At 36.7% G+C, this 144,179-nt stretch overlaps 1 protein-coding gene across 8 annotated transcripts; it reads left to right on the plus strand.

Moving 5' to 3' along the window:
- The first annotated feature begins 10,467 nt into the window (after positions 1 to 10,467).
- TBC1D32 (TBC1 domain family member 32) lies at positions 10,468 to 93,947 on the plus strand. Of its 8 annotated transcripts, none has more exons than XM_068677582.1 (34): positions 10,468 to 10,620; positions 12,482 to 12,636; positions 15,351 to 15,512; positions 17,563 to 17,740; positions 18,380 to 18,451; positions 19,648 to 19,773; positions 20,709 to 20,787; positions 20,925 to 21,025; positions 21,112 to 21,173; positions 21,627 to 21,771; positions 22,530 to 22,589; positions 24,139 to 24,238; positions 26,284 to 26,421; positions 27,990 to 28,082; positions 28,333 to 28,475; positions 33,360 to 33,487; positions 34,691 to 34,892; positions 38,693 to 38,775; positions 40,409 to 40,547; positions 41,194 to 41,281; positions 42,813 to 42,931; positions 43,613 to 43,729; positions 45,477 to 45,565; positions 57,149 to 57,271; positions 58,992 to 59,100; positions 59,902 to 59,995; positions 70,020 to 70,145; positions 75,253 to 75,336; positions 85,092 to 85,161; positions 86,001 to 86,116; positions 87,089 to 87,243; positions 88,890 to 89,030; positions 90,224 to 90,412; positions 93,269 to 93,947. In XM_068677582.1, exons 2-34 carry the CDS (start codon positions 12,482 to 12,484, stop codon positions 93,386 to 93,388), a joined length of 3,906 nt encoding a protein of 1,301 aa, XP_068533683.1. In that variant the 5' UTR covers positions 10,468 to 10,620; the 3' UTR covers positions 93,389 to 93,947. The 8 variants fall into 8 exon arrangements, 6 of the variants coding, with proteins under 6 accessions (XP_068533683.1, XP_068533689.1, XP_068533690.1 ...); XM_068677588.1 differs by having other exon boundaries at positions 90,224 to 90,325; XM_068677586.1 differs by lacking the exon at positions 10,468 to 10,620 and adding an exon at positions 10,637 to 10,705.
- The last annotated feature ends 50,232 nt before the right edge of the window (positions 93,948 to 144,179 follow it).

The following is a 144,179-nucleotide window of genomic DNA, read 5'->3' on the forward strand; positions in this document are numbered from 1 at the left end:
TGGCCCCCATGATATCCTTGTCTCTGATTTGGAGAGACATGGATTTGATGGATGGACCACTTGGTGGGTGTACTGAGTCTGGCTGGGATGGAGTTAACTTTCCCAGCAGCAACCCATATAGTGTTGTGCCCTGCACTTGCAGCTACAACAACCCTGATATCACAACAGTTTTGTCTACTGTTGAGCACTGCTGGCACAGTAAGTATCAAGTCTCTCTCCAACCTCCCCCCCCCCCGCCCCTCCCACGTCAGTAGTCTGGGTGTAGGCAAGATGTGGGGAGGGGACATTGCCAGGGACCTAAACCTAACAAAGGGATACTCCATGCCATATGGTGTCGCACTCAGCAATAAAAGGTGGGAAAGGGGAAGGAGAGGAAGTGACTCTCATTATGAAGATATCTGTCCTCCAAAACAACTGGTATGCGTATTGAGGCCTGGGTTTCCACTATGTGGCTGAACATTGCTCGTTGATGGGAAGTAGAGAATAATATATATTTTTTCTTTAATCTATACTTCTATGCAGGCTTTTTTTTTTCTTTTCTTTTTTTTTTTTTTCTTTCTTCTTTTCCTATCTTCTTTTGAGCAGGGGAGTGAGAGATTGGTTGTGGTGGAGTTTGGCTGCCCAGCAGGGTAAAACCACCACAAGGAACTGGCTGCATGGTCACACTCAAAGAGTTGTGGTCAATAGCTCAATATCCAAGTGGAGATCAGCAATGAGCGGTGTTCCTCACAGGTCAGTATTGGGACCAGCACTGTTTAACATCTTTGTCCATGACACGAACAGTGAAATTGAGTGCACCCTCTGCAAGACTGCTGATGACACCAAGCTGTGTGGTGGGGTTGACACACTGGAGGGAAGAGATGCCAGCCAGAAGGGCCTGGACAGGCTAAAGAGTTGGGCCTGTGTGAACCTCAAGGTCCTGTATGTGGGTCAGGGCAATTGCAAGCACAAATACAGGGTGGGTGGAGAATGGATTGAGAACAGCCCTGAGAAGGACCTGGGGGTGTTGGGTGGTGAGAAGTAAAACATGAGCCAGCGATGTGTGCTTGCAGCCCAGAAAGCCAACCGTGTCCTGGGCTGCATTATAATAAGTGTGGCCAGCAGGTTGAGGGAGGTGATTCTCCCCCTCTCCTCTGCTCACGTGAGCCCCCACCTGGAGCACTGTGTTTAGCTCTGGGGCCCCCAGTATAAGAAGGACATGGAAGTGTTAGAATGAGTCCAGAGGAGGGCCACAAAGATGATCAAGGGGCTGGAGAACCTCTCCTATGAAGACAGGCTGAGGGAGATCAGGTTGTTCAGCCTGGAAAAGAGAAGGCTCTGGGGAGACCTTACAGAGTCCTTACAGTGCTGAGAAGAGTCCTACAGGAAAGCTGGGGTGGGACTCTGTCAGGGCGTGTAGTGATAAAACAAGGGGGAATGGCTTGAAACTAAAAAAGGGTAGGTTTAGATTAGCTATAAGGAAGAAGATCTTTTCTGTGAGAGTGAGGCCCTTGCACAGGTTGCTCTGAGAAGCTGTGGATGCCCCATCCCTTGAAGTGTTCAAGGCCAGGCTGGATGGGTCTTTGGGCAACCTGGTCTGGTGGAAGGTGTCTCTGCCCATGGCAGGGGGTTGGAATTGGATGAGCTTTAAGGACCCTTCCAACCCAAACCATTCCATGATTCTGTGATTCTATGTTTATCCACCAGTCTTAGAAACTAGGAATTCAACACAATCACACTCCTAGAAGAACATTATAGTCGATGAAGAGAAGGCTGGGCTGAGCAGGACTTTCCCCTTCCCCTGCTGAGGACTGCAGGATCCACCAGAGAGGGATGGAAAGCCAATAAAGGGGAGCTTGGCCCTGCATAATCACTAGGCTTTGTGGGTAGGAATGAAATGATGGAACAGACTTTGCATTTTATATTAAAGAGTCATTGGATTTAAGAGCAGCAACAGGAAAAGTACCGACACTCCCACATCAGTACTTAACCATAACAGAGTCAAGCTCCATCCTGCTACAGGAATTTAGCAATTGCTTTAGGCTACTTCCTTCCCCTCCCTGTGGTGCTCACATTAAAGCAGCTGACAGGGGCTTTGCTGACGGGAAGGTTTGGGTTCTCTCACGTTGGAGGATGCTTCGGGTGCATCTATCACTGCAAAGATCTCCTCAGACAGAGCTAGGGCATACCAGGAGCTTTGCCTCATTTATTCAAGCCCATCTTCATGGGCACTTACTCTCAGGAGAGAATGTGGACTCTTGATGCTAATAGCAGAGAGAGACACATACCTGAACAAGGCACCTAAGCTTCACAGTAGGGTTTGATGGACAGTGCCTCACTTTATATTTTCTACCTGCATCTTGCTTATTATGCTGGGGGAAGGCAAAAAACAAGCTGAAGGCTGTGGGCCTCTGAACCTTTCTATGCACTGCCTAAAAAAATGCTATTTCATTGTCCCTTTTGTATATTGGGTCCTATTCTGGAATCAAGTGCATAACATTAGAGCCATGCAGGGTATTTCTCTAAGTGATTATACCATCTGCAGTGGAAAACTCATCTTGGTAAGCTTAACTAAGAATTTGAACCTCTGATGGATAAGCATTGGAGTGTTCTAGTTAAATTGAAAAAAAAATCTACACATGGATATAAAAGAATAAATGTTTCAATTCTGAAAAGTGAGATTCTTGGCATCCATTCCCTTCAGAAAAAAATGAGAATTTGCAATAAGCCTCAGGAATGTTCTTCAAGTAACCTCTGAGGAAAAACATTACAAACATAAGCTAATTTTAAAAAGCAAGTGTAAAAACCATAAAATTATTGCAGAGCTTATTTACTACTTTATACCAAGATCTATGTTTGTATAAAATTTCATGAAAATTGCACCTAATTTACCATGGGTTATTTCTTGAATAAAAAGTAGGAAGAAAGGGAATAATAATTTGCCTATATTTTTTTATTATTTTCATCACAGTAGGCAACTTACCTGTAATAAAAAAAATGCAGCAACTCTGTTTTGTAATGCTATGTTTATTGTATTGAGTTATATGCAATATAACACACATCAATACCATATGGTGCATAAACAGGAAAATAAAGGGTATGAAACACAATGGCATTACAATTATTTAGTGCTATAAACACTATAAAGCATCAGAGAAGCTAGTGAAATTATGCTGAAAACTAAGCAGATATATATTTTTAAAGTTTTGGGATAATTTTGCCAAGAATGGCTCAGCAGTAAGTACATCCTACTTAAAACTGGGGGTGAATCCTCCACTGGCAAAAATAACCATAGATCCACCAGCACAAATCAAGTCAACCAACATACAGCAGCTTATAGACTGTATCCACACAGATTCTTCCTGTGAGCTGCTGCAGTGCCCTCCAGTGCAAGCCCAGGAACCGCTGTTAAGCAGAAAGCACACACCAAATGGGAAACAAACTTTAAAATAGTAATTAACGCATTATTTACATACTTTGCATTGCTACTGGAGCTCTCCAAGAATTCCAAACAGATTAATCAGTCTTCAATCAAGTCATCACAAGTTCACAAAACCAATGCTACAGATGAGATATTCATTATGTGGAAGGACTGAAGGTTTGACTTAGACTTACCGGAACAATACATGCTTGTATTTTTTTTGTCTGTAAAGCCAGGTGGTGATGGAGGTTCCTGATTCCCATCACTAGCTGACTTCTTGCATCTCACAGTCAGATCTCTTTTCCTCCTCAGTAGTACATTGCAAGTCTAGTAAGGTAACTGAGACCACTCAAGACCAGAAAATAAGCTGCATCTTAAATCAAGGGACCTGAATGCCACCATGTGGATTTAAATAAACTTCTGACCCAGGAAAACAGGGAGCTGGTGTAAGTTTTTTTTCAGGTAGTTATCCTAAGTGGGTACGCATAAGTGCAATTGCCTAGACGGATGAGCCTCCGGTGAAGGAATTGAAGAGAAGAAATCTTCTAACCTGAAGAAGAGGCAGAGAAGAAATACACTCTGCATTTTTTTCCCAATTTTCTTCTGAGTTTACAAACAGATATTGAAAACTCAAGAGATTTCATGTCTGAGAGGCTGAATATTCAAAGTTGTGGTTGGCGGGAGACTAGATCTGTCCACCTGACTGTACATTTGCACTTTTCCTAAATCACTAGCAGAGTCCTAATAATCTCTGTTATGCCTAGTCTGTAGATAAATTTCCTCATTTTGCTCTAAGCCATATGGCTTCCATTAAATTGCATTTTTTTCTCAAAATACTAAAATAAAGTAGAACATAACTAGTATTTTATTTCCTTGCCAACATCTGGGGACAATGATTTAGTCTGGGATAAAATATGCATTACAAAATTTGTCATAGTTACTGCAGAGGTATATAGAAATATAGAGGTATGTGTCTTATTCCTTGCTGAAATGAGTTTGACTGATAAACCATGTCTCTATTAGAATTTTACTCATGTCATAAGAGCATTAAAATAAATGTCAATGAAAATATTAACTATTCTATTTGTTACTTAGATATTATTATTTATGTCAGAGAAATAGATTTGTAGACCTACTGATCGAATTTATCCTTAACACTAACATTCATGGGAATTATACCAGAGAAGAGTGTGGCCTATTGACTGGAACAATACAGAACTATAACACATATATTTTTTTTATTTCTCAAAAAAAAAATGAGATTCATTCTCTTAAGGGATGTCTGTGCTTTGACAGCTAGATTCCATCGCACAACAGATTCTGTTACACAACAATTGCAAAGTAGGATTTTTTTTTTTAAATAAAACCACATTTTTTTTTGTGTGTGAAGGCATTCAGAACTGATGTTTTTCTTCATCAGTCTTTCTTTACTACAGATACTGTATTTGTTCAGAGAAGCTACAAAAGCTTTTCTCAGATGCAAAACTCTGTTAGAATCCCATATGTTATAAGCTATTTTAAAGGAAAGTAAAAAAAGCATTTTCCAGAATTTAAATAAACAGTGTTGTTACTAAGCAATGCTTGCTTGCACCTTTTCTATAGAACATCATTTTTATGATTGATGAGGTCACAATTTCCTAGGACACAAAATATTTGAAAAACAAAGCACATATTGCTGAAAGTTCACAGAGGGATACAGCAAGGCATAGCAAAGGCTTTCTGTTTTCCCAGGCACGACTTATAAAAGGGTATACCTACAAATAGGCAGTGAAGAGCACAACTGACTTACTTTTCAAGCATTTATCAGCATTCCAAAAATGAAGAGATCAAACTTTCCTGTTTGTCATATCCTGCTAGATTAATCTGTGCTTCTGGAAGAAGAAACCCTGAAAAACATGACTGTAAGTTGTGTTAACTACATAATATAAAGCAAATGTTTACATAGTAAATGTCTCAAGTATTTGGCTCCCTGCAAATATTAGGATTACAGAAAGCACTTGATGTGATGGTGCAGCAAGAAAATTACATTTTGTTTGACAGTGTTATTCAGAGCTATAGAAGGATAAACCATTGGACAAGGTAAACTGTAGAGTTAATCTGGAGGGATGCGATTTTTAGAAGAATGGGAAACAGAGGATAGAGAAGGTGTAGAGGCTCAGTACAGTTTTCTATAGTACAGTTAGAATAGTAAAGGAAATGACAGCAATCCCACATTTTAAGTAAACCTAAGAAGGGTAGAAATCCAAAAAGGAATAAAAGTAGGTGTCTGCAACAGAATCACCACATCAGCAACTAAGAAGAGCTGATGAATAAATTCTAAAACGTCACTGTGGTGGGTGCAAGAATTAATGCTAAATTTTTGAGAAAATCTGAAGGAAGCTACTATTGATCAGTGATACTGTAAAAAAAGATGAGCATAAAGTCATGGAATTATAAAAATATCCAACTTCAGGATATTAAAGTACAAGTTGTAAGGCACCTAATACCCTGCAGTCCTGGGGTGATAAGGGAAGGGAGGAGAGCCCTGCTGCAGGGGCATCATTGCTGGCTTTGTGATTCCCCACTGAAGCTGCGTCTCAAATATGCAAGCTCCACATCAGTCAACTGCTCACAAATCGGAAGGAACACAGTTTTCTAATTGGTTTCCTATTTCTAAAGTTGATGTTATTGCCTTGCCTCAGTAGCAAATATATTTCATTATTATGTGAACTGTATTGAGTCTAAGGCAAAAGGTGAAGTGGGGAAGCTAGTATTAAAGATTATTTCTGAATTAAAATCATGTGTTGGTGCTATGAGACTGGTTTGAGTGACTCTAACAGTGATTACAAATAATTCTGATCAAACAGAGGAATGGCACTGAAAGAAACCCTATAGACAGGCTATAATCTTTCAGTGATCACAGATAACATTCAGTGTTTTGAAGTGCTAATGTAGTGCCCACAAACCAGCTAAGAGTTCACTTCATAAAATGTACATGAACCAAACTTCACTGAAGTCCATAGAATGGATAACTTTAACTGCAAGCAAAGTAAAATGATAACTGAAAACATTTAATACTTAAACACATTCCTTTAGCTTCTTAATTTTACCAGACAAAAGAAAAAGCAACCCACCAGCCCCACCCCAAGTAAACATATTTTCTTTAGTCTGTGATGATACTGCACATCATAAGTCCCCAACTACAATATCTATGCCAGTGAAATTTGACTACAGTACATCATAAATAAATGTACATTTCAATGTACATGTACATTGAAAGAAACACCATATAGGTCAAGAGGTTAAAAAGTCAGACACGCATGCAACTCTTGAGTATTGCTGCCACCTTCAGGAAGCATGATAAAAAAAAAAAAGCTGGAAATATTAATTAGAAAAGAGATGGTAAATAAATCAGAGATTTAAGATGATGCCTGCCAATTATTTTGTACTTCTGTAACATTAATTTTCACAATGGTATATAATGCTCATTTTATTATTCTCAAATTCCAATGAAGTAAGTCCAGTGCTAAGAGATTTGCCCAAGGCCATTCAGAGTCAGTGACAAATATACCCTTAGCTTGAAGTTTCACCATGAAAGATTTGTGGATCAGAAAATAATTTTATTGGCATTTGGATCTCAGTTTCAGTAGTTACTTTAACAATCACACACAGAGTATCTGTTGCAAACTGCTTCATAAAATCGGGATGGAAAAATCAGACTCTATGTATTCACTAAGTTAAATTTTTAATCAATAACATTCCTTGTTATTATTGGATAGGATGTTTCTGAGTTGTTGCTTTATAATGTTATGTGAGAGTAATATTGATTTTCTGCCAGTTTTCCACTTTTTCTCAGACAAAATAAATCAGGAATAGCAATGTAAGATCTTCAGTCTTCAGTCAGTATTAGAATTATTGAAGTGCAATTACTGAAAATAAGTAAATAAGTGTAAATAAGTAAACTGTAAACTGACACAATTTTATATTTGATTGTTGTAAGAACTTATATGTGGCTTATATTGACTTAGCTCTCACTAGGAAGATACAAACTCATCGGATGTAACTTTACACTAAAATCATGGTAAATTATTTATTTATTTGTAATTGAGCTGATGTAAATTCTGTATAGACATTTTAACAAAATTCTTTCAAGTTGAGTTGGAAATATTAAATGATCCAGCCTACTATAATCCTGTCCATTTACCCGCTGTTTCCTTATTGTTTGTTTTAGAAGGAAACATGTAGCAATGGGTTAGCATTTCCCCAGAGTGAGCAGGGAGGAAAGGACAGATGGTCTCTGAAATAGAAAATTTCCTTTGGAGATTATTTAAAAAGACTTTCCCATCAGCAGTAATATTTTAAGCCATTTCCTTTTTGATATTTATGATTAGATTATGATCTAATGAATTCTTAAAACATGCTCATTGTTCCTCTAGATTTGGGAAACTTCCATGAATAGTGATGTGACAGTGCAACAAATGCTACGTTGGTCATAAAAGGGTTGATGAAGTGTCATCGTTTTTGTGGGGCTTGAGAATTGCTTAAAGGATGTCAAAGTATTTAGAAAGGTGGGATAGGCTTCTTGTGTTATCTGCAGAGACAGATTTCACACTTACTTCTCCTTTCCTGACATCTATCTTAGTCCTAGTTTGCAAAACTCTAAAGTGGGGATATCCTGGCTCCACATGGTCTTGATTTAGCTCTGGAATGGAGTATAAAAAGTTGCTTTTTTTATTTTTTATTTTTTTCCCCTCAAGTGTTGTTTTCCCTCCCCTTTAGCTTTTCTTTGGTATATGCTCCTTTGAAAACCTTATCAGGCAAATAAAAGCATACAGTTGGATTTCAATACATATTGGTTATGATAAGTTATTCTACCAGATACTCAAAAAGCAATTCCTTTAGTTTTCTAAAGTGAAGCTCATTTTGTTGCTGAAATTCTTAATTAAACATTCTTGGAGATGCTAATGGCTGTGTATCACCTAACTACCTAAAACCTAAATCTCTACAGACGTTTGTGTGCTATCCACAAAAGAGTTGTCTTGTGGACAGTTACAATGAAAGACAAGAGAAGAGAGCAGGGCACAGCAGAGCAGAACAGAAGGAGAGGAAAGAATATAACTGGTATAATGTCACTAGCACTAAGACCAGCTGTTTCTACCACTACCATTAGCTGTAAAGAAGATTGCTTTGTTGTCTGTGGTTTCTCCTCTCTGAACAGCTGCACTGGAGACACTGCAGGAATAATTTATACTTATAGAAATTTGGAATAAACTTGTTCTGAAAACGGTCATTCAAATGTTAAGGTATGAGGAGAGAATCTTATTAATTATCAGGTATAGGAACTAAACATATCTGTAGCACTTAAATGACTCATATCCCTGTAATATTTCACACTTTGAAACTTTGCTTACCTTATATGCCACATATTTGAAGAACTGGTTCATTTGTGTGTTCCTCTAAGTTCCTAAAATCATTGAAGTCAGCACTAAGAACCTGGATATCCTAAGAAGACTTGTTTGTATTGCTTGTCTTCCTGAGCTAGGAGAGGTCTTCCTGTTTGTAGTGCTGGGAGAGAAAATCTGGAGTATTTTTTGCCATTGAGAAGGATGCCTTGGCTATAAGAGACAGTGGAATTTCACCAGTGTGAAATCAGTGAAATCAATCAGCATGATCAATTTCAGTGACTGCAACCTCTCTCATGTGACTCATACCCATCCATGTAAACATAATGAACTTCAGAATAGAATGTAAACATAATAAACTTTTCTCAGCATGGAGTATCACCCTCAATAGGTATCTGCTTGGATGCACGCTAATGGTCATGCCAAACAGTACCTGAGATCTGCCAGCTCTGCTCAGGAAGACTCCAGGTTCCAGTAGCGGCTAACATGTAGCATAAGCAGCTGAATGAAACATAAAGTGGAAGAGAATAGAAAGGAATATAAAGGTTCCAGAAGCACAGCAGGTAGGATGACAACCTCCTATGAAGCTGCTATGGATGCAGTTTGTTAAGGTGTTCTATAAGATAGCAAAGGCATACTAAAATGAAGCGTCTTTCATTAAGGACTAGGAATCCTGAATATTAATTTTATTGTTCCTTTATTCCATACCAGCCAAGAAACTGAGATGCTGTTACTTAAATGAGCACTTGTAAAGCAACATGTACAATGGGAGAAATCAGAAGTGCTGTACTACAATAAAGTAAGTTTCAGTTGTTATCTAGACAAAAAAAAAAAAAAAAAAAAAAAAAAAGCCAAAACTCTTCTCTTTTCCGTGAAAGAGGAGTACAACATAGACCAAGAATAAGCTGCTGTTGATTGTAGCCAAAACACTGCATTTATGACATCTGGAGAGTGCATGGCTGAGCTAGCAAGACTGGTGGCTCAAGATCCTTGCAGGCAGCAGTCAGTAGAGAATTATTCTGCTGTTTGTTTTGTGAATAGCACCGTCCACTGCTAACAGGTGAATAGACTCCATCGCAGCTGACCACAGCCTTGTTTCTGAGGAGCTAACAATACAGCAGGTGTATGTTTTAATTCCTGAACCATCACTCTTCAATAGAAATACTGCATTTTTCATGTTTGGACCCAATTTGGCGGTAGCTCTACTGTAAGACAGCAGACCCAACACTTCTCGGGAGGGACTACAGATGCCCTTACAGAAATATCTCACCATGGAAGATGTTTCTAAACATTGACATGATCGAAATCATTAGCAAAGAGTAGAGGATAAAAATGCAGTGTGTCACTTTACGTGCAGGCGCTGTCAATCACGATTTACTATGAGTGCCCACTATAGCTCATTCTGGGCTTGTTATAGCTAAGCTAAGGGGAAATGATTTCAGGTCAATATGATTTTGCTCTTTTTGGTTTTGCACTTATTCGCAGAAAAAAAAATAAAAATTTGACGACTTTGTAGCATTCCCACCATTCCATGCTACCAGTTATAGGGCACCAGAAAATAGAAATGTCGGTGCAAATTGGGAGAACGTTAGCAAACGGGATTTCGACAGAAACCCTGCAGGGCACAAAAGGGTCAGAGCTGCCGAGCAGGGCTGGCGGCTGGGGGCAGGCGCCTGGGTCCGGCCCGGGGCCCACGGCCGCGGCTTCCCGGGGCGGGCAGGGAGGAGCCGGCCGCGGCCCGGCCCTCGTCGCCCCGGCGGCCTCTCGCGATGTCGCTGCGGGCCCAGCGAGAGCCGGCAGCGGGCGCCGCCGGTTGCTAAGGGCCGCCGCCGCCGCAAGGTGATCGATCCCCGGCGGGCCGGGGGCGCCGGGCGGGCCGGGGGGCGCGGGGCCCGGGCACGGCTCTTCCCCGTAGGGATGGCGGGTGAGGGAGGGCTCTCGGGCGGTATGGTGAGCAATTCAGCTTGGTGCCGAATGACAGGCGGTGGGCACTGGGAGAGGTGGGAATGCCGGCCCGATTGCTGCTGTCTGGAATCGGTGTTTGGCTGCTAAAATGGTCGCGTCTGTGACCAGCACCTTGCCCAGGCAAAGGCTGGTGTGAAATGCCTCCTGCGGTGGGTAGATAGGGCCGCTACAGGGCTCTTCTTCGGTCACCCTATAGGATTTTGGGGCAGGCTTTCAGCTGTGGGGCGATTGCACTGAAATGAACTTGGAGCTTGAAAAGGCTGCACAAGCCAGGCTTGGCATAAGGATTCCCAGAGGGAAAAAGATCGTTTAACAATTTCAGGGAAACTCAGTGAGTCACATGCCTGCTGAAATAAACCCAAACGCAAGCCATTACAAGTGAATTTTAAGATAAGCAAGCTAGTGATTAAGTCAAATGAGACTTTTCAGAGGGAGCTAGAGATGAAGCCGGTATCTCCATAATCTGTCTTTAAAAATGCCTTTTTTTTTTTTTTTTTTTTAATGGGGGATGGTACAGGGACTGAAGGGGGCAACCCTTGAGAACTGAGCTGGTAGGACACTGTCTTCTGTACTTGATAGATATTTCCAGTTTCTCACTGCTGCTGCTCCTAGTTTTTCCTAGTAGCTGTAGTGTTGAAATGGGAGGACTCTGTCAGGTCACTTTGCTGTTGATACTATAGGAAAAAAAAATAAAAATCTGACATTTCCACCTGGCCTGTGTTGCTTGCAAAAGCTGCCAACACCTTTCACCATGGGCACTGCAATAGCTCTGAATAGAGGGATCCAAAAAATCAGGACAGGACACCAAAACTATCTGAGAAGAAGGTGCAAGACTCATAGAGGTTTCTCATCAAGGTAGTTGTTACATCTCTGAAACTTTTTTTTTTTTTTTTTGGTAGTTATGCCATAGTTTTGTGCCTATTCGATGGACTGTTCTTCAAGCAACTGCACACAGAACTGTAGGATTTCTTAATACAGTATTCTCAGTAAGAATATTGCCCCAAGATGACAGGAGGTCCATTAAAACTGATTTAATTGTATCAATTCCAGTTTGTCTGAAATAGACCCTATCGTGATATTTCATATCACATGTTTTGTTACCATGGTCGTGTGTTTTGATACCATAATCTCATGCTGTGTGTAACAGGAAAAAAAGTGAGCATTTGAAGATTTCATGCTTTTCATGCTTTTGGACCTGTTAGAGTCAGTCCAGAGAAGGGCAACAAAGATGATCAGAGGACTGGAGCAACTCTTCTATGTAGAAAATCTGGGAGAGCTGGGGCTGTTCACCCTGGAGAAGAGAAGGATCCGGGGAGATCTCATCATGGGCTTTTAATACTTAAAGCAGTCTTACAAACAGGTTGGAGAAGGACTTTTTACTTAGGTAAAAAGTGATAGGACAAGGGGGAATGGTCTTAAAAAGAGGATAGATATAGATTAGACATTAGGATGAAATTCTGCACTGTAAGCGTATTGGGGCAATGGCACAGGTTGCACAGAGAGGTTGTGGATGCTCAATCCCTGGTGGTGTGCAAGATGAGATTAGATGAGGCCCTGACCAACCTGATCTAGTGGGTGGCATCCCAGACTATGGCAGGAGGGTTATAACTAGATGATCTTTAAGGTCCCTTTCCAACACATGCTGTTCTATGATTCTATGATTTTCCTCATCTTAAGGTGAGGAAAGAAGAAAGAATCTGTGAAAGCATGTTATTTTTGTATTTGCTTCATACAGATGTCTCAATTTACAAGTGAAGATGAAGCTCTGTTGCAGTCTATGCTTCGACAGTTGCTGCAAAGTGTGAAGGAAAAAATCACTGGAGCCCCATCAGTGGAATGTGCAGAAGAGATTCTCTTGCATTTGGAGGAAACTGATGAAAACTTTCACAAGTAAAACTATTTTTCTATTTTTAATATTTTGAAGGAGATGAAATTTGATGAGCTATGTTATTCATGGGAAATGTTTGCAATTGGTATTGATGTGTGAGTGTGTATGTATTTTTTATATATGGATTCTTGCCACTAATGAAATCGCAAAAGATTTCAAAAGAGAATACAATGAATTTTGCCTTTTTCCTGATTTTTTTTTCCCCTACTCTTGGCAACAGACTATTTTTACTGTAATTGTTTTGTAAGTTTCTCTCTTATAAGCAGCTCAACAATTCCTGCTAAACATTGTCAACAGTAATGCACATGCACATGTAATCAGATCTTCAAAAAACATGTAGATGTAAAACTTAGTGACATGGTTTAATGGTAGACTTGGCAGTGCTAGGTTAAAGGTTGGACAAGGTAATCTTAGAGGTCTTTTCCAACCTAAATGCTTCTATGATAATGTACTAAATGCAAACAGAATTTAGAAGAAATCCTGACTGAAGACTGTCAGGGAGTGTTTTTGACACCTGCAAGACAGTATAATTTTGTTTGTCAGGTACCTTTTTAAAAATTTAAGTTATTCTGGCTTCCATTTTTGATTCTTCTGTCTAGCATATATTGCTGAACCCTTGTATATCTTATCAGTAAGTTGTTCTTTAATTTATGTTTTGAATAAAGCAGAAATGCATCACATTTTTTTATTAAATCAAATTTGACTGTGTGGCGTCTCTTACATGCTATGCTAGATTTCTGGAGCACATACTCCTCTTTTCCTTTCCATGGTACTCATACATGCTTGTTTTTTACTATATGGAGGATTTTCAGAATGCATCTGTGACAAGTCAAGAGAATACCAAGCTTAAATGACCTTGAAGACATTTTCATGATCAGAGGTCTGTGACTTGATTTCTCTTGAGAAAGCTGGTTACCTGCCAAGTTTTAAGACCTATCTACTCTATCTTTTGTTCCCACTGTGATGTAGAAAAGAGAGACACAGGGACCTCAGAAAGTAACAAAAAGAAAATTTGAATCTAATTTGAAATTTATATGCAGTAGTAAAACTCAGATTTTTTTTTTACACTATATAATTAGAACCTTTTTTTTTTTTCTTTAATCTAAGCCTTAGAGCATTCTTAACACTTTTATTTTCCTGGAGCGTCTATTGTAAGCCTAAACAGTCTGATGTGCTTTTGCATGTTAAGAAGTAGTTTTGAAATGTCTGAAATGCTCACAATGTATTTTTAAACTGGAAGAAAGATTCAGAAGATAGCTGTAGGACATCAAGCAGACATAGACTTTGTGGCATGAATAATGATGTAATTGTTGTGTATTTCAGAGTGAAGCAGTCACTGCAAAGATGTATACCATGGAAATGATGGAAATGTTACTGTCATTAAAATAAAAAAGGAAGAAAGTTTTATGAAATCTTTCATTCGGTGGAGATTCATGCAATTTCATTATTGCAGGAGTAAAAAGCTAGCCTTGAAGCTAGCCTTGACAAATGAAAATGCAAATAAATATGTTTGTATCTTTCTTGAAATGCATTTCCATTACTTTCATTGAGAACAAAAGTGATTTGGGAAAGGAAATAATCGGGGGAAAAATACAGGGCTGTTACACCTGATGGAACTTGAGGTAGACAACTCAGTGAGAAAGTACGTATCATGATAGCACAATAGAAGACAAGATTTCCTTTGGTTTTATTTTTTCTGTATCTTGAGTATAAATTTTTGTTTTAATACCGAAAAGCAAAAGCTGATAATTTATAGCAGTAGCTTTTGTTTACTTCTACATTTTATAGCTTTAGACTCTATATTTTCATGGTCAACTGACTTTAAAAAAAAATTTCTTACTATTAATTTATTGTAATTAATGAAAGTAGTTGCAGATCTGCATTTGATAAAATGAAATTACAATGAGGCACCTAGTGGTGAATATAGTTATTTTTTTCATGTGATTCTGTTTGCCTTGTCTTTTATGCAAATCAGAAGGTTAACAAAAAAACCCACAAAACTTCATATATTCTGAAAATGATTTTTTATCAATTTCTTTAGTGAAGATGTGTTCTGAGGAGTATGTCCAGTGAGTTTTTTTTAATTCATTATTTAATGTTATGTTTGTGTAAGTATCTAATAATAAGAATGTGAAGTGCCAGTTTCTTTCCATTTTACACGTCCATATCATAGACAGGTAGTCTATGAATTTGGGTGAGACTTTCGGCGTTACCATCATGAGACAGATTTAAAGTCTTATACATGCCTTTATGTTGGATGAATTTATAAGCTGAGTTTTCTGTGTTTCTTTTCCTTTTGTATGCTCACTTTAAAATGAATAATACCAGATGAGGATAACATAAGACAGCATTATATTCAGGATGCTGAAAGTAATGTTTCTTTTAGAATTTTAAATTTGAGATTTCTTGTTATTTTGTTTTTGTCTGTAAAACATTAATCTGTCCGAGTAAACTTTTACATTAGTCTCAGAAGAAGCACAACGGGAAATTAGAAACTATTTGATATTGTTCCTTCCTAGAACATGCTGAGAAGGACTGTATTGAAGAAAATCAAACTTTATTGTGTGTTTTCACAGCTGAATTTATTTTTCTGAAAGTCATACATAAACCCTTACTTTAAAGTCAGGAAAGGAGATGGCTAATATTAATGCAACATTGAAAATGTGAGATGGTGAGCTCAAAGTAATTACATTTTAATTTTACACATTTGTTTCAGCTATGAATTTGTGAAATACCTTAGACAATATATAAACGATACTCTGGGCTCTGTGATTGAAGAAGAAACAGAAAAATGTACTGCTGCTCAAAATCAGGGTGAAGTATCTGGCTATGACACTTTCGTTCAACACGTTACAAAGAAGACTCGTGAATCCAAAGAGTAAGTACATGCATGTAATTCACATTTTTGTTACTTCTTGGACTTTGTCTTACTTTTTTGTTTCCAGAATGTGTTTTGAAAAACATAACTTCTGAAACATAATGGTAACAAATGTGATTCTTTGCATTTAAAAATCAGTGCTAAACAATTCAGATATTCCCACTCTTTACATTTCAGTTTGTCATGTTTCAGCTCACTCTGGAATGAAGAGTGTGAACCATTGCATAAAATGATAAGTATCAAATCTATGAAGCTTCTGAGATATCTGAGATTAGAGTTAGGTAGGAATAAGGTTTGAAAGATGAGAGTCACTACTTCATGTTTGTTCGTTATTTGCATACAAAATTCAGTTCTGACATGGAAGGTGGCTTAAGTGAAATATTGTATTCTTATCAAGTATTACAGTATGGTAATTTCCTTAGATATAAACGGAGATTCTGCATGGCAAGCATTAGAATACAGGTGTGTTTTGAAGATTGCTTCATTGAGATCTAGCAAGGTGTCTTTTGAGAGTAGTATGTTTAGATCACTGGCAAGTTTAGAAATTGATGTTTGAGCTTTCTTCCTTGGATTCAAAGATACCTCTGCAATGCTGTCTGTCTGTGGTACAATTGTTACATATATCAACTGTGTAGAATTATCTAAGATTTTCTGTATGTTTGACTCAGAATGTCATCCTGAGTCAGAAGTCAGCCAGGCAGAGATTAGTAGGTTAGTGTGGAAAACTACCTCAGCATATTACATAGCATATTACATGGCATAGTACAGCATATTACAGATTCATTGGTTTTGAACACCATATTTAGTAAAGAAACCTTAAATAGACAAACCTCTGCGAGCACCAGTTATTTTCTTGTTCATTTCTTCCCTACAAACTTTCTTCCCTTCTTGTGGGCATTGGGAAGGGAACTTCCCTTTGGAATACAAGGGCTTGTAGCTCCTTTACTGAATTTTCAGATACTGAATTTGCACAGGGAGGTAGTTTCTGTGGTTCTTTAAAGCATTAGTGAGTAGTACTTATAAAATGGATTTTAGTATATACAGCTGTTTGTGCCAGAAAGAATGTGAAATTTCAAAAGTTTAATCTATGTACCACATTATTTTTGGAATTCCTATACAAAATCTGTCTACATAATACTGCTGAAAGCAGTTCTAAAAGTATGGTTTTCTTAATGAAAAGCAAACAGTATACTTTTGTCATAGTGAATCAGATCTGTGCCTTTTTGTATATTAGCTGTCATTGAGAAACATGATAAGGACTTCATTGAAGTTAAACTTGTACAATGTGAAAACAGTGAAATTAAAAGCAGAGAGAAAAACCAATAATTTTTGGCTTTGTATGTTTTAACCACTAAAATGATTTTATGCAGTACTTCAGTTCTACTTTATGATGTCCTTGGTGACCTTAAAATTAGTACTAATAGCCTTAAAGTAAGAAGTAACTTGAAATAAAATACCAGTTTTAAAATAGGATGTTTTTCTAAAGCACCAAAGGTTTTTATTTTGAATTGCTTCTGCATGGATGTTATTATTCTTTTGTTTTGTAATTTGGAAAAATCGTGGTTTTGTTGTTTCTAAACAGTTCTGTGTGCATGGCCTGTACTCAAGAGTCAGGATTGACATGTTCTCTTCTGTTGGGTTCTGTTCAAGGCTTTTATAGCAAAAGAAAAAATGGGAAAACACAAACAGTAACAATGAACTGATCTGTTCTGTCAGGGACACATTCTCCCTTTGGGTGGGTTCACATCGTTCCTTCTTAAAAAACTCTCAGTACAGGGTTACCATGTGATGATTTCATTGAATGGCTTTAGAAGGGCAAAAGAGAGTTTTATTACAATTTTAAAATTTAGTTTCCTGAAAGATCTAGATACCTGCATGTTTTATTGCTTGTTTTGAATTTGCATTTGTTTTTTGTTCATTTCTGTTCCTTCAATGAGTTTGGGTCTAAGTAGCGTTATGCCATATTCAGTTATTCATGACTTAATTAGTGATTTTTTTTTAAAATGTGATTTTTATGCCCTTTAATATTAAAATCCTCTTTACTTTGAAGATACAGAGAAATGATGCATGCCTTGAAGAACATCATGATGATTGTGGTGGAGTCTTTAATTAATAAGTTTGAAGAAGATCAAATGCGTAATAAGGAGATGGATAGTAAAACAAAGAAAGAATGTCAGAGCGGCTATTATACAGACAACTGTTCTGACAGTGACTCTTCGTTCAACCAAGTAAATGTATTTTCTTTCTACATTATAAAATAAGCATGATACTGCACAACTGTTAAGTTTCTGCTAGTGGAAATTGAGAAGCAGCCCTAGAAAATAATTCATCCTTCCTATCTTTGATAAATGAATGAATTGCCTTTCTTGCAAATTGAACTACTGAGTTCATACTAGCTGTCTAACCTTTAGACAGCATATACTAGATGAGGTGAATCCTTTGCATATACTCTAAAGTGCCTATACAAGTACTGAAAATAATGGAAAGTAAACAAGAGAATATAATGGTAAAAGCTATGTCTCATCCAACTTTTTGTGATTTTTAGGAGCCAAATACGGTGTAGTTTTTTCAGAGTACTGCACTGTACTGTATTACTTAATGAGTTATTATAAGGCATTTTCTGAAGATAAAGGAAACTTCTAAGTAAAACAAAGAAAAATGCGTAAGGAATAATTTTGTTGCTGAAAATTTAACTTTGGCCAAACCTCAGACAACATTCAGAATGTTTACTTTAATTTAAATTAGTATAAATGATGAAGTCCAAATTATTAAAAGTAAATTAGGTATCAAAAAGACTGATGATTTTAATCTTCTGCTGTTCAGTTTAATAAAATACACTAATGATCATTTTATAATGTGTATTACAGAGTTATACATTCATGAGTCAAGAACAATTGCAACTGCTTGTAGAAAGACTTGACCCTATTCAGCCTAAGGAAGTAAGTTTAAAAGAAGAAATTTGAATACAAATGAATGTTTATGGCATATTGGAGAACAGACTATATGCATGTAATTGTTCTTACATATGTAAGTAGAATCTTGTGTCAGTTCATATATTGGCTTCAGCGTGGTAAGTGCACTGCAGTGCAATATTTCATTCTTTATAACCATTTGGCTCAAAAACTAGTTGCAGCAAGTATCTTATTTTTTTGGTTGGGAGTTTGTGTTATAGATGGGAATTTTAATTATGTGAGAAGTAAAATTATTCAACCTTGGTTTCCTGCACATGTATCCTCTGCCCTTCTTGATACCTTCCCCCTTGTCCTTTGAGTGTCCTTCTGAGTCCTCAGAAGAGAGGGGTGCCTGCTGTTTCATCAACAAGCTGCTGCCAGGTAGAATATATAATGTCCAAGTTAGGTTTGCCTTTCTGTCAGTGTCAGTACTAATTTGGGTCTCTGACCACCAGTAAGCTTTTAATATTTTTGAAGCTTGGAAAATCATTATTGTTTTGATCAATCTGTCTCGCTCTCTCTCATTAAATTTTGCTCGTGATTGTCTAGCAATTGAAATAGTCATGGTAGATGGGAACTGGTATAAATGTGATCATATACGCCACATTTTCTTAGAAAACTAGGTAAAAAGTCTGATGCTATTAAATATGCTTAAATTTCCTACAGTTGGTTTCAGCAATATGAAATAAAGGGCTAGCGATTAGTTGTCTACAAATAGAACAACAAAGAAAAAGTTATTTTAAATTACTTAATTATGAACGTGATGAAAGTTCTGCAGTAAAATAGTGTTTTATTTCCAGTTTTCCTTATAGACTTTTTAATGAACTGCTAGGTGCAATTGTAGCATTCAGAGATAAAGTAATTTTTCTATAATTCTTGATAACAAAATCATTCATTAAAAGCAGAAAGTAAACCAGAAATTAATATAATACATGCAATATTAAAACCTAATATTTTAAAATGGTTTTGTTGCTTCTTAAAACGTATTTTTTTTCCTCTTCTCACTGATGTATTGTTTTGTCCAAATCACCATGATAACGTAGCAAAAGGTAAGTATTTTGGGACTCCTTATCTGATGTACAACCAAGTCATATTTCTTCCTTCCTACAACTTATACTGTAAATTACTTATCTGAGAGGTTGCTCTGAACAGATTTGTATTGTTTGTCTTTTTGACCACTTCAGGTTCGCCAAGAAGCATTGCAGACACTGTGCTTTGCCCCTCCTTCGAATGTACTCAACTCTGCGGGTTGGCCAAATCTGCGTAAGCATCTAACGATGTCTCTGTCAGATCCTGATGCAACATTCAGTGTAAGCTGATGTTCTTCTATGTTTAGTTATCAGTTGTCTAGCTGTAGTAAACAGTACTCAAGAGGAGCAAGAAGTTGCATATGTGTTATGATTATTTTAGCAGGATCCAAAGACACTTACTATGTGCATGTGTATCAGATAGTGTTGTTTTTTTTTTTCTTTTAAAAAACTTTGTTTGATTCCAGGAGGTCTTGATTTAAAAGATTACAGCAGCGCTTCGATAGAATTTTAGAGACTGCTGTACACCATTATATATTTTTAATGGGGAGTGAAGAGGTTTGAATGGTTTAAAAACAACAAAACACATGTTGCCAAAACTCATGTAAAACATATTATGTAAATGTTTCCTATTTAAGTTAGGTGTATACTCCATGATGATAAGAAAATGATACATATTAATATTACACAGGCACTGATGAAGACAAAATGTGGTAGCTTCTTAAACTATTTTCAGATTATTTATTATGTCAATCAAGCCTTTTTTCTTTTTTTTTTTCCTTCCAATTTTAAAGTGATTTTCAGAGAAATGAATGTTGTCTCAGCTGCTGCCATGTATTATTCTTTCAGTTTAGGTCTACAGTTGTTTTTAAAATAATGCTAGTTACAAGTCATTGGCATGTTAATGATATAAAAACATTAATGTTAATGGAAAAATATAGCAATATTACCTGATCTGCCTCTTTGTATCTCAGTGAGGCTGGTGCTGTCACTGGTGCTGTCAGTAGAAGTATTCAAGAAAAACGTCTTCCATACTGTATGCTCCTGTGGTCCCAAACTATATATTTATAAAATGTGCTTCACATCTATATAGATAACTGAGCAATATATTAAGAATAATGTCATTACATATTTGTTATTGTGCAGTACTAATATACAGTTTCATGGTTATATAATATATTTAATACATTGCTTTTTTTTTTTTTTTTTCTCCTTAGGAGAAAATTCTTAGGTTTTATGCAAGAACATTTTCTTCATCCCCATTTAATATGACACGAGAAGTCTATACAAGTTTAGGTATGTGCATTAATTTATATTTAAGACTTCAAGAATCATGTACTTCCTGAAAATCGATTACCTTTTACTGTGAGACTATTATATGGTCTGTTTTGCCACTCTTGTCATTGAGATGGGTTTTATTTCTTCTGTTTTAGCACAACACTTGGAATTTTACTTTCTTTCTGAAGAATATTCACTTCGTATTTCAGCAGGTCTGGATGTATCTAATGCAAACATAAATCATTTACTTAAAAAGGTATAAATGAACTTTCCATACCTCTTAAAATTTTTGTCGTTACTGAAACATCATGTAATCTTTTTTAATTATACTAATATTAACAGGTCCGTCTTATAAATGAGTACCAAAAGGAAGCTCCTTCTTCCTGGATTCGTTATGCTGAAAAGTATGTCACCTTCACTGTCTCTTAGTTTAATGCTTTTTTTTATGTATTTTGCTAAAATTACATGACTATATTTTCACAGGGTCCACACATCACTGGTCAGTGCTAAGGAAAAGTGGAATAGGGAAGTTATATAGGAGTTATATAGGAGTGGTCATGGTATATAGGAGTGGTATTAGGCTGCGTATTTAGCTTTCAAAGCATTTTACAATGTCATAAGTGTAACATTTAGTGCTTATGAAATATGTAATCATATAAGAGAATATACATGTATGTTGCTGTTCATTTTATTTATGGTAGCACAAATAATTAATATCCTTACAAGACCAAATTAAAGATAACGTGGTTAGTATTTAAGATATGCATGAACAACAAGGATTTACAATAAATTTTGGGTATGAATATTACTGATGGAAAGTGATTTTTGTTTTATTTTTTTCTTATTTGTGTCATAAGGTATATGGAAGAAATAGTGGAGAGTACCTTGTCATTGTTGTCAGTAAAACACGATCCTAATCATCCTGACTCTCAAGACTTTTTGAGTCCAGTTTACTTTTTGGCTCTGCTAGATATCAAAGCTGTGTGGTTTAAAAAGTGGACGGTAAGCAAAAAGAAAGCAAAGGGGAAAAAAAGCAAACAAACTTGTTGATGTCAGATGTATTTTGAAAAGCTTGATTTATAACTACTGTTATCAGAGACCTATTGTGACCTTGATAACAACCTATAATAAGAACTATAATAAAGGAAGTGTATTGTTTGTTTTAGGCATTTAAGTCCTTTGCCCCTTAACACTGCTCCGTCCCTTTCTGTTTGGTTACTAATCTACATAAATCTTTGGGGAACTTGCTGCTTTTCAGGCCATTTTTTCTGTCCATTTGCTGTAATTGATTGATATCTGCCAAAAGACTCCAATTTTTATTTGGAAGATGTGCTGAGCATGAGAGTACAGTTATGTTATCTTACACGAATTGTCTGCTGTAGTGGATGCTAGAGATTTTTGCAGACTACCATGTATAAATTTATAACTTAAAATTTACATGACAATGTAAATTGTCGTGTCAATGTAAATGCTAGACGTAATCTAGCATTTCAACACTAGTACTGATTTTTCTGTTTTACTGTATGTTCTGCACATTTCAGAATTTTTCTAATGACCTTTTTTTAAAATCTTAATCTATTACAAAAAAAAAGGCCCAGTTGGGTATAATACTGGTTTACATGAGCTGGAGTTTAATACGTTGAATATGTACTGTGCACAGGATTCCTAATGGAACAAAATTGGAGATAATTTTGACTTTTTGATTCAAAAGTAAAATTTATATTTTTGGAGTTGACTCTAGTTTTTCTTTGTGATTTTAGCATGCGTATTACAGCAGAACAGTGGTACTTAGGCTATTGGAAAAGAAATATAAATCTTTGGTAAGTATTTCCCGAGGAAATTTTACCTGGAACTTGTTTTTGCTTTGTCCTTTTTGTCAGAGCTGTTCCATGTTCTTTATCTAGATTAGCCTTTTTTTTTTTCTTTCCTAATTTTATCTCTGATTAAATTATGAAGAAGGGTATGTGTTCTGTTTTGGGTAAGTAGAAATTTGATTGTTTTATGGCAAGTATTTAATTAGGATTATTTTCTGTTAATTTCTTATGTTGCATCCACATTTAGAATTATTTCTGTTAGTGTATAAAAATAGAAGATGAAAAAATGCAAAAACTCAATGCTGAATTTGGATTTTTGATGAAAAGAAACTCAGAAAAACATTGTTTTATTTAAGTTCTGTTATGAAACATGGGTTCAAAGTGTCAGCAAAGTAAAACGAAACTCCATGGAACAAAAAGTTTATGATAGGAAGTTCATTAGCAGAGTAGTCTAATATAATGAGTAAGCATGGAGTAAAAGTATGGTTTTTTTTAGCACACCTGTATGCTTTACCTTTTCAGTATGTAAAAAAATTAGCAGCTCCAAAATGAAAAAAGACGTAAGTTTAAATTTATTGCATATGCTGTATTGTGATTTGTTTCCAAATACATTCTCCTGGAAAAGAGTCTAGCGGGGGACCACAAAGATGATACGGGGCCTGGAGCATCTTCCCTATGAAGAAAGGCTGAGAGACCTGGGTCTGTGCAGCCTGGAGAAAAGAAGACTGAGAGGGGATCTCATCAATGTGTATAAATACCTGAGCTGTGGGAGACAGAGGGGTTTGGCCAACCTCTTTTCAGTGGCTTGTGGGGACAGGACAAGGGGTAATGGCCACAAGATAGAGCACAGGAAGTTCTGCACCAACATGCGAAATAACTTCTTCATGGTGAGGGTGATGGAGCACTGGAGCAGGCTGCCCAGGGAGGTTGTGGAGTCTCCTTCTCTAGAGATATTCAAGGCCAGTCTGGACGCCTACCTGGGCAGCCTACTCTAAGGAACCTGCTTTGGCAGGAGGGTTGGACCTGATGATCTTCTGAGGTCCTTTCCAACCCCTATAATTCTGTGATTCTGTGATGCACAATGATACAATTTCAACTTGTATATACAGTTATATACTTGTATATACTGACCTTTGCAAAGGTCAGTAATAGCACTGGCAGCACCCAGTAACCAAACTTACAATTTAGTACTTGTAGTGTAAACAGAGGTTTTTTCCATGTGAATAATGAAAATCTTCTGTATTAACCATATAGTAATCACAGATTGTTATTAACTTCTCAGAATACTTGCATGTTCTCTGTACTCTTTTTTTGTAGATTGATTGTCTTAATGCTTATATAGCTGAAGTTTGTGTTAATGTGTTTTAGTAGCCGTGTAAAATTTTGTATCCTCTTTGATGGTTACCCCAACCAAGGCGCTGAAACATGAGGTAGTTGCAGTGATGTGAGAGTTTACATTCTTGTGTACTAGAATGTAATACTAGAATACAAAAGTAAACACATTTCTTGTAAAATGCCAGACATTTTATTATTATTGTTATTATTTTTTCCACAGATTAACGCAGCTGTCCAGCAATGTCTTGATTATTTTGAATTTTGCAAGGCAGCAGTTAATACAACTTCTAGAGTCAATGACTTTTCCCAGCAGTATTCTAGTGAGTATCTTTGCATGTATTGCATTGTTTGCACATGTATTCACATTCTCTATGTCTTTAAGCATGCTGCCTCAAGATAAAGACATCCTATAAGGAGAACTAAAGAATACATAGGGCCGCTCCTTGATAGGGAAGGTCTCCTCACAGACAATGACATAGGCAAAGCAGAGACGCTTAACGCTTTCTTTGCCTCTGTCTTCAATGCCGATGATGGGCTTCGGGACCCAGGGTGCCCTGAGCTGGAGGACCGGGACGGTGGGGATGACAAACTCCCAACCGACCCTGAACGTGTGCGGGATTTGCTACTCCACCTGGATCCCTACAAGTCCATGGGTCCGGATGGGATTCATCCCCGGGTGCTGAAAGAGCTGGCGGACGTCATCGCGGAACCTCTCTCAATTATTTTTCAACGATCCTGGGAGTCTGGAGAGGTCCCGGTAGACTGGAAGCTGGCAAATGTTGTGCCGATTTTCAAGAAGGGTCAGAAAGAAGACCCTAGCAATTACAGGCCTGTCAGTCTCACGTCAGTGCCTGGTAAAATCATGGAGAAGATGGTTCTCGAACTTATTGAGGCGCACCTGGGGGACAAATCAGTCATTGGTCCCAGCCAGCATGGGTTTGTGAAGGGTAGGTCCTGCCTAACTAACCTGATTTCCTTTTATGATAAGATCACCCGTATGGTGGACCAAGGGAAACCAGCTGATGTGATTTTTTTGGACTTCAGCAAGGCTTTTGACACGGTTTCCCATAGGATCCTACTGGACAAAATGTCCACCATACAGATAAATAAAAACATCATACGATGGGTGAGCAATTGGCTAATGGGCAGGGCCCAAAGGGTTATGGTGAATGGGGCTGCATCAGGCTGGCGGGCGGTCACCAGTGGGGTCCCTCAATGCTCCATTTTAGCGCCGGTACTTTTCAATATTTTTATAAACAATCTGGATGTAGGAATAGAAGGTATTTTGAGCAAGTTTGCTGATGACACCAAACTTGGTGGAATTGTGGACTCTGTTGAGGGTGGAAAGGCCTTGCAGAGGGATCTGGATAGGTTGGAGAGCTGGGCGATAGCCAACCGCATGAAGTTCAATAAGAGCAAGTGCCGGGTCCTGCACCTGGGACGGGGAAACCCTGGCTGCACGTACAGACTGGGCGATGAGACGCTGGAGAGCAGCCTAGAAGAGAGGGATCTGGGGGTCGTGGTAGACAGCAAGTTGAATATGAGCCGGCAGTGTGCCCTGGCAGCCAGGAGGGCCAACCGTGTCCTGGGGTGCATCAAGCACGGCATCGCTAGTAGGTCGAGGGAGGTGATTGTCCCGCTCTACTCTGCGCTGGTGCGGCCCCACCTCGAGTACTGTGTGCAGTTCTTGGCACCACAGTATAAAAAGGACATGAAACTGTTGGAGAGTGTCCAGAGGAGGGCTACGAAGATGGTGAAAGGCCTGGAGGGGAAGACGTACGAGGAACGGCTGAGGGCACTGGGCCTGTTCAGCCTGGAGAAGAGGAGGCTGAGGGGAGACCTCATCGCAGTCTACAACTTCCTCGTAAGGGGGTGTCGAGAGGCAGGAGACCTTTTCTCCATTAACACCAGCAACAGGACCCGCGGGAACGGGGTTAAGCTGAGGCAGGGGAAGTTTAGGCTTGACATCAGGAGGGGGTTCTTCACAGAGAGAGTGGTTGCACACTGGAACAGGCTCCCCAGGGAAGTGGTCACTGCACCGAGCCTGACTGAATTTAAGAAGAGATTGGACTGTGCACTTAGTCACATGGTCTGAACTTTTGGGTAGACCTGTGCGGTGTCAAGAGTTGGACTTGATGATCCTTAAGGGTCCCTTCCAACTCAGGATATTCTATGATTCTATGATTCTATATGATTTTCTTCTGTCAAAAGTATTTTGTCTGTCTTTTGAGAGTACTAATAACAGAGGTTAACTACTTATGGTCTCTGCTTTTATATACAAAATGACTCATATATGTTACAGGTAGTAGCCAACTACTGGCAAGTAAATTAATAAAGTTCTAATTTTTTGGTTTTATTGTTGTAGGTGATAAGCAGAAATTCTCTTACACTGGACCAGAATTACAGTATGTCTACTTTGTTCATTCGCTGTGCCTTTTAGGCAGATTGTTGATCTATAAGCAAGGCCGAAGTCTCTTTCCAGTACAGCTGAAAAATAAAAAAGGTAAGAGGGAGGGGTGAGGAAAATGGAACCTGTTGAGCAACAGTATGCCTGTACCTGATGTTTCCACTGCAATGTTGTGAACATTGTAGGATGATGTTCTGTTTTAGTGATTCTGTGCCTGTAAAACTTTGTTAAAAGATGGCATGGAGAATTTTGAGCATCATCACATTTTTTTTTAAATCTTTAATGGATATGGTTGAATAGACACTTTTTTCTTTATGTCTAATATACTAATTTCATGTTGAAGGGGATGTGGCTCAGAATGTAAGTGCTTCAGTCTTTTTAGGTACGAGTAATATATTTTGTCAAGGCAGTTGATATAATTGGTTGGAAAAGAGCCATGTTCAGGCACCCAGACAGTTTTTCAGATGTGAAACAAAATCAGTACTTCAAGCTAAATATAAATTAAAAGCAATTGCACTGAGTTTGACTTATTAACATAATTAAGATAAAAAAGTGTAGAATAAACTCAGTACCTGTGGAACAGAAGTGTCAATAAGGGCAAGGGAGCTGAGATGTAAAAGCCCTTGCAAGTCCAGAGAAATCTACATGTAGTGATACATTGTGTGGTGACAATTGTAGCTTTGCATTCTATTAATATCTCTATTAATCCAATACAGAATTAATAATGTTTCTGGATAGCAATTCTTTTGTCTTTTGAAGGTAATTTGTACCTCTGGCTTGAGGATCATAACTTTACACCCTGTATAGAACAGTGGTGAGGAAGAAACATCCACTAATCAAGTCCTTTTGTCATTTATGGATTATCTGTATAACTCCATTTAATCAGTGATCCATTGATGATGCTTACTTTTTTCTCTCCCCCATAAAAGTAATGATCTTATCATCTGTCTTCTCTGCTACTTCTCTGCTCCATGGATACCAATCCTTTCCTCACAAATTGTCAGATTTATTAATATAATTGCATTAAACTTGGAGCAATACTTCCCAGCATGCATTTGGCTAATCATTGTTTTTTGTTTGAGACCTGAGGAAGGGTTGTATCTGACAGCTTGTCCCTTTTCCATCTGTATCACTTAATGTAGTGGCAAGGTCATGCATTTTCCAACAGCCATGTACATTCAGTTTTTTCAAACTCTGGCTTCCACCTGCTTCAATGAAAGACATGGTGAAAATGTAATTGGCTAAACTAGGAGCAAGATTAAGCCTTAAAAGTTGATCATGAATTAACCCAGTAGATTTCCTGGGAAGTGCATGTCCTTTGATGTATCAGTTGTACATTTACCTGTTATTTACTATGAAGGCATAGTTAGTTGCTTGGAGAAGTTTGTAGATGCCCCATCCCTGAAAGTGTTCAAGGTCAGGTTGGATGAGGCTTTGGGCAACCTGATCAAGTGGTAGATGTTGCTGCCCACATGGCAGGGGTTTGGAATTAAATGATCTTTAAGGTCTCTTCCAACCCACACCATTCTGATTCTATGCATAATGTTGATTTTTCTCAGCAAAACAAACTGTTTCTTACATATTTACATAATTCATTTTATTTATAAAATTAAAGTCACACTTTAATTTCAAGAGTGCTTTCTTTTGATTTTTTTTTTTAATAGATTGTGTTACCCTAACCGATCTCTTGGTGTTATTTACTCAGCTTATTTATTGCTCTCCAAGTTATTCAAAGACAACTTTGGCAGTGCATACAGGTAAATGTTTGTTTTTAATATATGCTACTATGTATAATAGTAATGAGGCCTTTGGTAACTCTCTTTTTCAATTTTTAATTTCGGGTCTGTTCCTTGTGAAGATTTTTATTTTTTCTTCCTCTCCTACCTTTTCTTCATCTCTCTGTTAAATCAGTTCTTAATGAAATTATGATTCAAAAGCATTTGCATATGCTATATAGGTATGTTTGTGTAAGTTGAAATATAAATTAATACTTCTTGTATTTGACAGACAATTATTCTCCAGCAAGTCTTGTTATGGAGATCCTGCAAGTTTTTTGTGATCAAGCGGGTTGTGCTGCTGAATGTTTATATACAGATGCAGTGATAAATGCCCTACTTCATCCTGTTCAAAGTTTACTGAGTGGTACAGAGGTTTGTAGTAGTCTTCAAAATAATTTTTAAATTTGTAGAATTTTTGTAGATGTAATTAAAGTGTAGATGTAATTAAAATGTAGAATCATTTTAATATATTTTCTACATTGAAGATTTATGTAATCATGTGGTAACTTCTGTAGTGTTTTCTACATTAGTTATTACAGTGTTCCTTAAGTTGTGCATGCTGTCATTATGAGTTGTCTGACAAAAGTGTTTTTTCAAATCTTGTGAATAGTAGCAAAAATTGAATTGTAGTGAGACTATTCCCTTTGGAAGCTTACTTGATTTTTTTCCTATGTTCACATGTGTATTTTGTATATTATCTTTCTTATCAGCTCTGTCTGCTATTTAAAAGGAGACTTCTATTAATTTTTAAATTTGGCTGGCAACTTGAAATAAAATTGTTTCAGTAATTATTATGGGTAAAAGTATGTAATTCCTTATAGAAAACTGTAGTTTTCTGAAATGTTAGAGGAAAGAGCTTTTATTCTTTTCATTTTTTTTTCTTTTATTTTAGGTATCTCTATTAGAATTGGAAATATTTTGTGTAATGTTACCTACCTTTAAGTACTTGAAAGCCTAGTTGCACTTGCCTGCAAAGCAGTTTAAGTTTCAGCCCATCCTATTGTTTTTGTTTTGATGGAGATGCTTACATCCATCTAGGTGACTGTTAGTCTCAAGACAAAGAATTTAAGGGCCTGAACTGCAGATGGCATGCGCTAGCTGCCTGAGCTGTCTTATTTTGAGAGAAGTTAATAACTGAGAATTTTTTAATTTCCTGAGATGAAAGCTTGTAAAGACAGTTTAGGTTCCTAACTTAAATACTTCATCCAGATTCTTAAAGTTAAATTTTTTCAACATTCTCCTGATTATTTTTTCAGTGCAGTTTGTTTATTTTTCAGGAAAGGTTCTTCATATTAATGCCTGTAAATATTTTAATCTATCAAAATATGCCAGTGCTTTTTGAAAAAGTGTAAATAATATTTCCAAATAAATATTTTAAAGTATATATTTCTTTAACGTTTAAAACCATAGTCTTAGAAAAGCTTGATCATGTCAATACTTCTTTACTTCTTTGCTGTGTGGGGGACAGAGCACTGGAACAGGTTGCCCAGAGAGGCTGTGGAGTCTCCTTCTCTGGAGGTATTCAAACCCTGCCTAGATGCCATTCTGCAGTATGTGCTCTAGGTGATCCTGCTCAGCAGGGGGGTTGGACTAGATGACTTTCAGAGGTCCCTTCCAACCTTGGCCATTCTGTGATACTCCTTTGCAAGTATCTGTACTGAGTTTACTAGCATTGCTTAAGCATTTTATTTAAGGCTATATATGAATGCTTTGCAGGGTTAGCACGTTAAGTTGTCTTGATCTTATTGTAGGCTGCAGAAATGTAGCACGGATTTTTTTAAAAGACAAGAAGTCACTGAGCCTGCATATAGCTTGGACACTGGTAATCTTTGGGGATCTTATCAATGTTTATAAATACCTGAAGTGTGGGAGACAGAGGGGTTTGGCCAACCTCTTTTCAGTGGCTTGTGGGGACAGGACAAGGGGTAATGGCCATAAGATAGAGCACAGGAAGTTCTGCACCATCATGTGAAAGAACTTCTTCGTGGTGAGGGTGACAGAGCACTGGAGCAGGCTGCCCAGGGAGGTTGTGGAGTCTCCTCTGGAGATATTCAAGGCCCGTCTGGACCTTTTCTTTCTTTAAAAGAAAAGAAAACAAAACAAAACAGGTCATATTCAGGGATATTTATTGCACAGTGGCTATAGTAGGCTGTGTATGTGTCGTAAATCTGGAACGTGTCATATTTGTTCCAATGAAGGTACAAATTGTTTTATATCAGTTCTGTCAAACCAATAGCTGGAAAAGGTAGGAAAAGTCAGGGTAACCCTGTTCCTCTTTTACAAAAAGGGGGATTGGTTTTGTTTCCCAGCCAAACCACTGGTACTTCTTAGACACGTAAGAATCACACATCCCTATGAAGGATCTATTGTCTGTCTCTCCAGTGCTGGATTGTGGGTATACGGCTCCTCAGTTGCAGAATAGGCCTGATGAAAAAGTTATGCTGTTGTTTTTTTTTGCCTGTTTGTTTTGTTTTGTTTGTTTGTTTTTGTTTTTTTAAGCAGACTAGTCTTCCATATATGCAGTAGAGAGGGAAGAAGAAACTTGGTGGCTATGAGCAGGAGGAGTCAGAAGGATTGGTTTGTAGGTAGTAGTGTTGACTTTGGGAGCTCTGTAGTCTTTTAAGTTGCTGCTGAAACATAGCTGGTACAGATCATAGTATTCACATTGTAAATAAACAAAGTACTGTACTATGTGTGTTTTTGTCTTGCACAGGGAAAACAAAATAATAACAATACTCTTTTGAAGAGACAATGACAGCACAGTATGTTCCTTTCTTAAAATTCTGAACAATTATACCATGTACTCTAAAAATAAATGGTCAGAGAGAGATTTTAACCCTCTATATAACATGAAAATTTAACCAAAAAAAAAACCAAAAAAACAAACAGAAACAAAGCCTGACTAAGAAAACAATAAATTCTAAAGAGAAAAGAAGGAACTTACTCTATGCTTTTCTACACTCTTGCTTCATGACCTTTTTCACAAGAAGAATCAGGAAATTAAATGATTCCCCGTTTACCTAATAATACAGTATCTATATGTACTCCTGCAACAAGGTCAAGTTTTGAAATAAATTTATATTTTTCTCTGATTACCTTGAGCACTGGCAATAATAGTAAATTACTTAAATTGTAAAGTAAATACCATTTATTTTTCCTTGGTGCAGTGTATAAAATATACAGCTACCTGTGAGGGAAGAAGCAGGAGCTGGATTGCATAACACTGTAAAAATCCCTGCTCCCAGGAGTCCAGCTTTCCTTGATGAATAACAGAAGAGTGGAGAGGATTTAAGCAGTGGACTTCAGCTTCACGATAGTGGTGCCTTATTCCCTGCTCTGATGTATAAAGTATTTAACAAGCATTACTGGGAACAGTAATCTTCCTTAGTTCATCTTTGCCTAAAATTCATCTCACTGTTGACTCCATGCTGTTTTCCTGGGTGTGTATAGGGGGAAATTACCAAACGGTATTTTTTTCTTGCTTTGAAAACTATTATTCTTTTTTGTAAGTACGTCTGTTCATGAATTCTGGTAATTTGGAGTGTTTCTCGGTTTCTGGGTGAAAACAGCTCCAGTTATTTCATGACTGTGTGTTCATTCTGTATATTCACAGAATCACAGAATGGCTGAGGTTAGAAGGGACCTCTGGAGGTCATCTGGTCCATGCTCTCCCACTCAAGCCACTTGCACAGGGCCATGTCCCGACAACTTCTGAATATTTCCAAGGAGGGAGACTCTGCAAGCTTTCTGGGCAATCTATGCCAGTGCTCAGTCACCCTCATAACAATAATAATAAATAAAATGTTTCCTCATGTTTAGATTGAGGCATACGGACAGGAACAGGGTTTTTGTAACCTCCTGTAGGACCCTGGAATAAGTTCTGCAGAATTGTAGCTGCTGTGTACTGGCAGGCCCTGGACACATCTCCTCCCTAATTATCCCATCCCTGGGCTTATTTGCTTGGGCTCAGGGCCAACCTAGGTAGCGGTATGGATGTCAAACCTTGAAGACAGCTGTTTGATAAAGCTCTGTGAAGAAGCCTCATTGGAGATCCCCCACAGAAACGTCTCTTGTAATGTCTCAGCGTGGACTCACTCCATCTCAGGAGTGGGTTTTAAGTTGAGGTTCTCCCCCTCATTTCCTGCCTGTACTATGTTGTAGCAGCATTGAAGCCAGGCATCCCATTTATCTGAACCCCGTCCCACAGACAAGACTTGTTGGCTTGTTTTACCTCAGCCTTGTTACTGTAGAGTTGCCTAGTGATCACTGGTCTGTCTGACCCTGATCGCTCACTGATTCAGCTTTATGGCTTAACCTCAGACCTCTCTCATCTCCATGGAAGGGATCTGAATTGTTGAGTGAACTTGCTTACCATCACTGGACCTGGTCTGCTCAACTTGCTTGGGTATGGTGGGAATACCTGCCAATCAGATGGAGAGCCACTGCCTCTGGCTGCCTTGTTATCACTCTTGGCTCCTGACTTCCCTTCTCTTGCAGAGCAACTTGCCCTTTCTGCTCCCTGACAGGTCCTTCATGGAATACATGAATTTTGCTTGTCTACTATTGAAATAATGAGTTTACTTACTAATGAGCAATAGCTAGTTTAGCCTTTATTCAGGTAGGACATTCACTAGTGATAGTACTAGACTAAACTGAATCCTAATGTTAAGTGTTCAGGTCCTCTTGATTACAGCTCAGAGGTGCAGTGCTCTGAAGTGAATAAGGAATTAGCAGATGACTTCTGCTTTGCTCCAGTGTGGAAGGCTTCCCTCGTGGTTCCAAAGCAAGGGGCTGTTTAGACCTACTGCTGCCAAGAAATGAGGTGGACACAAGATTTTCCTGTGAAATTGGAATTCCTTATCTTGCCAAAGAGTTGCCAATGCATATACAGCAAAGAGGGAGTTAGCATGTATTTCACCTTGACTCAGATACTGTTCTTGCATTCCTAAGTGACTTATCAAGAGTCTTTCCACGTTCGTTGTGGGAAAAGAGAAGAGAGTTTAGAAATGTGTGTTCTCTGCGTCTGTGTAGTCATTAGATTTCTGCCATAATCATTAAAAGTAGCATTACAACCTTCTGTGATGAAGGTTTTTATATGATGGCATTTGAACGTAGGCTACTTACTTCTTATTTAAACCATTAAGCAGACATCAGAAAGGTGACCTTCATTCAGGTTCTGCATAGATAAGCCAGACATGAATAAACAGCTTTCACAAAAGCATTGAATTTAAAACTTCTTTTTTGGCTTCCAAACAGGTATATATAAATTGCCTTGAAACCACTTTAATTGATGTAGCTGATATTTTGGCAAGGTTTGCTGCTGTAGAAGAAGGTCTTTCTATTCTTCTTTATGGAGGAAATAAAAACTCTGCTAAAGAAGATAGGTAAGAGAACATTAATGAATAACATTAGTGAGTAATGAATTACATTAGTCTTATGAAGCGAGACTCATTTCAATTTTTTTTTTTTGTAGCATGATATGTTTTGTTTATGTTTGGAGTAAAAATATCTCATTATCAATTAAAGTAGGAATTGTTTTGGAGAATGTGTAAGGGAAATATTTACGTGTATAAACAGGTAAAATACACTTTAAAATACTTTTATTAAGGAAGATTTCCATGGTTTCTTCGTTTTTCCTATTAATTTGAGAGCTTTCTTTTTCTCTGAATGTAGTTCCAGTATATTCATAGTGCTGCTGTTTAGACCAAAGTCTAATATTGTCTATTTTGCTTGTTTTTAGAATAAATATTAAAAATCAACCTAATTTACTGAAACAATAGATTTATTGTAACATTCACTTATTGATACATATAGTAAAGGCAGATCTTATATCAGAAACTGACATTTGTAACAGCGTGCCTAATATAGTATCTGTATAATATTCTAATTCTGTGTGTAGTGCATTCTTAGCTGATGCTAAAGTATGAAATTGGGCAGTAAAATTGAGACTAGCATTTAAAAGTATCTAAGCTGCAGGTCATTAAAATAACCCTTATGTCTGTGACTGTCAATTATTTGGAATATATGTCTTCTGAGAGGGGAAAGCTCAGAAGTTGTGTACGTTTTTATGGGAGTATGGACGTAAAAGCTTTTTGGAGGAAAATGGTGGTGAATCTGATCTCTTTTGGGGAAAGAGTTGTATTTTGTGTTTCTAACCTAGAAGATTTCAGAAGCAGTTCTCAGGTAGGAAAGAGGAAGAACAAAGATAAATCTTGCCTGGTGTGCTTCAAGAATACTAATAGTCTTTTTGATTAAGTAAAAGCTAAAATGATTGTCTTGTTACTTTTCCCAACTGGACTCTTATAAAACACGCAGTTTGTGTAGATTGTGGCTATGTGGACAAGATGGAAGGTCGTGACTGCATTTTTGTTTTATGTTAACCCGTAACCAAAGTAAAATCACTTGCTGTGCATTTCTTTTATTCTGACTGCTGTTGCAAGTATTAATATAGTTGGTCGCTCCATAGTGGGTCATAGTTTTTTTTCCATTACCCCTAGAACAATTTTTATAAGCTCTGTCAAAGGATTTGTTTCAAGGCTCATTGATGACTACAAACCAACATTTAAAAAATGTTATTTTATTTCTAGTCCTACAGCTGTTCATGTAATTGTTCAGTTTACAAAGAAACTTCTTCATGACGACATTTCTCTTTTATCTGGATCCGAGCTTTTGCCAGTTGTTAAAGGAGCTTTCATTTTTGTATGTCGTCAGATGTACAGAACATGTGAAGGCCTGCAGATGCTAATTCCTTATGGCTTACATGAATCTATTGGAGAGGCCTGGAAAAAGGTAAATCTTGCTTTGGATTGGGAAGATCAGAAAAAAATTACTGTAAGAGGTTCAGGTTATGTAATAGTTGTTCTGTGCTTTAGATTCCCCATACTTAAATAGTAAGATAAGAATACTTGGAATTGTTCTAAAAATGAAGTTTACTTTTCAAAATTTGCTTCTATATGTGAACCTAGCAGACACTTATTTTAAGCCTTATGTGCTTGAAGATTAAACCAGGATCTCTGAGGATGTATAGGAAGACCTGTCATTCATTGATCAATTCTTCTTTAAATACTGTCCTTGCTGCTAGAGGTCATCTGATGTTCACAATTTGTCTACTTACTGTAGGATTTTAGTAAAATTGTTTCCCAAAGTATTCTCCTGGAGAAACTGGCTGCTCATGGCTTGGACAGGCGCATAGTTTGCTGTGTGAAGAGCAGGCTGGATGGCCAGGCTCATAGAGTTGTAGTGCATGAAGTTCAATCCACCTGACCGCTGGTCACCAGCGGTGTTCCCCAGTGATCAGTACTGGTTTAAGTTTTGTTTGACATTTTTATCAGTGATCTGGATGAGGGGATCAAGTGCACTCTTGCAGACAATACCAAGTTAGTGGGACTGTAGGTCTACTTGAGGGTAGGAAGGCTTTGCAGAGGGATCTGGATAGGCTGGACTGATGGGCTGTGCTCAAACACATAATGTTCAGTAAGGGTAATGCCAGGTCCTGTGCCTGGTTCATAACAACCACATGCAGTCGTATAGGCCAGAAGAGTGGCCGGTCAGCAGCTGCTTAAACATGAGCCAGTAGTGGGCAAGAAGGCCAATTGCACCATGGCCAGCATCAGAAATAGTGTGGCCAGCAGGACTATGGAAACAATTGTCTCCTTGTACGCAACAAGGTCTCCTTGAGACTGCACCTCAAATACTGTGTTCAGTTTTGGGCCCCTCACTGCAAGAAAGATATTGAGCTGCTCAGGCATATGCAGAGAAGACTGATGAAGCTGGTGAAGGGATGAGAAAACAAGAGTTGTGAGGAATGACTAAAGGCAGTGGGGTTGTTTAGATGGAAGAGGCTGAGGGGGAGACCTTATCACTCTCTACAGCTACTTGAAAGAAGGTTGTAGTGAGGGATATCCATCTCCTTTCTCAGGTGACATGTGGTAGGACATGAAGAAATGTTCTCAAGCTGCATCAGGGAAGGTTTAGATTGTGTGTTAGGAATAATTTTTGGTTAGGTTTTGTGGAAGATACAGAGAAAAATAGGAGATTACAAATATTTGACTGAAATGCTTAGGTGCCATTGAAATATTCTCAAGAGACCATAATGAAATGTGCAAGCAGGTGTTCTTGTCATACCTGTATATGGATATCTTATGAAGTATAGAGATTGCATTTTAACTTCTGTCTGATGCTAGTCTAGTGTTTTTTCTGCCTGAGAGAGCTTGGGTCCAACAGCTCTGACAATTTTGCTTTCTATTATAAATTTACTGAACAAGGAATGTAGATCCTTGCTTTATTCACTAAACTTTTCTATTTTCATTGTTCCTATAGCAGAGTTCCTATGTGCAGTTTGAAAATTCTTACCATCTATTATGTTATTGTTAATATGGAAAAATGGCAGCAGATGCTGCAAGAGCAGTTTTCAGAAAGTTCACAGTAAAGTAAAATTCAAACAGAAGAGGTTGGAATCACTAAAATTACAGTGTCAATATTTAGATAAGGATAGTGTATTAAACTTCAACTTTGGGTTCCAGCAAAACTGAAACAGTATATTTAAACGACAGATACTAGACCTCTTTGTGGAAAGACAAGCTGTGCTACAGTACTTTATTCTGAACAATTGAAACTTTTTTCCCCTCTCCAGTGTTTGTAAAATACTTTCTTAGAGGAGAAGGATCAGACCAAGCTGAAAAAAAAAATGTTTAAAATACTAAAGCTTTTTTTTGAAGTCAAGGAAGCGGGAGAGAGATTGAATGCAAGGGAAACAAAATGGAACATCTGTTCTCCTTGTCAAATGCTGTATGCTTTTATAATGCTTAGAAACACAGTCACAATGTAAACTAAGGCAGAAAGTATCAGAAAGATAAAGCATGAAAGAAGACTTGAATCGTTACCTTGTGGATATTTTTCACTACTTTCATATACAAGTATTATCACAAAAGCATAAATCTTGATTGAAAGTAAAATATTACAACCATAATTATATCACAGTAAACTCTATTTCCCATTAGAAAGTGTTGGTTTTGAAACGTTCTTCCTTGCATTGAGAACTTTGGAGTTTAGTTCAATTTAATCATGCTGTAATTCACATAACTCAAAAATCTGTCAATCTTTCTGTGCTTTCCTGGTATGTAAGTAGTCAAGTAAGTCTTACTTGAACTAACTTGTTACCCTGTTTAATGTTTATCAGTCAGACTGTCATATACTTTTGATGGGTATTTCCATTTATTTGCTCTAAATTACCATAACATCTACACATACACAAAAAAAAACAACAACAACAAAAAAACTTTGCACATCAAAAGATTTTATTATGATATATAACATCATTTAGACAACTTGTTTTGACATGTAAAGGATAAATAGCATGAGTATGTGGAATTGAATCATGAAACATTTAACTGACAAAATTCTATTTCTTCATATTGGTTTGGAGATCAAGGGGAATCAGGGCTTCAGGAATCAACAGTTTAGGACAGCAAAGTCATGTTTTCAACTCTGCCATCTTGATTTTTTTAAATATTTTTCTGTTGTTCAATTTCAAAACATCTGCAGTTTAAAATATTCTACCATTTATTCTTGATCAGAAATGGCAGACCATGAATAAAATAAAAATAAAATCCAAGCATTAGTTATAAAGATTTACCACCTGTCTTACATGGCAGATCTTGCTGGAATTCTGAGGGAGAAACTGGCATTTTTGTACACATGATGATAAAGGGGAAACTTAACAGGGCCAAGGTAACTAATTAATTTAATTCATGAATCTTCTGTGGATGTCTTAGATCACATTTATAAGAGGGTAAGTTAACTGAAATTAACAACTTCTCACTTACATTAGAATATAATAATATGGTCCTTATCCCTAGAAACATAAAAATTTTAAACCATTAATCCGAAATATAAGGTGCTCTTCACACAAGTTAATTTTAAACATCTTTTTAATTAAAACACCATCAAATATGTTTTTATGTGTGCATGCACACACATATATATAGAATCTTTATTTCTCTGTAGCTTCATGTATATCCATACCTATACACATAAATCATATAAGTAAAATTATAAATAAAATATAAATAAATATAAATATAAATAGTATAAATAAAATGAATATTATAAATAAAATTAAAATAGGCAGAATTGCTCAATTGACATGCTCAAATTTGGCATTGAGTCATTGGTTCCGGAGGTTATTATTTCCATTACCTGTGGCAAAAGCAGAATTAAAATGTTGTTCTGTTTCTTTAGTTTTTGCATGAAAATTTTGGCTAAAAAAAAAATCTGATTAAAAAATACATTTTTTTAATTTCAAAAATTAAAGAATAAAAACTTAAAAAAAAGAAAAAAGAAAAAAGTAATAGCTTTAAAATGGTTTATGCCTGAGTTAAAAATTGAAAGTGAGCTTTCCTGGAATAAAAAACGTAGTAGAATGATATATTCTATACCAAAGGCTAGACTCCGAATCTGATCACTGTTATTTATTTATTTATTTATTTGCTTGTTTTTTTAAAGTAAAATGAGCAAGATCTGAAGCTTAAAAATGGTGTAAATAAGCAGTGTAAGAAGGGTTGTTTATTATTATTACTTTAATTTCACAGATAAGCTTGCTTTCAGAAAGAGTACCCACTCCTGTAACTGGTGCAGACTCTACTTCATCAATAAGTCTAGAGTCAAAAAATGTGTAAGTGTTGATGCTTAATTTATGCATGTGCACAAGTATGAATGGACACTGCAATTTAGTCACAATTCAACATTTTATAACCCTGTATTTTTTAGGGCTTTTGCCAGGAGCATGGTCAGCCTAGCATGAGTCTCATTTGAGTGGCTCTGATGGGATGTTAATTTAAAACTGTTCTGCCGAAAGGTATCTACACCTTCATAATACTATGTAACAAGATTGCCTACATTCTGGCTGAAAGTCAGAATGTAGGCCATCTTACATGTTAAGACAAAGACATCCTTGCTTTTATATTGCAATTTAATGTCCCTTATGTGTGTATATATATATATATATATATATACACATATATATATGTATATATATATAAACCTGTATATTTCTTATCTGGAAGCATACAGACCTGTGAGCCTTAAAATTGAGATTTATGTTGGTGTTAGTGCAGACCCAGTTATTTAAGCAGATTTTTGATTATACTTGAACATAGATCTCATGTATAATTTGCAAACATACTACAACAGTTTTGACTGCAGCCTGTAGTGGTGGCATGTGGACTGGATAGCAATTCCAAACTAGTGGTTAAAAGAAATTCAGAAATGCAGAGCTGTTACTAAGGAGGCTATCACTAATCAGTACCATTGGCATAAGCTACAATTTCCTTCTATCATCTAGATTTTCTATTACATTACAGAACGAGAGAAACTGATAAATTTCTGTGTGAAATTTTTGCTTCAGAACACAGAATGGCAAGGATTGTGCAGAAGTGATTAAAGTTTGGGGTAATGGTTGACTGCTATGAGAAAAGCTGCTTGCTGCACAAGGATAGGATTCTTAGTGATAGGAATCAAAAGCGGGAAAATGAGAACTACAAGTGAGAATCCATTAAGCAAGTGCTTTTAGGGAAGCAGAATCATATGAGTCTAGTGATGCCTGAAGTGGTCGGTAGTACCTTCTAGGTACCTAGGTCGGTAGTACCTTCTAGGTACCTTCCTAGGTCATGGAATTGATTCACTTTTATTTTGGGGGACAGAATATTTTATAGGGCAGAAGGCATCATCATACTTGCTTCTTTGTAATTGCTGTTTTCCCTGCCATGTTGGTTGAAAGTATTACTGCTCTTAAAAAAAAACAACTGTTGTATATATTGCTCCTTATTTTCGTAATTCTGTACTAATTTTCTAGCAGGAGTCTTTCTCTCTTCAAACATGGGTTTTTATTAGTTACTCACGGTGTTTTTACATCAGTGAGAAAGTCTTTGCCAGCTTTGCCACTTCGCAACTGCCACATTAATGCCTTAAAAGACTTGTCCAGAATTAAGCAGTAAATCATAGGTACATGTATGGATGACACAGGTCTTCTTGGTTCCCTTTTGCTTCATCTGTCTGTTCCATGCTCCTTCCTTACCATGTAACCTAATCCTTCTGCCAGAATGAGTTTGGATGTTTGCGCATTATCATTATCATTATTATTATTATTATTATTATTATTATTATTATTATTTTAAAGATAACATAGACTAAATGTAGTCAGGTGAATGAAACCTTTTGCTTTTTAAAGTTAATTTATAGTTTTTCCTTTTTTCACGATTTATATATATATATATATATATTAAATGATTATTTTGCTACTCCTACAGTTTATTATGGGAAGAAACCTTGCTAGATGCCTTGTTAAATTTTTCTGCCACACCGAAAGGACTTTTTCTGCTTCATAGTACAGGGGCCATGAATGACTGTGTGAGCTTTATGTTCAACAGTTTATCAAAAAAACTCCAGGTAAGCGTTACAGAGCAGGTACAGTATTTCTTTCCTTTAATGGTTACAATAAAATAAAGAAGAAAGAAAATAATAAGAAAATAAATCCAGAAGAACTTTTGTCATTTATACTGCACAGAAAATTAATTTTAATTATAGATAATGATCTTTGATGTTAGTGTCCCGTAGATATAATTTTGTTGGATGTTAACCATCTTTAGAATGCCATATGTATATTGAGTTTTTATGACTTTGTACTGAGAAGTTCCAAGTAAAATCTTGTTGGAAGGCATTGTTGAGATCTAGATAAAATGTTAGCATGTAACCAAAAATCAGCTTATATGCATTTTAGGAGAAAAAATATAGTGGACATACTACTGAAAGTGTGCAAAGAAATTTATAATACCAAACTTTTTATTATTTGCTGATGTTGCATCTCCCAAACATAGCATTTATCATTTAAATTTTGATAAGATACTTTACTTCATGTTTTGCTTGGAATCTGACCCTGGCAAGTCTGTACAAGATAATATCTGTGAATTGTTCAAGTCTAATATTACAGTGGATTAAATTCTATAAACATGGGCAGGAAATATTTAAGAGATCTTTTGAGAGTTTCATGTCCTCTTCCATACTAACTCTGTGCTTTTATATTTGTTACTAACAGACAAACAAATGTGAAGAGTTTGGTAATGGAGTGATTATTGCACAACTGGCAACAACACCAACAGGTGTAGTAGCTCTACAGAGTTCAGGTAATTTTAAGAAGGAAGTTACAAGAATAGTTATGCACTGTAGTCTTGCACAGTAGAAAAAAATGGTGGGAAAGGTATTAAAAAGATGAACTGACTGGAATAATTATGCATTATTAGCAAAGGCTCTTTAAATGCCTACCGTTTTTTATTATTATTATTCAGGGAAATTTATTCTTTCAGACTTGAAAGTCAATCACTTATCTCAATGAAAGCCCTACCCCGCCCCCATGTTACACAAATTTTTATTTCATTGTTTGTGATTTCCAGAAATCTGCTGCTTGTGCATTTATGACTGTTAATAATAACAATAACAATAACAATAACAATAACAATAACAATAATAATAATAAAGCTGTTAATAATTTGCAAGTACTTATTGATTGGCAGATCAGAATTATTAAGTGCTGATTTCTGTAATTTGTATATGCACTTTTCCATGGCTACTGACAACTCAGAGTGAGAAGCTTCATAGACCTGAATGTCGTTTACGCTCTGGTGCAACAAGACAGAATTGAGATTTTTTTGATTCATATTCAGAGAAATTAACTGTTGTCATACCACACATGTGTCTAGGTAGTCGTTGTGTTAATTAGAATCTTAGCAATAAAGTAAAGCTATCCTCGAGTTGCTAAGGAATTCAGTGAGATACAGAAATTGCTTATATTCTCTTTAAGTAACTAGAAATGGTTGGTGTGTAATTAAAGTGGCTTGGCTGAAAGATTATTACAAAGGCAGGGAAATTCTGCCAGTCAAGGAAACTGATTGTTATTTGTTTATTATTTATGCCTCTGGGATTTTTCAGAGAGCAAGGAGCAGACTTACTTGAGTAAATCCATCTGTCCTATTTAATGTTCCCTTGCTTCTTATGGCCTTCAGCATCAAAGAAAAATGGTAGATCAAAAATAATCAGCATTGATTTTCAGCCCTTAGAGCAGGTTGTGTAATGTCTGTGAAGTTTATATTAAGTTTGTAACTTAGACTTGGAGATTTCAAATGTAGATGTCTATTTTTCCTTTTTAAAAAAAATATTATTACTAAACTATTTAAATTCGGTTAGTGGTGTTTCCCTTACAAATATTTTTTGGTCATTATAGTATGTTTTTATACCCTTTTCATACTATAACTCACCAATAAATTGTGCATGAATACAGATTTACAATATCTTACCAGTAAAACCCCAGAGCCAATGCTAGGTAGTCTTGAGAAGTTAACTTGTTAAGAAACATCAGCTGCTCATTTACATGAAACATGCAATATATATAAATATCATCCTACTGTAGTACAATATTCTTTGTGAACTGCTTGTGTAAAATTGAATATCAGCACACTGCTGTAGAAAGGTAACTTGACCAAAGGATTGAGAATAGAAGGGAGAGAGTAAGACTCAGGCAGTCTGTCTTGTGAAATTTTAGTACATAGTGTAGAAAATTTTGAGAATCTGAGTTACAACTGTGGTATAAAATGTTTTTTAATATGAAAATTGTTTTTCTGATATTCTTACCATTCTCATGATTAAAACAAATTGTTTTAGGGTTTATAAAGGCCCTTGTAACTGAATTATGGACTCTTTTGGAGTGTGGAAAAGATGATGTGAGGATAACTCAACCCAAATCTACTCCAGTTGACCCTATTGACCAAAGCTGTCAGAAGGTGAGAAGTTAATTAATAATCTTCTTTACTGACGTGGAAAAAAACAGTACTGTATTTCAGATATTATGATACATAACTTTCACTAGTTTTTTATTGCAACTATGCCTGTTTTCTGTCATATGGGGCAAAATTGATGTAATATGCTAGTCAAATAATGGTTAATTGAAAAAATTATTCTGTTACCTGGTAGATCACAATGCCAATGTTCCATTAAAGATCATATAACAGTAAATAGGCATGACAGAAGTGAATATCGCAAAATACTAGCTATCAGTTCAAGTCTTGAATTACAGATCAGGGAGGAAGATGTGTTTTAGAGTGTGCTTTAGAGCGTCTCTAAAATTTAGAATTGCATGGTAGTACAAGTGTTAGGATTTTAAAGAAAATTCTGAAGTTATTTCCAGAATTATATTTCATGTACTCCATTGGAAAAAAATTCAACTTTACTAAGCCACCACTTGTAAAATTTGATTGCTTCTACATGCTTCCCAGAGACTACTGGCCTTTTTGATTGTATACACCTGGCAGGTTTGCAGTGATTTTGGCAGCTCTATTTATGTCAATTCCAGACTACACAGAAGGATAAGAACAAACTTAAAGTAAATAATTTTTAACATACATTTTGTTATACTTAGCTGACTAACAATACCTTTTGTCATCCTTCTTATTTTCTTTCTCTAGTCTTTTCTGTCTCTGATAAACTTGCTCACTTATCCTGCAGTTCTTGAGCTCCTGAGTAAACAGGATATACCAAATAAACCAATGTATTCACTCCGTGAAGTACCTACAGATATTATTGTAAGTAGAGTTTTATAGATTTTAAAGAAAAATAATAGTTACATGAGGATATTTTTATTGAGAAATTATTACTGTAATAAAAAGTAAGTTATTACTTCTCCTTTGAAATTTTCTGCATTTTGTATTATATACAGCATGAGGGCAGTATATGCACATATCAATTCATATTAACCAAAATTTTCATTTTGAAATCCTAAAGATAATAAAAAATTTGATGCCTAATTTAAAGATCCTATTTCCTGGCTTGTATGAGAGTGTGTTTTTCCATGGAAAAAGTGACATCATTATCTCTGTGTGTGCATGCATGCTAGCAAATGCTGGAAAACACCTATATTTTTATGTATATAATATTGCTTTATTACACTGTGGATTCAAAAAAAACAGATAAAAATAGAAGTACCTCAGGCTTTCTTAATAGCACAGATGATTCATGCAAACAAAAAATCACTAACCGGAAAATTACTGATCAAGGCATATTTTAGTCTTAAGAAAAATAGTATTATGTTAGTATCATTTGGTATCACTTCTTCCAGCCACAATCCATTTATTTTTTTCTCATCTGTGAAGCACAGGCAAATTTAATCTGTGACCTTGAGTGGCAGTTAAAATTAGATCTTTGCTAATGAGCTAGCACTTTGAATTGCTGTTGCATTAAAGTGTTTGCTTAGTGCAAACAAGCTGGATTGGTGATAGTTTAAGTTGTTGTTTAGACTGTGTATATCATAATAGTGTACATTATGTTTGGAAAATATTTTTGTAGTTTTTTTTTTTGTGTGTGTGTGTGTTTTTTTGTAACACCATTTTGTTGATTTCAAGAGTGAATGGTGTGAAAAGTTTTTTTTTTTTTTTTTTTTTTCCAATTTACTCAGTATTGGCATGTCCACTGATAGATACTACTAAAGTAAAGTCATAAAGTTTTTTGAGCTACTGGAAGCAGGGGAGATGTATGCTGAAGATGATAAATATTTCATAGTTTTCAAACTGTGGTAGATCTTAAGTATTTTTTTTTTATGGCTTTTGAAAGCGTATGTTACTTTGGCTTTTGTGGAACTTCCAACAATTTTCTGGAATTCTCTAGGTTTCCAGGTATAGCAATACTGTAAAACTCCAAGTTAGACAATCAAGACCGTGTAGTTAACAGAAGGAAAATAGGCATTAGAACGGGGGTGTTCATCTAACATTAACATATAATGGTTGAGTCTGAATACTCAGAAAACTCTCTATTACATTAAATGATGTAGGATCAAAGATATAAACCTCAACATTCAAGCCTAGTCATCATGGATGGCCTTGGATGCTGGCCTCTGAAGGTAAGTGGCAGTGTTTTGAACAAGTGTTAGAGAGGGTGTTATACTAAAAGACTTGCTGTTTTTTTCATTAAATTAGATGTGTACACATTTCAAACATGAAAAAAAAAAACAACACACACACACACAAAATAATTTAACATTTGTCTCGTGATTTAATACTGAATAAGAACTCAAATACATGCCATGCCAGGATCTTTTTGTATATTCAGTGATTTTTTAAATCTAATTACTATGTTATTTTCCTAACATTCTCTGTGGTTTCTTCTTGCTTTCCACCAAAAAAAGTCAATGGCACCTCTTTTTACAGAAATAATTTAAATATATATATATTTAATAATAGGTTTCATTTTATAGTAAACATCCCTAAAGAACTGTTATCTGTGTGAAATACAGAGCTTTGTTTTTTTTTTTTTTTTACATTTGTCTTTCTTTTGCAGGATATCATTGACAGGCTTATTATTTTGAATTCAGAAGCTAAAATTCATTCCTTATTCAGTTATGAACAATCACATATCTTTGGTTTGAGGTAAGATGCTCTTTTTTATTCTCTGGTCACATTAACAAAATAGGATATAACATGCTTGGATGTGTTGCTTCTGATAAGATAATATTTGTTTTTTATTATGCATGAAGGTGAAATTCTACACTCCTCCCTCCCACCCCTTTTTTAACAGAAGAAGATTGAATGAAAAATGTTCTACAAAATGAAAATGGCAATGAATCTAATCTTATTATCTGTAAATGGATATATTGTAATATGATAAGCAATAATAGAAATTGCGTGTTGTTATTTTGTGTAGCTGATTGAAAAGAACGTGTTACATTGATTGTAGTGCATGTAGCGCATACAACAAAAATCATATTGAAGTACTATAATAAGCCAAGTATTTTAAACTATATGAGGTTTTACTATATATAGTCTCCCTCTACTTAGAATTATTTTTTAGTACATTGGTTTAAGTATCACCAATTTCATCCATAATTATTTGGAAAATAGCAGATCACAATTATTTCTGTAACCTGAAGTAACATTAATATTAGAAAACATGAACATGACAATGTCAGCATATTTTAACTGTTTTATAATATTTTAACATACTAATTAGAGTTTCTGCATTTTTTGTGCTTTTTCCCCCCTGTTTTCCAAAGATGTATATATAAATCCTTTAACAGACTTATTTATTAGTAACATGTTTCGTGCAATTGAAATAAAAACTGTCTTGGATTGTGCTTCATAGTATGGAAAAATTTGATAATCTTGCTTGGGCAGGGTATAGCCCAGTTGGTTAAGGACTGCAATATTAGCTTTCTGCAACTGTATCTTTACTTTAATACCAAGGTAAAATTATTTTATACTATGTATGGCTAATGATAAGATGTAGTGTAATTTGCTGATAAGTATGAGTATGGAAGATATGAACAGTGGCAGAATTCGTAGGTGGGAGATAAAATGATTTTGTCTTCTAAATCGGGATTTATAAATGTTGTTTGGGGGAAATCAGTGGTTGGATAGGAATGAGAAATTCTAAGATATTATTTGAAAATTAACATGCTATGAGGCATTTAGGTTTATCCTGACTCCATAAAAAGCTTGACAGAAACCCAATGACTTAAATAAAAATGAGGGAAAGTGAGCTGTTTTAAAGTTTAAAATAATAATTTGCTTTTAGATTGTGTTCTAGACATAGAAGGTAAAAGAATGCACTTCTTGTACCGTGATATTGGAATGCTTTTCTTTGTAGGCAAAAATGATTTACTGAATCTGGGCATGTAAGCAGTTGACTCCCATGCTGTAAGGCAAAGGCTGTTATACAAATCCATGAATCATGTGGTGAAGTTGTGTTTAATGCCTACAACATTTTTAACACAGCCTCTGCTCTGTGAGGTAAAAGAACTACCTGTAACTACACATACGAGCAACGTAAAAAACTCATCCATAATCAGTCAAAAGAAGCCATATGGATAAGCAGATAAGATGGGCTTTAGAGTTCACTGTGGAAATAGCATTTTCTGCTGAAAACAGACAAAGTCAAAAAACAAGCGGAAATCCAGAAGATGTCTGATATTCCTCTTTTCACTTAATACGCAGAGCCAAATCGCCAAATTCTTCCTTTTTTTAAAAAAAAAAAATTATTTTTGTTGTTGTTCAAAAGTCCCGTTACCTTCTTATCCCTTCATTGCCTTTCCTATAACAGGATGATTCAAGTCTAGGGATTATAATACAGGCCTATGTACACCAAAAAAAGAAAGTAAAAAAAAAGTAATGAACTGTTTTGTTATTGATTAAGTAGCCTTTTATGAGCTTGTGGGGATTGCTGTTATTTTTATTTTTCTCCAAGTAATTGAGAATTGGCACATACAAGCCTTCTACTATGGCAAATCCAAATGCCTGCACAAGGCAAATATATAATATTATGTAGTTACTCAAAATTTTCTATTACAATAATACTAGAATTCTGAATGAATCTAGTATTTGCCATGCTTATGGTATTGTTTACAGTATTATGCCTTGCAAGAAACCCTAGTCTATATTATTTTAATGTGAGAGGTATACAGTTACTGTCAAATACATTTTGAAAGTGAGTTCCATGAGCTTTTCTGTGAATCCTGCTGACCACAGACGTCTGTGTTCTGAAAAGTAAACCTTTTATTGTGTACTTGGTATGCTCCTTGACCAAATCCCATCAAGAATATCAAGCTTAGCAGCATTTAGATCAAATACAGTATCAAATGTTGAACAGATCTGAAAATGTAGGCAGCTCATTAAAAGGAGCAAAAGAACTGTATTTCTCTGCTGCTATGTAGAAATAAAACACATTTTTGTGAGCATTGAAAAACTGAATTGTTTTGTAGGATTTTGGTAAAATGTTTACCTAGATTTTTTTATTTTTTTTTCCCAATGACTTTAATACTAGTAAACAGCCCAAACCACTTTCTCTAATTTTTCACAGCATCTGCACAGCCATGTACTTTGATATTTGGTCAGGTACCATTGTACTGTGGCTTGCCTAGAGCCAAGTGCTGAACTTTGATCTGTTTAACTTATAGGTTATATTCTCAGGTCCTGTAAAACCTTTCTATTGCTCAAAAGTGTTACAAAATTGTTTATTTGAATGTTAAGCAACTTCTTCCATTTACCACTGTATTTTTCTTCATGTGTGTACTGTGCTTCAGTGATTTAAAAATGTTTAGTTTATTAACTGTTTAACTATATGCAATTTAAAATATATGTGTTTCCGTGGTTTATTTAAACAATACAGTATAGTATATTTAAACAATATAGTATAAACAGTATAGGTATATTCATTTATCTCTTCAGTGTTATTATTACATTTTCTGGTGGCTGATTGTTTTAATTTTGATTAAGTATGAATTCTGAAGTATTACACTGATGGACACCTCTGCAGAGACTCTACTGACAGCTTTCTTTTTCACACTTTCCTCCTCTGAGAAGTAGTGTCAGGGAAAAATCAAAGGGAAATTGGAGGGAAGCTCGATAGGGTTTTGCATAGCCAGTATCTCTTAGCCTATAAAGAAAGTTCCTGAGAGTGCATTTGTACAGACAAGTAAAATATCAGTTCCACAGCAAGTTATCCTAGTGGGAGGCTCCTTTTTTGTAACTCTCAGCTCGGAAGTGGTTTGGCCTAAGAACCTTCTTCAGCAGTCACAGATGGTTCATTGTTCCTGGACTTTTGGCAGGTCATTTCTGGTCTGATCCAAAGAGATCCAAAGGCTCTTGGATCTTGATTTTCTGAAGCCCGTTGAGTCTTAACGTTTCAGGTGCTTTCAAGTGTAGTTTTCTGAGCACACTTCTAGGTGTCTGTTTTGTAGTCAGGGATTAAACAGGTAATTTCTTGACCCACAAAGGTGAATGACATAAATCCCATACATTTTGCTCTCCCATGGGAGCACTGGAGTATATTGCCCAGAAAGGCAGTGGAGACTCCTCCTTCCTTCAACATCTTCAAAAACCACTTGAACATGGTCCTTGGCAACCTGCTTTCTAGGTATCTGATCTCCAGAGGTCCCTTCCAAACGTAATCATTTTGTGATTTTGCAATTAAATCCTTTTTTTTTTATTTTTTATTTTTCTGATCCATTTGTCTTTTATTGCAGCTATTGCATATTTCCAGGATAAGATCTATTCACCTGAAGGCACTTTTCATATTTTTTTATATTATTATTATTCAAAAAGGGAAACTTTAGATGAGAAATTGGAGATAAGAATAGAAAAATGAAAGCTCATAGTTCCTAATATATATATAGAATGATTTTCGAACTGTCAGTTCAACTTCAAAGCAGATTTGGACTTACTTAGAAGCAGGAGGAATTTTTTTCAAGCAGTCAACATTGGCTGATAAAAGAGCATTGAAGACTTTTCAGTTGCTGTACAGCCTGAAAGTCTGGGTGCACAGGAACCCATACAAAAATTCTCAGTAGACTTTCTATTTTAGAAGATTCTTAACTTAAATTGCCATCAGAGCACGAATCCTAGGAAAAGGGAATTAACAGCAGTAATCAAACTAAGAAATTTGAATGTTTTATTTATAGAGAGAATTTCCTTAATTTACTGATCAACTTAATTTCTTTGATACAAGCATACATATTGATTGTATCTTAAAAGTTATTGGATGTGAGAGAGAACAATTTTCATAAAGGTGAAAACCTTTATGAAAACTTAACCACCTCCCTTTCAAGGCTGATCTCTTTGAATCATTGTAACTTTTATTAACAAAGGAGTTGAGTAAACAGTGGTAACATACTTTTTCTTTCAGACCAATGAATATCCCACATCAAGGCAACTCATAGTATTTCAGTAGGGTGAATACATCTGTGAGTCGAGTTTTTTCTCATGCTGAGAAAATGTATGCATAATATATGTATTTTCAAAGCCTCTGCCTAAAGCATTATTCAGGCATTAACATATAGCTGTGCTCTCTATTCAGAAATCCAGTTTTCTGTGAATTTTGGAGTGATACTGTATTGTTAACTGGATTAAAGCATGACAAAGTACCAATTTTTTACCTTAGATAACGAACCCCCAGTCTCTAAAAAGTATCAATAGTCCAAAATAAGTTCAAAGTTATCCAGTTAGTTCTGACTTGCATAAAACAGAAGAATACTGTTATTGAGAGTAGACATGGACATGGTTTCATGTTTCTTTTTTTTCCTTATCAATCTTACATTCTTACATACATATACCACTACCTTCAGCCTTTTTTTTTTTTCCCCATAGGGGATTTCTTTGGTTATAAGTCAGTAAAGCTCCTAAATGTTATGAAGTCAAAAGATCTTGTATATGTACTTTCAGAATTAGAAGAATATTAGTTGTTAGCCCTGCACTTGTTCATTGAAGCACCTCGTGCTAGTAGGCATTAAGCAAAAATAACAGTACTCTGTTCAACAGTTTGTCTTCTTGCAGGAAAGTATCTGGAAAACTCAGAGAATCAAATCCTCTTCCTTCAGATAGGCAAACTGGGGCTGTTTAATTTTAAAGACAAAATATGCTTGCTTAGCATTAGAGACTTCTGAAGACAGTGTGTTTTGTAGAATCATAATTTGAACTGCAATGAAAAGTAGATTAATTTCAGGCATATGTAAGGTAAAGCTGAAAAAAAGAGTATCTGTTACAGTGCATATGTATGATAAGTACTCTGTATGGTACTTTTAAATGTATATGTTTATGAAAAATTAAAGAAAATTGGAAATATTAGTCTAAATCACAAGTTCGTCAATATCAGCTTCAAGTTGTAGAGCTATAGAGCTTGCCACAGTAGAAAGTGGGTATTGTATTATTATTGGATTAGTGTAATAAATATTCTGACATTGTTAAGTTGTATTTTTTTGTTGTTTCATAGTATATCACAGTGAATACATTTTTTTCTTCTAATGCTCATTTTTTTACTTGCTGAATGGGTGCAGAAGATTATAAAAATGCATTATATCTATTTCTGTTGTTCTACAAAATTAGTAAGGGAAAGATTTAGGAAAGAAAATTTTAATGGCTTATACTATATTGACATCAAAATCAATCAGCCTCTTGAAATTTGCCTCAAAACAGAATGTATTAATCTAAACTTCCTCTAGTGCATTCCAGTGAAATCCAAGTGAATGAATTAAATCCTACAGGAGCTGGGAGACGAACAAATATATGATTGTTAGGCAAGGGATAACTGCATGTTTAGGAAAAATAGATAATAAACACCCCTGCATTCTTTTACTATTTTCATCAGCATTGTAAACATGCCCTCATAAATATAATTGCATTTTAATAATGAGGTAGCTGCTGCGTATGAAATAATTTGTTCCTTTTGTACTTACATTATATATATTGTTAATTAAGAGCATTTGACTTTAATGCTTGTAACACAACAGAAGGAGTATTGATTATCATGTTTTATAAAGGTAGAATGTATGAATCCTTATAATTCTTTTTCCGTAGGTCAACATGCTATTTGGATTGACCTCTTTTTATTAAAAAGCCTTATGATTAGCAGAAGGTTTTCTTAATTCTCCAAGATCTCATGGATTTCAAATTGAAGGAAGACTTTTTATTTAAAACTGTTTTCTTTATACGATTTATATCTTCTATTTAAACAAATTAAACATCCCATTTAGAAAAAGCAGTATTCTTTTAACAGTTTCATGTTTTTTTTTCCACCTTCCTTGTTGTACATCTTGTCTTCCACATATCTGTCTTCTGAATATACTTCCTCTGAGCCCATGAACACTGTTGTCTAATGTGTCTGATGAATCTTTTGATCACCAGCATTTGAATGACAAGGCTAGGACATCAAGTCCTGCAACAAAATTTGTGATGCTATTGGCTGGATGTACTGAAGAAACTCTTTGCATAATGACACGTCCTATGTCATTATGTATTTGGGTATGAAAGCAAGCCATGTTCATTGAGTTCTTTCTCTCAAGGGGAGAAAATGGTATGGTGAGAGAGGGGGGAATTGAATCTGATGTTTATTTTTACCTCTTACTCTGCCAGATTCAAATTCAAATCTTATGTTGGAAACATGAAAGACTGTGTAATCCTCCAAATATTTTATGCCAAGCCTTTTAAAGTTGAATAAGGAGAAGTGATTAATAATTAGTGAGCCATTTTTTACTATTTTAATTGTGTTTTCTGTTTAGCAAGTGATATGCAATTCTTTGGAAACCAGCCTCTTCCCACTGGAAGTGCATGCTGTGTATGGGGAAGACTTGATCAGTAGTGGTCACTGGAGATTGCACATACATCCTGTAAATTTGACACCTGTTTAATAATCTAAAAGTACAAGAGAACAGAGTCTACATTACTAGTGATGGGGAGCTGCAACAAGATTATGTTCATCTGCTTCTACATTACATACTATGTTAATTCATTATTTTTTTTTTGTTAGTTTGTATGCCAATATATTTGTTAAGTATATTAATGTAGAACAACTTCTATTGAATGGAATAGGAACAGCAGATTCTGTGATTGGATTCTATCACTTATTTGTTGGTGTTTTGTTTTGCTTTTTTTTGTTTGGTTTTTGTTTTTTTCTTCATACATATCGGGGGAAATGAAAACACTTCATTTCCTGAAATTTAGAATCAGCTTCACTTTAAGTCCTCTAGGCTCGCAAGTGAGGCTCATGAAAAACATTTCTGTTTGTCTAGGGAGACTCTTACCATTAACAATCATGTTACATGTGATTTGTAAATACATTGGAGCAGAAGTGCTCTTTTGAAAATCTTTTAATGAGGAAAAAGTCATAAGAAATACTTAAGTCCCTGAGCTCCCTTACTGGGAAAAACGTGACTACCCAAAAATAGTCTTCTTCCAGTGTAGGTAGTCTAACTTCCAATGGCCCAGGCATCTGAGGTGTAACTCAGGGTATTGATAAATACACTGTACCCACATCATCTCATATTTCTTCAATACCCCAATCAGCTTTGCTTTCAGGACAACTAAAAGCCTTGATTCTTTAAAAAATGATGTGTGGAGGCATACTCTATCTGCTCATTATTACTGACTTCTGTTCAGTCTGTAAAGGCAGCTTGTGAAGCTTTGCATGGTTAAAGCTTCCAAGTGCCCATTCTGCTGTAAAGCCAACTTGGATTTTGGCTTCTTTTTGCTAGCTTTTCTGTACTGGTCTGGCACACATGATAGTAATTGCAACTCACTTTTTGGATCAATGTTCTCATTGGAGCTCAGGCAGTTACTCAGAGTAATAAAAAATAAATCAAATTGGTAACGTAGGCTTCGATGTTAAACATTTTAATGTTAATCACCTATGAGGATGACACTGGAATTATTTAATGAAAGTTTTGCTTTGGGTTTCTATGTTGGTATCCATATTCATTTAGCAAGAAGGAAATTCTGCAAATGTAAAGTGGTCCCAATCCTCATTTTTCCCCTCATGTTTTGAATATTGATTTCTGAGAGAGAAACAAAGACCCATACTCTCTGTAAATGTTATGCTGTATATTTAAACTGAGCTGAATCATCCATGCATGTATTTAGAGCAGGCAGTAACTGCAAGCCAAAAGAAAACCTTTTTCTGAAGACCAGTTTATCCTACCATTTTGGGGTTGCATCACTGGAATGACTTACTGAAAATGTCGATGCACATGTTTCAGGTTTGGCTAACCATTGTTCCCTGCCTGAACAGACATGTTACTGATGTAACAGTATAGATTAATTCGGATGTGCCAGATTCCTTTTTCCCTATGGTGCATGGATTGTTTCTGTTTATGCCACATTTTTTTAATATTCTTTTGCTCAGATAATATACTGTGTCTGGCTGCAATGGAGGTAATTTTCCTCACAGCCACTTATGTGGTGCTGTGTTTTGGATTTGTGCATAAAGTAGTGTCAATAACTCCCCAATGTTTTGGCTGACTCTGTGTGAGTACTGCTCAGGAGCAGGACTTTCTCTTTATCCCACTTCCCTGCAAGTAGGCTGGTACGCAGGAAGATAGGATTGAACACAGCCAAAACAGCAGACCCAGACTGGCCAAAGGGATATACTGTATGAAACTCTGTATATACTGTATAAAACCAAGGTGACGTGGGATGGGAAGTTGGTCTTGAAGATAGCTGTTGCTACGTGACTGTCTGGGAGCTAGTCTGCTTGTGGAACGTGGTGTGTGATTGCCTTTGCATCACTGTTTTTTTCTTCTTCCCTCCCCCCAGCCCCGTCTTTCCTGCCTATCTTTACCCATGAGTTTTCTCACTTCAACTCTTCTGTTTTTCTCTCCAGCCCATTGGGGAGTGAACAAGAACTGTGTTGGTGCTTAGTTGCTGGTGAGGTTCAACCCACCACAGACAGTACAACTACCATATCCTACTCTATCCAATAGTATATCTCACATGTTTTTCTGCCAAGGGAATACTCACAGGTATGCCTGAAGTGAGAAAAGAGTATCAGATAGGGATTGGAAAGAACGTGTTAGGAAAGTAAGGACGAATAGTCTACGGGCTGTAGTGAGAGCTGGAGAAAATCAGAATTGGGTTTAACCATAATAAAAGATTGTGTGTGAGAGAATCACTTGAAGTTCGGAAAAAATAGACAATCAAGAAAAGGGGAGTACAAAGAATATATATATATATATATATGTTTTTTAAAAAGGAAACTCACAGGAAAGAAGTGAGAAGAATAAGATATCTTCATAATAGGTGCTTTTTAGTAAATCAGAAATTTATATGTGGTTTTATTATTTTGTTATTTTAGGTGAAAAAATAGGCAACTTAAGAACTGATTTTTATTTATTTTTATTTTTAGCAGATAGATTTCTGTTCCCCACGAAGGACTGACTGTTCTGCCATAATTCTCGAAATCATTATGATTCCATCTACCAAAACCAAGGGGATAGCCAGTTTACATAGTTACACAAGTACCAGTTAACATGCTTTCTTTCAGACTAGAAAGTGCTACTCTAAAGTAGCAGTTGTGATTGTAAGTTGAAGGGGAAGAATTCAGGAAGCACCCTCCAAGAAAGACAGCAATGACATGGGACAGGAAATGCAGAATTCAGAAACCAAATTATTTATCATTGCCATATTTTCACAACTATTTTACCTTTTTCTGAATTTCATTAAAATTTCTATAAAAAACTGCCCTCAGATGAGGTTTTATCTGTATTGCATTTTCTTCTTGGGAGTATAGTATATCTTACTATTATTTTCACATAATTGTACAATCATTTGGGATTGGAAGGGACACTGGAGATTGTCTAGTCCAACTGCTCTGCTCAAAGTATGTTCAACTAGAGAGCATTGCTCAAGGCTGTGAACAGGCTGGTATACAGTATCTCCAAAGCTGGAAATTCTGCAACATCTCTAGGTAGCCTGTTTCACTATTTCACCACCATTACAGTATGTAAAAAAGGAATTTCCTATATTTTGCTTCATGCCCATGGCCTCTCTCCATTGTGTACCACTGAGAAGGGTCTGGCTCCGTCTTTTCATACTCTATTATCAGCTTTTTATGTACACTGATAAGAACACTGCAAAGCCTTCTCTTTTCCAGACTGAACAATCACAGCTTTCTCAGCCACTCTCCATGTTAGATGGTCTAAACCTCTAAAATGTCATTTGAATACCCAAGCAGAGGCTGTTCATGTTCATGTCTCTTATATTTTGTCATTTATCCTACCGCTATCCCTTCTGTTTGACTATGGTTTGTTTTATTTTTCTGCTCTGCCTTGTGTACCAAAGATGTTCTAAGCATTCTTAGCCATCAGTATTCTCCTGGTTGTTTTTGACTGCTGGAAACGTCAAACAGGTTCTTTACCATTTAAAGTCGTCGTACTTAATGGGAGAAATGGTCTGTCTTCGTAATGGATCCAGTGCTCTTTTTGTGGATTTTTCTCCTATAATGCAATAAAAAAATATAGTTGAACTATCATTTCTTCTTTTGTGATTTGGAGAAGTACTGAGAATGAATCAATGTCAGGAACTAATTAATGTAAAATAAATAGAACATGCAGACATTTGAAATTTGAGCAGTTTAATACTAAAAAAGCAGCAACAACAAAAAAGACATACTGTCATCATGTCTATTTACTCCTTGGTCACAATTGTTTGAATTTTCAGGCGTTAAATTACTTATGGATGGCCCATGATTTTTTGCTATTGTCAGTAGAAGCATATTGGGAACTACATGGAAGAAATGAGCATTGACTAACAGATGAAAAATTTCAAACAATATGTATTTTCTAGTTCATACCAAGTCTTATGTAAATGCAAAATATAATTCTGATCAGACTTAATTTATGATGAGTTTTATCATTGTGATAGAACAATATAAGAATAACAACAAGAATGTTTAGTTGTATCATTTTCACTGAACAGTAAACCTTCAATGCAATTTGTTTCTGTGTTATAGTGAACAGATTAGTTTTAAAAAAATAATAATAATAAAAAAAAAACTTGGACTTGACCTGGCTCAGATTTATATGAAATATGTTGGATTAGTTTCACTGTTAATTTACTCTGAAGTTACAAAACAAAATTGTGTGTAATGTGCTGTCATGCTGTTGTGACTATTGACTTAATTTACCATTTTTTTTGCTTTTCTGAAATAAAAAAGTAGATTTGTTGGTTCTGTTGCATGTTAAATCTTTTATTGCCTTTGAGCTGTGTTAAATTTGATAGTACAGAACCGTTTAAGAGCCTATTTTCTAAAGGAAAGGTGTGTTTTTATCTTGTCTCTCCCTGACGCCTGCATTGCCCATGGTAACCCGATCTTGAGTTACCTTACCTATTAAATAATTTCTTCACTTGTCTCATGGAATGTCTTATTAAGTCTGTGTCACTTCTGTGTTCTGTGATAGAAATTCAAAACCAGACTGAGCTGACCAGTGATTATTTTCTATGGTTGTTCAGTGCACATGTAAAATTTCTTGGGAACCCGTTCCCTGTTTGCTCAAGTCTGTGACACTTGAGTGGCTAAAGAGGATACAGAACCGTTCCTGACCCAATTCTGTCTGGGTATTTTTCTGATACTGAAAGTCCTCCCCTGCTTCCTCCCTCACCCCATTTTGAGATCTCATAAACATGTTCACCTTTGTTTTATTGTGCATTACTGGAATTCTGACTGATGCGCTATCACTTCAATGTGTCCTGCAGGTTGTTAAATGTGCTTTGCTGTGAGCTTAATACCCTTTTGTTCTTGGAAACTCGCTATAAAGTATCACAAGTTTTACTAACTGCTCAGGAAGAAAATGTCACAGAAACTTCTGAAGGACCAGGGTAAGAATTGGCCTATGTAAATGTTATTTGAATTGTCAGACTTTTCTCCTGAGTATATATGAGTTCCTTAGTAGCTTTGAACATAGAGATGCTCTTACTGTAGTTAGCATCTAATGTATATAAATTTACCTAGGAGCATGTTTATCATAAATCTTAAATTATCAGAAGATACTTCATTCTTTTTCCTACTTCAAAGTCAAAAATGTAAAAGTGAAAGGCAAGTATTTTTCTCCTTTTCATTTGCATAAATCTTGTTATTTATTTATTTATTTATTTTTTAATGGAGTGCAAAATTTGTTGGTGCAATTGTGCCTTTTGATATTACTTGATGTTACTCTTCTGTGTATATAATATAAAATAAGGGTATGTATGTATTAAAGGCATATTAAAGGCATCACCAGTACTTTGATTTTTTTTTTTTATTTGTACCTTAGTCAGCTCTCCAACTTTTGTGAGATTCTATTGCTGACTTTTAAGTAAAATTGCACAATTTATCTTTTAAAAAATGAAAGTGTATTTTGGGGATTGAAGTAGATGTTCGTTTAGTCCCAACCACTTTGTCCTTTCTCTCAGCATGTTTAATGTTAAAAACTTAACTCTTTCTGTTTGCTGTATGGGACCAGTACAGAGCTTGAATCAAACTGTATGGGCTAAAATCTCAGCAGATAAACATTATTGTTATATACTATTTGAACAGGAGACCTATTGTTTCCTTAAACAATAGATACTGTATTCTAAAAAACTCGGTATATAAAAATTGATTTTTAGTTCCTTTAAAAAAAAAATTTTGCCCTGAGGTACAAATTGATTTAAGACAGCAAGTTAGGGGTGTGTTAAGTTCTGAATAACTGCTTATTTGGGAAAGCAGAAATTGCTGATAGGCCAAAAAAGGGAACAGATTTTGATGCTGTTAACTGCTTCTGCCCTAGTTACTGAGCATGTGGGCATAACAAAGCCTGAAGTTTTAGAATCGTAGAATATCCCAAGTTGGAACGGACCCACGAGGATTGTTGAGTTCAACTCCTGGGTCCCCAAAGGACCGCCCAAAAAATTAGACCATGCGTTTGAGAGCAGTGTACAAATGCTTCTTGAACTCCGGTAGGCTCAGTGCCCATGACCACTTTCCTGGGGAGCTTGATTCATTACCCAACCATCCTCCCAGTGAAGAACCTTGTCCTGATATCCAGCCTTAACTGCCCCTGTCCCAGTTCCATGCGATTCCCTCAGGTCCTGTCGCTGTCCCCAGAGAGCAGAGCTCAGCGCCTGCCTCTCCGCTCCCCTCGTGAGGGAGCTGCAGGCTGCCATGAGGCCTCCCCTCAGCCTGCTCTGCTATGGGCTGAAACAAACCAAGGGGCCTCAGCCGCTCCTCACATGTCTTGCCCTCCAGACCCTGTACCATCTTCATAGTCCTCCTTTGGACACTAGACCCTTCACCAGCTTTGGAAACCTCCTTTCTACTCTTTTGTTTCCCCTAATTGCTTAGGTGTTTCCAGTCAGTATTAGGTAGAGGAGTACAAAATTAGAGTAATACTTGCAGACATCACAAAACACTTCATGTTTCTGTTTATTTCTTTATGCCTATTTATTTCCCAAGTCATGTTTTAACTTTGCATCTCTGAAGTTATTCTTGCTCAACACAGTTTTCTGAATTAAACAGTCATTGGTAAATCAAAGTGGTAGTGATTTTTTAATTTTTTGTGTGTGTTGTTTTGTTTTCCAGAGATATTATAATCGATGGCCTATCAGTTGAGAGAAACCATGTTCTTGTTAGAGTATATCTTATTGGAGGACCACAGGAAAGGATTTTGCCTCAGAGAGTACTAGATAAGGTTAGAATTTAAAATTTATTAATTTCTGTTTCTTTACCTCTTATCCTCATTAATTGAACATTTTGTTGATATTTTAGGACATGAAAAATTATTTAACATTATAAAATAGCAGTCCACCTTTAGCTTTATAAAGGGCTAACACTGACACTAAAAAAAATAGGTTTTTTTAGTGGATGCACTGTTGGCATGTGCCTAGGACACTCCACAATCAGATGAAGTTTTTGTATTGATGCATTTTAGTAATACTTTTCTCACTATAAAAATGAATGCAATTTGTCCATTTTTTACTTCTATATTTCTGTTTTTTCTTTATTACCTTTCCATTTGTTATATCATGTTTTTTCCATGCTTGAGTTTTCATTTGTGGTACTTAATACTTGGAGCTTTCATCAATGTTCTAACAGTACAGTGTTCGTTAAACAGTTCCTTTAAATGTTCTACTTCTTATGAAGTAACTCTTACAAAAATGGAACACAAATTACTGTCAGCACAGGAAAGACAGCTAGATCAATGCATAAAATTGGAATTACAAGGTTCTTCTGTTTGTTTGTTTGTTTGTTTGTTTAAAAAAAAAACTTCCAATTTCCCTTTTGGTTGAAAAAAGAATTGTAACATCAAAACTGTCAGTGGTACATACTGGAACAAGTTTTGGCTCAAAGTCTTTGTGGATTTTGTGTCCTTTAACTTTTATTTTAGTTATGAAGTATATCATCTTGAATTGTATATCAAGCCTATTTTCTTATATAATCAATAGTTCTGGGAGCTTGACCTAATTTAATTTCTTTTTGGTCCTGTTTCTAGGGCAGTGATCCATATCCTTGGCCAATGTTTTCATCGTTCCCTTTGCCAAAGTGCTATCTTGCAGAAATTCCTAGGAAAACTGAATTCAGACAAGGTATGTACAAAGCACTCAAATAGTGTAGATGTTGAACAAACATCTGTCATTTTATTTTTTTTATTTTTTTTTTCCATAGATTATGATCTCATAAATACCTAAGGATTTTTCATTGTTGGCTGCATTTGTAGCTAAGTAAGTTGGTTTGGTTTTCCATGTCTGGCTTTGTGCAACTGTCAATCTGCAAAGCTCTGTTTACTAATCTAATTCCAATGCAAACTTAAAGATTAACCTTTTGGCTTGTCTCAGGTGGGTGAGTCATGAGATATATTTATATCGTCTCTCTAGTAACTGAAGCAAGACGTTATGGTTAAGCTACATATCTTTTGTACACTATTTTCTTGATTCAGATCCCCGTGTTTACAAAACTTGTTGGTGTGTGAAATAGACAGTGTTTAGGATAGTTGGTTTCCGCATTGAATATCAATTTGTAATGTGGGTAGACTAAAGAATCCTTTGAAGAACTATCTAGGCAAAGCAGTTTAATTCATACGGAGAAAACATTTTAAGATTTTAATTTGCATAGACAATGCAAAAGAACCTGGTGAATGAGTTATAATAAGTAAATTGTCCTTTGTATTTGTTCATGTTCACTATATCCTTGAGATGTTCTTATTAAACTTACTTGTGAGTTTCTTCAGCCAGTGTAGATTTTCAGAAGTGATAGAAGTTCTACATCAAATGAAGTTTAGATAATATTCTCTATATAGATATCTAGAAAAATAAAGCAGTTGACAAAATTTGTAAAGAACAGAATACTCTGATTCCTTTCTCTGATAAGAGAAAAAGCAGTGTAGTTATAAAAGAAGGGAATTTTATTTACTTCAGTAATACTGTTCAGGTTTCCCATGGTAATTTTCATGACACTAAATTTTTAGATCAAATCACTGTAAAATGGGTGCCCAGTTCTTTTAAAAATGTCTTCAAGAAGGCAGGTGGCCTTACTCTTCAATATTTGCTGTATCTCTCAGAACGTCTCTTGTCTTGTTCAGAGCAATTCTGTTGCTTGTCATTAACAAGTGGCCTAATGGAATGGGGTTGGTGTTTGTTGCTTTACAGGATGACAACCAGTTAGGAAAGCTTGGTTAAAACTTTTTGACTAAAAGTAAATTTACTAGAATTAAGTTTCAAAGATATGCAAGTATGTTAGATAGAGGTATGGAAATATATTTTATTTCAAATGGCATTTTTATATTATAAAATACTATACAACTCAAAAATGAACAGTGCATTTGGTTTCATAGTCAAACAAAACATTTAATGCTTTTTACTTGTAAAAAAAAGACACTACTGAGTGTGTTCTGTTTCAATTCTAATTTTTTAAAATGAATTATTCTTCATCAAACTGTGAATCTCTGATTTGCTGGGCTGAAGCTTTCAGGATGTGTAAGTTTTTTCTTGTGGAAAAAAAGCGTGAGAATGAATAGATCAAATATGAAAAGAATTAAATTCATTAATTACAGATTCCTGTAATTGGAAAAAAAGAAATCAAGAGCAAGATTAGAAAATGGGGTATATCTGGACTCAATTTTTCAACAGTATAATATGACAGTGATATGAGGGTTCTTTCACAAGAGATTGGAACAAGTTATGATTAATATCTATGGGTTATGTTTGTACAGGACAGAAGATAATTGTTTGCCATTGAAGCCAGTGAGTCCTTGAGTGGAGTGCCTCTAGCATGGGTATAGCAGTCTAAGAGAAACAAGTACATTAGGGGAATTCTAGAGCAGAGCTATAAATCGTGCCTTTGAGATGTTATGTATGAATATAGACTGAAATCACAGTATCACATAATATTTTGAGCTGGAAAGAACCACAAGTATCCTTGAGTTCAACTCCCTCCACATAGGACTACCTAAAAGTTAAACCATTGTCAAACACTTCTTGAACTCTAGTAGGCTTGGTGCCATGATCACTGCCCTGGGGAGCCTGTTGCAATGCCTGACCACCCTCTCAATGATGAACCTTTTCCTAACATCCAGCATGAACCTCCCTTTACACAACTTCATGCTGTTTCCTTAGGCCCTAGTATTAAGGAATAATTGCAACTAGCTGATACTGAAAAAGCAAAGGCAAGTCTCTCAGTATATAAAAAGCAATTTTAAGGAGGACAGTTAGTTCTTCCATGTCCCTGTGCAGAAAAAGTAGTTGGTTTATTTGGCAGTGAAGATTTGTTACAAATTAACTTAAAACAATTTAGTAGGATGCATCTAGAAGTCATGAAATCATCAGTGGAGATTTTAAAAGCAACCTCTTTGGAGTTGTATTTATTCAGCATTCATGTTGTATAGCTGTTACACAGCTTGCTAGAAAGTTTAAGACATTTTCGTTAGACATTATTTCTTTTTCAGTGCAAATAGCTGGACAGGGCTCACACAGACTTCATCTGTATGGCAAGAGTTCTGCTGCCATTCAAAAAATTGTACATCATATGATTGGGGATGTTTAAATGCTTGTTATATCCATCACTAAAGAACAAAGGCTAGTGCGGTTCTTCTGTGATTCCCTGAAGTTGTTGGTGTTCAGATTTCGCGCTGTGATGTTACGTAACTTCTATGGTATCATTTCTGTCCACTGCTTGGGGTGCTTATACTACATGAATAATTAAAACTACTAGATTCTTAGCACTGCTAAAGAATGTACAATTTCTTTGGCTGAAGTGGAAAAGGTTTTAACTGTAGGTTTTATTCTGACTGTCCTGACCTCTTTTTAACCTCCCCTCTTCTTACCCAGGTGACATGGACACCTGAAGAGAAGTTTACCTTTCTTTTTTCCTTTCAAAATTGGTTCTTGTCTTATAATTGTGGTGTCAGCTGTAAAAAAAAAAAAAAGATGGAAGTTGCCTTTTTGAATGCAAGCTGAAATTAGAGTGAATATTTTGGAACTCGTATGGCTGTTGCTTTCTGTAAAGATTATGTACTTCTGAAGTCAGGGAACCGTAGAGCTTCATTTTCACAGTCCCAGACCTGAAGTAGCTTATGAAAGTAGCAAATGTAATGGAAGTCATAGATAAAAATTGAAGTAGAATATTGATGGGTGGTCATTGAAAAGAACTTACTCATGCTGTGTTTATGATGAAGAAAATCCAAGAAATAGTTTGTTCTTCCATCTCTAAATTCTTTTGAAGTATACATGCGGCAGTGGTACCTTTCTGGTTGTGCATTTTGGGTGTGGACTGGGTGTGGATATTTTGCCTCACTGGATCAAAAATGAAGCAATCATAATTTATGCTGGTAAAATTACATTCCTCCATTTCATGACGATACTTTCAATGGGTAGACTCAACTTTTGGGGTGTTTGTGGAAGGTGTGGACTGCATGTGTTTGAGGAAAATCTGTAGTGCTTCATTCTTTACAAATCTGCCCTGGTTTAGCAGGTGTTAGTTAGGCACTTGCCTGAATGATGTACATAGCTGTAGGAAAGGATGTATGGAAAAATCAACTTGATGAGTTGTGCTTTAATGTGCATTAATTGTTTCAGCCAGTATTTAAAGTTGCAAATCTGTTGGAAAGCAGTGTATTAATGGCTCACCTCTGTCAAATACAATTTATAATGAAACTTCAAATTATTTCTACAGATCATTATGTAAGTGTGGAAATTAATTATGCCATTTCCACCTGTTTACACTGCAGCAAGATATCCTGTTGCTTTTCTTTTGTTATAGTTGTTCAATTACAATTTCAGTAATGTAATTTGAGGAAGAATTTTCAAGAGCTTTTCAGAGTGATATAATTCTTTGTTATTCAGGTTACAACTATTAAAAATAATGTGTTTTTTTTTTTTTTTTTGACTTGTAATATTAACTACACCGTGGGTTATTAAAAGTTAAACTTTTAAAATGATATTCCATGTAATATTCATTCTTCTATTAGCACAGATCTGTTGTCCTTTTCTTCTCGTAGCTCTGCAGTTGTGACAGTTGGTGATGAGTGTGACTGAAGAATTGTGTCCATAATTTTCCTGCAATTACAGTCACTGCTTAGAGTTTTCAATGTACATACACACTCCATCATACGTTTTGTCTCTGTGACTGTTAGAATTCAGAATCGCTATCAAAAATCTTCTGTAATCATGTTCTTAAAGCCTTTTAATGTTTTATCTCATCCGTTGTTCTGCCTTTACCTTATCCTCTAATGTGAATGGAACCCCCACCCCTGGTCCTTTGTCAGTGAACCAGCTGTGATAGCTTTCCTGTTACTTTCGTCACCTGCACTTTGTGACTTTTCCTCTATTTTATTTTTGGCAGTCTTTACATATGAGCTGCTTTTTTCCACTTGAAGAAATTCTACTCCATTAATGAAAGGTGAAAGAGTAAGCGTACAGGCAAATCTGAAATGAACACAGATTTTCCTAAAAGAAGGAATTCATAATAACACTTGCAGGGATTTGTTTTCATGTGATAGTGCAATATGATATGGTCAGGTTATTCATTATCTCTTACTTCAGATTTTGAATAAGATACACATGGCTTTATGGATCTGAATTTCTTTGTAACAGAAAACCACTTTTGTTGTGAACATAATCAAATGAGAAGGGGCTTGTGGCATTTCTGATGTTTTGTAAAGAATTTATGAATTTTCCTCTGCTTTGCCTGCTTTAGACACAAGAATAATTTAAAGAATTATAAAGCAACATCTTTCAGGGAGTTAAATCAGTTTAAAGTTGCAGGAAGTTATGGTGTGGTGGTTCAAATCTCACACATGCAGCTGTAGTGAGTTGTGGTTAAAACCCAGAAGACAGCAAGCACCACACAGCTGTTCACTTACTGCCACCACCAGTGGGATGGGAGAGAGAATCGGAAAAAAAAGGTAAATCTTGTGGGTTCAGGTAAAGACAATTTAACAGGTCACCTAGAGACAGCATGACAGAAGAGGAAGGAAAAATATTACTAATGTTTAAAAAATCATACAAAGCAAGTGATGCACAATGCAATTGCTCACTACCCACTGACTGATACCCAGCCAGTCCCCAAGCAGCAGCTGCCTGCCCTGGCCAACTCCCCTGGTTTTATTGTTGAGCACAGCACCACATGGTGTGGGACATCCCTTTGGGCAGCCTGGGCCAGCTGTTCTGGCCATGTCCCCTCCCAGCTCCTGGGGTGCCCCCAGCCTCCTTGCTGGCCGGGCAGCACCAGAAGCAGGAGAGGCCTTGGCTCTGTGCAAGCGCTGCTCTGCAGCAACTGAAACATCCCCCTGTTATCAGCATTGTTCTCATCCTAAATCCAAAGCTCTTCACCATACCAACTGCTAGGAAGAACATTAACTCTATCCCAGCCAAAACCTCATGAACTGGTACATGTGGTTATTCTTTTAATAAGGCTACATTGAAAAACTAGTGCTAGCACAAATGAATGGAAGGGGTGGGAAAACAACCACACACAAGGAAAAGGGCGGGCCTGCAGCATATGAATTAAATTGACATAAGCTTCACTTCAATCACCCTGTTAAGGTATGATTTGTTGTTATTTTTGGGCCTATTTAATAGGTCACTATCATTGAGAAAGGAAGGACTCACTTATTTCCTTCCTCACCTTTTCTTTCCTTTCTCTTGTTTATTTTCTTCCTCTGCCCTCCTTACTTTCTGTCTTTCCCATCTTTCAGCAGTTCTGGCATTTCTTACAGAATAAACCTATTCTTGTCATTTATCTAGGATAAATAGTGAACCCATTTAGTAACGTAACAGAAGAGAGGTAAAAGAAGATCAAGATTTGGCATCAGTATGTTTTTAGAATGCTTCTAGCAATAATGTGAAACTCCACCCTTAGTAACATTCAGTAGGCTTCCTCCTTTGCTGAGGACTGTGTGGTGATTGGACTTCAGCTAGTCACTGCTGGGCAAGTTACAGTTACCTACTAACTTGTGAAATTGGGTTGGCGTTTATTTGGTATCATAAGTTTGTTGGAAGACATTTTCGTTCAAAAATAAAATTAAGATGCGCTTAGACACAGTTTTTTGTGCTATAATGACCTGTTGGAGGAGGTGCTAGTCCATGTTTAATGACAAATTTAGGAGAAGCAAATGCTTTAGCTGGAAGAAAAAGAGTTACCTGTTACAGACTGTAATGGGTATATTAAATACATGGTTATGTTAGTATCCTGGTTGCATGGATCTCAAGCTAGTTTCTCTGTCAGAAATGAAAAATAAGTGTTGGCATGGCAGGGGTGAGTGGGTATTGAATACTTTACTGGAGCATTTACTCTTTATTTTTGTTACTTTTGCAGACCTTTAGTAGATACATACAAACATATCTATGTTTCTTATATTTGGTACATATTTGAAGTTGCATAAGTTCCTTTTTCTGTTGTTGTTTTTAATTAGTAAGTATTACCTTCCCAGAGAAACCTTAAGGCAAACACAGTAGTCTATGGTCTCTAGCAAAGTTTCAGAAAAGACTGTAGTACAGTAATATTTATTTCCTTATTCTGTTGTTGGAGCATAAATTAGCATTGCAAAAGACCAATTTAAAGAGCATTTAAACAGTATAGTTTTAGACACATTGATGCTGCTAGCTGTTAGCTTGCGTGCTTTTCAGCAGTCACAAAATAAAATAAAGATTTAATTTTGTATAACTTGCAGGAGAGGAAGAGTATGATAGAGACTAACTGCAAAGAAAATAGGGGTCAAATCAAGAAGCCAGGAGGAAGCAGCAAAGATGGATGGGCCATGGTCTTGAAATGCTACTTTCTTGAAATTATTGGGGGATTTTTTTTAGTAGTTTTATTTCCTTCAGTGGTATCAAAATTTCACCCTGGTCTCTGTTTGGTAAGTTGACTTCTTAAATCCCAGCTTGTATTTTCTGATCCTCAGCTGCCAAACTGAATTACTACAGTCCTTAGGAAGTGAAAACCTGTTTAACTTTTAGAGCTATGTTGCTTTGCTGTTCTATGATTTTCTTCAACCTTCACCTGTTATGGAAATGGCAGAAGAAGAGAGAAAAAGAACTAAGAATCCTGTTGATAATACTGTAAATCATTCTTTGCATTAAATTTTTGTACTCACATAAGCTGTTCTAAGCATCAGTGCCATGTTATTTGGAAAGATACTAACCGAGGATTTAGTTATTTGAGGATAACAAAGGAATTTAATGTTAATTAGTTTGGAAGAATTATTAATGATAATTAAGTTACTTTAATCAGCTTTTTAAAAAATACTATGTATTGTTTTAATAAATTCCAGTGACAGGGAGACAATTTGCTGATTATACATCATTAAGGTCATTAGACCAGCTTAAAATAAATTATATGCAGTATAGTAATTCTGTTGAAAATCCTTTAATCAGCTTAAAAGAATAAGATCATTTGAAAAATGTATTTTGATTGTAGAAACAATTAAGGTGTAGTGGAAAACTGAATACTGAAACACTATAAAGGTATAAAATCACAGAATCATAGAGTCATTAAAGTTGTATAAGACCTCCAAAATCATCTGGTCCAACAGTCCCCCCCTCCTCTTCTCCTCCCCAATATCACCCACTAAACCACATCCGTAAGCACCAGGTGCAACCTTTCCTTAAACACCCCCATGGATGGTGACTCCATAAGCAACCCGTTCCAATGCCCAATCACTCTTTCTGTTGTTACTCTTTGAAATTACAGCAAGATTTGTAAATAGCCATAGAGTGGCTCAAACGCTTTTTGAATCTTTAATTAGAAGTCACCTTTCATGACAGAATTCATTTCTGTAGTGATTGTTTTTTTTTTTTTGTTTTGTTTTATTTTACCCCAAACATAAAAACAGAGCAAAAGAAAGTTTGAAACATCTGAAGAAACTTTGTCATCATAGTGGATGCTTAGTGGTAGTGCAGGCTATGATCTTTCATAACAATAGGAACTGCATGATCCCGCAGCAAAGGGAATGCGCACAGTTGAAGTGAACTCATGTGCATTTACCTTGCTGCAGGATACCAACATTTTTCTTCCCTCTAGTTGACCACAAAATATTTCATAGCACTCCCCGGTGCTCTGGGAACCAAGTAGCCTGAGGAGAGATGGTCTTACTGATTGTTTCCATTTTGTAGGGCCAGTATTTTATGCTAGAAAACTGGGTTTGATCAGTCTTATCTTACATATAATTACTTTATAAAATTAGTTTGCATTTTAACTTGAAATTTGTTCTGCCTTCAGGGGAAAAAAAAAAAGAGTAGAAGAGCAAGTCTTTCACATTAATATTAGCATTTTTCTTTTTTAACAAATCTTGGATATGGGAAAAAAATATTTCCTCTTTGATTAACCAAAGCATATGTATGCATTCTTTTAATCAGTACTTTGTATGCATTATTCAGTGTGCAGTCTCATGTGTCAAGAGATGGATTGCTAGTATTCATTGTTCAATTTGAATTCCAAGATAGAAATTTTGGTTGCTGAAGATGTTTCATTTAAAGAAAAATATATTCAGACTTTAAGTACAGATACCATATTGTTGAAAGCCAACTTAACATTTTCATGTATGATTACACAAGCTGGTTTTGCATTTGTCACTGTGGTTCTTCTGTTTTCAAACCTCTGTTAGACTCAGCCAGTTGTGAAACTTACTGGCTCAGTCTGAGATTGTTCTAGAAAAATGATAGAGTATGTGTAATTTCCTCCAACTTAGTAGAAAATAGTAATAATAATAATAAAAAAAAACACAAACTTTTTAGACAAGAGAAAAGAACGTACATACTTACTGGTCTTTTGTCATTGCATCAATGCCAATATTAATATTGAAGATGTGTTCCTATTGTAAAGAAAGAATATGGCTTTAATAACAAGGTGAGAATAACAGTAAGGAGCAATCTTTGAAGTTCTATCTTTGCATTAAAAAGGATTCTTTCATAAAAATCCTTTTGTAAACTATTCCTTGAGTTTGTTTTATAAGCAGGCTGAACTTTTAATGAAAAATGTTATCTGATATTTTTGAGCCTCATATATAGCAGAATTATATACTGTACTTCAGTAGTGCTCAGGTAAAATTCAAGCATTCGGAATTCAGAAAATTCCTGTGTTATATTCTTGTATCCTGACAGCACCAATGAAGAGTCTGTGGCCCTTGGCTGTGGAGTATGCTGGGTGCACCTAGGTTCTTCAGAGAACTGAGTGTGACATTCTAAATTTCTCTAAATATTAAAATAAATAGGCAAGGTGGCTATTAGGGCATGTTTCAGTGACAGCAAACATATGCATTCAGTGTAGTCTTCTGCAGAATTTTGTCTCTTTGCGCTAAAGTTGGGAAACACTGAAGATAGGAGTTCTCATACCATTGACAATCCAGTATATTTTCACAAAATTTACTTGATAGGTATGCCTAGCAATCTGAAGGCATACACCTATATGCCTTTATATCCACCCATAGCAGAAGCATCTGAAGGAAATCTGCTCACTGAAAGAAGTAGAAATTTTCTGAGGAACGTTGTTACTTTGCAGTTTATCTAGCATGCTTCATTTTGTGTTCAACAAAATAATGCTGCCACCTCACAGTTTTTTTTTTTATTAATCCATGTATGTATGATAAAGGTTCTTTGTCCATTTTTTCTCTTTTAGCTTCTGTGATGAAATTTTAGGTTTTAGTTTAGGTTTAACTTCTATCTTTAAAATAAGTTTCCAGTTCTTATCATTTTGGGACAAATGAGGAATAAATATAGCGGAGTTATAAAATGTGCTTCAAGAACATCTTAAATGTTCAAAACTCTTCAATAATTAAAATGAATATTTCTGTTCTGTGTAAAGCAGAACATCATCAGCTTTAAGACTAGCTGTTTCTCCAGTTTAATTGTCATGGATAGGGGATATTTAGTTAGTCTTTTCTTTATTACGCGTGAGGTCTGCCAAAAATACCAGTTAATGATAAAGCTATTATATGTGTCTGTCTTCCCTGATACTTGGTATGGTTTCGTGCTTCTGAATGCATCTACTTTGTCTCTGTGGTACTTTGTATCTAGTAGCTGCTTATTACTTACCGTAGTTAAATTTTAAACAAGTAAGAAAAATGAACAAAAAGAACCCAAGGTTGTCATTAAAAAATAACACTAGTTTAATTTCTTCTAGATAAAGACCTTGACAAGCTGTTATCACTCCTAAAAAATCCAGATAAACAAAGTGGGTGGGCAGATATTTGTAGAAGACAGTTCTGCAAAGTCATGAAAGCCAGACCGGATATCATCAGTGGAACAAGTAAGTATGACTTACAGAGTTGAAAAAAGCAAGTAAACGGAAAGCCATTGGTAAGCAACGATTCTTTAAAGTTTTATTGAGGATTATGTTATATTTTGAATGGCTTTCTTTATTTGCTAAAAGGAGATACGAACCTTCCTCAGACTTTTACATGTATGTCTTCTGGTGCAGCAGGACTGAAAGTGCAGAATTTCTTTTGGTCTTCTAAAAGAAAATAATATTTTCTTCTAAAAGAAAATAAAAAAATAGAGAAGCAGCTTCAACATTCCACAGCTCTAAGCACAATAAGCTCAGACAGAAACATTCTAATCATTCCTTCTGTAAACGTACCATAGATTAGTGCATGCTCAGGAAATAGCTGCTTATTGTGCAGTTTTGCGTGTCTCTGGGTTGCTCAGATCAGCTAGAGGACCACTGATACAGTCCTTAGTCAAGCTAAGTCTTTTTGGAATAGTCTTTGCAGCCTCCCTGAAGCATCTTCAGCACATCAGGGCTTTCTCTGTATTTGAACCTGGGCTTTAGCAGGAAGAGAAACAGGCAAACCAACTCTCCCCCAAAAAAGATTAGATTTACATGGAAAATTGCAGGGCTGTGTATCTAGGCTTAGTGTATTGAATGTTCAAATAGTTTGTGTGATAGCAAACTATTTTTTGGGCCTGTTTCAAAAAACCCGTCTCATCCCTCATCCATCGGGATTTGCAGAAGCTTTTTATTTTGTTGTTGTTGCTGTTGTTGTTGGTTTTTAGCTCAAGAAATCTCCCTTATATTTTCCCAGTTCGTGTTGTATCAGCAGCTGACCTCTCTCCTGTCTGGGGGCAATCCAGCATCCTTAGTCCACTCATATCTTAGGAGACTTTAAACTCTACATAAGAGAAATTGAGGGTGTTTCAAAGATTATGTAATTATATAGTAACATTCTTTCATTTATAATGAGAGGTAATCCATCCCCAAATCCTAATCATTTTTGTCAAGCTTTGTATGTGGATACAGATAGAGATAACAAGCTCAGCTACAATTACTTGCTCCTTGGGGGGCATTCAGTCATCATGGCATGATTCCCTCAGGAATCTGGACTTAGATCAGGAGTATTCTTTAGGACCTATCCATCTACTTCTAAAATGTTCTCTCTTAAAAAGTGAACAAACAAACAAAAAATAAATGTGGGAAGGATATTTCTTTTTTGGAGCAATTTTCACCTTCAGGCAGTTATTATTTTGGTCTCAGCAACCATTGATTGGCTTCAAAGATACAAAAAACATAATCAGAAGCTCTTGAAATTGCATCTGAAATCATACCAGAAAACACAGGATTTTTCTTTATCTTTTACAATGAGTTGAATGTTTAATGACAATAGAGTCATTACAATCAACACAGTGTTTTGGAATTCATGAAAAGTCATTGTTTGTGATGTTCCTGTGCTACAGCCTTTAGCAATCACTGCAAAAAGTTGAAAGTAACATCAGATCTTACTCCATGGGATGGGCGATGAAAAAGATGAATATTTTCAGTAGGTATGACTATTTTTTTCTCTTCAGTATCAGAAGACAATAGACTTGGTTATTTTCAAAATAACCCAGTCAAGGGTTGAAAATGTAGCTTATATCAAGACACACTTGACAGCTATCTGAATCGCAGCAAAGAGTATTTCAGTTGTCAGCACTCTGCTGTAGAAGTTAAGATAATAGTTACAGACTTTCGTTTTTGATGGAAAGAGTCTTCTGGATTCAAAGACAATGAAATACTATGTTTCTACCATTATTAGAACATCTTGCTACTTTTGGGGGTTGAAAATTACTTAAATTTCAGCCTTCCGTTGGTGCTACTAAAGAAGACTTGACTAACTTCAGTCTGCAGAGTAATCTTCTGTAGATTCTCTTTTTAAGTGTGTGAGAGAAAATTTTCTTTGCTGACTGCGTTTTTCATAGATTTATTGGACTGATCTATGGTTGATGGAGTTGAAAATTTCTGATAAAAAAAGTCAACTGTCCAAGGTTTTCATTCATGAATTTTTAACCTCTAACACAAGTCAAGAAGGACTACTGTTGACTCTTAAGAGAGTTCTTTTTCTTCTAAATTCCTTTGAAGGATCTGTGAATTGGTATAGAATATGATCCCCTAATACTAGTTACATTAGAGGATCAAAAATTTTCTAATATGTGCTGTGATTTTTGACCTTTTTGGCTTAAACCCCTCAGAGAAGTAATTAAATAACTTCTGGTTGTTACCTAATAAAACAGTTGGAATCATAATTTTTTAAATCAGTGTTCTTATGCAGTTTAGAAGCAATTTGAATTACCTTCCTTTTGTACATTAATTCTTCAAGAAAAAATAACAAAACAAATGTCCTGTAGGAATACAACTGTTTTATGGCATACTGAAATAGCTTAGTAGATTTCAAAGTTCTTCCATTTCTTTTGTATATGATTACACACTCCCAAGCTACAATTGTCTTTATTTCAGATGCGTGGATTCAATTTACATGAGGTAATTGTCAGTGTTTTAAAAACTTTGATATTTATACTGCCAAGCTACCATAATTTAAGAAAATTAACATTTGTAAGCTTTGTAAACAAATTGGTAGGCCTTGACACTAATTTTTGTGTATGGACATAATCTCTGCGTGAGATGTGGGCTATTGCAACAACACTGACTGTGTTGTACAATGAACTTTTCTAAATTTCATTTGGCTCCTTTTCCAATTAAATGAAAAATCATTTAGCCAGTCTCCATCTTTACAAAGGTTCCCTGATTGTGTCTACATGGCAGCTAAATGATTTAGTATTAAAAGATAAAAATTAAAATAACTACTTGTCATTTCACATGAACATTCTTGTGGAAGAGAAAATGTCCTGTGAAAACCCTCTATTTCCATATTAACCAAATTTGTTTTGATAAACTCTTCTGCATCTTTTCTCCTCTCAAACTTGATTAAAAGCTTTTCAAAGATCCTGATAGGCACTTAGATAAATACTTTCAAATGGTGGAAATCAATTTTGTGCTTGAGTTTCAAAAAATTGCTTAGTAGTTGTTGAGCTGTCACTTCTCATATTAACTCAAGCACTGAACTGGAATATTTAACTGTTAGGTCAAGAGTGTGGATGGCTTCCAACAAAAAGGGGAAGAAAAACACAGTGTTCTGACTTGACTTACATTGAATTATGAAATACTTTATTCCTCTTTGCTATTTTTTTTTCTTGCTTTACTTACGCAAATATTTGTTACAATGTTTGTGGACCAAATTTCACTAAGCCTATTAGTGAAGATGTGAGATTGTTTATTCTTACAAAATGAATAAACCATCGCTCTTCTACAAAATATTTTTTTTTGCTAGCCCTATGTGGTTTCTTAAAGGTGTGACTCAAATAGTTCTTTTCATAAAAATGCATAACAATATAAATAATATGTGTAATATTTTTCATTTTGATTTGCTAATCCTTTGCAATGCAATTTTTTTTTCTTTTTCTTTTTTTTTTTTTTACTGTTGGACCTGGTTACTATGACTGTAAACATGTTTTTAGCTGTTGTAGTGAAACTTCTTTTTCACATATAGGGGAATACCCAAACTCAGCCTTTAAAAAACTTCAAAAAAAAAAAAAAAAAAAAAAAAAAAAAAGGATTAGTTGTAGATAAATCTCCATAAATGTTTTTATCCAGTTAATCATTAAAACAAACAAACAAAAACACACAATTTAATGTCAGTATATTAGCTTAAAAAATGGTTGTTAGCTTCCAAATGGTTGGAATAAGAGTTAGTTATTGTCTGTGAGATTCTTTTCTTCATTATTTTTCTGGCATAACAAGCATCAGACTGTGCATCGAGGTTCTTTCCTTCTCCTTCTCCTCATGCACTGCAAGCTTGCACTCCTTCTCTGCCAGTTTTCCTACCAACAGTTTTCTGCTTTTCTGCTTTTCTCCGTTGCCATCTCCACCACAGATTGTTATGCTTCGCTTGTGTTGCTATGACTGTTCATACAGCTACATGCTAAAATGTTTTATCGGAATTATTCAGCTTAAAAATGACAAGACCTGTGCATGCATGAAGTTTTGTGGGGCTAGGTGCTGAAGCTTCAACACTGTTGAGTTGCATTTGAGGTGATGTCAAGGAAATTGTAAAGTGCAGACTTAAAACGGGAAATCCCAACTCTTTTTTACTCTGTAAGAAAACTCTTTTTTACTCTGTAAGAATGCTCCCTTGCTTTGCATTACTGCAAAAAGTTATATCGCTATTCTTTAAAACCAGCTTATTATAACAATAGCATTTACTTATCAAAAATGTTCATCATTGCTATATCAAGTTCTTAATATGGCTAATCTCAATATCCTCCATGCAGTATTTATAAAGACTTCGTTGTATCCTTTAGTTTACCTCTGTAGGGTGCTAGTGTGTTCAGTTGCAGGAGCCTCAAACTTGCAGAATTGAAGATCATTGAAAGTTGTCACTAACTACCTGGCTAACATTCTGTTAAGGTGGGATATGTAATTTCTTCTGTAGTGACAAGATTTCAGCATTGGGCTTCTCTGTGCAGTATGTGCAGACTCAAAATTCCACAGAAAGAACTGAATAACAACATTCCAGCCATCATCTGATATTACAGATTTTCCAAATGGAAATACTCTAGTCATTTAACTTTCAGTGTATAGCTTTTATAGTTAAGTGTATAGATTTTATCTTTTGGGGTCATAGGTCATGTTGGAAACAGCCTTTAAAACTTTATTCACTTTTCTTGGCATCATTTTGGGGTATTTTTCTTCTTTTTTTTTTTTTGGGGGGGGGGGATAAAATATTGTAGTTTAATTATAGTTAATTGTAATTTTATATTGAAATAATGTAGCAAATTCTGAAGTAATCCTTGGAGGATACAAAGATAATAGTGAATTCTCTTTCAGTTTACACTGAATATATTCTCAATAAAGCTATTTAAAATCTAATTTAAGCTAGGAATGGTGGTAGGAATGCAAAAGCACTAAGTATGCTTTGAATTGTTCCCCCATAAAAACATGAATAAACATGCAGAAATTCAAATAGCTTTAGTTATCTTGTTAGGCAATACAGTTCCCCACTTCGTTCATTGCCTTTAACATTTAAATATTTTTATTCTTTTTGCAGTTTTGGCAGAATTAATTGAAAAGTTCGTGTCACGTCTTTCTGAAAGCCGATCGGATTGTTATTTCAGCATGGAAAGCTATAAAGGTCAGTTTCCTAATAATTTATTGCTGTGAAGCCTCTTCATATTCAAATTACTTTCCTTTTAAATATTTCTGTAGTGGTTTGGGGATTGGTGAAAATTTTCCTTAACAACTCAGAAATTCATTACTTAACTGATGTACCTCAGTTTGGAGCAAAAGATGATGTACTTGAGGAAGCAGTATAGACAATTATTAGTGATATTTTCACATTTCTAGTGTGCAGTGGAAAGGAGATGAAGAACAGGCAAGGGTGTCATTCAAAGTATTTGTTGACACCTATTTCAGGATGATTTGCAGACCTGGTGGCATAAATATTTAAGCAAGCTTAAGCAATCTGGTTTACCTTTTGAAAACCCTTTATTATGTAATCAACCCCTAATTATGCCATTTATATCGTATTAGTAGAATTGTTATTGTTGGCAGAGCAATCTGAGTGTTAGTTTCATACAGATATTATGCTTACAGCCAGGAACAAAGGAGGAATGATAAAGTTAATTTATTCTGAATGTAAAGTAATATGTTTTATATTACTTTTTATATGTTTTATATGTTTTACTTTTATATGTTTACTTATAAAATCAGAAGATACAAAAGCATAGTTAATAACTACTGGAAAATGCAGTTTCATTCTTTAATATCTGTAAAGACTTCTTTCCTAGGTCGTAGTTTACTTATTTGGAGTTCTAGAGGACCAAGCCATCTTAGGGGAGGACCTATTATTTATACTTCTATTTTGTTCTCACATCCATAGGATGAAAATATGTCTTCAGACATGCCTTTGAAATTTCAAAGCATAAAACACCTTTAGTAATTTAGATCTCTTTCTTTTATGTAGTGCCTTTGCCATTTAGCCATGTATCTTCTGAATACTTTAACAGAGCATTTTATTTGAGAATCTTTCTCTTTGCTTAAGGAAGAGAGTTGCTAAGTGCCAGTTCTGTCATTTTTTTTATTCCTCCTTAAAAGATCAGTTCTCAAAAACTTGTACTGAAAGATTCTTCTAAACCCTATTGTCCTGCATCAGTTTATTACTTACTTTTTGACTTCTCAAGAGGCATAATGAGCAACAAAAAATTTTTCATTGACTCATAAAACTTGCTATTGACTCATAAAACTTGCTTTTTGCATAGATCTGTCTCAATTCAAATCATTATTTCAGCTACTCTGTTAAAAGTATAACATCTTCACAACTTAAAAGATTTGACACCTAGACTTCCCAACTTCCCAACTTGCTCCTCTCTGTACATTTTTCTTTTTGGGTCAAAGTTTAAGGTATTGTACAATCTCCAATGATATTAAAGGCTCAGGTGCAATTTCTTGTCCTGCTATGGGGGCTGCCTATCTCTTGGTTCTTTAGAGGATAGTACAACCTACAGACTATAAAAATTTTTCCTGTTAGATGTTGTCTGTTTGATTTGATCTGAATAAGGCAATAACTTAACTGAAAGAAGAACGGAGGAGGAACTGTGCAACTTCCAAGTGGATGTCTTGCCCAGCAATGCAGAGCATTCCTGCTGTTTCTTAATCACAACACTTAATCATTAAGTGTTCCCATCTAATGTGGAAAAACTCTAATGAAGGGACACATCTGTACCCTCTGCACTTAGAAGTGCAGAAGAGTGTATTTTCAATCCACTCTTGTCCACCCATTGTTCAAAATGAGTATTTAAAACAAGTTCAGGAAGGTTGAACCTGAATCTTCTACTTCACTAACCTATGATTTCAACATGAACCATTGATCAGATGGAGCTGTCAACAATAACATACTGTTCATCTAAAATTTAATGCCAACTTTAAAGAAACCAAGATTGAAAATTGTATGACAATCACATACATGAAATTATACCTTGTGATTTTCTGTTCTTAAAAGATAGATACAGAGACAAAACAAATAACAAATTAAAAGCTCTTGAAAATCTTGGGCTGGACAGGTTTTCAACAAACCAACACATTTTTAAAAATTATTTTTTTATATATTTTTCAGAAAACCAGTCCAGTCTGTATAATATTCCTTTCTGTATTTTATGAATCACTTTTTCATGCATAATTATACAGGCAGTATTGGACATGAATTCTCTAAAGAAGTTTATGTATACAGTTCTCAAATAAAAGTTCCATGATGCATTGTGACCTCACTGCTTTAGCTGCAAAGAGAAAAAAAGTGAATCTCAGAATTCAGCAATATGCAAAGTCCTCCTGCTTTTCTACAGGAAGATTTGTTGCATCTCCCAAATAATTTAAAATGACTGGTTTTATCAGATATCTCATTCTCTCTAAAATATACTCATTTGCTCTGATTATGACGAACTTATTCCTTCAGAACTACTAAATGATAAATTAAACCCTAAAATGATAAATTAAACCCCAAATAAAATAACAAGAGTTTGAAGCTAGAGTAAATACATTTAAGATCAGAAATTAAAGATGACACTTTCTCCTTCACAGTAAAAAAAAAAAAAATCAGGTTGGATGATGAACAATTTTCTTTTGCAAATTTTGATATTCTCTGTCTTAATAAGTATAAGGTTAGGAATGGGATAGCGAGAAGCCTTCTGAAGGATTGTCAGTAGTCTGGAGATAAGACACTGATGTGAACTGTAGGCAAAGGGCAGGTATTCTCTTAATGTTTTACCCCCCGGTCAACAGTGCCATCATCACACACTCTTTTTGTGAAGAGTTCTCCAGTTCTGGAAAATGTGTTGCTCAGTCAAACGGTGTGATTCATCAAAGGTTTATTTTATGTTTTACAGGAAGTCAGTTAATAAAATTTCATAACACATTTTTCAGACAGGTGTAGCAATGAGTATTTTCCAGTAAAACCAGCTAAGACCAATAAACTCATGCCGATTGTCAAGAAGGTGAAACAAAAATACGGTTCCAAAATTGAATCTAGGATTATACAACACTCTGGTAGATTAAAAAAGCTTGACTGTATGAATCAGTTGTGTAGCCAAATTTACACTCATTTCACTCTTTCTTACCCAATAAAATATACAGTGTGGCATTCCTATGAAGACGGAATGTGCTGAGAGGCCCCAGTTCTGTATTACACTTACAGTATTTGCACAGAAGGGAGAAATGGATGCATCTTCCTAGCTCAATATCTAAGTAAGCCAAAAATGCATTTTGCAATTGCATGTGTCCCCCATTCACTCTCTTCAATAAATCGGGATTTGGGGAAACAATTTCTAACTAATGTTTAGTCTTAATGAAGAGAAGCCACAACTTTCATGAAACTGGATCCAGTATAGTGTATAGATATTCAGTGTTTATCATGTTCCTTGAAATGGGAAATATATTATCTTAAAAAAATGACAGCTTTCTAAACCCGTAGGTAGTTGTAATTAGAATAACACAGTCATCCATCTGCTGTGGAATCCCTCAGGATTTCAGTCTATTATAATATCTGCAAATATGGAAAAATCAAATTAGTTTGGGTTGTTATCATTTTGAAGATAAGGGATAAGAAAAAATAACTGATAAACCACTATGCATTTGCACTGCTTAATTATAAACAGTAACACAAATCTTACTTGAAGTGTACTTTTTGCTAGCAGCAATGATACTGCTGTGATGTGGATTCAGATGAGGAAAATAATATACAGTACGTATGTTAAATGTTAATGAACTCTGTCCACCCCCTTTCCCAAGATTAATACTTTACAGTTTGCTTTTATTTGTCTTTCTTCTGAAAAAGATATGAACATTGAAAGCCAATCCTTGATGCCTAGCTGTCAGAGGCAATAGGATGCAGGAGGCAAGGAATTGAAATTTGCTATAGCAGTAAAACTGGCGTTATGCATTAGGGATATGAAGTTACTAAAATAGCTACTTTATCTTCCTGTTACCAGCAAATTCCAGTTCGTTGAAACACAAATGTTTTTTGTAAATGTACTAGTTTTCTCAAGGTTCCAGCAAGCCTACTTCTCAAAGAACTCCACTTGTAGTGTTATCTTTTTCTTTACCATGAGGGTGACAGAGCACTGGTGCAGGTTGCCCAGAGAGGCTGTGGAGTCTCCTTCTCTGAAGATATCGAAAACCCGCCTGGATGCCATCCTGCACAATGTACTCCAGGTGATCCTGCTCAGCAGCAGGGGTTGAACTAGATATCTTCAGAGCTCCCTTCCAACCTCGGCCATTCTGTGATTCTGTAATATGCTAGTGTCATGGTCTCCACCATGTGTTGCAAACTTCCCATACTCAGGAATGCTATGACCTCTCATGGTTAACTGTTCTTTTGGGTAGCTCTGTTGGTGCAGGTGACCTTGCAGTTGAGTTTTCTATTTCCATTGACCTCTACCTCTGAAACAGCTGAAGCAATAGAATTGCAGGTATTCAGGCCTTAGGCATAAAATTGAAATATCCTGCTTTGTTCCTTCTCTAGTTGAGGCTCAGTTCTCCAGATGAACAAAATCTCATAGGAACTTTCTACCATTTAATAAGCTTAGTGATCAGGTGGATTGGGTGATGAACAGAAATTTTAAAAATGCCAATGGGAAGCTTCTTAGAGGGAGTAATGAATCAGAAATACAGGACTACATCACAAACTGGGCTGAGAGGGAAGGACGGAAGGAGGGGCATTCATCCCTTCCTCCTGCATCATTTGTTGGATGCACTTCTTTAAAGATAGGTGCTATTACCAAAAAGCATTTTGCCCTTTCCTAGTTGTTACGTAACTGGACTGAAAATGTAGTTTATTCTTAAAGATGTTGCTGCCAAAAACAGCTTGAGTATTTGTGATGACCAATACTCAGAGAAGTTCTAGATACGAATATTTTGATCTTCTATTATGACAAGGAATCTTTCTGATGACCTAGCAGATATTTTCAGCAATTAGAGTGGAATTGCACTTGAGATTACTTACTTACCTCTGATGAGGAGCCATTGTCTGTCTTCATTCACAGTTTAAAAACAACAATAATAATATATTTCTTTGAAATGGGATTTTGTAGAGACAATTCAAACAATGAATACAAGATTCAGTCAGAATCTTGTCAGAAGCGTTATAGATGGATAATTTTGTGGAGGAGATGATGTTTTGATGTTCATTAAAGAACAGTAGCAATATGGCAGGAGAATATGGTGATAAAAGTATGATTTCCACTCTTCCCCAACTCCAAAAAAAAATGTTTTAAAATAGATAATTTTCATAACGATATCACACAGTGTTTTATACTGCCTCCTTGGATACCTTTACAGTGCCAATGTTTAGACACATACTAAAGAAGAAAAATAAAAAGAAAAGCTGATTTTTATTTAAATAAAAGATTTGGTCAGTTTCACAATTCTAGTTTTTATGGACAAAGCCAAAGACTAGAGATCTGATAGGAAAAATAACTACGTATTGTAAAATTCCTTGAAGCTCATACAAGAATTATGCAGGTGCCTCTGACCATCATGGGATATTCAGTAGCTGTTTGCTGTTTTATTACTTACCTTTGATTAAAGGAACCATGTAATTTCTATCTATACAAAGAAAACTAATATTTCTTACCTAAAAATAGACTGAGATAAAATTTAGGATTTTGCGGAGGTTATTTGTGTTGCCATAAAAAGATTTGGCCTGAACACCAACAAGTGAAAAAAGGTAAGTCAATACTGTAAGTACAGCGTTAGTCATTTTTCCCACTTACCACAAAAGGAAAGGCAATAGTTTCTTTGGGATAACAGCAGTGAAATGGGAATAAATTATTACCCAAAGACCGTACAAGTGGTATGAAACGTACTGTAAAGCTGTTTCAGCTTGGCATCCAGTCGCTTCATTGTGAATGCAATGTAGCCCATTTTCTGACTTAACCACATAAAAGTTTCTTTGTGGTAAGGGGAAAAATGAATAAGAAAACCTTTCAGATGAGTCGTAAAGTTGATGCATTGAAGTTTAGCCTGATCAGGAAGAATACAATTGGATTGCGTGTGCCACTTAACTCACTCTGAAGTATCTGTAGCTACAGATTGACTTTAATAGTACTATTTACTTGCCTTTGCAAGTCGTGCTTTTTCAGAATGTCTGTTTTTATGCTCCTGAATGTTACAAAACTTTTGCAAAGTGCTGTGCATTGAAGCACTTGAAATGGACATAACCATAGTACAACTGATCAATCATAACCTCAAAGCAAGAAAACACTGAGATTGCATAAAGAATTGCTCCTTGTCTTCCCTTTTTCCTGTTCTTCCTGCTTCCCCTAACTTTTTGGGAAAGCATGAAAGCCAAGGAAAGGAATTTGCAATAAAACAAGACAAGGAAAGGTTGGAAACAAGGGAAGATCACAAAATGATAAAAATAAGTACTTCCTTATTGTAGAAAAACTTATTATTTTACATTTTTTTCATATGTAGTGTTCATATTCTCGTGTTTAAAGTCATTATTGGCAATTAAGAGTTTGAAGTCATTGATGTTTCAAAGGAATCTTTTTCTCTTTTGAATTAATAAGATTGTATTAAATTATGGCTTCCTAAAACAGTTTTAAGAGCAGCCATACGGATATTTTTTTTTCATGATCAGCTTCTTAGAAGAGTGCATGGTAGGTTGCTAATGTAACGAGTAGTTGCAGGGTTAAACAAAATGAATTGTTTACATCCTAAAGTGGTCCATATCTACTGCTGTGGAGTCATATGTATTTTAGAATGAGAGACTATGTCATCTTCCCATTGTAACTGTTATTATTTTAATTGTAAGTCTATACAGCTCCTAAAGGAACATGTGGAATATCTTTCAAGTCATCCTTCAAGTTTCAATTTGTGTTAATTTCCATTTTACCATATTTTGATTTTTAAAATAAGAAGTATAAAATACCTATTTGACATAGATTTTTCTTTTATTAGATAAATAAAAAGGAAGTTACTAAAGCATGTTGTTCATTCCATTTAATAATAGTCACAGTGCAGTATCATGTTCTTATCTAATTTACAGTTCAGAGAGGTGTTCTGTCATTTGTTTGAGGGTAAATGGCATTCTTGTTTAGAAAATTGTTCCATCAATGCCTTCTGTTTTTCAAGACAGTTAGTTTTCAGGTATATTGATAACTAATTGTCAAATATGTTTTGTAGAATATCAAATTGTGTATTAAATCCACAGAGTCATGAGCATCATTATAATAGTACAGTCACAACATACGACTGCAAGCTTGCTAGTAAGCTTTTTATCCATGGATTGCAATATGCAATATCTTCATACCCAACTTATTCTTAATAATAATTCACTAGCTTAATGGAACATTCAAGGTTTCTAGGTCCGGTTTTTAATCAGTAGGAAGTGGTCCTTTGTGTATTCTAAATGGCTTTGTAGTTTTCTAATGCCTAGTGTTCCCGGTTTGTTAATTGGAAAAGCAAAATGGAAATCAAAAATTTTGACAAGGAACCTCAATTTCTGTGTTCGTAGTGTGAGTTGTCAATTGGTAGTAACTCAACTGCGTAGTGTACAGAGCTATGATTATATCAAGTACACTGGTGTAAGAAAGTGAGAGTTTTTGCCTTGATGAGATACTACATAATATAGAATTATTCGGTCCAAACTGTATGTTAATTTTATCTTCTTTCATAATACTGGGGAAAATATCAAAGGGAAAACTGATAAGGAAAAGATCCTTTTCAGCAACTAAGAATTATTATACCAGAAACTAAAAGGCAATGAGGATGAATGAAATCAGTTGTGTTCTTGTAATGTTGGTAGGAAGGAAGCATTCAGTACTTGCTGTAAGTTGTTACAAAGTGGAAACTGGTTCAGATGGTGTGCTGTCATATGGCTGTTTCTCACGGTACCCTTGTTGGACTCTGAGAGCAGTTCCAGCATTTCCACCCACAAAAGGATCATCTTGAAAAGGAAGCAGAGCTTCCTTGGTGTAGAGATTGTTAGGCTGTTTCCTTCTCTCCTGCAGTCATGCAGGACTGAATATATAGTCATGCCAGGACTGAATTAACCATTAGTTACCATTAGTCAACTCATTCAAATTCTCCCTGGTTTGTCTTCTAACATGGCTTCTATGTTACAGTATAGCTCTGGCCTGCACAATTACAAATAGGAACCTGGAAATGAATGCACTGTTTGGGTGGTATTTGCAGCTTGAGAAAACAGGTAGCTCGGAACAGTAGCTGTATGTCCTGGTTTCAGTTAGAATTTTCTTCCTAGTAGCTGGTGGAATGCTGTGTTTTGGCTTGGGATGAGAAGAGTGCTGATAACACCCCGATGGTTTAATTGTTGCAGAGCAGTGCTTATACCAAGCCAAGGACATCTCAGCCTTTTGCTCTGTCCTGCCAACGGGCAGGCTGGGGGTGCAGTAAGAGCTGGGAGGGGACAGACCCAGGACAGGTGACCCAAACTAGCCAAAGGGGTATTCCATACCATCTGACGTCATGCTAAACAATATATAGGAGTGGCTAGCCGGGGGAGGGGGGCCGGACTGCTCGGGGTTAGGCTGGGCATCGGTCAGCGGGTGGTGAGCAATTGCATTGTGCATCACTTGTTTTGTACATATTATTATTAGTAGTGCTATTATCACCATTGTATTATTATTATTATTATTATTATTATTATTATTATTATTATTATTATTATTATTATTATTATTATTATTATTATTATTATTATTATTATTTTCCTGTCTTATTAAACTGTCTTTATCTCAACTCATGGGCTTCACTTTCCATTTCTCTCCCCCATCCCAGAGAGGGAGGGGGAGGGGGAGCGAACGGCTGCGTGATGTTTAGCTGCCGGCCGGGTTAAACCACGACACTGTAAAAAGCTAGCAACTGTTTCAAGCATCTCCAGGGCTTTATAACTGAAATGTCCAGTGATTTTATATGGATTCTTTCAAATACTGTTTTTCTTGAACTTCTATTCTGGGGTTGAAAAAAAAAAAAAGGCTTTGACTTGAGATTACTATTTCAATCTCATCAGTTTATTGAATAAATTCAAGAAAATTTCAGTCTACAGCTCATCTGAGCAGGACACTTTTTCTTTCTTTCTTTCTTAGACAATTTTTTAATTAAGTTCACTTTTTTTTCTTTTTTATTAGCACTTTGTCTCAAAGAAGTATATTAAAGGCTTAAGACCTCAGCTTTTAGCGCATAGTATTACTGTAGTGATTTTTTTTTTGAGGTGTCGTTATCTTAGATGAGATGAGAACACAAAATAGACAGAACTTCATCTTTTGCATTTAAAATTTAGCATTTTGAGAAAATGTTACCAACGGGGTTGTTTTAATTCACGATTTATTAATTTGTTTATCTAACTTGGATTTCTCATTTAAATAAATGCAAAAGAATGGTGGTATATATTACTGTGTGAAAGAAAAAATCATGGAAATACAGGATATTTAAAAAACAATAAATTATAAAATGTTCAATGAGACTAATATCAAAATAGAATTTTTGTTAGCAAGGTTGGCTTTACAGCTTGGTGACTTTAAGGCCACTGGAATGGAAGAAAGTAAACCAGAAAATGCGGCTTTGATTTCTTGGCAAGAAGGGATGAAGCTCTGCCAAGAAATGGGTCTGAGGATGATGTTTGTTCTCATCATGCTTTAAAGCTAATGATAACCATATTAAAAGTGAACATTTTCCTGTAAAGAAAGTGATTTTAATTAAAAAAAATAAAAAGTATGAGGAATACAGGTTCTTGATGTTTCTTTGCAAATACTGCTAAACTCACTTAAATACGAAACAGATCTCCAAAATTAGTATCTGTGCATGGAAGCTTTACATTAGTATTCAGTTTAAATCATATTTTTCATAATACTTTATTATATTTTTCTTTTGTTTTAGCCATGGATGCAGATGTGAAGAAGGAACGCCTTTCATCTGTGCAGCTGCTTGGTGTTGAAATGACAGTCAGGTACATGATATTAAAATATTTCCCTAGTGTATTTCTAGACTTTGTTTGATTTCATGGAATGACTTTAATGATATTTAATCCATTAACTCAGTGTTTTATGCCATCTAAATCTAAAGATAATCTTTTGAGAAAATGAATTCTAAATTTCAAAACGAAAAAGGTATTAGTACATAATTAAATTATCTTTACAGATTATATAGGTTATTGTCCTTGATTGCTGCAAAGGCTAATTGTAACTTGTTAGTAAGATTTACCACTTAAATTACATTATTCTGAGTTATGTTTCTTTTCCTTCTCACATTACTTCTCTAAATGGTTCTGTTTAGCTAAGCTTAGTTATATGCCATTAACACATTTTATTTCGCTCATAATTTGCAGAGCTATGATGAAAGAAAAGTTAATGTGTCTGTACTTCCACAGATTGTTTTCTTTAGCATTAATATTTGAATTCTGATGCCAATAGTTACATATAAAATATACTTTAATTACATATAAAAATATTCTTAGCTGGAATTCTAAACATACGTGAAGAAAATGAGTCATGTATCATAGACAAAGTCCTTGTTCCTTCCCATCACAGTTGCTAAAACTTTGAATTACAAGGAATTTGGGTAAGAAATTGTAACACTGAGTAGAATAGTCTGCCATTCCCAAATGAAGAACCATAGCTTTTATTAAACCATTTTTTATATATCTACAACATTGTGGTTTTGATGTTCAGTGTGATGACTGCTTAACTTTTACAGGCCTATTAAGTATGAATTCTTGCTTTTTAGTTTTATTTTATTTATTTATTTTAACGTATTTAAGCAATTTCAGTTTTTAATTTCTTGTGTTAGATATGGAAAATACCTGAATTTGCTAAAAGAACATGCTGAAAATGATCTGTGCTTCGTCTTAATGAATTGTGAGCAATTTCTGAAACAACAGCAGACAACTGTGGTATCCTCACTTCGTATCCTTCTTGATTGCATAAATTGTGTGGCCTAAGAATGCTAGTGGAACTTGAGCCCTCAATTTGGGTTTATGGTGGTGGTGTTATATGTGTAATATATCCTGAAAGAAGAAGAAAAAAGGCACTTTCTTTGAAATTTTGTTAAGTTAAAATGCACACACAATGCACTCCATAAAATATTTGTCATTCTGTTCCATATTTTGTTAAAATTGTTTCTCATTAATTTTTGTCATAAAGTTTTTTGGTCACATATCTCTGTATATGCTAAAGAGTCTGAAGCAATATACCTTTGAGCATTAATAAATATTTGTGGTACTCCCACAGTATCAATGTTCTGGTGCTATGTACTATGTAGATGTACTGCATATGTATTATGTAGTACATACGTACTATGGAACATTATATATATATTTTTTTAATATAGCAATGATAACTGTTTCCAATAAGCTTTTTTCTTCAAGCATTAGGCTTAGTGTATCTCTATTAAAATATAGTTCAAGTAGTCAGCATATACTTTAATTCTGTTTTGAAAGCTTTTATTTTACTTTTTCTTTTTTTTTCCCCCCTAATCTTCACAACTCTTGTTTTCCTCCTCTTCCCCTACCATTCTCTGTTCCTGTACTGTGGGCACACTTGTTTTTGTGTGAGGGTTTTGTATTTACTTATTTTTTACTTACATATTTCTCTAGTTTTTTTGTTGTTGTTGTTTTTTCCTGATTTGAAACATTTGCTTATGGACTGGAAAAGAGTAGACTACAGGGAAAACAGCTTAAATTGTTTCTCTTAATTCACTTGTAGAGACAGGTGGGTCTGTAGAAAAATGCTTTCTGTGCAGCTATATTCCATTGTCCCATCTGTAACAAACAAGCTCTTAACTCTGTATGTTCGGACCTGGGGAGTGAGGAAGGCTGCAATTCCTGCATGGCAGTGCAGAGAAGTTTTTTGCCCAAGATCCTTAACTTTTTAATGCAGACTGCTTGCAGGGACGCTATGCTGGCTATGACTGGTTTGCATCTTCTGTGTTCCTCATTATGTCAGGGGACAGGCAGAAGACTCTAATGTTTCTTCAGCAATTTTCTCATCTTCTTGTTTCAGCATTTCTCTGGCTACCAAGACTGCATGTGTCTGTAAGAATTTAAAAGCTGATTCTTTCTGAAAGACAACTTTGAAAGTTAAAATACATGTTATCAATTTCCCCCTTTTTTAAAATTGCGTTAAGTTTTCATTAAAGCCCTCTAACTGAATGCATAACCCTGATTTTTATTTTTTTTTCGAGAAAAATACAGATTTGCTCAAATGGTTGTTTAAAAGTAGTGAAATAACAGATGGTAAAGGCAATGTTACCAAGTTTTAAAGCTGACAGTAAAATAAACCTTGTTAGTGGCATCAAATTCTGATGCAAGACCTTTTATTAGTAGTAGTATTATTACAATGTGAAGTTTATCCTTCTGATTTTCAGTAAAACTCAGTTTTATAGTTAAAAGCACTAACATGTATTTATTAAATTTGAAGAATTATTACTGAATTCTGAACACCCAAATTCTGTATGCTTTGCAATTTGAAATTATTAGTATTTTGATCGAGTTTGTAGTATAGGCAGCATGATTTCCATCTTTGATTGCATGTGGAATCATCTGTGTAAAACAAAAATCTTTCATCTTTCAGTTTGACTTCATACATTTTCACATTGTCTTGAATGTTTTGACCACAAATTATCAAATAACTGTTGTCTTTACGACAGAGTTCTGGGGCATAGGATGCACCATCTAGATTTTGTGCGTCTTCTGTATGCAAACTTCTGTTAATACGAGTTGGTCTGTCCTTTCACCACCAATGACTGTATTGCTCCACTCACAACGCCAAGGCCGGCCCTAAGGCTGTTCCAACACAATTAAATTTTGCTCCATTATGTGAATATAATTGTGCTAAATTCTCAGTGCTGAGAATTTAAGTGTCTTCTTCCATACAAGAGCTAGACAGCATTGCAAAGTTGCTGCATTACTAATGTCCATTCTAAATACCTAAATGATTTCTCTTTCACAATATATCTTGAAGAAACAAAGAGAAAACTAAATAATTAACCTATTTGCATAATTTCCACAATGTAAACTAAAATAAAATGTCAAAACATAAATGAGGAATTATCCAGCCATTAGACTGTAATGCTTTAGGAAGCATTAGACTGCCTTAGTAAGGTGGAAAATTCCCAAGGATGTGCACTAACCTTCTAGCACTAAGCCAAAGATTCATTACCTAGAAACCAAACACCGATACCCAAAGCTTTCCATAATGATAACCTCTGTTTCTTTTGCAGCTCATAACAAAATTTCTCTCATACTCACCACACGTACTGCAAAGAAACATGCACCTAGAAAACAATTTTAAATACCGCAGAAGTTTGACTTTTTATCCACCAGTAAAAGGGAAAAAAATCCAACAAAAATGAATTGTTGTTGTTTGTTTAAAATGCAGCAACATTTTCTCCCTCCCTGCTTTGAGAATTAAAGCATAAATGCAATAAAAACTTAAGATTGTAAAGGATTAGTTAAGATATGTTTTACAACAGTTTATAGCTTTGGATTTTCTTTAGTTTAACTACGTGTTTTTAAGATGTCAATGCAATCTTTTTCCATATTCACTTATTTTATTTCCTATCTCTACAATAATTGTGATGACTTATCTTACAAGTGTATATATTTTTCTAAGAAAGGTATTTTAAAGTAACACACTTCTGTGATCTATAACCATTTTCCCCAATTTTGTTGTTAATCAGGTGCACCTGCCTATTACCACAGTGGAATCTGGCATCCATCCAGTCTATTTCTGCAGTGCACACTATGTTGAGATGTTGATGAAAGCTGAGTTACCACTTGTCTCCTCTGCCTTTCATATGGCTGGTTTTGCTCCGTCCCAGGTAACTGATGAAATATCAAAGTATCTTCAACTTCTTGATTTAAATCCACAAAATCAAAGATGTTCAGAGTTAAAGTTGGAACTACTGTGGTTTTTCTATATATGTGCATGGTGGTTCTGAAACAACATAAGAGATTGTTGAATGCATAGTGACTCGGGGCATTTTAACATAAATATTAACTATCTTCTGTAGAGTAATGACAGTATACTGCAACTGATGATCTTCCATTACAAGTTCATGCAGGAAATCTGATAAAAGTTGAGATACTGAAAACTCAGATTTATCAATAAAAAAATTAGAGTATCTTATTCTGCAGAATAATTTTCACTGTTTTCAACAGGGAGGAAATGATAAATTTGGGACAGATATGTAACAGAAATCAGTACAGTTGATATTAGAAAAAAAATAAATAAATACTTTTTAAGGACTACTATAACTATTACAATTAGGTAAAAAAGATAAACCAAAAACTTTTATAATAATGAAATGTTATTAGAGAAAATTATTCTCTAGTTAGTTTTTATTTAGTTACTTTTTATTTTACGTACTTACTACAGTGCTTTGGAAATACCAAATTCTACATGTATGTACAGAACGTTGCTTATACTACAGTCATGATGAAGCATAAACAGCTTCATGCCAATGCATAGGATATCTCACTGGAGTAAGAGAGCTTATTTCCGTTCCAAGGCAAGAAATATATTTTTCATATTATGCCTTCAAAATTCCCTTTTTCCAGGATTTGCAGCATAAGAGGGGGGCAGATGCCAGCTTTAAATAGTCAGTTTAGGATTTCTTTTTTTGAGAAGAGTGGCAAATAAGGGATTTTATCTCAGCATAGGAATAATGAGGTGCCTATAATTACGTAATGAAAAATCATCTTGTATTTCACTGGTCTTGAAGTTTTATGCCTCAACTTCAACAGTTGCCATATATTCAGGTACAATGTATATGAACAGATATGATATGAACAGAAGCAGGGTATGAGGTATAGCAGAACTCGGTGAAACTATTTTGAAGCTGTGCTTTTGTGGGAAGAAAAAGGGATTCTTGGCTTCTTTTGTACCTTTTATTTTTGTAAGTAGGGTAATGGTATAGGAAAAGGGCGTTAGTCTAGAAAAATTAGGAGATAATACTGATAAATTATGACTGAGTATCTACAGCAATTTAATTATAATTTTATTCTCACCTAGATTTGTCTGCAATGGATAACTCAGTGTTTCTGGAATTACATGGACTGGAGTGAGATCTCTCACTACATTGCTACATGTATTTTCCTTGGTCCTGATTATCAGGTATATATGTGCATTTCTGTGTTCAGACATCTAGAGAAAGACATCCTGAAGCACACTGAAGCCCAAGATCTTCAGGTTTTTCTGAAAGTAAGGGTTTCTTTTTGAATTTCTTTCAATTGCCAAAGGGAAGCAAAATTCTCTATACTGAAAATTAATATACTACTTAATCTGAAGCACTTACTGAATTTCACCTATTGATTTTAACTGAGTGAAATAACACTTTAATTTTATTTTCTTCCTGGCAGGAAATTGTGGTTTAGTATTTTCCAGAGAATGGTTTTCCTGCATATTGTCCTGATCACCTCTCCTTGTAAGCAACTTAAATAGCTGCATTAATTTACTAGGGCATTTAGTTCAATTCCGTATATGTGGCCCTGATCTCATTAAAGTTGATATTCTTCAGAAGGGTGGGTTTATGCAGTGGTCTCCTTCTGAAGCCTGAAGAGATGTGGCACAAAGCTCAGTGATCTTTGTTATTCTGAACACATGCCAATTACTATACAATCAGCCTTTCTTAGATAATAGGCAACTGCACTCTGCCAGTATACTAAAGCAAAAGCACAGCAATCGGGGGAAAAACAGTGAACTCAACTTGGAATCTAAGATTTATTTGTCTTTCTTTCTATTGTGCTGAGTATATATAAGTAAGGCGGGATGATATCGATACATACTCCTTTGGCAAGATCTTGACATATCTGATACCACCTAAACTTTACATTAAAATGAAGTCATCAGTTAACAGCAAGTCATTACAAAAATCAGTGATTTTGATCTCTAGTTTAATTACGGTTATTTTGGATATAACTCCATCCATTTAACAATGGTAGACTTCTAATTCAATTAATTTATTAAATTTGTGGCAGCTCTGGATTTTGAAAGTTGTTTGTGCAATTCTTCTGATACAATTATACTCATCCTTCGGGTTATTTCAACGTCCAGACTGTGTGGTTTTATTTTTCTTTTGTCATCCTGTATGGATTTCTGGTCAATGGCAAGTTGAGTCAACAGTGTGGTATCACAGCCAACAGGGCCATCCATATCCTGGGTGCATTAGGCACGGCATATTTAACTAGTCAAGGGAAGGGATTTTCTTGCTCTGCTCTGCGTTGGCGTGGCACCACCTCGAGCACCATGTGCAGTTTGGGGCACCACAGGATAAAAAGGACATAAAAGTATTAGAGTGTGTCCGTAGGAGGGTTACGAAGATGATGAAGGGTCTGGAGGGCAAGACATGTGAGGAGTGGCTGAAGTTCCTTGGTTTGTTCAGCCCAGAGCAGAGCAGGCTGAGGGGAGGCCTCATGGCGGCCTGCAACTCCCTCATGAGGGGAGCAGAGGGGCAGGCGCTGAGCTCTGCTCTCTGGGGACAGCGACAGGACCTGAGGGAACGGCATGGAGCTGGGACAGGGGAGGGTCAGGCTGGGGGTTGGGGAAAGGTTCTGCACCCAGAAAGTGGTCACTGGAACAAGCTTCCTAGAGGAGTGGTTGATGCCCCATGCCTGTCAGTGTTCAAGAGGCATAAGGACAATGCCTTCCGTATTGTGCTAACTTTTGGTTATCCCTGAAGTGGTCAGGTGGTTGGAGCTGATGATCTGTGTAGGTTCCTTCCAAGTGAACTATTCTAAATATGAACAATATGTCAGTTCAGTCATTGTTCTTAAAAATGTTTGGTATACAGTCTAATGAGTATATCATCTTGTTTGACCTGGTTTTGGTCAATATAGCTTAAAAACTACTTACTTTTGATGGCATCAACCAGGATAGTCGATGTAAACTATATAAGAGAATTTGTATGTTATCACCTGTACTATAAACAGACTAGAGATTTGTCATGGTTATGTTATATTAGTGAGAAATACTCCATATTAATTACTGGAGTATTTACAATTCATTGAGAGCATTGCAGAAAGAGTTAACGGCTCTTTCACTGTACTCTTGCTTTTGATAACTCTTAATCTAGCTAAAGAAGAAAAATTCACTCTGTCATTTTATTCAATTTCATTTATAGTATAGGCTTCATGTAGGGTTACCTGGGTTTAACACTTGCAGAGGTATTGGTCAGTTACCATTCTGTTGAAATACAAAAATTTAGGTTTGAGTTTTAGCCTGTAACTTCTCAGCACAGCATTCACAAATGTCAATTGCTGTAGTGGAGCAATTCCCTCAAAAATGGAAGTCTAAACTATTCTAAGAACATAATCCAAGTTTAAAAAACAAAAGCAAACAAAATTAATAATAATAATAATAATAATAATAATAATAATAATAATAATAATAATCAACCTTTGAGTATTCATTTTATATTTTCTTAAGTAATGTCACAATTTCATACTAGCGGTGGTCACTTACCATATGAAGAAGTCCTTCTGCCTGTTTTCCTTCAAAGAACTGATAGTAATTTTTCAAGCTTCTAACCTACATTATATTTCATGAAAAAATGATGATTTGATAGCAATACACCTTTGTTGCTATTATCTAATGAGTAGTTACATGTAGCTAGTAAAATTAAAAACAAATATTATTTTTCTTAATACATATATTTAAATTTGCATATAAAGAAAGAAGTTGGAGACAACTTTGCTGTGAATTAAGATGATGTTATGCCTTTTTTAAAAAAAGAATATTTTAGTACCTGATGTTGCCTTTTTAAAGCTCACTTTATTTTCATTAAAAATCTTCATATGTCATACTTTCCAAAAATGAGATGAACAACTTCTTTGTGAAAAAACTATTTGTTACCAAGAGTTAAGGAATTACTGGAAGTACCTTCTGGAACAGATATGCTTATTATTTATTTCTAAATATATTTTAATATGTGTACTTTAAGTACTCAAGCCATGGCAAGCAGAACAAAACTAACTCTATTCAGCAGCCTGGAATTCATCACATTTGAGTCATGCATCCTTTTTCTTATCTAATAAATGTTCTCTGTGTGTATTTGTGCAGGAAGAAGCACTCCATGGATTTCGAGTGAGTGATTATCTAGAATACATGCAAAGCCTGGAGCTGATCTACAGACCAGTGCTACTGAAAGACATGAAGAACATCAGAGTACAGAATACATAGATCAAGCGAGATAGACTTTTTGCAGTTTTGGTTACATTCTTTAAAAGAATACTGATTATTTGATATATCTGCACTAATACAAGTCAGGCTGTGTAAATGTATATACTGTAACATAAATAAGGAGGGTTTTCAGAATATAGTTTTTGCAAAAGGACTTCATTTAAATTGGATGACTTAGAGTAATCATATTTTCCCAGACAGGCTATATGCATAGCCTCATTTTTATTTGAGAGAAAGCTTCAGAAATCACCTGTAGATTGTTGGAAGTGTCTTCCTTAAAATGCCTAGAACCTGGTTCCAAATCAATTCATTATTGTCATATCCTTGTAGCACAGTCCTAAAAACTTCATATATTGTAAGGGTCTGACAAAGTGATTTTTCTTAGAAGCAACTGTTAGTATGTATTCATATGCATGAGAACTGAACAAATGAAAAATAAATTCTCTGTACACAGCCGTTCTGAATTTGTGGATAAGGTTGAGAAAAGAGTGATCAAATGCATGCAATGAAACAAGACTGATATTCCTTTTTTTTAAAATAAATAAATAAATAAATCATTTTGCGTCTTAAAACATCTATTTGTAACATATAATTCTGGTATGCATAAGTGAATGAGAAGTCCCTAGGCAGCCTGCTTTTCATATCTCTGAAAACAATCCTCTTTAAAGATTTTGATTTCATTCAAACAGGGAAACACTGATATAAAGTTTCATCTACACTTCCCTTTCATCATCTGTGAAATGCAATAATTAAGGCTGCTAGGATTAAATCTGTGTTTTCTAACACTGGTGCAATGTAGGTAAAAGTTTAAAGTTGTTGAAGTTGATTGAAATTCCCAATTTCAGAGGAAACATGTTTTCTTGAAGAGCATGAAGAGCACTGTATCCCATTTGCTCTGGGACAGATTTTAGATAAGTCAGTGGGCAGCTGAGTGGATTAAACATTCTAACAGCTTTCTTTTCTATATTACATTATATAACTCTTAAATAGATATCTAACCCAGGGAAGGAAAAAAAAAAAAAAGAGTAATTTTCTTTGCAATTACTTAATACTAACTGTAGTGGTTCACTGTAGACATTATTTGATGTCTCATTTCTCTTCTTACTCCCTCTACCAGTGAAAAAAATGAATAAAGCACATCCTAGCAATCACTGGCCAAGCTGACGCTTTCCCTCCTGTCTTGCCTCACACCCTCCACAGTATTTGGAGATTGCTTGTTCTTTTCGCTTTGCAAGAATTTTACTTGCTCAGTTCTGTATTTTGGTGGGCTCCTCTATTTAGGGTTTTCCATTTGTGCTTTCCTCAGTAATAGTAGTGATGTTGCTAAAATACCCATTAATCTGCCAAGGTAGTTTATCATCTATGACATCTGATCATCTATGACTGTGTTCTGAAGGCTTGGTTTGTGTTTTGCAAATATTTTACAAATCTGGTGATCTGACAATTCACTCTGCTGTAGGCATTATGTTTTATAAATACCAGAGGTATTTATAAAATAAATAAGCAGTACCCCTCTATATTGACTCTCTTAAGCTAATATGCAGTTCCACTTTCTACATAGCATTTTATTCTTTCTGGTTCAAGGGTAATATCTAGTACAGGGCATCTTCATGCTGGTGGCGGTTGGAAAGAAGCAGCTAAAGAAAGGCTGTTGAGGAAATTTCTACTATAATGGCTTCCGGAGTGTCCAAATCTGATATACCAGAAGAAGGAGGTGAGAACTATCATAACAGAGCCAGCTGTCATCAAACCAAGTGTTCAGGAGTCATGCTGGGATTCAGAACATGCTGCAGTAGCTGTAGAACTGGCTTTAAATGCTATGTTTACTTCAGAACATCTGGAAATCCTTTTGCACTGGTGCAGGGCACCCATCTTTTCTAAAAGTGGCCTGGAATACAACTAGATGACATTTTCTAGGTTGTCTATTAATAATTTTATATCACAACTGTACGTAAAAAGGCCAAAAGGCCTCTGGATAGATTCTGAAATTGGTGTATAACTACTCCAAAGAAATTCAGTAAGGAATATTATTCCTGTGTGATGAGTCGGCTCCCAAGCAGTTGATTATGGCTACGAAGATGGTGAAAGGCCTGGAGGGGAAGACGTACGAGGAATGGCTGAGGTCACTGGGCCTGTTCAGCCTGGAGAAGAGGAGGCTGAGGGGAGACCTCATCACAGTCTACAACTTCCTCGTAAGGGGGTGTCGAGAGGCAGGAGACCTTTTCTCCATTAACACCAGCGACAGGACCCGTGGGAACGGGGTTAAGCTGAGGCAGGGGAAGTTTAGGCTGGACATCAGGAAGGGGTTCTTCACAGAGAGAGTGGTTGCACACTGGAACAGGCTCCCCAGGGAAGTGGTCACTGCACCGAGCCTGACTGAATTTAAGAAGAGATTGGACTGTGCACTTAGTCACATGGTCTGAACTTTTGGGTAGACCTGTGCGGTGTCAAGAGTTGGACTTGATGATCCTTAAGGGTCCCTTCCAACTCAGGATATTCTATGATTCTATGATTATGCAGTGACTATCATTTTATCTTCCTGTTTAGAGGTGGGAAGCAGTCTGCTTTCAGAAATGTCACAGTCAGTAGGCAAGTCTTAGATGAAAGTTGACTTAATTAAATAAACCAATTAATGGCTTTAGTGGAGATTTTGCTTTGAGAGCTTCATCTGTATACACCCTCGTATCCCCAAAATACCAAATATATCTTTTTCTTACCAGATATATCCTTTCTTCAGGTTTCAGTTTAAGTTTCAGTCAAAATAATTTTTGTACTATTTCAGTCCAGAGTGAAATAACCTGTTCTTACAGCTACCTTTAAAGATTTTTTTTTGTAATTACTTTACCTAGCAAGTTCTGTATCGTACAATATCAGATGTTCAGTACCGTGATATTTTCAATGACATTTCTTCTTTATCAAATGAAACAAGATTCAGCTTCTCTAGCAAAAAGTTATTTTTCAGCTCTATTCTTATAGGAGTAAGCCTTTGTTGTGTGAAGTATAAATAGCCAGCATAATTGGTCAACTGTCTGCTATAGCTACTTTAATAATTAAGCAGTATAAATTCCCCGAATGCATGCTAGTTATGTTTACCAGGTGATGTTGCATAGACTTAAGCATTAACAAGTTCCTTACTCAGTTAAAGAACAAAGGAAAATTTGATATTTTATTGACACCTGCAATAACATTCTCTTTACAGATTAGCTTTTCAAAAATATTTTGATTAGAATTCAGATATAATAAAACATTTCTGAAACACCAACAGAACGACAAGTGTTGAATTTAGACTTACCAATTTCATTCCACACTTCACCATGAGTTAAACATTACTGTGAAATTCTTGAAAAATCACTTCACTGGATAAAATGAATGTGTGAGCACATACACATTCAAATTATAAAACTACATTAGAACCTGCAGTGAATTTCTGTAATTACATGTAACCTGAGAGTGAGCACTACTGACAAAGGTTTTGCCGCTAATTTCTATTTTCCTGACTGTGCATTTCATAAGTTCATGGGTTTAACTTTTTTTCCTATCTACAAAAAAAATGTTTAAAATATTTTTGGACTGCTGTGAACTATGTTGGCTTACCTACATTGATAAAAGAGGCTGGCAAGTATGAGGAAAGAGTTATGACAACAAGTTCTTGCCTGACACCAGGGTCAAAGAATGTTAAGACTCACATAAAATCTGTTTTTTGTTTTTTTTTTTTTAACCTTAATAACAGTCTCTTTTTTAAAAAAATCTGTTTTTGAAAAATAAGACAACTGTGTTGGCTTACTTCCCTAAGCAACCGAATGACAAACAACCAGACTGCAAATAAGCACTAGGAAACGTGGGATTTTAAGAATTCTGCACAATTTTAAAGAGATTTTTGGTAGTTATTAACATACCAATTATAAAGCTATCAATTCCTTTATCAGCAGGAGATATTTGTCCAGAAAATTAGCTCCTATACTATACATTTGAGTAACCCAGGGACTCTTAACAGCTAAATAGCTGCCTCTTTATATTCCTTATCCCCTAAGAAAGAGAGAGGTACTGCAGAGCTGACCCTTAATACCAATGAGTTTCATCAATATTGCATCACATCAATGCAAAGTACAGCACACAATAATCAGAAAGATGAGTCGAATGCTAATATAAAGCCAACACCCCTAGCACCCAATTGCTCAGGCAAAAGCGCTTTTTACATTGCCTCCAGCAATTAAATCAGTTGCAGTTTCCTCATCTGCAAAACAGCTTACAATAGCATACAGTCCATGTAGGAGCTGGGATGGTACATTAGAGTATTTGTAAAACATTTAATGCATGAAAATGTAAGTGCTAAATATTAGTACCTGACAATAACCTAAAATTCCATTGTGCCGTTATAACAGAAGCAGTACATTGACACACAGTACTAGGAGACTGAAACAGAGTTTGAAGTGATGGTAGTCAGGGAAACTGCTAGCATCTTCTTTGGATCAAGGGTAGTCTAAAAACAAATGACCATTTAAGCAAGAGATATCTGAAGACATGCTGACATGCCATATTACCTCTGATTTGAAGGGTCCCTCACTCAGCTTTGCTGGCTTACGTATAAATTTATTCTTTCACTCAACTCCCCCTTTCTTTCATGGAAATAATTAAGCATAGGAAAACTATAAAATAAACAGCCAGTAAGTCTACTAAGATGTAATCATTTTCTGTCTAAATCTCTATATATTTCCAGTTTCCTTTTCTCTGCTTTCTATCTCAATCATACTTATCTCTCTCAGTCTTTTTCTCTCTCTTATTTTCAGCTTTCATTGTACCCAATCCCCAACATGCCCCTAGTCTAAGCACTGAAGGATAAAAAGTTTTTCCTTGCTTATATCTAACAAGTGTAATTAAACGTGATTTAAAGGAAACATAAGGGGTGGGGTGGACACAGAAGAATATGACACAAACACTACCAACAACAAAAACGAACAAACAAACACACAACCAACCAAAGAAGCACAGGAAACACTAAATAAAACCCCAACTTAGATATGTTAAGAAAAAATTGTAAGCAGACACATCCCTCCAGCTATGCAGTCCTGACCCACACTCCTACTGCAGGGAGCTACCAAACCACTGCTGCCTCCACCTCTCTCTCTCATCCCATCCCCCCAAGCATCAGCTGGGATGCCAAGCTGATTAGAAACATCTGTATTATTCCTAAGAGAAAAGGAGTTTCCAGACCACCTCCTTCATCAGCCTCTGCAGCATGACTCAGCCATTTGGGAAGAAATCAGTAATATACAGAAATAATTTTCACCTGGTCATGCCTACCATGTTGCCTTTTGCCAAGTTATTTTACTTCTGAAAGCTTTGCGTATCTATCATCTACAAAAATGCAAGTAATGTTTACTCGTTTTTGTTCAAATGACAGATCTGCAGGTGGAAGCAGTTAGCTTCCTCATTACTGTATATTGTGTTCATGCAACAAGAGGAATACCAGAGCTGAAAGCAAATAGAAGAAAAACAAAAACAAAAACAAGAACCAACCAACCAAACAAAAAAACTTCACGTTTAGTAGGAAAAAAACACTAGATCAAAGTTAAGACAGTTATACTCTAAACTGTTTCTGATTGTTTTAAGATGTCCAACTCAAACAGCCATTAGGTCAACAGAGAAACAGTCTCAGCTCCTCTAAACCATTTTGTGTTGTCTCAACACTGTCCAGCTAATCCACAGTGATATTCCATTGATTTCAAAAGAAGCTAACTTTGGTTAACATCAAACTCAGATTACAGCAGGTCCTTCACTCACTAGTGAGTTAGAGCAGCAGCTCCCAAGGAAGACTGTCAGGGCATCTGCCAACAAGGTGTGTTATTGGACATCATTACTAAAAAAAAACAACTGCTAAGAGCAATTATGTCAAGCTACAGCTCCTAAGGAAACAGGCTTTTCCTTATCCACATGCCCAGAGCAAGGACACATAGCAGGACTTGCACCACCAGCAGGAAATGCAACCTACCCAGTGATATGGGAGAAATGTTAACACCTGCTTTCAGAACACTTCCAGATGACCCAAAAACTGATGGAGTGGTAAATAAAGACTGAGACAACTAAGTCATAGAGATTTATCTGGGTCAGTTGGTGAAGCAGGCTAATTTTAATTGCATTTTAATACAGCCAACTGCCAGACCATATATCTCAACCAGGGTTAGCACCGTGTTTAAACATGAAGGACTTTGTTGTGAAAGGCAGGGACAAGGGCAAGGACAAGTTTGCTATCCACAAAGAATCCCATACTGTTGCAACAGAGAAATTTGTGAATTGTGGCTAAGAAAGTAATCCTAATTTGTGAATAAAGAGACTATCTTCTCTATTTATAACATTAAGAACTATTAAAGAAATGTCCTGTTCCATTCCCTAAACTTCCAGGAAGCATTTGTAAAACTCAGAAGGTTGAGAAAATAGCTACAAGATGTACTAAGTAAATGCCATAAACTTAGGGTCCTATGAGGATGAAAGGTAAAGAAGGGGATCTACAAGTTACAGGTAGGAAAGGGCTGGCCATGTGTATGTTTGTCTGGCCAAGCCCTGCGCCTGGTCACCACAGTCTGTCCTATTTCTCTCTCATTAAATCTTTTCCTGACTATCTGTGTATTTGCACCCTCTTTAGTGCCAGCTCCTGGCGAGACCTGGATGTGGGTGAGCAAAGCTCAGCGCCAGCTACCAGAGTTGGGCTGGGGAAAGGCACCCTGGCCCGCAGTGCTGGCTGCTGCAGCGAGTGGGGTTGGCTGCCACCAGCTACCAGGCAGTGGCCGTGCGGTGTGCCCGAGGGAGTTGTGGATGGCAGGACAAGGGGAGAGTGTGTGAGCGCTGCATTGGAGCAGTGAGCTCCAGGCTGGACCAGACAGAGCCCCATGACTTGGGTATGAGGCCCTGGCACCTGGGTAGGGATAGTTATTTGTGCAAGGAAGGTAACTATCCACTAGAACAGGTTTGCTTCTAACGTAGTAAATCATCAGATCAATATTAACAGTCATGATCTGGTATTCTGAGATACGTGCTGCTCTAGAACATGGGCCATACTAAAGTATGTAGTTTGTTCCAAGTTCCACAGCCTGTTTTTCATAGTTTTATTTCTAGAATATGTATTTTTTAAATTTCATTCATTTATTATTAAATGGGATGTGATATTTTCCAGTTATCTTTGATGCATTTTAGGTAAATAACAGCAACAAAAAGAGTTTGAAATGGACATATCTCATATCTGAGGTGGAAGAGCAATAAATAAACAGATAATAATTTAACAGTAGGTGATAATGATGGAGCAAATTTCCCGTGTCAAATTACAATGTATACCACATTGGAGTAGAACTGTAGATACAATTTTAAGTAGCCTGAGCAGATGAAAAATCAAAACTTGTTTGAAACATAACATCATTACATTAGTGTCGGAAGAAGCAACTAGCATTTATTCCCTGCAAGGAAGTCATTTGGAGAGCTGCAAAATTTGTACCATTTCTGCAAATCTGAGAAATATATTCATGACACCTCTTCTGGCATTTTATTTATTAACTGGCTATACCTAAATAGAAAAGGTATAATTTTTGTTTCAAAGCTAGCTTATTGCACCTAGTTTCCAATCACTTACGATGTTATTTCTGGACACATAGACCATGTGCTTTCAGATTCCACTTTTGATCAAATTCTGAGCTAACACAGAACAAATATTTTATTTTCAGATCATGAATGAGGTACCAGCTTTAGTGCTTCAGCTAACAAGAACTGCTCTAAAAGTTTCATATACTGAGTGGACTGACAGGAAAAAAAAACATACCACCTCTATTCCTCCAATACCAAGCAACCAGTAAATTGAAAAAGCATGATACTGTTCGATTCTGTTTCAGCAGGGGAAAAAAAAAAAAGAAAAAAAAAAAGTTTTAAAGCTTAACATACAAATGCACTGGTGTATAGGGAGGTATCAGCATGATTTGAAAAATGAGTTTAGATGGGGTTAAATTGGGCACTGACACTTGACTAATATTTCATCAGGTCGGTTTCCTGCTCAGAAATAGAATGAGACAGGGAGAACATATGAAACTACCTCAGAATGATGAATAGGAAAAGCAGGGATTTTTGTGGTAGATTTTTAAAGAAATGAACACAGCAAAAATAAAAACTCCAGGGTAAATTAACCATTTGAAAGAAATCAATGTTTATTCTCTCAAAAGCTTTTATCTGTTCTCGGTATTTCCCATTTCTAAGTCAGAGCCCATCATGGTATCACATTCATCCATGATGTGGGAACTAGCTGCTTTTAAAATGGACTCTGTTTTATAAATGTTGCTTTATATTAATGCAGACATTCATAAGCCAATACAACAATCCGTATACACAGCAGCATCCCTCTGCATCACGGCTGCAGGTAAGGTCACTGCTGTAAGAAAGCAATATTCCTAATAAAACCTGGAGGCTGAGGGTCTCACCATGCTGGTAAGATGAACATTAATTGAAAGGGAAAGGAGTGCCTAATAACAAAATCCATTTGTCAGCTGTTCTCTAGAGCTGAAGATGAAAGGTAGGAAAAGCAAAGTAGGAAAAAGCGATGAAAAAAAAATCACAGAGAATATAATCGTTTAACTAATTGTGCCCATTTTGTCTTATCTGCCTTCATCTAACTGAATTGCCCTCTTCTCCAAAGTCTTGATTGTTTAGATAAAGTGCATTTTATGGAATTATCAAGACTACCTCCTGCAGCACAATTTTCACTCAGAAGGCACATTACAAGTATTTCTCAGGTTAACCTCTTTTTGGTTTGTGAAGCCCCATGTTATGAACAGCCCAGTATACTCTCCCACTTTGTGCCTGTAAGCTTTCAGGTCCAGAAGAACTTATTCTCCACTTTGATTTGGTGTGGTGTTTAGTTATGATGTTATTTTTCTCCAGCTATATGTCAACAAAGAAAAGCTTCTTGTTAGAAAATAGGAAGGCAAGGTTTGGAACAAACACAACTTTGGCAAGGAATTCTTTCTGAGGGAAATTTTATACCCATAAAGCTAGTTAGACCATCTGTTTAAATCACTTCAGAGGCATTCAGATACTCTTAGGAAGTTCATTTTCATAAGATCATGGAGAGGAGGGGAAAACGTGACCTCTAGATACCTCAACTTCTTTAGACTCCCAGGAAAATTAAATATAATGACTTTCCAGCCAAAACACTTGGAGCCAAATTGCTTTCTCCCTTAGAGAAATTAATTATATATCCTGAATGATTGCCTTCAACATGCAGTAAGCAGACTTGAAGCTTCCAAAACATCCTGCAGTGCAGGAGTGGTGGAATCTCAGCACAGCACACGACAGCCACTGCTCTGGATTTATTCTGCAGTGCTGCTGCAGGCTGCCACTGTGGTTGTTCATAGTGCCAGCTGCTTTTCATCTACGAGGTCAGATCTGGAAGCAGCTACTGACAACATTGTGCAGGACTAACATGCTATGCTGAGGAGAAGAGCATCGTATTCCATCTGCAGGCTGCTGTCTCATTCACTTTTGTGAATAATGAGGGAACTGGTCACTGAAACAACATTCTGACGTATTTTCCTCAAATATTTTCCAGATTCTTTTCAGAGGAGGAAAACCTCTTCAATGTTTCACATACCCACCACTCACTCCCTTTCAATCATCACTACCCCCCAAAATAACAAGTATTTATTTAAAATATAACACTCCTTGGAGGAAAAGAGTAGTAAAGAACTTCCAGGACATGCTCTTACACACAGCTAGAACAACCTGTGAAGCTGCTGTCTCCCACAGTCCCCCGGCTCCTATATTATACACTGCCAGTGCTTGCACCACCTTGACTTTTTCCAGACCCTTCCACTAGCTGTTTTTTTATCATCAAAATAACAGAAGGACATCTGCTTATGTTGTGGGGTTGCTTTTGAGGTGCTAGGAGCGACATCAGGCTTGCAAGCTGAACCTGTGTGATGAGTAATAGTGTGCACACATGGAAAAATTTCCTCACCTCCACCTGTGTCATGTGCAGTTAAACTGTCCTTTGTTAGAGCAAAGAAAATGAAATCGTCAAGACTCCAGTATAGAATGGTTTGCTTTCCCCCTGTATAAAGATATTCCTACTACAAATTTCAGCTATTAAAGAAGAAGTTTGAACGATCTGAAGAAATACATTAACGTACTTTGTGGTATGGGTTGTAAGCAGCAAGTTTGACATGACTTTGGAGAGCAGCAGAGGTAAGCAATCAGAATTGTGTCTTCCAAATGAATCCCTCAGAAGATATGAATAGCTAATAAACCAGCAACAGCCAAATGTTCTTTCCTCTTCTAACCAAGAAAGCTAGATCAGCACCTACAACACAGCACCCTTTGGGAAAATCCTGGCTGAGATCCACAGTAGATTTCCATGTAGTTTGACGTCAGCTTGCTGATTGAACAGTCCTTTTCCTCCACTACTGCCACAGTTGCCAGCATGTATCCCTAGGGTCCTTCTATACCCAACACACTTTTTAAAAAACAAACAAACAAAACAACAACAATGAAACAATAGCAAGTTATGCAATGACTGCAACAGTATAAGATGAGGAATTCATTTTACCAAATTGGTAAGCCTGAAGCAGAAGGGTGTTCTTGAACCAGTAGCTGTAAAATACCCAAACTTTTAATTGCAAAATCTAGGTTAATGGCAATACAGTCAGCGTGTGGTGATGTGGGGTCAGACAATGTGTGCTGTGGATCAGCCAGGTTTAGCCTTTCCCCAGCTTCCCTGACTGCAGTCATTAACTCCTTGCACAATTTTTGCTCTGCCTGTTACTGTTTAAAATTTGTGACAGCTCCTACAGAAATCTGTCTAGAGGTTTTTTCAAAGTGAATGTTCTAAACACAGTCTCTAAATGAGAGGTAGTTACTTATGAAAAAAGAAAAAAAAAAAAAAAAAAAAGAAAAAAAAAGGTATGAGCTATATGGGAAAGTCTACATATATGTCTTCATAGGTCTTTTCCCAGCAGAGACTCAAGACAGAGTTGGGTTTAATTCCTTGTCCTACCACACTTTGCCATGTAGTAGGTTCCTGAGGTTAATATTGACATATTTTTTCCTTATTTAATCCAAATTATAATTTTACTGAGATTACATTGGTGATTTTGGTGTTTTTTGTTTGTTTGTTTTTATTATTATTTTATTTTATTTTATTTTATTTTATTTTATTTTATTTTATTTTATTTTATTTTATTTTATTTTATTTTATTTTATTTTATTTTATTTTATTTTTCCCTAGATTTAACTTCAACAGAGTCATCAGTGAATACAGAATACCATGCTAAAACCTGATAAATCAACTCTGCAAAAAGGCAGATTGATGATTTTAGGCTAGATGTGATGGTTAAGTCAATATGTAACTTTAGAGTCATTTAATGTAGCTAAAGAAATTAAAGCTTTAGGTGTTCTGCTTGCAAAGAAAATACTAAAATTATGAATTTGGTGAACACCAGTGCAGAGCAGATAATTTAAAACAGCACCTTGGAAAAGTACATAGATCTCTGTTGGTCTCAGACTAACATATTAAGATACATCATTACCTTTAACTTTTTTTTTTTTTTTTTTTTTTGAGAAATCTCTTGCTTTGATTAGTTTCAGAACAACTGGCCTGTTAAGATCCAAGGTTTTCTTCTGACAGAGTTAAATGTTAGGTAAAGTTTCTAGTCAGACGTCAATATGGCGAGTGAGAGCTCATAAAATTCAGCAGAAGTTCCAGCAAACATACTGTGATCACTTCTGAGGTGACTGTGCAGTTTGATAGATTGCAATTATTACCAGTTAAATGTTCAATTCTTTCCACAAAGTAATCAGCCAACAAAGATTAGCTCATTATGCAAATGCAGACAGTGAACACTGTGTGCACAGTGGTGTAGCAAAGATGCTGCAATGGCAGCAAGCTACTTAAGGTACAGAGAGAAACCAGAATTTAAAACAGTAAATGTAATAATAAAAAACAATTAGAGGGAGTGTAAACATTAGGTCTGAGACTAAGAAATTAGAAAAGAAATAACTATCAAATTAGTATGCCAGCATGGAGTTGGAAAGCAAGGCCCTTCATAAAATAATCAGAGCACAACAGAGACAATCAGAATTTAAATTTGCAGTTCCAAAGGATATGAAAGTATCATCCGCTTGCAACAAAAACCAACCTCAAGGGGTATATGAAATCAACAGAGCTCTCGCCCTACTGGAGAACAGTGCCTTCTGTGCAGTGTTGTCTTGTGTTTATGCAGCTGACAGTTTCTTGACAGAACCGTTTTGATAAAACTGACAGTGTGTTGAGCTTCAGGCATCTCTTTTGAAACACCTTAGAATGAAGAGTTTTGCATAAACCCGAGGCAGGTATTAAAAACCCTGCTTGGCCTACCTGAGATCAAGCTCTTCCCATTCTCCCATCCTGTCTGCTCTGGGAGTGCTGGCAAACCCCAGCAGGAGCAAAGAACATACATGTACTCATCTTGCAACATCAGACAGACTTGCAGCCCAGGCTGTAAGCCAACAAGGCCCAGCCTGGACAGAAAGATAAAACTGGAGATTAGATAGGAAACATTTTCTCATTCTCTTTTTTAAAGAGTTTCTGGTCCACACCTCACTCTGATGCCAATAGGAGAAATGTATTTTTATTTTACAATTGTGATGATATTACAATAAAGGCAATTTTCCACAATACCAAAGGTACTAGGACCAAGCTATATATGAACCCTTTTGTTAATTTGCCTTTGATATTGTAAAAATCACTGCTAATCTCTGATCTAACTCAGTAAATACTTCAGGCTCTGAAATTTCAGCTAGGGAGATTTCCATACTGAGCCCAACCCCATTTTAAGCCCTTGCTCTAATCAAAAGATGCAAGCTGCAGCCAAAACCTTACTAAAATTCTAAAATTTACACTAGAATCTTCCATAATTCCTAAAGCTGTACAGTATTATACCTAAATTTTAGGTGTATTATCAGTCTATCTGCACATGTACAAAAGAGATCAGTAAAACAAATTTAAACTAGCTACATGTATTATGTGTCTAAAGAAACTCTAAGGGCTTATTTTTTACAACCAGTCTAAGGCCACTGGTAGCACCCTTCCTGTGTTTACTATAGTTAATTTTTCAACTTTACCTCTCTTTTCATACTGCTTGTGCACCTGACACCAGTCCTCATTTGTGTTGCTTCAGTTCCCCTCAGGCTGTTTGCCTGTAACAGCAGGGATGCAGTAGGCTCATCAAGACCTGTAGTTTAAGCAATAGAAGTTCACTCATTGCAAGCCAGAGTTCTCTGGTGTAAGCTTTATATCTAATGACTGACCCAGAATTATATTAGCACTTTAGATACATACTTAAGTAGCATTTCTACTCATTCTTTTTCTGCTTAGTCTCCAGGAGCCAGGCAGGAGTGTGCAGAGCTGTAGGCTGTGTGAGGCCATAATTTGGTAGGGACTCCATCACGGCATATGCTGTTTCCAACATGGGTTCAACCCTGCTGAGTAGATCATTTGAAAGATAAAAGGCCTTCATTTTTCTTTAAAATGGCTTTTTGAACCTTTGCCAAATATGAACTAGGCATTTTGCATTTGAAGCTATGATTTCAAACTTCAAAAGCAGCAAGGAAGGCACCCCCACAACCTCCTATGGAAACCACACTAAGAACAAAGCAGTAAGAATACTTTGGTGATCACTCCCAGACGTCTGTATAAATTAATACTGCAGCTTCGTTTTGTCTTTCTTTTGTCTCTCCCCCTCCCTCCACCCTTCTTCTTCAGCAAATGCTAGAATTTGTTTTTAGTTTTGTTCCTTCCAACATCCCTTTCAAGTGTTCACTGTTAGAATGTTCTTTAATGATAAAATGATACTTGCATGTGTATTAATGCAGTACAAGATATCAGCCTGATCAATTCTGCTTATTCACTTCTGAAGTATGGTACCAGCAAGCCCACCAATTTGTCTTGCAGACTTGCAAACACAATCTAAAGACACCTCCACCTATACGCTAATAGTCAATATTCACAGGCTGATACACAATTCTGTTTCTGATTAAGTTATCTGAATGCTCCATATAAAATCTTGGCAAAAGATCTAACAAAATTTCTGTTCTGCTTTACCAATCTTTCACAACATACAGTTTCTTCCAGCAGGAGATTCCTGTTTACCTCAACACTCTCCAGGATACACCTTGGCATCTCTAATGCCTGTAATCAGCACAGATAAACCAAACAATGTGAGTTTTTTTTTTTGTCATGCTCTAAAACCAGGTTGCATTCAGACTGATCAATAAATAGTCAGCTGTGTTTATAGTCTGAGGTCCTGTTGTGTTGTCCTGTGCCTGTACTTTCACGGCTTTTGTTATCACCCTGGGACTGTCATCTGACATCCTTAAAAACCCTAAATGATGTTTCCTCAGAGGTAGTTTCTAAAAATGTCTGCACACCTTAATGATGACTGCTACACATGCTTGCTAGAGGGCAACTAAAAATTCATTGTGTACAGCAGAGGTTCATTAAAAGAATTTATATACACAATATTTCCTCAACTACTCATTTAATATCTCTATGTTAACTTCATTTGTATGTGTTTGATTTTTCTTTTTCAGTTTATAACATTCCTCTTCTCTTGAAATGTTTCTCCATATACATGTACTATAGTGTTTGGACAAGTAAGACAACTAGCTTTAGGACTTTTTGGTTAGCAATTTTTGTTGTTATATCAGAACACATAAGTGTCCTGCTGCCTCCAGTCCAAGCACCCTTCTTCTCACCATGCATAGCTTTATTCTGGAATACACAGCACTTTTTCACACATTGCAGACGTTGCTTTCTCCATCCATTTTAAAAAATACATTAATAGTTCAATATATCATCTATCAGTACTAGGTATTTTCATTTCTATACTTAAAAGTGGTTTTACTCCATGGTACATACTTCCTATGATTAATATTGTCATGGAAGTATGTAAATTCACAAAGCTAAAAACTTCCTCAGCCCATGAGCATGTATGGTATTCAGCAACTTCTGATTTTACTGAGCACAGAATACCTGGAAAGCAGAAGTGCCACTGGCATTTCTGTTCCACAAAACATCCAACAACCAACAAAATTTAATCTTAACATAGCTGGTGTTTCAGAGGTGGGTGCACCCCTGTTGCTGGACAGTAATGACTGGTTTGGAAAAAAAAAAAAAAAAAGGAAGTGTCTTGTAAGTAGTATCTTATTGGATACCATTTTTTTTTTTTTCTTTTCTGTTCTAGAGCATATTACTGATACAAATTCTTCTGTATCAAGCAAACCAATACTGAGTATACCACAGCAGACCTTAATGCCATTTACAAAGACAGCCTCAGGGGAGTCATTACTACCATCCATTGACTTAGCCCAGTGTTTATGGTTCAGGAGGATTCTTTCCCTGATAGTGGATCATGTCAGGTATTGAAACAACACGGAGTACCAAACTGCACCATATCCCAGTATCAGGAGGGCTTTAATGAGAGCAGAAACTCCTTTGTATTACCAATATTCTTAGCATTTTCTTTTTTCCCTTGGAGATCAGACTTCATAAGGAGCCTACCATCACCACGTAAGCATTTTACATCTTCTTCAGGCAAGTGGACAGGCATTAATGAGATGTGCTGAGGTGTGCATCAGCCAGCCAGGTGTACTTTCAGTACCTACTGCCAGACATGAACTTTCAGCCATTAAGCGTTCATGCTGAGTTCACAGTGGCCTCCAATAATGTCAGGGTAGTTTTCCCAGCAATTTCAGTAACTTGGTAGTTCACCTTTTGTTTTTCCACCTTTGTTTTTATGTAGAAGGTAAGATTTAGTGGCACATCATTCACATACACAAAGTGGAAATGATACAGATACATTTTGTTTCCCTTTGTCAACTCAGTCTTTTTTTTTTTTTTTTTTTTTTTTCTTACCGTTCTTTTAACAATAGTGGCAGTACTTGCTGTAGGGAGAGCAGTGAGATAATTTTTTTTTTTTTAAGAAGGAATAATCATCTTACCGTTACAACTATCTTATTTTAGCATCTTGCCAAGAGTTACACATGTAAAATGATTAGAGAAAACACTTCAAATGTTACATTTTGCTTCAAACTATACAAGCAACCCTCACTGATTGCATTGATTGTTACAAAAATGCAGATCTCAAATTACCAATTATCAATATTTCTCACCTTTCCAAGAAAAGCAAAGCACTTGTTCCAATAAAATTAATTAAAAGTGCACTAAGTCTGAATCATCAAAATTATTTATGTTATTAACAGTCCAGTTTCATTTTATTGCTACTGACTTTAGCAATAAGTCAGTAAGAAAAACACTTTTTCAATACACACACACACAAAGAAGAAAAAAAAAAGAGCCACACATTAAATCCTTCCTTATTTAGTTCAAATGTACTTTGTTTTATTTGATTGTCATTTTTTCGTTCTTCCTGTCTTACAATGTTGCCTGTAATGATTAGCTTTAATTTAGTGCTAAGCATCTAGTAGGGCACAGCTGCATTACACCAAGGCCAACCTTGCCAAGGGTTGGATTTTTGAAGGTCCCAGATAGTTCATCCCAGGCTTTTTATTGTCATCCTACCTTGAGATGACTACACACCATGGTGCAGTCTACTCTTCTAACTGTGAGGATGCCTGGTAATCCTATAGCATCAGTGAGAAAAAAACAGAAGGACTTCATGAGCAATAAATCAATGTTGGATACACAGTGTGTCAGGGGAATTGACATTTGCTTCCTGTTGATTACAAGAATTGATCATTTTTCAACTATAGAAAAGACTTGGTGCCTTAGCCTCTTTGAGGTACTTAGGATGATTCTCCATGCTCTCAGAAATATGTGAAACATAATTCCTTTTAAGAGAAATGAAAGTCATCATCAGAAGCTCAGCCTTCTAGATAGGGGTGAAATATAATTTGTTCATTTTGCCTGACACTGTGGTCTTGAACAATGGGTTTTTTAGTGCGTGACTGACAGGAAATGAGACTCTTTTTACTGGGTGTCACTGCCAATGAATTGATTTGGTATAGCAAAACTAACTCAGACAGCTAAAAAGGCAGATGAGGAAAATAAGTAACTATTCATATTGCTTTCCCAGCCCATTTAAGAAGTGATGCAACTCTTCAGGGAGCCTTCCTTTACAAGCTGTCAGTTATTTGCTGTGAACATAGCTGACTCTCATTAGATTACCATTCTTTACCCTCGCTCAGAATGAAACTTGTCTTTACCAAATATATAGAAAGATTACATTTCCATAAATAAAAGTTATGATTCTGAACATAATCAGTGCATGCAGAAATCTTTACAGTGCCTGGCTAAAAGTCTCAAAAGTTGATGATTCTTTCCCCTTCTCTTATATGCCAACAGAAGAGAAAACTGAAAATTTCTATACATTGTTAGTATCTTAGGAAGAATAAGAAATACCACTTTTTTTTTTTTTTCCATTATTGTGAAGTCCTGATTTATTCTTTTATTAATAATGAAGCTAATTTATGGCTCCATGTTTATCTCATTAAACAAAGTGATCCTATGCAAAACTAACAGGACACTCAGGTATTTAAAAAACTTTATGACCCACCATTTCGTGATGCAAATTTCATAGCTCAGACCTTTCCCTACTTTTTTTTTTTTTTTTTTTTTTTCCTCCTGTGGGCAATGCTCACCTTAGTCCACATCACTTATGCAAAAGTAAATTCCACAGTAGCACAGAATTATAAGGTAACTCTGGGTATCAAATGCTAAACTGGTGTACTCTTAAAAGTGAGCCAGATGGAAAAAAAAACAACACACAGACTTAATGATGTAGGGTGCCAGCCTGTGCTTCTCCTTCCAAGAAAGAGTGCAGATTTCTACATGCCTCTAATAAATCTGTAGCTTTTATGATTCTCAACTAAGCTACAGAAAACTGTTTCATATTTTGTTATTTATTTGTGCAAACATAACACCTGACAATGTTGATCTCCTTATGATTCATGCAGCAGAGCCTCAAGAGTAAGACATTTACAGGGTCAACTTGGAAAGACCTTTGCTGAAAAACTATTTCCTTTTGTTCTTTACTTTTTTTTTTTTTTTTTTACTTTTTTTTTTTGTTTGTTTGTATTTTACTTCAGTAAAATCAAGAGTAACCCTCAAAACATAGTCTATCAGGTATCCTAGAGTCCTAAAAGCATTCCCTTAGGCTAAGTTGTTGCTTCCTGCTTTAGGCATTACAATATACTGACACACTCAACAACTCCTGTTAGCAAATATCCCTATACTAAAACTTCTCCCACTTCCTCAGATGAAAAGAGGAAGGGGAAGGGGAAGGGGAAGGGGAAGGGGAAGGGGAAGGGGAAGGGGAAGGGGAAGGGGAAGGGGAAGGGGAAGGGGAAGGGAAAAAGTTTTGGTTCACCAACCCCCAAGCATCACAACTTTTTATAAAGCACAAAACACTGGTTTGAAGATCTATTTCAACACAGCCTTTTGGGACAGTGTAATTTCTATTCTACAACAGCCCATGCTGTCTCCTGGCAGTGGTGGTTATACTACATCTTTCAAAGCTGTTATCAGTTCATAGGGAATACTGATGCCTTTCTGTTCAGACTAGCACAATTTGACAAGGAAATCACCCTTTCCTGAATTTAATTCAGCCCATTGGCATTTTCTAGGGCATTGAGCTCCCACCATCCTCACAAAGCCAAACCCATGGGCAGAATACAAGCAGGGTGGCTTAGTGCAATTCCACCCCAGCTCCCTCACCCACTGCAGTACATGCAGGCTATACACCTTACAAACACATATAGATGTCCCCTTTGCGTGAGAAAGGTCTTTCCTGAAAGAAGGAATACATGGTACTGCACTGCAATGAATGTCTATTTCATCTGCCTATTACGGTCACATATCTCAACTCTAATAAACCATTACACTTTCATCCTCTCATTCCCCCCATCCCACTAAAATCAATTCTACAATGATTTACAGTTACTGAGAATATTGTCTCTTTCCTATAACTCCATTTTTCTTTCAAGAAGAGATGAGAAAACTCCTGGCAAGATGGATGAAACATTAAATCTGAGCAGAGCCAATGCTGTGTTGATATTGAGTGGTCATGGTTTTGTCTAAATTCATGGCATCTACAAAAATTAACCCATCTCAGGAACTGTTACTTCAACTGCAGTGAGGATCATAACGAGGAATAAGCCTGAACAATGACGTTAGCAATAAGCAATGTGTATGTATATAAGCAAGAAAATGCATGGGTATTGTAATGTTGTGATGTGATGTAACGTGATGCCTTAGGTAAAAAACAAAGCAAAACAAAACTTCTTTCTGCCTTTCTCTGCAACACACATATGTAATGCAGACAGTCTCTGGTTATCACAATGAGAGTTAGTGTGGAGTATAGGTAGAAATGTTACACAAAAGCTGAAATAAGCTACAATTTGAAAAACACTCAGAATAGGATTTTTAAAAGCCCATTAAGAAGAATGGGCTATTCAAGAAATCCTAAAGTGCTGTTCTGCACCTTTGCAAAAGTTCAGACTTCACATTTCAGTCACAAAAATGAGTAGCAAAAAGAGCAAAAAGGGCTTATCTTTTCTGTTCTCAGACCCACTCCAAGCTTTATTAGTAAAAGCCTAGTCTCCATTCTAGAATCACAAATTGAATTCAGCTGAAAAGATGTAGTGCATTTGGCCTCTAGTTCCCTTACACTCAATAAATACAGGAGGTTTCAACTGCTGTGAAAATTGTTTCAGGCCGCATCTGGAAAGCACAGCCCATGTGGAAGGTGATAATTCAGTATAAAAGCCAACGATTTCCTCCTGGTTTTAGGGGATGAGATGTCATAACTTTGACTTATGTGACTTATTCTGATTTAGCTAATGAGGGCACTATAAACCCAAATGATGCTAGCATTATAAAGAAGTGAGACTGACTTACTCATTGCTTCTGGCTTCCCTCAGAACATATACCCAGCCTCTGGATGTGTAATACACAGACCTGAAAGAAACTAATCTTACTTGACTGAGTGAAGACAGCACAGACTGTTTTGTTTTTACCACTTCAGTAATGATTCTTCCCTGCTGGGTTTTCTGTCAGAAACAAAGTGAGTAGCTTTCTTCTATTTGAAGTACAGTTAAAAGATTTTCACCTTGGAACGAAAGGAAAACTGCCTGAATCTCATCAATCTGGAGCTAAATTAAATGAGGATGGAGACCATGTCTTTTAGCTGTCACTTCATCTCTGAGTAGGCAGACCCCCACTATCTCCACTGATGGACAGATACATGGGGACTGCATAAAGAAAAGTGGCCAGGTCCTTGTTAAGATGAAACACTACATGGTATGACAAAAACCCACTTCAATAGGAATCTTTCTGTCTGCTGTCACTGGCTCTCTATTTTTATTGTTGGGGTTGAATAATAATTGCATCAATGAAAGACTATAGTCTTGTTCTGTTTAGGCACCAGTTTACCTGCATGGACAACAGGTGGAGTAAGAGGACAACAACTCCTCTGTAGTAGCATCTCTTTGGCAATTCAAATGTTCTGCATTATTACATAGTCCAACCATCCACAATATTCCCATCCTATCCCATGATGACAGCAAAGAACTGGACTGTGATACTTCTGCACCTGCCCAGCAAAAGTTAATATGCATTGTAAGAAAGGATCTGCTTTCTACTATCCAAGATCAAAGTAGGAGATGTGACATTGAATGCCTTGAATGTAAATGTGTTGTCAGGGAAAATACACTGGTTCTGAATATTCAGGGTACTGTTTACTTGCCTCTTTACTGCTCACTGGGGGTCTTTCCTTATCTCTGCCCCAAAACCAAACTGCTACTTAGTCTGAGAGCCAGGCACCTTGATCCCAAATCAATCTAGTGATACATAGAATACATCTCTACCTTCACAAGAACCAAGGAAAAGCAATAGACATGTCTAAAGTTACCACCATCTGTTTTCTATCATGCTCAAGTCTCCTCATCACATAATGAAAAAGCCTGGGTATACACAGCATCTGGGCTGTATGGACAATTTTGAGGGAATGAGTAGTATAAGTTCAATCAGGACCACTCCAAAAAGCACAGCATAAATACTCTGAACAAACCTAGTTGTAGATAAACTGAAGATTAAAGGGTAAAGCTCTTTTCCTTGGAAATATGAATTAAAGAACTAATAAGAAAAATGCTTTGACAGAAAATTCACAAATCTTAAGGCCAAATAAATCATTTATGACTGTGTACTGCCTCTGTACTTAACACAGGCCACACACCTTACCCAACTGACAACTTCTATTTGATCTCTATCTCAAAGTCTTGATTTAAAGCTCAGGTATTAAAGGGTAGTCATGCTGCTTGATGGCCGTATTTAATTGCTATCCTTAAGATAAGCGAAAAGTAGCAGTATAATTCTTATTATGCAGACATATCTGATTGAACTCTACCCTTCTTTAATGTTTTGCTTTTTTTTTCTGCTATTTTAATAAGCTACTTGGTTTCAGAAATCACAGTATCTAGGTATCTCCATATTGTAGTCAATTCACATTTTGTCACTTTAAAATAAAGCAAGCACTAAGCTGACTGAGCTTCTTAAATCTCTCACTAAAGTGGAGTCTTTACTGTTGTGGGGTTTTTTATTTTTTATTTTTTTTCCTCTAGCACTAAAATCACCTGATTTCTTTGTTAAACCCTTTCCATTTTTCAAATGTGCTCTTTAAATTGTAGACATCTTCATTGGTATAATTTTGCTCCTGCATCCAAGGACCATGCATGTTCTAGTGCAGATGGTAACTCATTTTTATACCTGGACGCATCTTTCAAGTGTAGCATGTTTTTTATTTATTTATAGATAAATGGCTTTGCTAGAGAAGAGCTCCAACATGCAACTGTTAAAAGTGATAGCGTAAGTTGGAAATCATTGCCCAAACTGTAGTCCTTTTTTTAACCAAACACTGACAAAAATTCTTGGGAAGAACTCTCATCTTATAAATATCTTATTCTAATTCTTATTTGTGTATCAGAAAGTTGAACTACATTCCAAAGTTCGTTGTTTCATTCTTCCATTCTTCTATTTATTTATTTATTTTTTAATTAAAAGAATGTCTTAAGTGAATGATCAGTGGTTCTAATTAGTTATGGGATTCCTGCTATACTAAATGTTTTGTTTGGTTGCTCTAAAGCAAAAATATCATCTTTCTTCTTTCATCTTTCATAATGAAGCAAAAGCCCCCATTTTATATGTATTACTCAATATTTCATCTACCATTCATTAGAAGATAAAGCATCCCACTGATATTTCCATTCTCTCAGAAGGCAATATGGTCTGTGTGTGAGAACAGGCAAAACACATATGGAGAAAAGAATACACTCAGCAATTTTGCATCATAGTGACTCTGCAGTAACTCTATGTATGACCTGATAGAAGTTATATGAATCACATTGTATGTCACTTTTTCTATCCACAACAGAAGGCTAATACTTTTCTGTCTTGTAAGAGAGTTATGAGACTAAATGAATGTAAAGTCATTTGAAATAAGTGCAAAGGTATTATTTCAAAACAAACAAACAAAACAAAACAAAACAAAACAAACACACACTATTCTGGTTATCTGACATTGTTGATGACAGCATCAAGAAAAATGGCCAGGTAGACAACCTGGTTTTAAAAGTATGCCATGTAGATGCTCATATACCTGAGTCGGGCCACTGAAGAACGTCACAATGACCAGCATGTTGATCAGGCTCCTAAGACCAAAGTGGCTCAGGTGGACCTGGACTGGCAACAAAAGAGTGAATTATTTAGAACTCAGTGGGCCCATGACACCTCAGGCCATCAAGGAAGAGATGCAACATACGTATGGGCTTATGATCGAGGGGTGGACCTGAGCATGGACGCTATTACACAAATTATCCATGAGTGTGAAACATGCACTGCCTCTCTGGTATGGAAGACAATGGCTGAAATACAGATACAGGGAGACCTGGCATATTGATTATATCACAATCCTACAGACCCACCACAGCAAGTGCCATGTACTTACAATGGTGGAAGCAATGAGCAGATGGCTGGAAACATATCCCATTCCCCATGCCACCACCTGGAACAGTATCCTGGGCCTTGAAAAGCAATTCTTATGGTGACATCACACCCTGGAAGGAATTGAATCAGACAATGAGACTCATTTTTGAAACAACTTCATAGACACATGGGCCAAAGAGCATGGCATCGAGTGGGTATATCACGTCCCCTGTCATGCACCAGCCTCCGGGAAAATCAAATGATACAATGGACTGTTAAAGACTACATGGAGAGCAATAGTTGCTGGGACATTCAAACATTGGGATACATATTTAGCAAAAGCCACCTGGTTAGTCAACACTAGAAGATCTGCCAATTGAGCTGGCCATGCTCAATCAAAACACTTATGTACAGCATGAAGGGATACAATCCCCGTAGTTCACATTAAAAATGTGCTGGGGAAGACAGTCTGGGTTATTCCTGCCTTGGTCAAAAGCAAACCCATCTGTGGGATTGCTTTTGCTCACGGACCTGGGTGAACTTGGTGGGTAATGTGGAAGGATGAGGAATTCCAATGTGCACTTCAAGGAGATTGACTTTGGGTGAGAATAGCCAATGATTTGAATGGCATGATGTTAATTGCTATATGATGCTGTACAACATCACTAGTTGCTCTATGCTATATCAATGGTATTACAGTAAGAGTTACATAGATTGGAGTACTGCATACAGGTCTGGGGCACCTAGCACAAGAAGGATGTGGATCTTGTAGAATGGGTCCAGAGGAGGGCCATGAAGCTGATCAGAGGGCTGGAGCACCTCTCCTTGGAAGAAAGGCTGAGAGAGCTGTAGATGTTCAGACTGAAGAAGAGAAGGCTCAGGGGAGACCTTATTTCAGCTTTTCAATACTCAAAGGAGGCTTATAAGAAAGATGGAGAACAACTTTTTACTTGGGCAGATAATGACAGGACAAGGGGGAATGGCTTTAAAATGAAAGAGGGGAGATTTACAATGGATGTTAGGAGGAAATTCTTCACTCAGAGAGTGGCGAGGCACTGGCACAGGCTGCCCAGAGAGGCTGTGGATGCCCCATCCCTGGAGGTGTTCAAGGCCAAGCTGGATTGGGCCCTGGGCAACCTGATCTAGTGGGAGGTATCTCTGCCCATGGCAGGGTTGTTGGAACTAGATGATCTATAAGGCACCTTCCAGCCCAAACCATTCTGTGATTCTGTGATTAATGAAGAATAAATTTTGATGGAACCAAGCAAAGTGCGTCAGTGATAGAACCGAACAAGCACAGTGGTGATAGAACCAGAACTGGCTTCAGCATACAACAATCTAACACCACACACCCTCTCCTCTTCTGACTGTTATAACATATGGAGCCCAAAGTCATGGACCAAATAAATTCAACAGACATTTTAGAGGGATGGCCCATAGACTAATGGAATGATATCCATGTGTATATACCAAAATGCAGGAAAGGTGTTTATTAGTTAGGTTGTAATAGAAAGTGCTGGAAAGTGTTGAAGTGTTGAGTATGATGAAAATGGTGTGGAGTAAGGGGTAGATATTGTCCTGGTTTTGGCTGAGATAGAGTTAATTTCTTTGTAGAGGCTACCACAATAATGAGGTAGAGAATAGAGATATGCTACTGTCATTGTGCCTATTGTCTACCCAGCCTTTTAATAAGCAATTTATCAAGAGGGTTTTATGTGTCCCAGGGTAAGGGCCAAGCACTGTAAATGTCAGAATCTACTGACAAGGTAGATAATGCAATATCTTTTACTGGGCCAACAAATAAATTATTATACAGTAGGTTTCATGCCAAAAAAGTTCAGTCTTGGATGTTGTCAGAATTTCCAGAGTATGGCATTTAAATGAGACAGCTGATTTAAAGCATTTCAGCTGTCCAACCTAAATCATATCTCGGGGATAAATCAAAATAGAAGCCTTCAGGGAGAAAAAGACAGGCAAGATGTCCATAAGCCTAATTTCCTCTGTCTTAGAGGACCTTTCTTGATATGTCTGTAATATGATTTTCTCTAAAGCTATTTTTTGCTTACTCCAGTAGAACCAATGAAGACACCAACAAAATAGGTTCATAAAAAAATGTCAATATAAGAAGGAGTTGAGATTGAGTGCCTAATGAATTTCCAAGTGCTCATGAATCAAAAATAATAATAATAATAAAAAAGCAGAAATTTGTTGGAACACCCTTTTTGATGAAACTACTCAACAGATGATGAACACTCATACTCAGCAGAAACACACAAAATAATAAACCAACAAAAAATCTCCAAATGAAAAAAATCCTGCAGTTTACCTACTCTGATCGAAAGAAAGAAGCCCTCAGTTATTCCAGTAACATGTCAACTTCTTGCATACTTGACTGGCTTTTTTTTTTTTGGTGAAGGCATGTGGAAGACCAAATCATATTGTCAGTAAAGGTTCAAGAATGGGAAATGCAAGAGTAAAATTTTAAAATTTCCAAAATGTTTCTAAAGGCATCTCACTTGCTGCTTTTGATTTAAACTTTGAAAACAATAGTCATCACAAGCCTAGATGAAGATTTTACTTGTGTTATTCGGAAGAGCAATATAACATATAAAATTAAACTGCCTCTGAAAATGGTGCCTCAGAACTGCAGAACCTCTGATAGAGACGTTCTCAGTTCTAAGCCTCTGGCAAGGAGCAGAACAGGAAAAAGAAGTCTAGACAAAAAGATGACAAGAGCCCCTTTATAACTTCTCTACAAATAAACTGTAGTTGGCATGGGAAACTAGTGTGAGGGCACACACTGCTCTGTCCGAAATCACTCAGCTTGTGGAGACAGATTTCTCTAGAAGATGCCTTTTAGAATTTCAGCTAGCAAGATGGCTCAGGCCTCTTTATCGAGCTATTTTCTTTCACTTGATGCCTATTTAGGGAGTTAAGACACCATTTCACTATTAGTAACTCCTGATGCTACATGTGAAAATAACAGATTATTCTTGGCCTCCTTTAGTACCCAGCAGATTTTGTATATAGCTGCCGCTGTTGATTGTTTTATGACTCATTTAATGCTTTTACACCTCTTCTAGAAGTGCCCTCAAATCTCTCTCTCTTCTCACAAGAGTTAATTTCAATGCAGACCACAAAATGATGAGGAATCACTATACTTTTGATTTTTTTTTACAATGGCAAATTAGAACTCTCCATGCTAAAAAAAATCATAAGCACTCTTTAAACAAGCCTCTTTAGTCTTTAATTCCCGGTATAATGGAAGAAATACAGTAAGCAATAAGCAGTCACTTTAAAACAATTGTGTAAGGACACTAACTCATCATCACTTCTGCTTATACGATTTACGTAATGCTCAAAACCATGAAATCTATACAAAGGGCAATTTTAAAGCCTGAATGCATGAGAAGAACATTTTGTTTAGTAAATGTGGGAGATGCAACTCTCTAACATCTCAAACTCAGAAAGCCTGTCACTAAGGACAAATTAAAAAATGTAGTGTATCTGAACAATATTCAGTTTATTTTTAGTATAGATCTTATTTTTATTATTATTATTATTATTAGCAATAACTTATCAACTCCATCCCAACCAGTGATTCAGCAGCCATTTTTGTCTTTTTACTTCCTCTAAGGAGGCCTTATAGCAGTCCCTTTGGTATTACCTAAACTTATCACCGGTGTTGTGGATGTGTTTATAATAATTAACAATGTAGCATATGAAGAAACACAGCTGTCTCTCTAGACTGGGAATCAAATGCCATCTGTGGATTCATACAGAATTTTACATTTTCAGAACTCTGTGTACACTTCAGATAATTATTTTTCCAAGCAACACTATTAAGAAAGCAAGTATGTCATATATTACTTCCATTCTTAAGCACGGATGCAGTGACAGAGAGGTAAATGATTAGCCTAAGGTCACACATAACAAAGTGGGCAGAGGCACTGTTACTAAGGGATGCCTTCTGCCCAATTTAATAGCTACTTTGCTTTGCAGCTGCACCTGCTAGGCATTATATGGCTTTGCTTGTCAGTCAGGGTTTAGCTACTTATTTGCAAACATTGTACTCTATCACAGGAGCCTAGAACTGTAGTTAGGCAGAAAACTGCAGAACAGATGCCCTATCTCCTTTACCCATTAAGAGCTCAGCAATACTTCTTGAATATAAATTTTCTCTTTTTTTTTTTTTTTTTTTTTTTTTTTTTTTTGGTGTAAGATGATGTCTGGATAGCAGTGTGCTTCATGTATCAATCCAGACACACCATCACAAGACTCACTCCAGTCTTGCTTCAACCACTCTACTCATCTTGGTGGAAACTAGTACCTGGGTTGTCAGGTTGGTGAGGCACATTTAATTTTTCCCACTGGCTTTAGAAAAATAAATGCCATACCAATGTTAGCCTGCTGGATTTACTCTCTCATGCCTGCCTAGTCCCTTTGGAAAATCTTCAGCACTGTGGTGGGAATACAGATGTATGACACCACAAGTACCTCCACAATATACAGTTTAGCTGGAATGAACAGTGTCAGAACTGCAGACTTTATCAACACTACCCTGAATACAAAGTCCACAGGCAGGTTAGGATATGTACCAAGCTGTGAAACTCATTGTTTCAAACAGGAGAGGGGATGACTAAAAGTGAAGAATTCAAGATCACAACAGCAGCTGAGGCAGAAGAAGGGGGGATGTTGAGGTGATGACGTTTGTCTTCCCAAGGAACCTTTACACATGATGATCCCTGCTCTCCTCGAGATGGCCTGCTGATGGGAAGCAGTGAATGAATTCCTTGTTCCATTTTGCTTGCATGAACAGCTTTTGCTTAACTTAGTAAATTGTCTTTATCCCAACCCATGAGTTCTGGCACTTTTGCCTTTCCAATTCTTTCCTCCATCCTCTGGTGAGTGTGAGCAAGTGTCTGTGTGAAGCGGAGTTGCTTGCCGGGGCTAAACCACAACTACCAACCACAAAGATAAAGGATATTTGACAGATGACCACTTAAAGCTTTAGCATTATTATTAGTAGTAGTGTTGCTATGTTGGGTATTATAGATTTTAATAATTTGAAACTGCAAGAAAAAAAAAAACAACAAACTTGGAATAAAAGATTCTAATGCTAGAATATTTCAAAGGTATTTCTCAGTCAGTATACACAATGCAATCTCCCCAGGATGATTCTGGGTCTGAACAAAGCATTAAGTAGGTTAGAGCTCCCAGTGGAAGAATGGAGAAGTCTAAAAATCAGCACTCTGCTAGTAGCTGCAGAAATGGTTTTATTGTAGAACTGGACTGGTTTTACCTTACAATGTGCTGGCCAAGAGTCTCTAAGTATTAAAATCAACAAAATATATTGTCTATGCAGGCAAACGTGTGCTTCAAAGCAGTCAGATGTGATCTGCCTGATCTAGTAAAAGGAGACATTTGTGCAGCTTGAGAAACTACAGCAAGGCACCTGGACAGCTTACAGAGCATGGCCAACATCAGTGCCTGACACTGATGATGAACGTTTCAGTACCAAGTCCATTTCAAATCAAGAGGGAAAATGGTATTCTTCGTGATCATCAGCCAGTTCTGAGCTAGCTAGCCAGAGCTGTTTAGCAATTCCAATGAACTTCAGAGGAAGGATCACCATCTGTACCTTTGAGAAGCCTGCTGAAGTCACTTGAGAATGCAGAATAAGTTTTAACATCTAATGTCACAACATAAACATGCATATCTTGTAGTTAGTAATATCTTTCTCCACAGGGTGCCCAATTGAAACCAGCTAAAGGGAAAAGAGGGGATTCTGTATACCATAGTAGAACCAGGCCTATAAAAATACTATTAGCAACTTATTCTAAATTAAAGTACTGAGTATGAAGCAAATGCAGATAGATAGATGCATATATACACTCACATACATACACTCCTTACTACTATTTTTTTCCGTAACTGTATGAAATATAATGACAATTTATACATCTCCCATTAATTTTTCCGGATCGTAGTTATCTAGGTAAGAAGAGAACCTCTACATGAAGATCATTTGCAGATATTTCCAAACAGCTGAACGTTCAGACTCTTAAAAGTGGGCATAGGATCTCTTTGAAAGGTTGCCTGGTTCACTGCATTAAAAGATTCCTTTAGGACCATGTAAAAAATAATCCCAGACACACATATATTCAACTTGGTATGAGTGAAATAAAAGTTATAATCACAAAAAAAAATTATTCTGCATTAATCATTTGGCTTGTTATTTCGCAATAAAATTTCAGTGTGCTGTTTGCGAGCTTAAACAATAAACCAATTTAGCACAGGGCCGATCCAATGCTACTGTAAATAAAAATTATTTTGAAATTTTAACTCCTCATATTTTCCTACAGCTACATTACAAATTATTAATTAAAAACTCTTTGAAGTATTAGCTCATAGTCAATCATAAAACATATATTTTTATAAATGTGACACAAAATTAGGACAAAAATGTGACCATAGAATCACACAGATCTAAATGAGGCTTGTTTCAAGACTATATATTTAACATACACAAACATGTCCATGTTTGTTTGCAGAAGGGAAAAAATCTAGAATAATGAGAACTATATACCATAGAAAATAAGCAATGGTCAGTTTTTCTAGATCATTATATATATAATATATATATATATAATTATTTTTATAAATAAAATTATTTTTATAAATAAAAATACCTTGTAATACCTAATATTTGGCTGTTTGTCAAGTGAAGCAGTAGGTTTTAAATTTATTGTGAAGAATGTTCTCACATCTCCAGTGGATTAGAAATAAAGGATCATTTGTCAAATCTCACTCAGTACTAGAAAGGATTTTCTGACAATAGCACAGCACATGCTAAGTACATGCTGGAAAAAATAAGTATACCAGATGCTCACATTCAAATGTCAATTCACTCTAGTAATGCTCATTTCTTCTGCTGATTCATGTTACAACATCGTCCCCACCTACCTAACTTCCAGAGCATCAATAAAAGAAAAAGAAAAGAAAAAACCTTTTGTGCTCAGAACCTTGTGCTCAGAACCTGGCTCCAAAACACTTAACTACATTTTTAAAAAATGTTTTAGCATTTATGACTCCCTTTCAAATAGCACCATTTCATACAGATATGTTCAACTAAATTACATCATTTCTTCCCTTTCCCATGAAGTATTTCCACAGTGAGAAGTAAAGGACATTAAGTCACTCTACAAAATCAATCTGAACAAAAATCCTTTTATGTAAACATATATATATTTTTTTCCAGAGGTTCTGCATCACTTGTGAGACAAGACAGACAGAAATCACCGTCTGATAAAAATGGGATTCTCAGTCAGAAATAAGAGTACAAATAATAAGGTCAACACAACACGTTAGAATCTCAGACAAAGTTGCAAATCACAGAATCACAGAATTGTCTAGGTTGGAAGAGACTTCAAGATCATCGAGTCCAACCTCTGACCTAACAGTAACAAGTCCTCCTCCTCTACTAAACCATATCGCTAAGTTCAACATCTAAATGTCTTTTAAAGACATCCAGGGATGGTGACTCCACCACTTCCCTGGGCAGCCCATTCCAATGCCTCACAATGCTCTCTAAAGAAGTTCTTCCTAATATCCAAGCTAAAACACCCGTGGCGCAACTTTAGTCCGTTCCCCCCTCGTCCTGTCACCAGGCACATGGGAGAATAGACCAACCCCCACCTCTCTACAGCCTCCTTTAATGTACTTATAAAGAGCAATAAGGTCATCCCTGAGCCTCCTCTTCTGCAGCCTGAACAAACCCAGCTCCCTCAGCCGCTCCTTGCAGGACTTGTTCTCCAGATCCCTCACCAGCTTTGTCGCCCTTCTCTGGAGCACCTCGATGTCCTTCTTGTAGTGAGGGGCCCAGAACTGAACACAGTACTCGAGGTGCGGCCTCACCAGAGCCAAGTACAGGGGGACAATCACTTCTCTAGCCCTGCTGGCCACACTGCTTCTTATGCAAGCCAGGATGCCGTTGGCCTTCTTGGCCACCTGAGCACACTGCTGGCTCATATTCAGCCAACTATCCACCAATACTCCCAGGTCTTTCTCCTCCTGGCAGCTTTCCAACCTCTCATCTCCCAGCCTGTAGCTCTGCTTGGGGTTATTGCACCCCAGGTGCAGGACCTGGCACTTGGCCTTGTTGAACTTCATGCAGTTGACCTCAGCCCATTGGCGCAGCCTATCCAGATCCTCCTGCAGAGCCTTCCTGCCCTTGAGCAGATAGACACATGCACCTAACTTGGTGTCATCTGCAAACTTACTGAGGGTGCACTCAATGCCCTCATCCAGATCATCGATGAAGATATTAAAGAGGACCGGCCCCAGTACTAAGCCCTGGGGGACACCACTAGTGACTGGCCTCCAGCTGGACTTGACTCCATTCACCACGACTCTTTGGGCCTGGCTATCCAGCCAGTTTCTAACCCAACAAAGCGTGCGCCAGTCCAAGCCACGAGCACACAGTTTCTTGAGGAGAATGTTGTGGGAAACAAGTGTCAAAAGCCTTGCTGAAGTCAAGGTAGACCACATCCACAGCCTTTCCCTCATCCATCAAGCGCATCACTTTGTCGTAGAAGGAGATCAGGTTCGTCAAGCAGGACCTGCCTTTGATAAACCCATGCTGACTGGGCCTGATCGCCTGCTTGCCCTGCAAGTGCCGCATGATGACTCTCAAGAGGATCTGCTCCATGAGCTTCCCTGGCACTGAGGTCAAACTGACAGGCCTGTAGTTTCCCGGGTCTGCCCTCCGGCCCTTCTTGTAGATGGGCGTCATATTTGCTAGACGTCAGTCGACTGGGACCTCCCCCGATAGCCAGGACTGCTGATAAATGATGGAAAGCGGCTTGGCCAGCTCCTCTGCCAGTTCTCTCAGTATCCTCGGGTGGATCCCATCTGGCCCCATCGACTTGTGCACATCCAAGTGCCGCAGCAGGTCGCCAACCATTTCCTCATGGATAGTGAGGGCCACATCCTGCTCCCCCATCCCCTTCCACCAGTTCAGGGTACTGGGTATCCAGAGAGCAACTAATTTTGCCACTAAAGACTAAGGCAAAGAAGGCATTAAGTACCCCAGCCTTTTCCTCATCTCATGTCACTAAGTTTCCCCCCGCATCCAGTAAAGGATGGAGATTCTCCTTAGTCCTCCATTTAGCATTGATGTATTTGTAAAAACTTTTTTTGTTGTCTTTAACGGCAGTAGCCAGATTGAGCTGCAGATGAGCTTTGGCCTTTTTTAGTTTAAAGCCCTCTCAATGAGCCCCACCAGCTCCTGGCCTAGGATCCATTTTCCCCCTAGAGACAGTCTGTGGCCATCAGGCCAGGTGCTGAGTAAAGTACCCCATGGTCAAAAAAAAAAAAATTTCTGTGTTGGCACCAGCCTCTGAGCCACGTGTTTATCAGGTGGGCTTTCCATGTCCTCTCTGTACCCCTTCCTGCCACCGTAGGGATGGAGAAAAACACCACCTGTACTCCTTCTCCATCCACTAACTGTCCCAGTCCCCTAAAGTCCCATTTGATGGTCTTCAGGCTTCTCTCTTCAATGTCATCACTGCCAGCCTGGACTATTAAAAGAGAACAATAGTCAGAGGGATGAACCAGGTTGGGAAGCTTTCTGGCAATGTCCCTGACCCTGGCCCCAGGGAGGCAGCAGACTTCCCTACGGGTAGGGTCAGGCCGACAAATAGGTCCCTCTGTTCCCCTGAGAAGGGAGTTGCCCACAACAATCACCCTTCTTTCTGTCCTGGTGGAGGCAGTCCTGAGGCGTGGAGTCGACTGATATCCCTCAACCTCTCGACCTCCTCCTGGAGTTCTGCCACGAGGTGGACCAGGTCGTCCACCTGCTCGCACCTCACGCACACAGTCTCTTTGCCCCCTGCAGTTGGTAGTGACAGGCTCAGGCACTCCCTGTACCTGGAGACCTGAACTGACGCATTTCTGAGCGGGCAGTCGGTCTGGGTGTGTACAGACTTCCTGGAGAGCGTGCTGTGCCTGGTGTATATCATTGCAGCTGAGCTAGCGGTAGACCACCGTTAGAGGAGGTGTTCGTATGGGCAGGGGGAGCGCTCTGCCCTGCCTGCTTGCCCTGCCTACTGAGGCACCACGCCCTGTGTGCCCGTCCTGGTAGCCACGCTCCCTTGGGGAAGTTTTTGAACGGCCGGGGAGGGGGCACTGCTGGCTCCGCCTGTGCCTCGTTCTCGCCTCATTCAGCTCCTCACGAGGGCTGCTGGGTCCTGGCGGCTCCCTCAAGTGGGCTCGGTGCCGGAAAAATTGGCCCTGCAGAACGCGTCTGCCCTGGAGCTGATCGCCTCGGCAAGTGGCAATGAAAGTTAGCTCTCTGTGAGATGAGATGGTTCCAATGATTTCAGTAAGATTGCCTTTGATCTGAGAATCTGGCCCACTTTCTAAAACTGGTTAAAACTTAAGGACATGCAATATTCTGTTAGAACCAGAGGCAAAATATTTCTTAGCCCATGTAAAGATGGTGTATCTACATTAAAAAGAAAAGGACTTCTAACCTGGTATCCTCCAAACACTGCACAAGAATGTTCCAGTTTCCTTTAGAAAACAACATGATTGTGTACTTGCACAGTTTCAGTATCAGAACCTAGCATCATCTTTGATGCACAGTTCTGCTGCAAAGACATGATACACATGTGCAGACACAGCTCTCAAAAACTCTCATTTCTATCCAAATATTCTCTTCTTTCTCTACTTGTCATGACTCCAAGAAAGATCATCTTTTACTTCCCCATTGCTCCAAGCAATTGATATTATCATACCCTGAAAGAACATACTAAATTATTCTATTTAAAAACTAATCATATTTTAAATCAGAAGATACGTAGCTCTTGAAACAAGCTAACCAAAGAAAACGTAGATTTTTACTCCTAATCAAGAATTGATCTTCACATCAATAATTTATGCCTTCTTAGTCAGATATCAAATACAGGTTAATATTTACAGGTTACAGTAACTGTCTCAGCCATATATCAAAGGTAGCCATACCAAACCAAAGAGTAGCCATACCAAACCAAACAGTAGCCATATTCAGCTACCTTTTCTGGAAAGTCTAACATAACTTCCACTGTTACACGTGAAGCATTGGAAGATAGAAAAAAAGTAAAGACTTAAAGCCAGTGTGAAAATCTTCTAGGAACAGTAAGATTTTGCATCAGGCATACTTGCTTAGGTTCAAGTACATAGTAATTTGGAGAGTAAAGTTTTTAATATTCGGTGTTAGACTTGGATTATACTAGGCTGTGAAGTTTAATAGATGTTACTATTTCCTCATACGTTATTTTAAAAACAATGTTTAATTCAATCTCCTTCAAATATTAAGATAAAGTGGGAAAAGAGTTTGCATTTCTTAAAACAAATTTTATAAAGATAGCTTTGCTGAAACCTTTATCTATCATAATGGCAAAACTGAATTTAATATGAGGTTGCTAGGTTATTAAAATTATCAAAAGTCTCCCAGGGCAGACAGACATTTTTTATTTTTGTTCGTTCCTTAATTTAGAAAGGAAAACAAAATAATGTTCTAATCTGCCGGGGCATCATATTTGGCTGAGGACCTGATCTTAGACCTACCTACTAGCAATTTCTTGTTGTATACAGAACTTCCCTAGTTATTAATGAAGTTGTATTTTTCCAGACATAGATTCAAAAGGTTTGTAAAATTACTTTTGCCCATGCTGTTCTCCAGATCCTTTATGCCTTACATCTGTCCCATGTGCCTGTCACTCACACTTGTGAACTTCACTTAACTTTAGCACCTATTGAAGATTAAAATCTATTTGATGAAGGTAAAGACCCAACTCTTAATCTTCACAAAAATGTGGCAGCAGTTTCTGGACAAATGGAACTTGGCTCGTTTAATAGTTATTAGAGTTGCAGTACTTCCTTTCCAAAGTGATTTAATTTACACATATTCAAAGTGCAAACATTTACTTTCAGTATGAAAAAATAGTTTATATTAAGAGAAGTGTTTAACAAGACTGAAGATTCCAGTAACTTCATTCAAATCCTCTTGTAACAAGTCAGGGGAATGCTGAAAAAGAGAGGCAGAGAGAGAAACTATGCCCAGCAATATTAGGTTCTTCTTGAGACAAGAAAGTCTCTTCAGTGTTTTAGAGAGAGAGATGTATAAAGTGCTGTTATATAAGCGACTGAACATCCTACCCAAGAGAAGTCTGGAGATAACTAATTCAAATTACATTCACTTGAACAACCTGGGGATTCTTTTTGTTTATTGCTAAATATTGCTAAATGAACTCAGAAGCAATGCTTCCTTTTTTTTTTTTTTTTTTTTTTTTTCTCTCTCTACTGTGACACATAAAAATGCAATAATGGTAGACTTTAACTGACATATTCTACTATGTGGCTACCCAGTAAACAGGTCAACATGTTAAATGTGTTTTGGAAAATTTTGCAATACTATATATAGTATTATATATAAATACCTAGAATTACATATTCTGTTGTTGCATGCTTACATAAAAGAATGTACTACCATATATCTTTTGCGACTGTTTCCATAATTTGAATGCATTTGCTTTGTTACCTTTGACTGAAGAGAATAATTTCTAAAATTTGTGCTTTACTGGCGCAAGGAAAGCCCATCTTCCTCCGGAGTTCAGGCTGCTTTTCAGAAGTACAGGTATCAAACTTCTTCAAGGAAGCAACTTTTAACCAATTTGAACGCAGGCCAAGAATATACAGAGACTTGTGAATCACGGCTCAAAAGAATTACACATTTGAAGGTGATGTTTTGCAGTTTTGTACAGAAATAAATTTATAGAAAGCTTATATATCTACTTCAAGTGCATAACGGAACTTTTTTAACAATATCAGATGGACAAATAAAATATCTTTGTATCTGTTATATTAGACAGCACAAGAGAAAGTTTGGCAACTAAATAAAGGAAACACACCCTTAATTATAACATGCAGAAGTTTAAAATTGTTTAGATTATCTGTCTTGTTTTCACAAAACTCATAGTACCATATTCATGTAGAGCACAAGCACTTTTGAAATGTTTTTAAAGCAAACAAATGATATTAGTTTCAACCTGACAAGCCAATGGTACAGCTTCCACCTAGGGCACTTTGAACTAAGAAGCTCAAAAGCACAGATCTGTTCTAGTCAATGACAAAGCCACCTCAGAGCATTCCTCCCTGCAGTTTTCAAAGGGAGAAACACTATTTAATTTTTTTGTGTCTGACTAAATTTTTCATGTTGATTATGTAGCATGATGAAATATTGCAGTGCTTAAGATGCAAGCATCCCTTACATGCAAAGTACTTTGCACATATGAACTGGTTGCAAAATGTGACAAAATAATCATTTAATTATTTTAAATTGAGACAAACACAATAGAATTTGAACTCACAGCCTTATAAACATATGGTAATGCTACATTAGCCAGTAGGATACATTTTCATCAGCTTCATAGTTATGGGAGCTCACAGATATTAAATTGCCTCAGGGGAGCGAGATTCTTGTTCCATGACATCAGTAGAAATGGATTAAGAATTGAAAAGAAATACTAATAAAGATGCTGAATATCAATGCTTATGCAGTTTAAAGCCAATACGTTCACCAATTCATTTCATAAACTAACATTTTAATTTCACAAAGATTTCTTATGAGATACCTTATACATGCATACCTCAAAAATAAGAAGAGAAAATGAGGATTAAAAATTAGATTTATAACCATATCTTTTTTTCACCGTTATATATACTAGGCCTATGTAAAATGAAAAGATAAAAAGGTCCAGCAACATGTTACTATTATCTGAATATTACTGCAGCTTTCTTCACAAACAACCTGAAAACAACCATCTCTAAACTAAACATCAAAATTCACATTGAATTCAAGGAAAAGCAACATAACAATGACTCATTTGGCAATTTGGCTTAGAGTTACCATTGAAATACTGGATATATGCATGAAAACGTAAGAAAGAGAAAAAGCAAGCCAGTAAAAGGTAGCAGCAGCTCATTCAAGGCAAAAATATTCCAGGAATTAAGAAACAATCAAGAAAGTTAAAACTGTTTCTTTATGTGAAAATGTGGTATTTTCCCAGTTAAGGCAGTACTTCTAACTCCCTTTTCAAGAGAGCAGTGTAGAAAATACTAGTTAAACCACAATTTCTTAAAGGTCTACAACTAAAGGAGAAAATAAGATGGGTTTTAGATCCTTCCCCAGATTAAAAGGAATTAGGTACCTTTCTCAGTCTGTGACCAGGAATTCATGAGTTCTTAAAACACAGTCTAAAAAATGCAAACACTGGTAGCAGTTAACAACAGTGCTAACCTGATAGAACACTTGAAATACAACAATTTATTTTGGTTTTATTGCATTGATATTTGTTTCTAACACTGAAAAAGTTATTTCAAAGACCCAAACAGGGGACTAGGGGACTTTGTATTCCAAAGTAAAATTTTTATGTCAACCATTGGAGTGGTATGATAATCACCGTGTCACAACTCCTTCCTTCCCTCATAAGCCTTCCAACATGTAAAACAACAAGATATTAAAATTCACTACCACACCAAAACACCATCATCACACCAGAACTAAAAAGCATTCATTACCTAATTTCAAAACCTTTGCCTTCTAGCAAGTAGTATACTTTAATTGCATACAGTCCTTCACAAGGTACACACAAGTATATTTTGTCCAAGAGCTATCTAAGGCAAAATCACTTTCCATCTCAATCTCCTTACAGTGTCTGGAATCTCTTCTCATCAAGTATTTTATTACTTTCAACATCAAAGTTTCCAATCTCAATTGTATCCCGTGAGACTGACAGGAGTTTGTCAGAAGCACAGGAATTCATCTTCCAGTTGCCTTGCAGTTCCAAAATTTCAACTTCCCATCTGAGGACTCTCATCAGAGATTGTATCAGCAAATGGGAGTTAAGAGAATGTAAAACTTTATCATAGTTTTAAATTACTCTGTTTTTCAACACTAACAAGATCCCATTTTAAATCTGTGGGTTGGATTGCTTTTCTTCCCTCAGTTTTGGGATACATGTTAAAAAGAGGATTTGTTTCATATACTTGTGCAAGCAATTGTGCCTCAATGTAAATGAAGACCTTTGGTTTGTAACTGCTTTTATCTTCCAAATCAGAGTTGTTGGCTGCACAGCAACAGAACACATTGATTCCATTTCAAAGAACTGTTTTTGACAGAATGGCTCATACACCTTTCTGAGTAATAGAGGATTTTTTTTCTTAAACAAAAAACAAAACAAAACCCCAGCAATTCCCGTGTTAATTGCTGTATTGTTTCAAGAAACAGAAACTTACAGAAAAAAATAGCAACTGCCTACATAACACTGCCTATGTAGAAATCGTTGGAAGATAATTGCAACAAGCTTGAGACAGTCATCCCAATATTCATATTCTACACTGGCTTCATGAAAAAGTAATTCTTTCTGGCTTCTGAATCTTTGGTTTTCTTATCAGTTTACCTTCCATGTACTGACTGCCGCTTTTAAGCAGCCACTGCAGCACAAACTGTTATCTGAACTAGAAAAGTTACTTGCATAAGAGTTATTGCTTCAGGGAGAAACACATTTCCTGGGGAGACCAAAGGTGCTACAGCACCTAAACCACTGCGACTTGGTGCTGGGCATGCTGTCAGGCACCAGACGTGGTAGCTGCCCTCCCATCCTCTGGTTCAGACCACTCCTCTGAGGTTTTCACAAGCAACTGGGACAAACTTCTGTTTTGACTAAAGGCAAGGGGAGGGAAAAAACACCCCTCCCAAACGAACAAACAAAACAACAATAACAACAAAAATTTACTACAACTTAGGCTACTATTTTGGGAGACCACACTGATTAGCAGACAGGCAGAGTGTTAACATCTCTTTTATTTGAAAATAATGTAATCACTGCAAATTAGCAATTATATCCCTAAAAAAGTAATCCCCACTGTAATTTGGTTACTGGTTTAATTTTAAATCCTGTATTGTCAAAACAAACTGCAACAGTAAATTTAAAAAAAATAATAATAAAATAAAATAAAAAATAAAATATCATAGAATAGTTTGGGTTGGAAGTAACTTAAAAATCATCTAATTCCAACCCTCTGCCATGGGCAGGGACACCTCCCACCAGACCAGGTTGCCCAAAGCCCCATCCAGCCTGGCCTTGAAAACTTCCAGGGATGGGGCATTCACAGCTTCTCTGGGCAACCTGCGTCGCCACCCTCTGAGTAAAGAATTTCTTCCTAACATCTAATCTAAATCTCCCCTCTTTTAGTTTAAAGCCATTCCCCCTTGCCATACTACACTCCCTGACAGAGTCCCTCCCCAGCTTTCCTGCAGACCCCCTTTAGGCACTGGAAGGCCTCTGTAAGGTCTCCCCGGAGCCTTCTCTTTTCCATGCTGAACAACCCCAACTCTCTCAGCCTGTCCTTATAGGAGAGGTGCTCCAGCCCCTTGATTATCTTTGTGGACTTCCTCTGGACCCATTCTAACAGATCCGCATCCTTCTTGTGCTGGGGCCTCAGAACTGAACACAGTGCTCCAGGTGAGGGCTGACGTAAGCAGAGCAGTGGGGGAGAATCACATCCCTTGGCCTGCCGGCCATGCTTCTGTTGATGCAGCCCAGGATACGGCTGGATTTCTGGGCTGCTGGTGCTCAGTGCTGGCTCATGTTTTACTTCTCATCATCCAACAGCCGCAGTACATCTCCTCAGGGCTGCTGTCAATCCATTCACCACCCAGCCTATATTTGTGCTTAGGATTGCCCTGACCCAGATGCAGGACCTTGCAGTTGGCTTGTTGAACCTCATGAGGTACTTCAAGAAATAACTCCATCAGGTCAAAGACATGTTTAGTTTGCCTCAAATGTCATGGAACACAAGTTTATATATTTATAACAAGTTCTATCATATAATTTGGTTAGTAAATGTACATATGTAAGTAGTCAATTGGAAATTTAAGAATGACACGTTATTTTGGTAGTTCAGGGTGGGCTCTCTAAACAGCAGAAAAAAGGGAACAACAGAGACTGTAAATTATCATCTCACCTTTCGGTGATTTGAAATCACAATAAAAGAAAACTTAATTAGCCAATTAGAGAAGCAGCATGATTACACCGTATGCAGTATGAAACAGCATGATTGCACCATATGTAAAGCAATCTGCAAATTTCCATGTAAGAATACATCGTCACACTAATCACCAGTCTAGCCCCACCAGCCTGAACTAGAGGGCACTGCCACCACTGCATTACCCATTCCATAAGAATTCCTCTTTGTGAAGATATCTATAGTAAAAATCCCCTCAGCTTAAACAGTAACAAAACTTCATTCACAGAGCCATTCTCAAACAACATGTCAAATATATCTCCCAAATCAGAACTCAGCTTTGGCTTTAACCACAACAGATTTGTTATATAAAACTTACGGCATCAAGCCCAAAGAGGAGAGCTTAGGAGGGAAATAATATCATAAACAAAATAAATCAAACAAAACCAACAACAGCAAAAAACAAGACTACAGATGATACATAGCTGTGGATGGATTTGTTTGACCAATCTGGTCAAACAGAGCCTGGAGCAGAGAAAGCTTTGGGGAGACCTTACAGTGACCTTTTTATTGCACTATTTTATGCACTAAATTGGCTAGGTAAATTCAGAGCAATCTGAATAAAGAGCAGTCTTTTAGCAATAGGGAGAAATAACACTGGCAAATGCTATGAGGAATGCTATTCAGCATCTGTAATCTTGGCTTCACAACAGGAGCATGACTGAGATGTGGAAATCTTCCCCGACCCAAGTTACCTTGTACCACAAAGTAGAAGGAATGGGTGTTGCTTCCCCCGTCTCCCTGTTGGCTTAAAGTCTGTAAACTACACTTTCAAGAAAGTCTGATTAGATGCCCCTATATGAAATTAAAGCACATAATTTTGACCCCACTGATAGCTAACAGACAACTTAGAGCAAGCTCCCTACAGCGAGAATTTTACCTTAGGAACTCTTAGCCTGTATTTAAAGTGATCTTTAACTTTAAAGATATATTTCAAAACTGTGTACCTCCTCAATTTGATTATTTTATTAAACATATCATATTTTAGTAAGCTTTCCTAAAATATAAAATGCAAATAGTTATACTGTCTGTCACTCTCTCCTCAATAGGTAGCTTACATTCACATTTTAAAGTGGACAAGGTCTTAGGGATATTAGTCATAGAAACACAGAACATCCTGAGTTGGAAGGCACCCACAAGGATCACCGAGTGCAACTCCTGGCTCAGCACAGTGTTATAAATGAAGTCTCAACTCAATCTGAATTTAGTAATATTTATACTTATAAAAGGTATAAAAGCTATAAAAGGTATAAAAAGCAAGTAAACAGTGCTGGGTGTGCAGGGAGTCTACACTCCACCAACACGCACACACGAATATCAGACATTCTAAACATAGAACATCGCTTTTACATACTAAACCCAGGTATGCCTACACATATGTACTATCAGAAAAAGTAACAAACAATCCTTCAAGTTCCATGACTTAACAGTCTCCATTTTCCATTCCTTTTGAACAATATGTCTCGCTTTAAGTTGTCAAGCAACTCAGTCTTCAGGCCTTATGTATCCCGTTCTTCCCATATCGAAGGAAAGCATATCCATCTCCTTTTCAAGGCCAACAGGCCTGGGTCAAAAGGCACGTCCAGGTCACCAGGGGGCGTAACAGCAAAAGCCTGCGATGGCTGTAGCAGCAGAGGGGCCCATGGCGTAGCAGTCGGATCAGTAAAGGAGCCTGCAGCTCCCTCACTGTCTGGCAAACCACACGTTTCTGACTGTGGCCCCACAGGGCTCTTTAAGGCCTCAGTGACTGCTCACCAGGTGCCGAGCAATCCCACTGCCACCTTGTCATTTTTAGTTGCAGAGTCACACACCTTGACCTCAGTTTGGTCCCATGTTTCAGGCTCATAAACTGTCCGATTGTTAAGAAGGAGAATAAACTGTAAGGTTACCAGGACAGTCTTTGTTTCCAAGGACGTATGATTCCCCATAATGCGCAACTGCTTACCAGCCAGAGGCAGTTGTGTGCGCGGGTCTGCTTCTCTCAGCTCGAGCTTCTCTCCAGCTCCAGTGCGCCCATTTCCAACTCCTTTCAGTACAAGCTTCTCTGAGCGGTTTGCTGAGTTTGGCCGAACCTATCTTCATGAGGCAATCAGTGTGCCTGTTCCCGTCCTGGTCTCCGTCTTGCTAGCCTGTTCCTTTTCATTCCTTCTTTCTGCACATCGTGTTGCCTTTTTTCGTTTTTTATCTTGAGGGCAGGCTCCCCTCTTATACCCTTCACCCCACAGCAGTTCTTTTCAAAACAACTTTTCATTGGTCAAACAACTTTGCCTATAACAGCAATAGCAAACATCCAGAAACTTCCATGCCTTAACGGCTGGAGAACAAGCAACCTGAGACTGCATGGAGTCTCCTGAATCACCCTTCTTTGTTCCCTCTAAACTCTTTTACATTCCTGATGGCCTCATCGTTAAGAGTCTAATGTTATCTCAACCACGGGGCTTTCCAACCCCCATGGCCACACTCCCAAATCTCCCCCTTCTTTATTAATATCAATCATTTTCTCGACACGAATTACCACTCCATATATAACAACAAGACTACCCAAAAATCAGACTATGTGTCTGAAAGCATTATCCAAATGCTTCCTGAACTCTGGCAGGCCATGACCACTTCCTTGGGAAGACTGTTCCATTGCCTGACCACCCTCTGGGTGCAGACCCTTTCCCTAACCCCCAGCCTGACCCTCCCCTGTCCCAGCTCCATGCCATTCCCTCGGGTCCTGTTGCTGTCCCCAGAGAGCAGAGCTCAGCGCCTGCCCCTCCGCTCCCCTCGTGAGGGAGCTGCAGGCCGCCATGAGGCCTCCCCTCAGCCTGCTCTGCTCTGGGCTGTACAAACCAAGAACTTCAGCCACTCCTCACATGTCTTGCCCTCCAGACCCTTCATCATCTTTGTAGCCCTCCTTTGAGCACTCTCTAGTTTTATGTCCTCTTCACATGGTGGTGCCCAAAACTGCACACGATGATGGAGGTGAAGCTACAGCAACACAGAGTGGAGTGAGAGTTAAGTTTGTTTATTTGTTTTGTTGTTTTTGTTTGTTTTGTTTCATTTTTCAGTGGAAACTTACTTCTAGTGAAGAAAAATTTATATATATATATTCCATCAGTAAAGGAAAATCAGGAATGCATCAGTTTGAATCTGTTCCCAGAAAAATCAGTCAACATGCAAAATAAAATAAATAATGAAATAAAATATAAAATAAACCAAAACAAATAAATAAAAATAAATATACCATTTGTCCATTAGGAATGTGTACAACTCCAGACAAGGCATGCTGCCTGCTGTGATGGTTGCATGACAAAATTTACAAATGTGAGCTAGTATGCAAGGACTGATGTCAATAGGAAAAGAAGTTTCATTAGTTCTGCTACTAATGGAACAGTTTATTTTAGCTTATAAATGTTCTAGAAAAAAATTAATGGCCATTAGAATCTTTGAAGATTATATTTGATCATTAAAGTGTGAAATAGAAAAATTTATGTCTGTTTTAATTAAAAAGCTTAATGCAACCTTTACAGCAGAGTTACCTCCTGATATATCTGCAAATGTCTGCAGAAAATTTTCACAGTGCATATTTTACATATGCCAGGAGTTTCTAAATATGAGAATTAAATAGGGAGGATGGAGATAAATTAATGGACATTCAATTAAGATGTTCATAATTACAATCTGTACACTGAAGATCGATCAGTTTGTACTTTCTACCTTTTCTCATTGTATGAAACAAGGCCAAAAGTTGGTGCAATCCTAAAGTGGTCACTTTACCACCTCTGACAGGAATACCACACAATGTATACTCAGACTGCAGTTGATGGTCAGCACCTCAACCCCCCACCGGCAGCACTCCAAAGAGTTGAATTACTCAATTACAGCTCATCAAGTTTGTGCTTATGTGAGATAAAACTAAGATAAAGAAACTGCAATGATGGCCAGCAAGGGTGAAAAGGACAATCGCCCTGCTCTCTGATGCATCTGATGGAAACTAACTACAGAATGCATGTTTGCACCACCCAGTGGATACTTGGTAGTCACATTACTGCAGTATGTGAGACCTTTGTATGGAGAATGCTCTAAATGGATTACAGCACTTTGAATACCCTTACACAACAGATGTGGTGCTTTCAAGTACACAGAGCCATTCTAGCTCAAGTTACCAGTTGAAATCAAAGCAAAGGAAGCATTGAAACAAAACAAGCAAACCAAACCAAAACAAACCAAGGTGTTATGCATTTCAATGAGCTACACAGGTGCTAATTTAGTAGCATTTTAGATCTGCAGAAAGAACTTTCAGCAACATTATTTCTTAAAGCCACCTCTTTTAACATGTAAAATTCACTACTTTGAATCACAGTGAAAGACGTTAACAGGAAAAAAAAAACAACCTTAGATTAATGAAATGTGGTATACCTCAAAAAAATAACAGTAACAATGACATAACTATAAAATATGATCTCATTCAACCTCATAATTTTAGTAGCCAATATGAGTCCTACTGGGAAGCTAGTTTCTCTTTCTGCTTATTTTACATAGTTCCTTCATATTCTTCTTGGTATTTTATGTATTAGAAAATGCATGTGTAAACTTTGTGAAGGACTGAAGGACACACTAATCTTTGTATAGAAAGATACATTCAAATTATAAATGAACCATGTGAGGCTCCTGAGGTCCCTGTAGACAGAAGACACTGACCTTACCTCTGGAACCAATTATTTTCACTTCTAGATTCTGGGTCAGAACAAGATCATCAGAATTCATACACTTGAAAAGAAAAACAAGTCTCCTAAAGCATCCTCAAAGTTTGAAAAGTCTAACTTAGAGATTAGTTTTAGAGATTAGAGTTAGAGATTAGTCTCTAACTAATCCTGGGAACATCATTGTATTTTTACTTTTTTATTCCATATTTAATTCTCTTCCACTTCTGTTCACTCTTTATTTCACTATGTTTGGTGTAAGAAATAATCCTAAAACAAATCCTTTCCTACACTTGCTAAAATAAGATGTTAAACACTTTACAATCTGTATTATTTCACAGTCACTTCTTGTCTTCCTATCTGAAGGCACGGTGACCAGCACTGCAATGGTTCTGGTGACACAGGATCACTGTTTGGTCTTCATCAGTTTGTACTTCATTTTCCTGGGTTACCCATCTTCCACAACCTTTCATTACATCACTGTATTTCTTCCTACCTTGGTCATTTAGATATTCCCTTGCACATATTTCAAAACTTATACTTAGTTATTTTATTCATACACTAGACAAAACAATGCAATAGTAATGTCTTGGTTCAAGATTATTATTAGAACTGGGAAATGCTTGGAATTGTCATTATTGTTATAAATGAAGTCTCAACTCTGAATTTAGTAACATAAAAGAATATTTATAAAAGGCAAGTAAACAGCACTGGGTGCGCGGGGAGTCTATGCTCTACCAACACGCACACGCACCCGTCGAACTTTCCAAATATATATAGGACACTGCTGTTACATATTTACAAGAAACCCGAGTACGCCTATACATATGGATATGCTATCCCCGCTTCATATTATAATTCTCTTTGTGGTGGTCGTTGTGGGTGAAAGGCTCACGGTTTCCCCATCACCATTAGCGGCTTCGACTGTCTCCCTCTTCTGCACATGCTTTGCCCACCACAAGGTTCCCGAAAGCAACAAAACGTGATTGCTTTTCCCGCGTTTCGTTAACCCTTGAAATCACACTAATAATATTATTATCATATAACATTAAACAATAAATGTTAACAGTTCTAACCAGCAACCCCACCCCAGCAACTTCCGTGCCTTAACAGAGGGGAAAACAAGCAACCCCAGACGGCAGAGCGTCGCCTCAATCACCCTTCTTTGTTTCCTCTAAACTCTTTACATTCCTGATGACCTCATCATTAAGAGTCTGATGTTATCACCAACCACGAGGCTTTCTGACCCCCACTGCCACATTCCCAAATCTCCCCCTTCTTTATTAATATCAACCATTTTTCTGACACGAATTACCACTCCATATATAACATTATGAAAAAAATAAATTTATGAAATTTATCTTGCAGCCAAATTTGATATGAAACAATTTACCATTTTATAATTACAGTAAGAAAAATAAAAATAGTCATTGTAAATTAAAAGCAGAAACTTTTCATAACATTCATAATCATAACATTTTCAGAATATCATGATCTTAAACAAAAATAGCCTTTTGATTCTGAGAATAGAAATATGCATCTCAATAGGATTCCATAAAGCATCTTCACTAGCTTTAATAACATTTTGTGTCTTATAAGAGATATAGTAACCCCTCCAAAGTTCTGAGCTTGTGCTAGGTAAAATTCAAACAACCTGGAAGAGGCCATTCCTCAAATACTCTTTAATATAGGTAAATCTAATTCTAGTTGGTTGGACTTAAATTCTCCTTCAGTAGTGTTGAATTGATACCTGAACACTTTATGTCTCCAAGGTTTCTGTCAGTATCACGTAGAAAGAGAAATTCAGGGTCAAAATGTATAAAACTGACAGATTTAATAGAACTTAGAGATTTAAGCAAACGATGTCAGGATCTTTCATGACAGTAAGAGAGAGGATCTAGACAGTGATGCAGATCATATATGGGTTTAATCACATCTTGGGATGCCTCTCTTTTCTGTCTTGAAAGTTGTGGCATGATCATAATTAATGATCTTGACTTAGGAACCTTAGTGAAATGTCTATAATGTTTGGTGTCACCCTGAAGTTCAGTACTACATACCTTCAGCTCAGCCAAGTGGTTGGGGCTGGTAAATATGAGTCTAAATGCTTCTGACCTTTTGTATCAACCAAGCACCTACAAACTTGCATATAACCATGCAAAAGTTTCTCTTTGAATCTGGGCTATATTTTATAGGACATCAGATAATTGTATGCAGCATTTTTTTCTTCCAAATCCAAATGGTATACATCACAGAAAATTAAGTTTGATTATTTTAAATGAGTGTGTAGGTGGTGGTTTGTAGGTATGTGTGCCTGACTTCAGGATCAAGCTATTATTTATAAATATATTGTGAGTTAAACAAGTACCAATACTTACAAGACAACAAAATAATGTATTCTTCCACATGAAATTATGCCTTTGCATGCTGATTTTCCTGATGTTATTCTTTCCTTTCTGACAAAAGGCTACATTTGAGTCATTAAGAAGAAGAATTTTCCCTTTCAAATCAATGAAGGTTGCAATTCTGATTTGTGTGTTTTGGGAACGGTGACAGTTTCTAAATTAAAGGTTCCTGTACGCTTGTCTGACTCAGATTTATAAGCAAGGTCAGACACAGCAGTGCAAGAATGGCATTGTAATTAGAAAGGTGCTATTTCTGTCAGCTAGGTGTAAAATGCCCAGCAATGCACAGTGAAGCCTTTATTTTATACTTAAATTAATCGTAATAACTATCAAACTGCAGCTGGTAAGCCAGACAGCCAAATATGAAGAGGAAGTCCAGACTGCTAGAGCGTTCCTGCTGGAAAAACAGCATCTCTACAAACATGAACTTCAGATGTTCAAAGAGAGAAGCAGGGAAGAGAAAATGCCAACTTAAGCACCTGACTTGAAAGTGAACAGATGATAGATAGAGGCAAAAGGCAAACACAGAAAGGCAGGCCTTCAAGAGCTGTTACATGATATGGCACAAGACTGAAGATTGAATATTTGAGGTCCCATATTTTTGCAAACTGCACCTGAAAGACTACAAAAACAACTGTTGGTTTCTATGGCTTCCATACCTAATTATCCCTTTAGCCACTTCCATCTGCTCTTCCATATGAAGCCGAACACTAGCCAACAGAATACGATTGTATAGGAAGGCTGCAGTACCATAGCAAAGCATCTCTAGCAGGAGTAGCAGGAATTCTTAGTTCTTTCCCCTACATCCTTTACAAGTACAGGGATGCCTCTTTCACTTTAACGAGAAACGTTTGTGAGGCCATCCTTTGAACTGAATCATTGAACCAACGTGAGTGAAAATATATACTGAGGAAAAATATTCTTAAAGTCCAATTCAGAGGTGGTATGTCTGAAGAAATGGCTTACTGTGGTTCCTTCTATTCAAGAGAAAAGCATTTCCTCTGCTACTTGTAAGTTTTGAGAGTGAGTGATGAGAGAGAAAGACAACTGTTTGAATTGACACAAGATTTGATCAGGAAAGTGCTGCAGAAATCCTAAAATACCACAAAGCAGTTGTAAGTAAATATATTGAATAATCTCTTTCACTGCCTTTTGTATGTGTACACAACTACTGCTCCATACTAGCATACTGCTCCATACTTGTTTCTGCTATTTGAGAACAGGTTCGAGTGTAGAGTTGACAGAGGACAACAGAGGGAAGAATGATGCTCTGCTGCTAAGCAGATGACTTAGGAAAATCTCACCCTGAACACAGTAGAAATGCCTAAATTTGAATGTGACTTCTGTTATACAGGAATACATATCTCTCTCTTTCTTCACTTATGCCAAAGTTAAAAAGTGTTCCAAAAAAAACCAAACAACTCATACCATTCTGCAAACACTGATTTGATCTTATGAATGCTCACTTGCTATGAATATCTTGTCTGAAAATGTGCTACTCTCTCCTTTATTTTTTTAAATGAATATGACCTCAGAATAAGATGGGAATTTGAAATAACATGAACTGTACTCTAAAAGACAACTTAAAAAGCAATTAACTGAAAAGACATTTTAGAGTTCAAACATGTCAGAGTGGTCCAGAATACAAAACTTTACAATCAAAAATTAAATGAAATGAATAGCACTGCTGTGTCAGGAGCAACCCACATCAGCGTGTGACAAGCTGAAGTCCCTTGGGGTGTCTCTGCACTGGTGTGGGCCACCCACGGCCACAGTCCCTCAGGGTCTCCCCGTCCTGGTGTGGGCTGCCCGTGGCTGCCGCCCCTCAGGGTGTGCCTTTCCTGGCACAGCGTGTCTCTTTCCAAGAGTGTGTCTCCAGCTGTATCTCCTCCAGTCTGTGTCACCCTGTATCACTTACCCCAGCCAATGCTACCATCCTTTCCTGAGTTGTCTGAGTGGAAGCGCCATATTGTGGCACAGTGGCCTGCTGCCCTGCAGCCTGCCCCAAACCCCACCAGTTCAGTCCAGTACAGGCACCTGCTGCTGAGACTGGTGCCTTAAAAACACTGGATGTGGTGGATTATAAGGTATAAAAAAGAAACCAGAGATGAAAGGAAATATCAGAAATGACCGAGGAGGAAACTTAACTGCAGCACAGCTTTTGACAGTTAGTGCCTGAAGAGGAAAAAGAGATAATATGTTTTACCCAGGCAAGCTGAAAATGGCTGCACAATAAGCCAATGACACCTTGAGCAAGTTTGATTTTCATCTATGAAAATAGCAGCAGTTTCATCTCAAAAAGCCTATAATTCTGCTACAGTATCAAAAACACTTTAAAGACATATGGTCTTTTAGAGTTTCAAAATTCAGTGTTTTCACTACATAGTCAGTATTCAGAAAGAAAACAAACAAACAAAAAAAGCCAATTAGGAAAGTAATGAATAACAATAAAAAGAACAATAACAACAAAAAAAAGTTGTCTTCAGCTTCAGAAACAAACCCCTTATTTTCAAAGTCATGAGTTTTTATTTACTTCTATACAGTAATACACACAACAGACCTGCTTCTTTTTTGTGCTCTTATAACTTTGTCTTGCCATCAAAGTAGACAGGCAGGGAGCTGTAAATCAAATTGTGCAGAGACTGCAGTTGTAGAACGATTCAGAGCTGAAACTGGGGGCTGAAACATGGGGCAGAAACTGCTCAGCCATTCCACTGCATCCTACGAAGGTGTATTATTGCAAGTGGTGTTGGTTCCTGCTTAAACGCACACAGAGCAGAACATCTCCTGTGTTGGACACTTGTACTTTGCCTTTTTTTCTTTTAAAACTTGAAAGTTCATTCATACAGGTTCTGATAGTAAACTCATTTGGGAAAGCATTTTCTAGGCTACTCTGATCATCCAAAACTATGAATAATAAATTGAGAACATCCTTTCCTGGAATAAAATTTCCATCAAAATGAGGATAAAACACATCTGTGCACTCACAAACAAAGAGCGTATCATCTGTGCTGGCTTCCTGCACCTGTTCACTTTTCCTTTTGTCATTGAAGAGGCAGGAATATGGTCAAGATCAGGAATTAGAAGTATAGATCTCATGCTGTTAAACATCCTCAATGGGCTTATCCACCTCCAAAAAATTACACTAAGAACATAACGTTCAATTTGTCTGACACAAGCTTGTCCGTCCATTTCAGCTACCCACATGTCAAGTCTGTCAGTCACTAATTTGAGTGTCCATAATCATACCCAAATATGTAGCCTAGCTGAAATAACACAAATAAAGAACGTACCAATAGTCTTTGAAATTTCTCCTAAAGCAATATTTTCAAGGGATAAGCCCTACCCTCTGAGAACAACAGTGCTCTTTAAAAATACAAGTTCTTGAATATAAGCAAGAAGATGATCTCTTTCAAGTAAATTAAACAAACAAACAACATTGGTGAGCAAAACAACAACAGGAGATCCTGCTGAAGGAAAAAGAGCAAGACATAAATAGATCAGAGGCCTGTGAGCTGCCTGGGGGAAAAAAAAAAAAAAAAAGGAAAAGGCCTATGAATTATAAT

The sequence above is a fragment of the Anas acuta genome, chromosome 3 (genome assembly GCF_963932015.1).
Source record: "Anas acuta chromosome 3, bAnaAcu1.1, whole genome shotgun sequence".
Classification (NCBI taxonomy): Eukaryota; Metazoa; Chordata; class Aves; order Anseriformes; family Anatidae; genus Anas; species Anas acuta.

Excerpts from the sequence above, each read along its gene's own strand:
- TBC1D32 (XM_068677582.1), top strand. The coding sequence starts at position 12,482 with ATGTCTCAATTTACAAGTGAAGATGAAGCTCTGTTGCAGTCTATGCTT. Across the intron at positions 12,637-15,350 it reads ACTGATGAAAACTTTCACAA|CTATGAATTTGTGAAATACC; the intron begins GTAAAACTATTT and ends CATTTGTTTCAG. Across the intron at positions 28,476-33,359 it reads GTTTACTGAGTGGTACAGAG|GTATATATAAATTGCCTTGA; the intron begins GTTTGTAGTAGT and ends GCTTCCAAACAG.